The 143576-nt window shown below is 38.0% G+C and overlaps 7 protein-coding genes and 1 long non-coding RNA gene across 8 annotated transcripts; 6 read left to right on the forward strand and 2 right to left on the reverse strand.

Moving 5' to 3' along the window:
- Window positions 1-12878: 12878 nt before the first annotated feature.
- Window positions 12879-13461, forward strand: LOC131992775 (uncharacterized). The gene is made up of 2 exons (XR_009396246.1): window positions 12879-12966; window positions 13371-13461. It is a non-coding gene; the product is annotated as an uncharacterized LOC131992775 (long non-coding RNA).
- Window positions 13462-14363: 902 nt separating this feature from the next.
- Window positions 14364-29281, forward strand: gtf3c5 (general transcription factor IIIC, polypeptide 5). The gene is made up of 11 exons (XM_059358443.1): window positions 14364-14715; window positions 17788-17986; window positions 18173-18374; window positions 18562-18748; window positions 19868-19972; window positions 21514-21628; window positions 23866-23946; window positions 24158-24246; window positions 24861-24943; window positions 26007-26149; window positions 28899-29281. The coding sequence occupies exons 1-11, from the start codon at window positions 14500-14502 to the stop codon at window positions 29087-29089; spliced, it is 1611 nt and encodes a 536-aa protein (XP_059214426.1). The 5' UTR covers window positions 14364-14499; the 3' UTR covers window positions 29090-29281.
- A 3547-nt stretch (window positions 29282-32828) lies between these two features.
- On the forward strand, window positions 32829-36699 carry cel.2 (carboxyl ester lipase, tandem duplicate 2). The gene is made up of 11 exons (XM_059358623.1): window positions 32829-32891; window positions 33534-33681; window positions 34096-34215; window positions 34315-34512; window positions 34626-34756; window positions 34880-34987; window positions 35082-35196; window positions 35397-35583; window positions 35716-35919; window positions 36087-36296; window positions 36394-36699. Exons 1-11 carry the CDS (start codon window positions 32829-32831, stop codon window positions 36575-36577), a joined length of 1668 nt encoding a protein of 555 aa, XP_059214606.1. The 3' UTR covers window positions 36578-36699.
- A 1218-nt stretch (window positions 36700-37917) lies between these two features.
- On the forward strand, window positions 37918-43070 carry LOC131992759 (bile salt-activated lipase-like). The gene is made up of 11 exons (XM_059358444.1): window positions 37918-37983; window positions 39243-39390; window positions 39884-40003; window positions 40104-40301; window positions 40409-40539; window positions 40675-40782; window positions 40893-41007; window positions 41785-41971; window positions 42092-42295; window positions 42507-42716; window positions 42812-43070. The coding sequence occupies exons 1-11, from the start codon at window positions 37918-37920 to the stop codon at window positions 42993-42995; spliced, it is 1671 nt and encodes a 556-aa protein (XP_059214427.1). The 3' UTR covers window positions 42996-43070.
- Window positions 43071-45987: 2917 nt separating this feature from the next.
- LOC131992768 (bile salt-activated lipase-like) lies at window positions 45988-53464 on the forward strand. The gene is made up of 11 exons (XM_059358454.1): window positions 45988-46077; window positions 46915-47062; window positions 47155-47274; window positions 47777-47974; window positions 48143-48273; window positions 49899-50006; window positions 50274-50388; window positions 51498-51684; window positions 51777-51980; window positions 52108-52317; window positions 53272-53464. Exons 1-11 carry the CDS (start codon window positions 46015-46017, stop codon window positions 53462-53464), a joined length of 1677 nt encoding a protein of 558 aa, XP_059214437.1. The 5' UTR covers window positions 45988-46014.
- Window positions 53465-56357: 2893 nt separating this feature from the next.
- LOC131992748 (chondroitin sulfate proteoglycan 4-like) lies at window positions 56358-80352 on the reverse strand. Its single transcript, XM_059358427.1, has 22 exons — window positions 80094-80352; window positions 76022-76185; window positions 73911-75029; window positions 72474-72884; window positions 72269-72390; window positions 71858-71966; window positions 69250-70578; window positions 68187-68279; window positions 67393-67890; window positions 67179-67310; window positions 66917-67102; window positions 65945-66127; window positions 65158-65334; window positions 64599-64800; window positions 64351-64482; window positions 63360-63535; window positions 63077-63272; window positions 62577-62748; window positions 61335-61713; window positions 60306-60458; window positions 58647-59228; window positions 56358-58185 (listed from the first exon to the last, which is right to left on the reverse strand). The coding sequence occupies exons 1-22, from the start codon at window positions 80155-80157 to the stop codon at window positions 57091-57093; spliced, it is 7674 nt and encodes a 2557-aa protein (XP_059214410.1). The 5' UTR covers window positions 80158-80352; the 3' UTR covers window positions 56358-57090.
- A 28149-nt stretch (window positions 80353-108501) lies between these two features.
- LOC131992757 (ras-GEF domain-containing family member 1B-B-like) lies at window positions 108502-126240 on the forward strand. The gene is made up of 14 exons (XM_059358442.1): window positions 108502-108728; window positions 116067-116591; window positions 116701-116823; window positions 117273-117410; window positions 118472-118687; window positions 119354-119428; window positions 121976-122068; window positions 122243-122345; window positions 122502-122581; window positions 122704-122799; window positions 122892-122987; window positions 123672-123795; window positions 123897-123969; window positions 124743-126240. Exons 2-14 carry the CDS (start codon window positions 116073-116075, stop codon window positions 124774-124776), a joined length of 1770 nt encoding a protein of 589 aa, XP_059214425.1. The 5' UTR covers window positions 108502-108728; window positions 116067-116072; the 3' UTR covers window positions 124777-126240.
- Window positions 126241-126328: 88 nt separating this feature from the next.
- antxr2b (ANTXR cell adhesion molecule 2b) lies at window positions 126329-143155 on the reverse strand. Its single transcript, XM_059358445.1, has 17 exons — window positions 142864-143155; window positions 141785-141856; window positions 140100-140171; window positions 139876-139957; window positions 138635-138739; window positions 137122-137190; window positions 134832-134912; window positions 134671-134731; window positions 133713-133808; window positions 133011-133080; window positions 130645-130723; window positions 130260-130355; window positions 130062-130112; window positions 128288-128383; window positions 127959-128132; window positions 127776-127856; window positions 126329-126486 (listed from the first exon to the last, which is right to left on the reverse strand). Exons 1-17 carry the CDS (start codon window positions 142986-142988, stop codon window positions 126448-126450), a joined length of 1449 nt encoding a protein of 482 aa, XP_059214428.1. The 5' UTR covers window positions 142989-143155; the 3' UTR covers window positions 126329-126447.
- Window positions 143156-143576: the final 421 nt, after the last annotated feature.

Below are 143576 nucleotides of genomic sequence, written 5' to 3' on the forward strand. Positions count from 1 at the left end.
TTTGTTGTTTGTGTTTGCTCAACAATATAAAAGCTAAAAATATGTTACTTTTAGTGAAAGGAAGCCTCATATCAAGCAGATAGATGACTGCAGTGGTTCCCAGTCTGTGAATAGAATCCCCACCAATCAATCAATAATCAAAATTACTTTATTTATCCCCAAGGGTAAATTCAGTTAGTCTGGTAACTCTGTTAGAATGAGACAGCCTGATGTCTGTAGGAGCGAAGGATCTTTTGTATCTCTCGTCCTTCAAGTTCAGTTCAAATATCTCGGGGTCTTGTTCACGAGTTAGGGTAGAACGGAGCGTGAGATGGACAGGCGGTTTGGTGCGGCATCAGCAGTAATGCGGGCGTTGTACCGGACCGTCGTGGTGAAGAAGGAGCTGAGCTGGAAGGCAAAGCTCTCGATTTACCGGCCCATGTACGTTCCAACCCTCACCTATGGTCATGACAACAAGCGGCCGAAATGAGCTTCCTCCGTAGGGCGGCTGGGCTCAGCCTTAGAGATAGGGTGAGGAGCTCAGACATCCGGAGGGAGCTCGGAGTAGAGCCGTTGCTCCTTCGCGTCAAAAGGAGCCAGCTGAGGTGGTTTGGGCATCTAGTAAGGATCCTCCCGGGCGTCTCCCGTTAGAGGTGTTCCGGGCACGTCCAACTGGTAGGATGCCCCGGGGAAGACCCAGAACACGGTGGAGGGATTATATCTCTCTCCTGGCCTGGGAACACCTCGGGGTCCCCCAGGAGGAGCTGGACGTTGTGGCTGGGGAGAGGGACGTCTGGAAAGCCCTGCTTAGCCTGCTGCCCCCGCGACCCGGCCCTGGATAAGCGGACGAGAATGGATGAATGGATGGATGGATTTCCACTGTTTTAAAGAAGAGCCTTACAGAATAGGGCTGGGCGATATATCGTTATAAAAGATATATCGATATATTTTTAACTGTGATATGGAATTAGACCATATTGTATGTATCGACATGGTTCAGTTTTTTTTCTTTCTTTATATATAAATGCTGCCATTACTAGGGTTTGTCATATTTAGTTCTGATTGGCCTATTTTATTTCATAGGCTATTTGTTTTTAAGATATTTTTTATTTAAATGTGCACTTTATGGAGCTTTGATTAAAAAAAAAAAAAGGTACTCCTGTTGTTATACAGTATTTATGTTCACTTAAATAAACGGTTTCAATAAAACTACTTGTGAAATGTTATATTTGACTTAGACTGAACATTTGCTCTCACTTTGGGATAAAAATATTGTGATATATATCGTATATCGATATTCAGCCTAAATATATCGGGATATGACTTCTGGTCCCTATCGCCCAGCCCTATTACAGAGCATGGCTTTAGAATCTTATTCTCGTCAACTTAGAATTCATTGGATAATTATTATTTTTTTCATTTTCAGGCCTCTACAACATTATTCGAATAACGCAGGCCAAAAAAAAAAAAAAACACTCTGCCCATAGTGCACAAACATAATCAACCACGGATGTTATCAAAATAAAACAGCTTGCACAGTTACGTGAGAGTTGTGGGCAGATCTGAAGGTCAAAGCCACTTGAATAAATTAAAAAGAGTGCAGCGAAAGCAATCACTGATAACTTTTTGTTTTGCCTACAGAAACTGACTCGGCCTCAAAGGTGTGGCCTAATGTCTACATCACACAATCAAATATAGCCGAACGCCTTTCCAGCTAACTAACAGGCGCTGCATGTCCGGAGCTTGGAAACACAGAAGCTGAGAGAAGGATGACAGGAGAGGGGATATGCTGAGTGAACAGGAGCGGGGGAGTGGGTGAAATCTGACGGCAGCAGACTCTTTCAGAGTAAGTCAGGCGGTGGAGGCTGTCTGATAACCTTATCATGGCCTCCCCACACTGTAACGGCTGGAACAGGCCAGCAGGGCTGCAGGGAGGAGCGGACAGGCCGTCGACTGAGATAGCACCAAGAGCTGGAGCGATATTCAATGGACGAGGGCACTCTGGAGAAACAGAGACAAAGAAAGAAAGTTTAAAATCCTGACTTCACCACAGCACACAACAGATTGTCAGTCAGAGCCTTGTTCTGTCCCCTCCTCCTGATATCCCTCCCACCAACCACTGGGCTTCAGAACACCACCATTTATGTTTTTATTGAGGCTCTGATAGTGTTCACAAAGTTGCTTCAATATTCCATAAATGGCCGGTCAAACAGAACATAATAAAACTACAAGAACACATAGTGTAGTTGAAACTGTGTCTCTTCATGGTTTGGTATTGGGGCTGGTGTGATCACTTTGTGAAATGGTCTCTAGTTAATGCTAATACAGGTGTGTATCAATAAATTAGAATATGATAGAAATGTTTATTTATGTCAGTAATTCAATTCAAAAAGTAGAAATAGGGGCGTCCCGGTGGCTCACACCGGTAGAGCGCTTACCATGTATGCCGTGTGCTGCGGCGGAGCCGGGTTCGAATCCGGCCTGAGCTCCCTTTGCCGCATGTCTTCCCCTCTATCACCCCCTTTCTATCTATCACTATAAATAAAGCAACAAAATGCCAAAAAAAAAAAAAAGTAGAAATAACACATTATATAGATCCATAACACACAGCATGAAACCTTTCATGTTATTTAAATTATTCTAATTATAATCATTATGGCTTACATGTAATGAAGACCTAAAATCCAGTGTCTAAAAAAAAAAAAGAATATTACAAACGACTTTTTGACAATTTTAAAAAGTATGTTTAATATGTAAATGTTGGCCTCTGAAAAGTATGTCCATCTGTATGACTTAATACTTTTGGAGTTGGGGCTATTTGACTTGAACTACTGGAAACTGACTTTTCCATCATATTCTAATTTATTGAGATGCACCTGTAATTACACCTGGGCTTTTGCTGCTGTGACAACCCTATTAAAAAAAAGTCGGAATGTTGTTTAAAACGTAAATAAAACACAATGAAATAATTTGCTAATACATTTTGACATACATTCAATTGAAAACTGTACAAAGACATTATATTCAGTGTTCAAACTGATAAACTTTTGTTTTTGTTATTTATATTTTACACAGCACCTAAACTTTTTTGAATTGGGTTTGTAATGTCTGCTGTAAGAAAGGTGCAAAATCTCACCTAGGGTCAGATGAGAAAATCTTAAAGTGAATTCAATCTTCTGGTCTTTCTGGTACAGGGATCGATCAAAGAACTGTTTAGCCTAGTTTAGCGCACAGACTGGATGCACAGGGAAACTGTTAGCACAGCTCTTTCACAAACAAACAAACGCTGTCTTATTTACTTTGCATAAAGTGAAATGCCCACTAATACAATAAAGAGACACATGGATTTTAACCAAAGTTACATGACAGTGTTCAACACGGGCAACAAAACTGTCACAGAAGATTTGAGCTCTTGAGTGCAGCTAATGCTACATCTAAATGTTCTCTGTGTATATATTTTATCTCTGCATGTATGAAATAAACAAAAGGCAATCACAAATGTCATTATCATTAGCTGCTTTACACTGAGCTAGACTAAATATGTTCCTGGACCGGATGCAGAGAGTTAAATTCAGTGTAACCAACAGGTTCATATTTAAGCCTCTGGAGTCCATCTATTTATTGAAAATACAAGTTTTAATTACAGTAATAACTTTATTTATATATGATATGTAGACAAGCTGAGAAAGCCAGTTGAAAGTGCAATCATAGGAGCTTTCACAGTGTGCCATTTATGTTTCTAGACCATTTTTAAAATCGGAATTTTCTTTCTACAATGTTTTTGTGTGTATAAATGGTAAAAAAAAAAAAGTACATTTCCATAGACACCTGTGCCTTTTATTTGTATTTTGGGTTCATGGCAGCTTTATACTTTGTTAATTAAAATAAAATGAAAAATCTGACTGATAGCCAAGTCTGTGTGGAGAAAAAGGAGCCATGCATGTGATGTAAGGACAGACTGAAATATGCCAAACAGAGACAGATATTAATGCATAGGAAATTGACAAATTTGAACCGAAATTTCCTGGACTTCAGAGGTCCTTGTAACCCAAGTGAAGGTGATTTTTTAAAAGTGAAAATGAGATGTCTAAAGGCCCTCGTGGTTAATAATCCTGTACTCCTGTACCTTACAGGCAAGGAGAGAAGAAGACAAACTAGAATCTAAGTCAACACAGCGCCACATCAGATTATAATCACCTACATAAGAGCATGTTAACTAACTCGGTAAACACAAGTGTTTCTTCAAAGTCTTCTGTCTTCTCTGAGGGGATGACAGTCTGTTGACAGTTTCTGGGAGGGACGGCACATAAATCCTCTTCACTAAGGTCTCTCTGACAGCAGGGGACGTGTCCTCCTGGCAATACAAAGACACTACTAGTGGCAATAAAAGAATAATTCATTCACATAGACTCAGAGAATTAAAGAAGATTAAGTTAAGTGTGTTTAACTTGGATGGAGGCATGATGGCGTTCCCACAGCGAGACAACTTCATCCATCGACTGCATTTTTGTTTGGTTTTACGGCGCCATCCTGTGGCCGAATATGTACATTGAGTTCAATGTGACTTTTTAAAAAATATATATATTTTTAAATTATTATTATCATTTAGAGAAAGTGGTGGAGTTGGGGGACACAGAAAACCTACAAGTGTGATAAGATTGTATTTTTATACTGTTAAAAACAATATTTAACAATAATTTACCAAACAAGAAAAAAGGACAGATCTAATACAAGCTTTACTCGAATAGTAATCTCAGTAAGTTAGAGCTATGTATTTAGTTACATCTCTTGTGCTTTTAATTTGTATTTATATATTTATTCATTCATTATTATTATTATTATTATTATCATTATCATTTTTGTTAATATTTCGTTCTTCATTTTTTTTAGAGATAAGATAAAAGATAGAACATAGACCCACACAGATTTTCCAAATATATTATTGTATTATTATGTAAGCTTCAATTTACTGTTGTCAAGGTAGGGCTAATTTTAACTACTTAGAATTCTTGTATGTGCTTTAATTAATAAAAATGTGTAATTATTTAATAAATATATATAATATAATAAAAAAAGCTCCATAAAGTGCACATTTAAATGAATAAAAAATATCTTAAATAAAAATAACCCATGAAATAAAATAGACCAATTTTTTACCGAAATAAATATATTTATATGACAAAAGAATAACTAACAGTACAAAAGAACTATATATGACAAACCCTAGTAAGGGCAGCGTTTATATATAAAGAAATATTTTTTATTTTATTTTATTTATTTTTTTACTCCTTTTACCTTTTATTTTCTGTTTATCTGAGAATGTCTTGTGATTGTTGCTCCTCTGTCTCTTATTGTTTTTCTTTTAATGTAAGAATTGTTTTTAGCCTCACGGCATCATTCTCTTTGTGATTAACTGCTCTCTGTCCAAGCACTTTGTAGACTGCTGTTTTTAAAAGGTGCTAAACAGTTATTATTATTATAATAATTTTTCTAAAACTATATTGATATATGCGGTATGGTCTAATTCCATATTGAATTAAAAAATATATTGATATAAAAAATATATCAATCAATTTTTTATATCGATATATTGTCCAGCCCTACTTTATTATCAGTTATACTACTTTACCTAAAGGTAAATTCAATACAACTGATTGAAAGTAAATTAATGGAAACACATTTTTGTAATTTTACATGTAAAAACCTAGTTACAGTAGTTATACAGTGTTTTGTTTTAAATTGAATAATGCAATTCTATAACGAACATTACAAGTTATACAGTGTTTTGTTTTAAATTGAATAATGCAATTCTATGGACACACTGTTCTGTTGGAATGTTTCCATCCCAGAATGTTAACTGAGAATTTCAACATACAGAGATCTCTCATATCTGGTCATTTACCACAAACCTGCTGAAGTGAATACACCAAAGCAAACAAACCTACAAGCGAGAGAAAGAGCATGACGATGAACGAGAAGATGATGGCTAGACAACACCTCCTTGATGAAATGGAGAGAGTGAAAAGCCAAGTGAAACTGACCCCGGAGGAGAGAAGAAAAGAGGTCAGAAGACAAATGTATGTTGCCCTTAAAGCAATGGAGATGGAGCGCAGACAAAGAGTGGCTCTGGAGGATATGGAGAAGTGCAAAAGGGACAGAGAGGAGAGAGAAAGAGTGGCAGAAAGTCTGAGGAGAAAGAGAGAAAAAGTTGAGGAGGAGAGGATGAGGCAGGAGGTCCTGGAGAAACAAAAACAAGAGCAACTGAAGAAAGAGAAGCTTCAGTGGGAAAGTGTGATGATGGTGGAGGAGGAGGATGTGAAAAGGCCCAGGTATACTGGAAGTGCTCTGAAAAAAGAGCCAGAGAGGAAAGGAGAAGAGCTCTGCCATGTGCCAACGGTGGGAGACAAAGCCCAGCCAGAGAGCCTGACCTCTGACCTCAAGTCAGCTGAGCTGAAAAAGGAAACTCTGTACAACAACTGGGTTGGAGAAGAAAAGGTCCAGCCAAACAGCTCTGTCTATCGACTCTTTGCTGCAAAACCAGGCCCCAAACCTGAAGGTGTGTATCATATTATCAATTATAAATTAAAATATTCAATTATAATGATTAAAATTATTAGACCCTGGTTTTCTTCAATTTCTTGTTAATTTTAATGCCTGGTACAACTAAAGGTACATTTGTTTGGACAAATATAATGATGACAACAAAAATAGCTCATATGAGTTTAATTTAAGAGCTGATATCTAGACATTTAACATGGTTTTCTTGATAATAACTAAAATCATTATCAAGAAAACCATGGAAAATGGCTAGATATCAGCTCTTAAATCCAAACAAATATACCTTTAGTTGTACCAGCCATTAAAATGAACAAGATATTGAAGAAAACAAGGGTGGTCTACTCTTTTTTATATCATTGTATTTCACATTATATGAATTTAAATGTATTTAAACTTGCATTTTCTTTTGTCTTCAGAAAAACCTAAAACAGCCACATCCAATGGGTCCCTGCAGTGGATGCAGGACAGACTGAAAGTTGGACACTGGGTTGATAAATACCGTGACCACAGAGAGAAGAAGAGTGAGAAACACAAGGTCAAAGTAGAGGAGCAGTACACAAGGTGGAGCAGCTACAAGAGCAGCCATATGAGCCAGTTCTCCCAGCTGAATGACTGCTACACTGGAGGATTCGCTACAAGCAGAAATAGCATCCTGAAATCCATTTATTAATTTTATCAATATTATTGTATATACTTACTTTACTTCTTTGTTTTTGTGATGTGTTAAGCCTTAGTAAAACTGTGTTTAAGTCAAAACATTGAGTTGAACTGATTTCTGTCTTACATAAATAATGGTTTGAATGTGATTCACTACAATATATTGAATGATTACTCATGTCATACATTTTTGCAATGATGGAAGAAGTATTCAGGTCCATTACTTAAGTAAAAGTACTAATACCACAATGCAGAATTACTCCACTACAAGTCAAAGTCCTGCATTTAAAACTTACTTAAGTAAAAGTACAAAAGAATCAGCATCAAAATGTATTTAAACTATCAAAAGTAAAAGTACTCTTAATGCAGAAAGACCCCATTCAGATTGTTAAATATATTCAAAATATATTATTGTATTATTATTATTGATGCATATATAAGTAGCATTTTAATTTTCTCAAGATCAGGCTAATCTTTTAAGGACTAAATATACTGTTATGAGGTTTCATTTATATATAAAAAAGCTAATTTCTTTAGCTAAAAGTAACTAAAGCTAATAGCTAAATGTAGTGGTTAGGGTAAGGGTACAAGAAAACCATGTACTATGCATGCACACATTTTAAGTACTACTAAATTAAAATTGTATGTGCAGGTGCATCTCAATAATTTAGAATATCATAGAAAGTTTATTTATGTCAGTAATTCAATTAAAAAAGTGGAAATAACACATTATATAGATCCTTTACACGCAGAATGAAACCTTTCATGTCTTAATTTATCTAATTTCTTCTAATTATAATGATTAAGGCTTACATTTAATGAAGACCTCTAATTCAGTGTCTCAAAAAAAAGTAATATTACAAAAGTATGTTTAATATGGAAATGAAAAGTATGTCCATCTATATGACTCAATACTTGGTTGCTTACTTACTTTCATTTATCTGACAGCTTCAGTTACTAGTTACAAATTCATATTTTGCCAAACAAAACATATGAAAAGCTGATAAAATATAATGCTTTATTATAGGGCTAGGAGATATGGACCAAAAGTCATATCCCAATATATTTAGGCTGAATATCAATATATGATATATATCCCAATATTTTTATCGCAAAGTGAAAGCAAATGTTCAGTCAAAGTCAAATATAACATGTCACAAGTAGTTTTATTGAAACCGTTTATTTAAGTGAACATAAATACTGTATAACAACATGAGTACCTTTAAAAAAAAAAAATCGAAGCTCCAAAAAGTGCACATTTAAATAAAAAATATCTTATATAAAAATAGCCTATGAAATAAAATAGACCAATCTTTTACTGAAATAAATATATTTATATGAGAAAAGAATAACGAACATTACAAAAGAACTAAATATGACAAACCATAGTAAGGGCAGCATTTATATATAAAGAAATATTTTTGTTTTATTTTATTTATTTATTCATTTACTCCTTTTACCTTTTATTTTCTGTTTATCTGAGAATGACTTGTGATTGTTGCTCCTCTGTCTCTTATTGTTTTTCTTTTAATGTAAGAATTGTTTTTAGCCTCTCGGCATCATTCTCTTTGTGATTAACTGCTCTCTGTCCAAGCACTTTGTAGACTGCTGTTTTTAAAAGGTGCTATATAATCTAAAGTTATTATTATTATAATAATGTTTCAAAAACTATATTGATATATGTGGTATGGTCTAATTCCATATTGAATTAAAAAATATATCAATATAAAAAATACATTAATATATTGCCCAGCCCTACTTTATTATCAGTTATACTACTTTACCTTAAGGTAAATACAATACAACTGATTGAAAGTAAATCATGGAAACAAATTTTTGTAATTTTAATTTTACATTTTACAAAACCTAGTTACAGTAGTTATACAGTGTTTTGTTTTAAATTGAATAATGCAATTCTATAACGAACATTACAAGTTATACAGTGTTTTGTTTTAAATTGAATAATGCAATTCTATGGACACACTGTTCTGTTGGCATGTTTCCATCCCAGAATGTTAACTGAGAGTTTCAGAACATCATCAACATACAGAGATCTCTCATATCTGGTCATTTACCACAAACCTGCTGAAGTGAATACACCAAAGCAAACAAACCTACAAGCGAGAGAAAGAGCATGACGATGAACGAGAAGATGATGGCTAGACAACACCTCCTTGATGAAATGGAGAGAGTGAAAAGCCAAGTGAAACTGACCCCGGAGGAGAGAAGAAAAGAGGTCAGAAGACAAATGTATGTTGCCCTTAAAGCAATGGAGATGGAGCGCAGACAAAGAGTGGCTCTGGAGGATATGGAGAAGTGCAAAAGGGACAGAGAGGAGAGAGAAAGAGTGGCAGAAAGTCTGAGGAGAAAGAGAGAAAAAGTTGAGGAGGAGAGGATGAGGCAGGAGGTCCTGGAGAAACAAAAACAAGAGCAACTGAAGAAAGAGAAGCTTCAGTGGGAAAGTGTGATGATGGTGGAGGAGGAGGATGTGAAAAGGCCCAGGTATACTGGAAGTGTTCTGAAAAAAGAGCCAGAGAGGAAAGGAGAAGAGCTCTGCCATGTGCCAACGGTGGGAGACAAAGCCCAGCCAGAGAGCCTGACCTCTGACCTCAAGTCAGCTGAGCTGAAAAAGGAAACTCTTAGTCCATGGGCCAGACCAGATTTTGGTACCACTCAAGGTGGCAAAATCTAGTAATGTTTTTTGAAAAGGTACATGTCCATAGATGACATTTTGGTATGATAGCCCATCGAAAGTGGTAGCTTTATGACAGTTATCAGCACATAAAGTTATACACCCCCTGCAATAAATAGGCCTCTAAACGCAGGGGGCACATCCTGTTTTGTGCTCATTTTAAGATCTTGACTCGTATGTTATGAGGGCATGTTTGGTATCATTGTAAAGTGTACAATGCTAGCTTTCATTTAGACCTAGTTTTGGGCCTATCTAAAAAAATATAAAGGTCACAGGTCAAAGGTCAAACTGTCTTAACAACTATTTTAAAACTATTTTCGCCTAAACTGTTGTCTTTTTTATAGCACTGTGAAATGTAGTAACAGCACTAACACAAATAACAAAAACTAAAATACTCACAGGACTTTAACAATTCAGGAAATGTATATTCTTCCCATAATATCCTACTATGAGGGATGAATATCTGTCTCAAAGTGGAACATGGGCCCAGGCGAGAACTGTCAATAACTACTAATTCTTTGGTATTTCTCAAAGAGCTTTTATTTAGTTTTGGCCTAATCATCATCACCATCATCATCATCATCATCATCATGGTCCAGGGTGAAGGTAACTTCTTCATCCTCCTCCACCCTCTGATTTGTGCATTGTTGAAGTTTGCACATTTCTGTGCACTTCAAGTTGTTGGCGAGGCAGGAGCAGCCTGGAAGCCTACAGGTCTTTACACACTTGCATGCCAAGAGCTCTAAGACAGCCACTGGAGCTGGGGGCCCTTTCATCCAGTCCAACACCAGGATACCTACAGTAAAAAAAATGGGGTGCACTTTTATAGCGCTTTTATCCAAAGCGCTTTGCACTACACACTACGCTCATTCACCCATTCTCACACACATTCATACTGGTGGCCGAGGCTACCAGTGCATACTGGTGCCACCTGCCATTGAATTAATTCACACACCGATGAACGCAGCATCGGAAGCAATTTGGGGTTCAGTATCTTGCTCAAGGACACTTCGACATGTAGCTGCCATGGTCCACCAACCTTCAGGTTACTGGACGAACGCTCTACCAACTGAGCCACAGCCGCCCCAGTAAAACAAGAAGTGTAAGATTGAAGCCACACACATCAGTATCCTTTCTATTTCTCATCTACTTCACTGAGGAGCTGAAATATGCAGAAACTACCTATACTGTTGCAGTAAATTTACTAAAAGCATACCTTTGTCGTCTGTTTTCCATCCATAACCTTTTGGATCTGGTATTCTTGGTTCTCCTTCGAGGCAGTGCCTCCATACTGCTGCCTGGTAATTTGTGCGCTGTGTATGGAGCTGTAAGCAGTCCCTGCAAGGTGGAAGAAGGCTTGACTCAACTTCACCCCTTTTGCTGCAGAACAGCAGATACCGAAGGTCGTTCACATCACATATTTCAGATGAGGGCGTGAGTAGCATGTAGGAGCATGCGGGTGTCTGCCTCCTCATGGGAACACTTCAACTCCATCACAACTTTCACATCTTTGTCCTTAAGACAATAGCATGTATCTCCACATGTTACAAAAAGCTGCTTTTATTGAAGCTTCACCTGGTTTTCTGGCAGCTTCCACTGGTCCACAATGAACATGATCAAGGCAGTTTTGCTTTCTGGATTACTAAGAGTTTTCTCCTCTGCACAACATTGTGTCCTGGGGCAATGTTCTTCCATTGAGTGCTACTTGTTGCACCTCGATTGTCTCTCTCAGCATTCTTGATTGATGTTTTCCTGTACACATCAAACACTACATCTATTCGTGTACTCTTTCCTCCTTCATGTAAAGCAAAGTTCAGCACAGAACCAGAAAGCAAAACTGCCTTGATCATGTTCATTGTGGACCAGTGGAAGCTGCCAGAAAACCAGGTGAAGCTTCAATAAAAGCAGCTTTTTGTAACATGTGGAGATACATGCTATTGTCTTAAGGACAAAGATTGAGGACATACGCTCCTCATTTACCCATCCAATCTTACAACCCGCCTCGGCCACCAGTATGAATGTGTGTGTGAATGGGTGAATGAGCGTAGTGTGTAGTGCAAAGCGCTTTGGATAAAAGCGCTATAAAAGTGCACCCCATTTTTTTTACTGTAGGTATCCTGGTGTTGGACTGGATGAAAGGGCCCCCAGCTCCAGTGGCTGTCTTAGAGCTCTTGGCATGCAAGTGTGTAAAGACCTGTAGGCTTCCAGGCTGCTCCTGCCTCGCCAACAACTTGAAGTGCACAGAAATGTGCAAACTTCAAAAATGCACAAATCAGAGGGTGGAGGAGGATGAAGAAGTTACCTTCACCCTGGACCATGATGATGATGATGATGATGATGATGATGATGATGATGGTGATGATGATTAGGCCAAAACTAAATAAAAGCTCTTTGAGAAATACCAAAGAATTAGTAGTTATTGACAGTTCTCGCCTGGGCCCATGTTCCACTTTGAGACAGATATTCATCCCTCATAGTAGGATATTATGGGAAGAATATACATTTCCTGAATTGTTACAGTCCTGTGAGTATTTTAGTTTTTGTTATTTGTGTTAGTGCTGTTACTACATTTCACAGTGCTATGGAAAAGACAACAATTTAGGCGAAAATAGTTTTAAAATAGTTGACCGTGACAGTTTGACCTTTGACCTGTGACCTTTATATTTTTTTAGATAGGCCCAAAACTAGGTCTAAATGAAAGCTAGCATTGTACACTTTACAATGATACCAAACATGCCCTCATAACATATGAGTCAAGATCTTAAAATGAGCACAAAACAGGATGTGCCCCCTGCGTTTAGAGGCCTATTTATTGCAGGGGGTGTATAACTTTATGTGCTGATAACTGTCATAAAGCTACCACTTTGGATGGGCTATCATACCAAAATGTCATCTATGGACATGTACCTTTTCAAAAAACATTACTAGATATTTTGCCAACTTGAGTGGTACCAAAAAGTCAAATTTTGGCCTTTGGCCCATGGACTATCTGTACAACAACTGGGTTGGAGAAGAAAAGGTCCAGCCAAACAGCTCTGTCTATCGACTCTTTGCTGCAAAACCAGGCCCCAAACCTGAAGGTGTGTATCATATTCCATTCTACTACATTTATATATACAGTCATGGTAACATTATTAGACCCTGGTTTTCTTCAATTTACTTGTTCATTTTAATGCCTGGTACAACTAAAGGTACATTTGTTTGGACAAATATAACGATAACAACAAAAATAGCTGATAAGAGTTTAATTTAAGAGCTGATATCTAGACATTTAACATGGTTTTCTTGATAATAACCAAAATCATTATCAAGAAAACCATGGAAAATGGTTCGATATCTTAAATCCAAACAAATGTACCTTTAGTTGTACCAGGCATTAAAATTAGCAAGATATTGAAGATTGGTCTAATATTTTTTTATATGATTGTATTTCACATTATTTGAATTCAAATGTATTTAAACTTGTATTTTCTTTTGTCTTCAGAAAGACCTAAAACAGCCACATCCAATGGGACCCTGCAGTGGATGCAGGACAGACTGAAAGTTGGACACTGGGTTGATAAATACCGTGACCACAGAGAGAAGAAGAGTGAGAAACACAAGGTCAAAGTAGAGGAGCAGTACACAAGGTGGAGCAGCTACAAGAGCAGCCATATGAGCCAGTTCTCCCAGCTGAATGACTGCTACACTGGAGGATTCGCTACAAGCAGAAATAGCATCCTGAAATCCATTTATTAATTTACTCAATATTATTGTATATACTTACTTTACTTCTTTGTTTTTGTGATGTGTTAAGCCTTAGTAAAACTGTGTTTAAGTCAAAACATTGAGTTGAACTGATTTCTATCTTACATAAATAATGGTTTGAATGTGATTCACTACAATATATTGAATGGATATTCATGTCACACATTTGGGAAGTGGCGGAAGAAATATTCAGGTCCATTACTTAAGTAATAGTACTAATACCACAGTGCATAATTACTCCACTACAAGTAAAAGTCCCGCATTTAAAACTTACTTAAGTAAAAGTACAACAGAATCAGCATCAAAATGTACTTAAAGTATCAAAAGTAAAAGTACTCTTAATGCAGAAAGACCCCATTCAGATTGTTAAATATATTCCAAATATATTATTTCATTATTATTATTGATGCATATATAAGTAGCATTTTAATTTTCTCTAGATCAGGCTAATCTTTTAAGGACTCAATATACTGTTATGAGGTTTCATTCATAAAAATAAAAAAAATCTCATCTCTTTAAATGTATCATGTTTTTGTGTTAAAACCTGACGTGAAAAGTAACTAAAGCTGTCAGCTAAATGTAATGGTTAGGGTTAGGATAAAAAGTATAATATTTGTCTCTAAATGTAATGAAGTAGAAGTACTTTTTTTCTTGTATGGCCCTAATCCTCTTCCATACATAATAATAACAACTGCTCGGCAGGAAAGGAGAAAAACAGACGGAACTGATATACATCCGGAACTATATGAGCGTACTCGCATTTCCGCCCGGCATTATTTTGCACTTGGACACATACACTCACCCCGCTGCTGACAGCTGGAAGCGGGTTTTCTTACATGTAGTTTATAATTTAACTACATATCACAATGAAAAGAGTGAACATGGCGGATTGTAAAGAGTTGAAGCTGGACTTTACTCTGAAAGAACTGAGTCTTTCCGACCCCACGGAGGACGCGGTGCCCGGCAGCTCGTCCAGCGTGGAGCTGCGGGACAACAGGCTGGTGTGTGTGGAGTATCCGGCGCTGGTGGCCAATGTGGACAAGATGCTGGAGACTCTCGGGGGAGAAAAAGCGGTTACTAAAGTAAGCTGAGCATAACTGGGACAGACTGTAGCTTAAGACTCTATAACTCATCTACCTCTGCCAGAACCCACATTACTGAAATGCACTAAATCTTTGCACTAAATCTACGCACGACACTTTGCTATGTTATTAATATTATTATTATTATATATACTGTTGCTGCCATTATTACTATATACTGTAATATACTACTATTATTATTATACCGGCCTTACCAGCCTTATTTATTATTATTATTATTATTATCATAACTATTATTATTATATATTATATATCATATTATTTTATTTATATTTTTCATTTTATTTCTATATTGTTTATTATCTATTATTACATATTATATTATATTATATTATATTATATTATATTATATTATATTATATATAATATAATATATAATATATACTGTACTATTATTATTATTATTATTATATACCGTCTAGTCACTATAGCTTCGTTGCCATCATATCACCAGTATAATTACCATCATCTTGTCAACCATCCTACCAACCGATGTTCTTTTTTAACTTCTTAAGTGTCCTGGTTCTATTCTGTGTTTTTTTCTATTGTTGTTTTTATTTATGCTACCTCAGTATTTTATTCTATTGTATTTTATTGTACTTGAATACCGAACTGCTGTGACAACCGAATTTCCCTTCGGGGATGAATAAAGTAATCTATCTATCTATCTATCTATCTATCTAAAACAGTCTGAAATACCGTTATATCTAAGCAGTGGTGGAAAGTAACTAAGTACATTTACTCAAGTACTGTACTTAAGTACAATTTTGAGGTACTTGTACTTTACTTGAGTATTTCCATTTTATGTCACTTTATACTTCTACTTCACTACATTTTGAGGCAAATATTGTACTTTTTACTCCACTACATTTAGCTGACAGCTTTAGTTACTTTTCAGGTCAAGATTTAACTTAAAAAACACAATAAATTTAGGTGATTAGACACTTTTTAAAATAAACCTCATAACAGTATATTAAGTAGTCAATATGAGCCCTACCTTGAGAATATTAAAACGCTGTATACATAAATGCATCAATAATAATAATATAATATAATATTTGGAATATATAAAACAATCTAACTGGCTCCATGCTGCATAACGAGTACTTTTACTTTTGATACTTTAAGTACATTTTGATGCTGATACTTTTGTACTTTCACTTAAGTACATTTTGAATGCAGGACTTTTACTTGTAGTGGAGTAATTTCACATTGTGGTATTAGTACTTTTACTTAAGTAAGGGATCTGAATACTTTTTCCACCTCTGTATCTAAGCTAAGTCCTTACAGAGTGAGAGCTGCAGCTGTACACTGCAAAAAGGGGTGTCTAAAAACAAAATAAAAACACAAAATCTTATGGAAATTATTAGTGATGTCCAGATGAAGCCCCATGAAGCCTTGAAGCTTTTCATCCAAGTGGTTAAAAAAAAGGTTAATTTCTCAAGGCTTCATGTGCCCCAAAACCTCCTGCTGGTCAAAACCTTTATTGTCATTTCAACTATTGTGATGGCCTCTTGTCTGTCTGTAACAGTGTCAGCATGGGAATAATCACTGCCAAGAACAATTTACTTTGGTTTCATGTGGTTAATTAATTAATTAATTAATTAAATATTTTTTTGATTATTTTATGGGTAATGGTTAAAGTCTAATAATGTAAAAAAAAAAAACATGTCAGTATGATTTCATCAATGTTTGAATAAATCCAATAGGACATGAGATGTTTATGTTAGAATTGTGTTTATGTAATGTATGCAATGCAAAAAAAAAAAGAAAATTGACACATTTTCAAGTAAGTTATCATTAATACCTGCTGTATCAAATTTTAAACACATTTTCAACACGGTTTTACTATAAATTAAGTTATGAAATATTAATTTATTCTACATTACATTAGTCCATTACATATTCCTATTAAAGTACCAGTAACTTTTTCAAAATTGACAAAACTATTCTTGGAAAATGACATGGGTCACTGATTGACGGTTGAGGCCCTCTAATGCATTAACTGCTGATCCCTGGGAGATTATCCAGCTACTGCATGTATCTGATTGTATACATCAGGTTTTTCAGGAAAAAAAATCACATTGATGATGTGGACGTCTCAAAAACTTGTGTATCAAATATGTTACATTCAGCTTTTTAGGGTTAAAGTAGAACATCTGTTGACATGATGAGGGCGTTAAGATGCTTTATTATCTGATCATGAGGCCATGATGAGAGTTTATAATGTGCTGGGAATAAAGAACGGAGTTAAGTTTTGTATATTGTTACACTGTTAAAATAATCGCCTAAGTCATTTTTTGTCAAAATTGTTTGTTTTTTTCCTAAATCATCTCCTCATGACGCCGGCCACCTATGGTAAAATCACCTACATCCTCAGTTGATCAGATCATGTGATTTTACCCCTTTAAGATAATGGCCTATGTCAAGTGTGTGACTTAAGCGGATTTATTATGCCTAAGTCAAAATAAAATGTGACTTAGGCAATTTTTTGAACTTGCCTTTGTGACTTAAGCAAGATATGATAACACTTTATTTTGAAGGTGTCTACATAAGAGTGACATGAGTGTGTCATAAACATGACATGGGATGTGTCATAAACATTAATGACACTTAGAAGTAACATTAATGCTCATGATACTTGTCATGTCATGTTTCTGACAGGCTTGTGTGACTCTTATGTAGACACCTTCAAAATAATGCGTTACCATATCTTGCTTAAGTCACAAAGGCATATTCAAAAATTTGCCTAATTCATTTATTTCTATAAGTTACATGATTTACACACAGTGTTATTACTATGCCAATAGCCATCCATTGTTACATCCTTTTTGAGTGAAATGATCAATAAATGTCATATGTTACACTTTTGTGAAGCTGGTGAAGTTTTTTGTGTTTCCTGCAAAACTTGAAAAAATGAGTTAGGCGATTTTTTTAACAGGTTGACGATATTACTGTCAACATTTTAGCTCTGACCACATCTTCACCATCCTCGCTGTAGCTAAACTGCAATAAACTGATACTTGTCCTTATTTCCTGTGAATCCCATAGACGTTCGCTCACCCCAACAGGCGTCTTGAGATGCGTTACCGACCTCAAGACCCGTTCTGTCACTCCCTGTGTGGAAACCGCTTCCCATCGAGCAACCTCGTCCTCAGAGTGCGGCGACGGGTGAGAAAGAAGGACCCCAAGGACGTTGAGATCCACATGGACATACTCGGAGTCATAGGAACAACATACAAATTCCAAGGTCTGATTAAAAGTCCTCATAGTGTATAACGGGTTGTTGTTTTTTCCAGATAAATCTGTAATTGGATAATTTAACGTTTATATCCTATAACTTGTCTTTAAAAAATATGTTTTAATGTCTCAGAATAAAAAATTTACTCATAAATACACCTTAAAGATCGTTCTAATTATGTGTTCGTATTCGCAGGGATGGCTGATTTCCAGTACCTCGCTATGCATTCAGAAGGGGGAAAAGAAACTTCTTTGTACAACAAAATCATCCTCCGTAAATTAGAGAATCAAGAGTTCTTTGAGCAGCCTGTGCCGCTCTTCCTTCCCCCGGCCAGCTTCTCCCGCCTCGACAGCCCTGTGGATTATTATTACCGGCCTGACATCTATCAAAAGTCACTGTAAGGACTCTGTGGGATGAACATCATTCACTCTGTCAACCTTACAGCTTAAGCTTTGTCAATTGTAGTTATTTTTCCTGTGCAAAAACAACCATATTTGAAACGTTTGTATCTTCAGTGTCACTGTGATGCCGATGCAGCTTGTCAGAAATGGACTCATAATGTTTCTCCTCCTTTCTGTTTCCAGCACGGGGCCATTCAAAAACAACAGCAACTTTATTGGTTTGAATCGAGCTCGCCGCCCCCACAATGCCATCTTTGTCAGCTTCGCTGATGCCACTGTGCCCACCGAGTGCCTCGAGGCCGCCAAGGCCAACTGGCAACGAATCTGCGTGAAGGACGGCGACAAGCAGGCTGAAGAACGACTGAAACAGGTAACACGTGTGCTGCTGGAGCAGTGGCTGCTGGTTACTGAAAGCACTGATTCACAAGTGTAGTCAAACCATTAGTGGACTTAAAAGACTGTTTTAACTTCATGTAGAGCAGGGATGGGCAACTGGAGGCCCGGGAGCCGCATACGGTACGCACCCTCACTTGAAGTGGCCCTCAGTACAACTACATGCATTTGAGCATGAAATCTCAAAAGTGCAGTGTAAAAATGCACAAAATTACTTCTTGCAATTAATGTTGGTCTGCTGTTCTTGCATTGGAAAAAAAAAAGAAATCACAGTAAGTGGTTATTTTTTATTTGCTTCAAACCTTTTGTATTCCTATTTATACTGTTATACATGCATTTGAGCATTAACTTTTTTAAGTTACTGCACTGTAAACATATTTAAAATTGCAGTTTCATCATATCTGGTTAAGTGCACGGTCCTATATGTGGCCCTGTGGTGGTGAACATGAAAAGTTGTGGCCCCCTCCAGCATGTAAGTTGCCCATCCCTGATGTAGAGCGTTTTGTTGAATGTTGAAGTTGGAAAATAATTTTACATAGTCGTACACAGCTGCAATAGCCTGACGACATGTCCAGGCGTACAGTACAGGCCAAAAGTTTGGACACGCCTTCTCATTCAATGTGTTTCCTTTATTTTCATGACTATTGACATTGTGATTAATCAAAACTATTAATGAACACATGTCGAATTATGTACTTAACAAAAAAGTGTGAAATAACTGAAAACATGTCTTATATTCTAGTAAGCAAAGGGTGGCTACTTTGAGGAATCTAAAATACAAGACATGTTTTCAGTTATTTCACACTTTTTTTGTTAAGTACATAATTCCATATGTGTTCATTCATAGTTTTGATGCCTTCAGTGAGAATCTACAATGTAAATAGTCATGAAAATAAAGAAAAACGCATTGAATGAGTAGGTGTGTGTCCAAACTTTTGGCCTGTACTGTACCTGATGTCAGCTGGGACCGGCTGGAGCCCCCTGTAACCTGAGTGTGATAAGCGGTGAAGGGTAATGAATGAATGAATGGATGGATGAATGAATGTTACACAGGTATGACTTTTATCTTATCTCACTCCAAACTTGTTGTGCCTAGATGTTTGAGAGCCGGCCCATCTGGTCCCGGAACGCGGTCAAGGCCAACATCAACATCCACCCTGATAAACTGAAGCTGCTGCTGCCCGTCTTCGCCTACTACATGGTGAGCTGAGTGGACACAGTGTGCCTGCTCCAGTGCATATCAGGGGATACGTTACTGTGTTTAACATATTTTCCATTATGTCATTCAGTTGTGTTTAAAAACAGTGAAGTTTGAAGTTGAAGTTTTTTATTTTATTTTGCACAATATTAGGAGAAAAGGATAAAGAAATAACAACAAAAGAAAGGTGCAAGGTAATGGCAAGAAACCCCAAAGGGCTTGTACAGGCCTCTACCTATATTAAAATGTAAAAACAAGTAACTATGAAATAGAAAAAAAAGAATTACCATAAAAATAAAAAATATATTATAATATAAAAAAGTAGAATGAAAACAAAAGTGTAGAAATGTGTGTGTGTACTACTTAGTGATCTGAGCATCACAGCAACTAAACTGCTCTTGTATGTTTTAAGAGATGAAAACTGTATTGAACTATTGAACTGTATTATTATTTCCTGTATTATTATTTACTATTTCCTCTGTATTTTAAAGAGAATTGACCGAGGCTAGTACGATAGTGAGGAGGGTGAAATCTGGTCAGTTGTCTAGTATTGTACTTATGTAATTATGAGTTTTCATGGAAATATTCACTGAAAGCTTTAGGAATGGAATTTGGACTAGGTAAAAGATAAAAATGCATATTTGGTATTTATTGATCTGAAAAAATGTCATTATCTTGCGTTTTTGGAAAAGTAAAACTAGTTGAAATTTATTCATTTGTGAATATACAGTCATGGGAAAAACAATCATGGAAAAACTATTAGACCACCTTTTTTCTTCAATTTTCTTTTCATCTTAATGCCTGGTACAACTAAAGGTACATTTGTTTGGACAACTTTAATGATAACAACAAAAATACGTCAAGAGGGTTTAATTTAAGAGCTGATATTTAGACATTTTCCATGGTTTTCAATGGTTTTTGATCTTGATAATGATTTTAGTTATTATCAAGAAAACCATGGAAAATGTCTAGATATCAGCTCCTAAATTAAACTCTTATGAGCTATTTTTGTTGTTATCATTATATTTGTCCAAACAAATGTACCTTTAGTTGTACCAGGCATTAACCCTCCTGTAGTCCTTGGATCCTTTTTGACCCCAAATTACTTTCATCATACCATTTATATAGGTTAACTTTCATAGAATTGCTTGATGAGGCCTAATTTTGTATAAATTAATAAAAACTGACCAATAATAATGAAAAAAATATGAAAGTTATGTATCAATGTGTTGGTCATGAGTTGCCTTAAAAGGTGGAAAAAAAGTTGTTAATATTTTTTTCCTACATGTCCTTAAACCAGTCTTATATTAAAGAACAAAATATTTTTTTCCATGATTGTATGGGAAACGTATGATAACTTTTGTTTCAACTATAGTGTTGTGAAAAATCCATACTATAATCTTCACAAAGGCAGTGTTTGTTACACAGCTGCCATTTATGTTATTGTATAAGTTTTATAAGTCTAGCATCAGTCTCTAAATAAATGTACTAAAAAACATTTTTTCTCCTCACATGTATGTTAAGTATCAGGTTTGTTTTTGTAGGTGACGGGGCCGTGGAGAAGTCTGTGGGTGAAGCTGGGCTACGACCCCAGGAAGAACAGAGAGTCCAGGAGATACCAGCTGCTGGACTTCAGGATCCGCTGCAGCACCAAGCACGGTAACAACCGGAGGCAGTCATCGTATATGTTCAAGGAGGCTTTACCATAGACTGTATATAAATTATGGACGTAGAGTTCAGCATTACACTCTTCGCCATCTTGTTTCCCACACGGGGAGCAGACCATTTCTGGACATATCTGACTACACGCCTCTCTACACCTCAACCTGACTGACTCATGTTAGCATTAACTGGGATGTTAGTTTTGGCAAAAAACAAAATGTTCGTTACTGACCTCAGAAAACTGACCAGCGACTCCTTGGAGTGTCTGTTAGTCCAACCAAACGCTGAACAAGACATTTTAATGAGCAACACGTTCAAATAAACTGGCATTAAGTGAAAATACAGTGAAAGGGTCAAAGTTATGAGACAAAACCGTTAAATGTTCTTTTTTATATCTATATAACATTATATATAACTTTATTGACACATTGCCATGGATACGCATTGTTCTGCTTCTCCCCTGATGACAGCTCGCCTTGTTAGTGACCTGTCAATCAAATGTAGCCACGCCCCAAATCATATGATTCTTTATCTTCTATTTTATTCTAAGCGGGGCCATTATTTACACTATTAACATCAGATTGTCTTGAAGAAGATTTTTTACTAGCGATTGAGACTATAGTGTTGTCCTAAAAAGTTTTCTCACTTTGCATTGAAATGAATGGAGAGTTCCTGGTTTGCCTCCCTGCTCAGACCCTGATGGTTTTCCTTTTTTTAAGGTTTAAGGGGAAATATTTTGCTATTTTCAGCTTAATACTTGTATTTTGGGTTGCTACTAGAACGTGTTTACATGCTTTAATGTTCAAATAACACATTATTTTCCACATAGTGTCCGTCTGAATATACCTGTATCCACCCTCTGTCTGAAATGCTCCATTTTAGTGCCTGTCTCTTTAAAACCCCCCTCATGAAAAGCCCAGCCTGCTGATTTTATATATGATGTTCTTAATTAATCCCAAATTATTTGTACACTGTTGAGACATTTTTTGTAAAACATCTATAAACATAATTTGAATGACTAATGTAAGGTTTCATATAATGCTTATAATAATTAGTGAATGAATAATGATAATTAAAGTGGTTTACACAGCATCAACTATCATATTATATACTGTACTGTGCAAAAGGTGTGGAAAAATGCCTAGAAGAAGGTAGAAAATATTTGATTTGATTTAAATTTTTCTTCTGATAACTCACTTTGCATTTTGTTAATTGATAAAAAGCATTTTTATTTTACAGCATTTGACACGCTGCCTAAGACTTTTGCACAGTACTGTATAATATTTTTAGTTTTTTTTATTTATTAACCTTTTAATATTTATTATAATGATCCATTGCAACTTTATTATAACCATGCCAATAATGTTCATAGATGATTTAGAAAACATTAGGATCATTAACGAATACTTTATATCATATATGAAATGTTATGTGTGCAACAATTGTTTTTAAATAACATAAATTGAAGAATTTCTACTAATAAGTACATATAGTATATATATTTTTTAATAACTGTTACTATCTGTGACAGCCACTTTTACACCTACACATTATATATTATAGCATAGAAAACCTAACAGCTTATTTAAAGACACAGTTTCTGAATCTGCCTGTGTGCATTTCTTCATGGATTAAGTGTTTTGATATTTTCACGGAAATTATATAGCACCTAGAAGTGCAGTATAATAAAAAAAACATGGAGAATCTTACTTTTGAACCCTTGTGTAGTCCTCCCGTCGACTATGTACCCATGGTCCTCAGGGCCGTGACACCACACTGGTTTTAGGACATGTAGAAAAAAAATATTAACAACTTTTTGTTTTTCACCAACAAATTAATATATAGAAATTTTCATATTTTTTTCATTATTATTGGTCAATTTTTGTCAAATATACAAAACGTAAGCCTCATTTCAAGAGGAAAAAAAGTAATAAAACCTGAATATCTTTTTCAATAATATAGTGGAGTGTGTGTGTGTGGGGGGGGTGGGGTCTTGATGGGAATGCACATTAAAAGGTGGGAAAAAAAGTTATTTTTTTTTCTACATGTCCTAAAACCAGCCAAATGTCGTGAGGTCCTTTTTAAACCCCTATTTGATTTATAAAGGATACACATATACTGAAAATTCCAAGCAATTCTATGAAAGTTTATCGATATTAATGGTATGATGAAAATTATTTGGGGTCAAAATTGATAAGTGCCTCACACTGGTTCCTCTTTCTTCCAACTTTTAGGCTATTCATTGTCTGACATGCCAGTAAAAGCCAAGAGGAGCGCCCTGAACTACAGTCTGCCGATCACATTCAACAAAGCAGGTGAGTGTGTGAATTTATAGAGGGAACTCCTTCCAGAGCATGGCATGAGCAGAGCCACACCCCCAAACTAAAACACATATCAGTGCAGTAAGCCTTGACCCGAATGTCCTGGCTGAGACGCCTTTATCTTTCTTTTAAGTCCACAAAAACAGCCCCTGCCCTGCTGCTGTTGCCATGGTAACCTGACTGTGTCTTGCTGTGTTTTTTCCAGGTCCACAAGCAGCCAGTGTGATGGAGCTGCCAGTTCAGGAGGGTCCAAGCACCAGTCGAGATCCAGCCCCAGTCACTCACCAGCTGAAGGTCAGAGACTCTACTAGTAGTAGAACCTACTGTAGATACCAGCATGGTCTCACAGGAATCCGTGAAATAGCCACAGGTTTGCTTAATTCAAAATCCGTGGAATAGCCACGGAATCACTCAAATTTCCATGAAACTGACACGGATTTCGCTACAATGTTAATGACAGTCATATCCCGTGGCTATTCCAACATACAAAGTGATTATGTACATTCACTGAGTGAATATTTAGAAAATAAAACATATATTTCTCGCTAGAAATGTGATCAAAATCCATTTTTATGCAGAAACCAAGTCAAAATATATATCCGTGTCAGTTTCACGGAAATTTGAGTGATTCCGTGGCTATTCCACAGATTTTGAGTTAATCGAATCCGTGGCTATTTCACGGATTCCTGTGAGACCAGGTTCGTAGATACACTGTTAGTTCTTAATGGCAGAACTGATTTCAGGGTGCAATATTTTCAGTGGCGGGAAAAGTATTCAGATCTTTTACTTAAGTAAAAGTACTAATACCACACAGCGAAATGATCTTTTGTAAGGAAGTTTTAATTGAATTAAATTAATCTGAATAATATCTGCTGCCTTACCAGCTGACCTCTGTTTCCTCCCCACAGGAGTCCTCCTATATTTTCAAAGAGGGCATGCTGCCTCCTCACAGACAGATGTTTTACCAGCTCTGTGATCTGGACGTGGAAAGGTGTGTTACAGTGCTCTCTCTGCATATTCTTCTCCTTATTATTATTATATCATCACTTTATCCCAAGTATTCGACTGCAATGGAACGAGGGATTGGAATAGAAAACCAGTTCCAGTTGAGAAAACCAAATCCATATTGTCCAATCAATGAGCAACAAGAAGTTCTTTAAAGCAAAATATCTCATTATGCAGAATGACCAATGTAAGAAAAATGTGTTAGTGGATCATAATTGATGGATTCAAGTGTATGTCACTTAAATGTTCAAATTCAGATATGTTTAATAAAATCGTATCCTATTGTAATTGATTTGTTGATTATATTTTGTATGATTTATTTGAATCTGCAAACTGGAAGTTATCAATTAATAATATGAAACGAGTAAAAAGCACAAATTTTGCCTCAAGATTTAGTGTCTATTTAGTGTGTTTGGTTGTAATTAGGGCTGGGCGATATGGACCAAAATTCATATCCCGATATATTTAGGCTGAATATCGATATACAATATATATCCTGATATTTTTAGGCTGAATATCAATATGCGATGTATATCCCAATATTTTTATCGCAAAGTGAGAGCAAATGATCAGTCAAAGTCAAAGCCAAATATGACGTAATTTTATTGAAACCGTTTTTTTAAGTGAACATAAATAAATAAAAAAAAATCAAAAGCTCCATAAAGTGCACATTTAAATAAAAAAATATCATGAATAAAAATAGCCTATGAAATAAAATACGCCAATCTTTTTCTGAAATATATATATATATATTTTTTTGAAAATAATAACTAACATTATAAAATAACTTAATATGACAAACCCTAGTAAGGGCAGCATTTATATATAAAGAAAGAAAAAAATATATAGATAAAAGATATATCGCCCAGCCCTATCCTATCATAATTTATTTGTTGATTATAGTTTGTATGATTTATATGAATCTCCAAACTGTAAGTTATCAATTAATAATATGTATGAATGGAGTAAAAAGCACAAATTTTGCTTCAAGATTCAGTGTCTGATTTCGTGTGTTTGGTTGTAACTAAAGCAGCTGTTTGTGTCTCCAGTGTCAAAAAGGTTCTTGAGCAGATGGGCGATAACGAGCAGGCGTGTGACGAGCGGGACGGCTGGTGTGTCCTCGGCACCAAAGACAAGCTGAGGGACATGATCTCCGCCATGATCAAGAAGGTCATCCGAGCCCAGAAACCATGTAAGGAAAATAAATATAATCATAATAAAAATAATAAACTTTATTTATAGAGCACAAAATAAAACGTTACTAAGTGCTGAATAGCAAGTAAAACAAGCGTACAAGACAGAAAAAAGCACATACAAAAAAAAATGTACGAAGTGCTTTAAAAAGTAATCAGTAAAATCTTAAAATCAATTTTAATAATCACAAAGAACCTGAACTCCTTTAGTCAAATCTATAAAACCCCTCCTGCTCACTACGCTCTCCCAGTGGAAGGCGTCTGGGCCCTGAGTCTTAAACGAGACTCTTCTCCTCTGTATTCCTCCAAACTCCATCCAATCTGCTGAGTCCCTTTCAATCTTTAAGAAAAGACCCAGCTCTTTTGTACTTTCACACATAAAAAAGCACTATTTGCCCTGTCCTTATACACTGCCTGATAGCACATACAGGTGCATTTCAGTACAGTAGAATATGATGGAAAAGTCAATTTCCAACCAAGTATTGAGTCATAAAGATGGACATACTTTTCATATTAAACATTCATTTTAATATTCTTCATTAAATGCAAGCCATAATCATTATAATTAGAAGGAATTAAAAAATTAAGACATGACATGTTTCATTCTGTGTGTAATGGATCTATATAATAGGTTATTTCTACTTTTTGAAGCAGCTTTGGTTACTTCTCAGGTCAAGATTTAACATGAAAAAATTTGATACATTTAAAGTGATTAGACCTTTTTTTTCCCCAATTAAACCTCATAATAGTATATTAAGTAGTTAAAATGAGTCTTAAATAAGGCTCTTTTGTACTTTCACACATAAAAAAAAGCACTATTTGCCCTATCCTTACACCGCCTGATAGCACCTATGTCCTATTGGACTCAATCTTAATCATGGCACCTTCTCATGTGTTTCATGTGTCATGTGCTTTGTTGTATAAACTCTCAGACGTACGTGGCTTTAGATAAGAGCGCCTGCTAAATGAAATTGTAGCAAATCTAAAAAAAAACAACCGCTGCCCTCATTCAGGGTCACTCCATGGATACCTGTGATCACACATTAACTACTAACGGTTCCACTGATAAAGCACTTTCCTGTGGCCTGAGACACAACAGGGACACATGTGTGACCAGGACGGCTGGGGCTGCAGCGAGGCAGCATGTTGCCAATAAAAGACTGATTTCATCTCATGAGGCTTTAAAGGGGCCCAATTATGCTAATTATCAGGTTGATTTTTGTATATTGAGTTTCCACTACAACATGTTTACATGTTTTAATGTTCAAAAATGTATTATTTTTGCTCCTGTCTCTTTATCACACCGTTCTTCTGGGTCTTCTGCATCTGGTGGGGAATAAAGAGCAGATCCAAATACTTGCATTGTTAGGTTTTTATTCAATGACTATCCAGTAGGCAAAAGATTAAATAAACATACAAGATGCTTTGCTACAAGCAGAGACTGCAGGAGCAACTAAGGATGTGGCAAACAAAGATTCATTTTGGTGGAGTGTATTTGCATTTCTGGAAACCCCTGCAGAAGGGGTCCAGCTACGACTCTTTGACAGCCACAATCATCTTGCTGTTTCCCTGGTGGCCTTCTGCAGATGTTTAGGATCCAGCCCAATCTTTCGCAGGAAATGCAGGGTTCGTACGGGTGCTTGAAATCCTTGAAAATGCTTGAATTTAAATGTTGTATTTTCAAGGTTTAAAAAGTGCTTGGATTTTGGATAAAGTGCCTATAAATTCTTGAAATTCTTACTGTATTTCTCTTGCAATCTGACTATATCCATCTATAGACTATAGATAATCACATGTTCAATGTAAAAAATAATGAGTAGCCTATCTGAAATGAAGACCGTTCCTCCTAATAGTGTAATACCATCGCTGTTGGTATGGTTCAGTGAAGTCTCCCCCTTTTAGTATGTAAGTACTCATCTAAAACATGCAATTTACAACAGGTGTAAGATACTGGAAAAGCTTGAGAATTGACCATGAAAGTCCTTAAAAAATGCTTGAATTTGACCACTGCTAAAGTGTACGAACCCTGATAAATGCAACCAATGGTTTTAATTGCAAATATGACTTTGACTTTCATTGATCAAAACAGGTAAAAAAGTGCTTTAATTATTCTACCTGTGGTACAGCATATCAGGGGCTTAAAGCTTGGGCTTAGCCTCTACATTAACAATGGATGAAGTAGAATTAGATGATGGACTTAACACCCCTGAAGAATGGTGAAAGCAACCCTCTAAAAGAAAATACAGCCTGCTGAGGTTCATGGAACAGGACAGATATCAAAGGGGGCAGGACTTTGGCTCCTGGAACAACTAAACACTGCAGAAAAGTGTGTTGACTTATATCAAGGTTCATACACTTTTCAAGGACTTTCAAGGTCCATTTTCAAGCTTTTCCAGTATCTTACAATGGTTGTAAGTTGCATGTTTTAGATGAGTACTTACATGCTAAAAGGGGTAATTTCACTCAACCATACCAACAGCGATGGTTTTACACTTTTAACAACGAAAAGTACAGTTTGCTAATCTCAATATTCAATTTAGTATTTTTTTCATTGAACATGTGATCTATAGTCAGATTGCAAGAGAAATACAGTAAGAATTTCAAGCATTTTCAAGCACTTTATCCAAAATCCAAGCACTTTTCAAACCTTGAAAATACAACATTAAAATGTAAGCATTTTCAAGCATCCGTATGAAGCTTGTTATACATTTTTAAGGTTTGTTTACTGATGTTGTTTCTGTCCTTCAGCGTCGCCTGAATTCCCCAAGAAACGCAGACGCAGAGGCCTACTGAGAAAACCACCGAGAGAGTCGGACTCAGACGAAGAGCCGCAGGACGACGACAACAAAGATGAAGACGACGAAGATGAGGAGGACGAGTTTCAGCCGTCGGAGGGCAGTGAAAACGAGATGGAGACGGAAATTCTGGAGTACATGTAAAATTAAAAGAGAGAATCGTTCTTATGACGTTGATCTTGACTGTTAATATTCTACTTCATTACTAATTTCTGTTGAAGGTGATATGTTTGCATTATTTTTGAGTTAATGTAAATAAAAGTATTTCTAGTTTTTTTTGTAACAACAGTATTGTTTTTGTAATTATGTTTTGGCAAATACAGTAAAATGTGTTTGGGATGTGACTTGGCAAAAAGCATTTTATTTTTTGATTTTTCAAATCTTCAAATAACATTCAAAATAATAATTTAGTCTTCGTAGGCTGTTACATCTTCATTCATTAAGTACTGGGCCATGATCATGTTCAGAACCCTGCAGAAGACTTACAATAACAGATCATCATCTGCGTACTTAAGGACCAGACGTGATGCATGATTACTCTGACATTAGTGTAAAGGACAAATAAGAAAGGGGACAAAACACAGCCCTGAGGAGCTCCAGTGGAAGATGAACAGTTTCTGGATAGAGTCCTATTCACCTGGACCCTCTGAGACCTATTTGTTAAAAAGTCAGTGAGCCAACACACTGCGCTAAAATCCAAGTTAAAACTAGATAAAAGCTTGTGCGCAAGAACATGTGGCAGAATACAATTAAAAGCAAGTGAAAAGTCAATAAAAAGTAGACATGCATGATGAGTGAAACATCCAAGGGGGGTGAATTATTTTTACAGGCATTGTGTATATTGTGTATCCTTTAGTCATAAGATCATGACAAACCACAAAACAGCAATAAGCATGAAAAAAACCTCATGATCGCTGATTGAAGCTGGAGGACTTTACATACAGTACAGGCCAACAGTTTGGACACACCTTCTCATTCAATGTTTTTCCTTTATTTTTATGACTATTGACATTGTAAATTCATCAAAACTATTAATGAACACGTGGAATTATGTAAACAAAAAAGTGTGAAATAACTGAAAACATGTCTTATATTCTAGTAAGCAAAGGGTGGCTACTTTGAAGAATCTAAAATACAAGACATGTTTTCAGTTATTTCACACTTTTTTTGTTAAGTACATAATTCCATATGTGTTCATTCATAGTTTTGATGCCTTCAGTGAGAATCTACAATGTAGTCATGAAAATAAAGAAAAACGCATTGAATGAGATGGGTGTGTCCAAACTTTTGGCCTGTACTGTATAATAAATGTCTTTTACATTCAAGCTGCTGCCAGTCGAGTTCACACAATGCTGAGTAAGCATATCACTACCAGGAAAAACTCTGTATTTCACAGTATACATTCAGTATACATTGAGTTCTGGTGTCTGGGGTAACATTCCCACGCTGGCGCTCTGGAGGTGTGTCTGGACATAAACATACATAAACACTGTTAACATGTGCTTACGACATGTTTGCATTACCTTGCATGCGCCCCAGACACACCTCCAGAGCAGCAGCATGGTAATGTCACCCCACTTCTCATGCTTGCTCACTCCAAGAGCTGTCAGTCACATTATCAGCTGTTCTTATCAGTTGACCATATTTCCAAAAGCTCAGCGACACACCTACTTTGTCAGCCAATCACCTTGCTGCAGCCTCTTTACTATACTATACTATACGGCTCTCTCTGTGGACATGGCAGATGCCCCGTGATTATAAATCTCCCTGTTGAGTCTAAGCACCAAATACTTTATATCAAGACCAATTGATCTCAAATCACCTGGTGAAATTATCACATATAATTTGTTTCAATCATCACATATCATTTGCAGTGGTGGAATGCAACTAATTACATTTAATCAAGTACTGGACTTAAGTACAATTTTGAGGTACTTGTACTTTACTTGATTATTTCCATTTTATGTAACTTTATACTTCTATTCCACTACATTTTGAGGCAAATATTGTACCTTTTTACTCCACTACATTTAGCTGACAGCTTTAGTTACTTTACAGGTCGAGATTTAACATGAAAACATGATCAATTTAAAGTAATTAGACATTTTTTATTAAACCTCATAACAGTATGTTAAGTAGTTAAAATGGTAATCAAAACAAATAATCTGATAATATATTTGGAATATATAACAATAACAATAAAACAATCATAGGTCCATTCTGCATAATGAGTACTTTTACTTTTGATACTTGAAGTACATTTTGATGCTGATACTTTAGTACTTTTACTTCAGTAAGTTTTGAATTCAGGGTTTTTACTTGTAGTGGAGTAAATTCACAGTGTGGTATTAGTACTTTTACTTAAGTAAAGCATATGAATACTTCTTCCACCACTGAACATTTGTAATAATAATCCAGCTTTCTCTTATTAGCCTCTCATGTTATCTGTTAAATCACATCATATGTTAATATGAGTAAACTTTTATATTTAATTCACTCCTGATCAGTGGTAAAATGTAACTAAGTACATTTACTTAAGTACTGTATTTAAGTACAAATTTACTTGTACTTTATAATTTTATGTAACTTTATGCTTCTACTCCACTATATTTTGAGGTAAATATTGTAATTTTTACTCCACTACATTTAGCTGCCAGCTTTTGTTACTTTTCAGGTTGAGTTTTAACATATAAAACATGATAAATTGAAAGTGATTAGACCTTTATTTTTTTCAATTAAACCTCATAACAGTATGTTAAGTAGTTAAAACGAGCCCTACCTTGAGAAAATTAAAACACTGCTTACATAAATGCATCAATAATAATAATATATTTGGAATATATATGACAATCTGAGTCGGTCCATTCTGCATAACGAGTATTTTTTATACTTTAAGTATATTTTTATGCTGATAGTTTAAACTAAGTAAGTTTTGAATGCAGGACTTTTACTTGGAGTAATTTCACAGTGTGGTATTAATACTTTTACTTAAGTAAAGGATCTGAATACTTTTTCCACCACTACTCCTGATTGAACTACAGTCTATGCTCATGAAAACATTTGAATTTATATCCAATAAAGTAGACTGGGTGCATAAATATGTCTAAATGTAGTAAATTACCTATGGATATTTTAGGAAATGTACTACAATATACATAGTATATTAGGTAACATCTGTAGAGATGCTCACATCCACTTTAATTTATTAAAATTGTTGGTTATGATGTGTTGGGAAAAGAGTCTCACACACTAAAGGATTAACATGTAGATGTAGCAGTGTGACCTGGAGTCCAGTTGGACAGCTGTGTCAACTCAGCAGAGGTTGCTTTCCTGATACACAACTGCAGAAGTTGGAAACATAAAATCATATCTCAATGATTAGTCACACAAACATCTCCTATGGGGTGAGGCGGTGCAGCCAGTTCATCATGTGTGATAAGAAAACAGCGCCACATAAAGTCCACCTAATAAAATTTCAGATTACTTATAGAGAAGGGATCACTGAAATGTCATCTCAGTTCTACTAAAAACATACAAAAATATATATTTTATTTAGACTCTCACTCCCTACCCTGTGTTTTCAGATAAATATATTCACATTTCTTGCAACTTGTAAAACCACTTATCTCCCATATTTAAAAGAAACAAAAATGAACCTAAATCTATGTTTGACTTCTATATATATTGTGATTTAAGTGTTGCGGGATTAAGTGGGATAATCCATGTTAAGTATTAAGGAAAAATCTGTTGACGCAAGGTGGTTAAATATTATGTGCTATCTAACAGTGAAATTGGCAGACTGACCACTGATCAGATGATGTTTAGGGGAGGGCTCTCCTTTATAAAAGTGCTTTGCTGGTTCTTGGTGGTCAGTGTGGTCATGATGGAGAAGCTCGGGATTTTGGTGGCTGTTGCTGTGTTTCTGGAGGTGGTCTCTGCGACCTCTGTAAGTGCGCCGAAAAACTTTATTCTAGTGTTTCCAAAGAACAATGAGTTCAGCTTTGTGTGTCTGCCAAGTTATAGTTTGATACCAGTGTGTAATTATAGAATATGATGTGTAAGGCAATGTGAAGCTTGACTTAAAGGGACAGTTCACCAATATAAAAATATGTTTTTTGTTCTTAGCCACTTTTAATTGCTGTACTTAACCAGATATGATGAAACTGAAATTTTAAATATGTTTACAGTGCAGTAATTTAACATATTTCATGCTCAAATGCATGTAGAACAGTATAAATAGGAATACAAAAGGTTTGAAGCAAATAAAAAATAACCACTTACTGTGATTTCTTTTTTTTTCAGTGCAAGAACAGCAGACCAACATTAATTGCAAGAAGTAATTTTGTGCATTTTTACACTGCACTTTTAAGATTTCATGCTCAAATGCATGTAGTTGTACTGAGGGCCCCGTAAGCAGCCCCCGGGCCTCCAGTTGCCCATCCCTGATATATTGCTTGTTGTTAAATGACGTTTTGAATTTGAATTTTTGCAGCAGGCCACTTTTGATTACAGTACTTCTTCTTTTTTGGGTGAACTAACTACTGTATCAAGTCAAATTATTTTATTTGTTTGTGTCTGGTTCCTGCAGCTGGGTGTGGTGTACACAGAGGGAGGTATGGTGCAGGGAGAGAACATTCGTCTTGGGTTTCGCCGTCACATGGACATCTTCAGAGGAATTCCCTTTGCTGACATCCCTGGAAGGTTTGAGATACCAAAACGTCACCCCGGCTGGGACGGTGGGTAGAATGACTGATTCTCACCGCATAAATATTGTCCAGAATTGCCACAGGCCCCTGTTTATTTATTAATTTATCTGAGGTGCCAGAGCACAGTTCTGGAGCGTTCGGGCCCACTTTAACGCCTGATGGTGACAATAGCAGTTCTCTAAAGTGGCTGTATATGTGTGTGTCTAAAGGTGTGGGTGTGCATGTTTAGGGAGGGGGTGGGGGCACAAAAAATACTTGCCCCGGGGCCTATCACCATGATGTTACGCCACTGTCTAGACCAGTAACTATAATTCACACCACAAAGATATGTGCTCCTTTACCATTAATAGCCAACATTTACCTTTGATTGTATTGAATAATAGAAAAGATACATCATTTATTGTGGTCATTTTAAAAAGCTTTACATTGTGTTTCTCTCATCAGGTATTTTTAAGGCCACTGAGTACAGGAAGAGATGCATGCAGGTGAACTTGATCATGACTGACACCAGAGGCAGTGAGGACTGTCTTTACCTTAATGTCTGGGTTCCTCATGGCCGCTCAGGTAAAAACTTAGAAAGCTCACAAACTCCATCCATATTAATTCACTGTCATCCATATTGGATCAACACCACAACTGGCTCTCATTGTCTCTGTTTTCCAGTGTCCACTAATCTGCCAGTCATGGTCTGGATCTACGGAGGAGGCTTCCTGGCTGGCGGCTCGATGGGCGCCAACTTCCTGGATAACTATCTGTACGACGGGCAGGAGGTTGCAGACAGAGGAAATGTTATTGTGGTGACTCTGGGATACCGTGTGGGCGCTCTGGGCTTCCTTAGCACTGGAGACTCGGACATGCCTGGTAGGTGCCAGTGACAAAATTACGTAAAGCCTATGATCGCTGATTTAATGAATGGTACCATTGAATTGGTAATTCCGTGATTGAGTGAAAACTTTTTTTTAAATTTGTGACAGGAAACTATGGCCTGTGGGACCAGCACCACGCCATCGCCTGGGTGCACAGGAACATCCGCTCATTCGGTGGCGACCCTGACAACTTGACTGTCTTCGGAGAGTCTGCAGGTGCAGCTAGTGTCAGCTTCCAGGTGAGAAGCTCTTTTTCCTCATGTCTACCTCATTGCATGAGATAGTAGTTCATTAATAAGTAGTTGTCAAACTAAAATGTAACTTGATTTAGAGGAAATAATGACTTTTTCATCTGCCCACAGACTCTTACGCCCCACAACAAAGGGCTGATCAAGAGAGCCATCTCCCAGAGCGGTGTGGCCCTTTGCCCATGGGCCGTCAACAAGAACCCACGTAGAGATGCTGAGAGGGTAAACAACAGCTTAAGTTAACTGGAATTTAAGTGTATATGGTCCAACTTCAGGGCTGGGAAACAATTCAAGATGATTTGAACTCTCTCCCCAGATTGCTCTGAAGGTGAACTGCCCTACTGATCAGACTATGGCTTCCTGTCTGAAGATGACTGATCCTCATCTCCTTACGTTGGCTGGTTCTCTCAGTATAGCCAGCTCACCTGATCGTAAGGACTGCACTTTACACAGCCGTCTTTACATTTTCTTTTTACACCCTTTATCAGAGCAATGGGAGACGAAAGAGTTACCTTGCTGTACCCCCTTGTTTTGCAATTCTTTAATAGCACCCCTCTGGAGATATTGCAGCACTATACTGTATGTACTGTACATGGTAAGTGTCTTATTGTATCTGTCTCTGCCCTTTCAGACCCCCTTGTTACAAACCTGTACCTGTCTCCTGTGATTGACGGTGATTTCGTGCCAGATGAGCCTTACAACTTGTTCCACAATGCAGCTGAAATCGACTACATCGCAGGAGTCAACGACATGGACGGACACCTCTTCACTGGTTTAGATGTTCCCACAATCAACGCCCCCCTGGTGACCACAGATATGTGAGTTTTAGCCATTTAGTAATGACAGTTGTGCAACAGATCTAGACAGCAGAGCCACATATCCTACTTTTGTTAAAACTGGCGTGCTATGGTGTTTTATCAGACCTCATTTTCAAATTTCATCATTTACAGCGAGGATGTGAGGAGGCTCCTGGCTTCGTACACTAAGGAGAAGGGCAAGCTCGGTGTGGACAACGCTTACAACACCTATACTTCAACCTGGGGCTCAAACCCCAGCAAGGAGACCATCAAGAAAACCGTTGTGGAGATTGGAACAGACTACATCTTCCTGGTTCCTACTCAGGCTGCCCTCTACCTTCATGCTGCCAACGCCACGTGAGAATAACATATTGCTATACAGATTTTGCAACTTTCCCAATTACTACTTTAAGGTAGAACATTTGCATAATGTTATCACACACACGATCTTTCTTTTAAGCCCTCTTTGATGTGGTCTTGTTGTCTTGATGTCACATCCCTTCTCTTTCCTTGTCTCACCAAAGAACTGGCCGAACCTACTCTTACCTCTTCTCTGAGCCCAGCCGCCTTGGAGGTATTGCCAGGCCCTACCCCAGCTGGATGGGGGCCGACCACGCTGATGACCTGCAGTACATGTTTGGAAAGCCTTTCCAAACACCACTGGGGTACTGGCCTCGCCACCGTGACATCGCTGGCTACATGATCGCCTACTGGACCAACTTCGCCAAAACTGGGTATAATTCCGTAGAAACAAGACATAGTAGCATTATAGAAATCAGACAACTAGAACTGCCTTTATTGAGTCGCCCTTTCTTCTGATTATATCCACAGAGACCCCAACAAAGGTGACCTGAGCGTACCTGCTACCTGGCCTAAATTCACCAGCACTGGACACCAGTTCCTGGAGTTAAATTCTAGCATGAACAAGAACTATGTGCACCAGAAGATGAGAATGCGTTACGTGCATTTCTGGACGAGTGTCCTCCCCAACCTTCCTGTAGTATACTCTGAATAAAAGACCTTGTGCAATTACCCCTACAATGTAGACCCGAAGTATCAAATCCGTATTGGTTCATGAAAAAATAAAATGTAAGTGACAATACATTTATTGTGGACAGTGATTTTGCACACTTGATGGTAACCAGCTTGCTAGCACCACTCAAGTTCTGCAGCAAAGGGACCCCGGGTTGGATTAAAACCCAGATCCAACACTTTAAGGATCGAGGTTTGATCCACGAGTGATCCACTGGGACGCTCAAAAAATGACTATCCAACTAAAGGTGTTGCAATGTTCTGGTATTAACAACAACCGTATAAAAAAAAATTAAACTATTAATTTCATGGTAAGAATACACATATTTTAATATCATGTAGCTTAATAATCAATGCTTCTTGCCTTTTCAATGTGTGGGGAAAAGAGTCTCACACACTAAAGGATTAACATGTAGATGTAGCAGTGTGACCTGGAGTCCGGTTGGACAGCTGTGTCAACTCTGCAGAGGTTGCTTTCCTGATACACAACTGCAAAACTTAAAAATCACATCTCAACGATTAGTCACACAAACACCTCATGTGGGGTGAGGCGGTGCAGCCAGTTCATCATGTGTGATAAGAAAACGGCGCCACATAAAGGCCACATTACATATAGAGAAGGAAATCACTGAAATGTCATCTCAGTTCTACTAAAAACATACAAAAATATATATTTTATTTAGACTCTCACTCCCCTACCCTCTGTTTTCAGATAAATATATTCACATTTCTTGCAACTTGTAAAAACACTTATCTCCCATATTTAAAAAAAAAAAAAAAAAAACCTAAATCTATTTTTGACCACTATATATATTTTTTTATGATTCAACTTTTATTGAGTTTTTACAATTTTTTACAAGACCACACTAACAACCAATTAAGAAAAGGAGAAAAAAGGGGCAAGATGAAGATACACAATCTTATGATAATAAAACATAAATATAAATAAATAAATAAATAAATAAATAAAACAATAAAATAAAAATAAATACATAAGAAATCCAAGACAGGTACAATTAATCCATGCTCAATATGTTAATTCACTGTCTACAAAGAGTCAGTCCAGTAAACATTTCGCTGTAATGAACCCAGTCTGCCTCCACCTTAATTTCCGACCACTATTTATATTGTGATTTAAGTGTTGTGGCATTAAGTGGGATAATCCATGTTAAGTATGGAGGAAAAAACTGTTGACGCAAGGTGGTTAAATATTATGTGCTATCTATAGGTGAAAAATGCAGACTAACCACTGGTCGGATGATGTTTAGGGGAGGGCTCTCCTTTATAAAAGTGCTTTGCTGGTTCTTGGTTGTCAGTGTGGTCATGATGGAGAAGCTCGGGATTTTGGTGGCTGTTGCTGTGTTTCTGGAGGTGGTCTCTGCGACCTCTGTAAGTATGCCGAAAAATGTTATTCTAGTGTTTCCAAAAAACAATAAGTTCAGTTTCTCTTTTCAGCCCCTGTAAAACAGTATTTGGTTCTAAAATAAACTGTTACAGAAACCTGAGCTTTGGTGTCTTCTAGTACTAGATATCAGTGTTTAATTATACAATTTGATATGTAAGACATGTCAAGCTTAACTTAAAGGGACAGTTCACCAAAATATATATTTTTTTTAATTAAATGTTGTGCTATTTATTAATCTAAGTTGTTTCGGTGTGAGTTGCAAAGTGTTGGAGATATTGGTCATAGAGATGTCTGTCTAATCTCCAATTTAATGGGACTATTATTGGTCAAAGTGCCAGAAAAATACATTTGAAAAACTCAATGGAATGTCCTTTCCAATTTCATGTAGGAACTTTTTTTTTTGTATAATTCCAACATGAAACTACTCACACCAGTATTAAATCAAATTAAACCAGATCATGATTTCTGGAAAGAGACATTGATTTTTAGTTTCTCAAATTATTATTATTTTTTTACACTTTGAGCACCACAATTGAAGCGCCATATAGTCCTCATTATGTTTGACAGAAAGCAGCTGATATCTCCAACACTCTGCAACTCACACTGTAGCATTCTAGATCAATAAATTGCGCTAAAGATAACAAAAATAAATAAATAAATACATTTTATTTTAGGAAAAATTGTTCCCTTAAACATTGCTTTCCTGAAACAAAATGTAACAAATAAATACAGAGATATACATTTACTGAATTGTTATTTAGTATTAAAATTATAAATTGTGCAGCAGCAACTTGGTATACAATATTTAAAGTTACCAGATCTTACAGTTCAAGTGTAAACCCTTTAAATGCAGCAACAAACTGGTCAAAACTTCAACAGGAATTAAATTCCAGTATATAATATATAATATATAAACAGAGCATTGAAGGGAATAGATAAGCTTGTTTGTCAGCGATACCTGCTTCAGCTATTTTGAGTCAGTATACTGTTATTGATGCATTATATGTTCATTTTTGAGCCATCAATCATTGATAGATTGATTGTATTGATTGTATTGGATCAAATTAATTTGTCTGTGTCACAACAAAAGTTTGACCTTTTTACTTGCAGTAAAGCAGTTTCTATATTGCTTGTGGTTAAATGACGATTTGAATATTATCTTTTTTTTGCAGCAGGCCATTTTTAATTACTGTACTTCTTCTTTTGGGTCAAGTTCTTTTATTTGTTTGTGTGATTCCTGCAGCTCGGTGTGGTGTACACAGAGGGAGGTATGGTGCAGGGAGAGAACATTCGTCTTGGGTTTCGACGTCACATGGACGTCTTCAGAGGAATTCCCTTTGCTGACATCCCCGGGAGGTTTGAGAAACCAAAGCGTCACCCTGGCTGGGACGGTGGGTAGAATGATAGTTTATCATATACTGGATTTTACTGTATGTCGAGACTAGTAACTGTAATTCACACCACAAAGACATGTGCTCCTTTACCAATAATAGCCAACATTTACACTGCAAATTATTTGGTTCTTACCAAGATAAAAAAAAACAAAAACAACAACTTAGATTTAGAATCGTTAGATCATTTATCTTGTTTTAGGAGTTAATTTCTTATTTTAAGTGTTCAACATGCTTATTTCTAGATTTAACAATCTTATTTCAAGAAATCTTGTCAAGTGAAATTATCTGTCCATGTAGCAAGATAATTTCCCTCAGATTTAGTGTTTTTATCTTGTTTTTAGACACACCTTTTTTGCAGTGTATCTTTGATTGTATTGAATGAATAGGTTTTCTAGCTGTATGCGTAAAGGAGCATCATCTAAAGGGCTAATGTGCAATAAAAAATATTGTGGTCATTTTAAAAAGCTTTACATTCTGTGTCTCTCATCAGGTATTCTTAAGGCCACCGAGTACAGGAAGAGATGCCTCCAGGTGAACACGATCATGACTGACACCAGAGGCAGTGAGGACTGTCTTTACCTTAATGTCTGGGTTCCTCATGGCCGCTCAGGTACAAACTTAGAGAAGCCCACAAACTCCATCCATATTAATTCACTATCATCCATATTGAATCAACACTACAACTGGCTCTCATTGTCTCTGTTTTCCAGTGTCCACTAGTCTGCCAGTCATGGTCTGGATCTACGGAGGAGGCTTCCTGGCTGGCGGCTCGATGGGCGCCAACTTCCTGGATAACTATCTGTATGACGGGCAGGAGGTTGCCGACAGAGGAAATGTTATTGTGGTGACTCTGGGATACCGTGTGGGTGCTCTGGGCTTCCTTAGCACTGGAGACTCGGACATGCCTGGTAGGTGCCAGTGACAAAATTACGTAAAGCCTATGATCGCCGATTTAATGAATGGTACCATTGAATTGGTAATTCCTTGATTGAATGAAAACTTTGATTTATGACAGGAAACTACGGCCTGTGGGACCAGCACCACGCCATCGCCTGGGTGCACAGGAACATCCGCTCATTCGGTGGCGACCCTAACAACTTGACTGTCTTCGGAGAGTCTGCAGGTGCAGCTAGTGTCAGCTTCCAGGTGAGGAGCTCTTTTTCTCTCTCTCATTGTATGATAAAGTAGATCACATGTATGCAATTAAATACAATTCACAATTTGTAAATCTAAAATTCAACTTGATTTAAAGGAAATAATGACTTTTTCATTTGCCCACAGACTCTCACCCCCCACAACAAAGGGCTGATCAAGAGAGCCATCTCCCAGAGCGGTGTGGCCCTCTGCCCATGGGCCGTCAACAGGAACCCACGCCAAGATGCTGAGAGGGTAAACAACAGCTTCTCTGACATGTTTTATTTTTTCCTGTGGAGCTTTTCACTTCACGTCTAACTTCAGGATTGGGAAACAATTCAAGATGGTTTGAAATCTCTCCCCAGATTGCTAAGAAGGTGAACTGCCCCACTGATCAGAGTATGGCTTCCTGTCTGAAGATGACTGATCCTCACCTCCTTACGTTGGCTGGTTCTCTCAGTATAACCAGTTCACCTGATCGTAAGGACTTCACTTCACAAAGACTTCCTTACATTTTCTTTTTACACCCTTTATCAGAGCAATTGGAGACGAAAGAGTTACCTTGCTGTACCACCTTGTTCTGCAATTTTTAAATGGCACCCCATTGGAGAAATTGCAGCACTATATTCGATATCTATGATGGTTTTCTTTAAATCTCAGTATGCCTAATTATTAATGTTCAACGGTGGTAGATGAGAATGCACATTTATTAGCATTGTCTTTTCCGGTTCTCTGGAAATGTGTTTAAAATCTGTGTTAGTTTGACTGGAAACTTGGCTAGTGAGTGTGGCCCTAACACACCAAACTGCATCACAGTTAGTGGCCTCACACTGACTAATGTCTTCTAAAAAATTTTACTTAAACACACAACAAATATGATCATCATGAGTGTCATTTTTCAGGCTTATCTCATGAGTGGTTTTTCGTAAAAGTAATGCACTGGAATTCATAGCTGTCCCTCTCAATTTTGTCCGCTAAAGAAGTAGCGTAAAGTTAAAGCCACATGACAGGAGAAGTGGACGGTTGTAATGATTGGTGCTTTCATGCCTATTATATTTATAACTTTAGTTTTATGCACATATATAAAGCATAAATTACAGAAGAACATCTTTGGGTGCACACATGGGGCTAGCTTGGTCTCTCATTGACCAACAGCAGATCAAGCATATAGAAAACTAGAAAGCCAGTTATACATGTATAAAACATTTAGTACTGTAAATGGTAAGTGTCTTATTGTATCTTCCTCTGCCCTGTCAGACCCCATCGTTAGAAACCTGTACCTGTCTCCGGTGATTGACGGTGATTTCGTGCCAGATGAGCCTTACAACTTGTTCGATAATGCAGCTGAAATCGACTACATCGCAGGAGTCAACGACATGGACGGACACCTCTTCACTGGTTTAGATGTTCCCACAATCAACTCCCCCCTGGTGACCACAGATATGTGAGTTTTAGCCATTTAGTAATGACAGTTCTGCAACAGATGTGCACAGAGCCACATATCCTACTTTTGTTAAAACTGTGGTGCTCTGATGTTTACTTTTCAAAACCTTCCTGATAACAGCCAGGATGTGAGGAGGCTCCTGGCTGCGTACACTAAGGAGAAGGGCAAGCTCGGTGTGGACAACGCTTACTCCACCTACACCTCAACCTGGGGCTCAAACCCCAGCAAGGAGACCGTCAAGAAAACCGTTGTGGAGATTGGAACAGACTACATCTTCCTGGTTCCTACTCAGGCTGCCCTCTACCTTCATGCTGCCAAAGCCACGTGAGAATAACATATTGCCATACAGACAGTTGAATTACAAGCCCTTTACTTTAGGGGAAAAAACAGGACAGATAAATCAATGAATCCATTTAAATAAGCTTTAAACTTGCTTGTTACTAATTATTCTTATTAAGGATTTTTTTTAAACTCTCTTTGATGTAGTCTTGTCGTCTTGATGTCATATCTCTTCTCTTTCCTTGTCTCACCAAAGAACTGGCCGAACCTACTCTTACCTCTTCTCTGAGCCCAGCCGCCTTGGAGGCATTGGCAGGCCCTACCCCAGCTGGATGGGTGCCGACCACGCGGAAGACCTGCAGTTCATGTTTGGAAAGCCTTTCCAAACACCATTGGGGTACTGGCCTCGCCACCGTGACATCGCTGGCTACATGATCGCCTACTGGACCAACTTCGCCAAAACTGGGTAAAACAAGACAAACAAGACATCATAGCATTATAGAAAACAGACAACTAAAACTGCCTTCATTGAGTTGCCTTTTCTTCTGATTATATCCACAGAGACCCCAACAAAGGTGACCTGAGCGTACCTGCTACCTGGCCTAAATTCACCAGTACTGGACACCAGTACATTGAGTTACATTCTAGCATGAACAAACACTATGTGCACCAGAAGATGAGAATGCGTTACGTGCATTTCTGGACGAGTGTCCTCCCCAACCTTCCTGTAGTATACTCAGAATAAAATTGTGCACTTACCCTTACAGTTTAAGCCTGAAGTATCAAATCCGTATTGGTTCATGAAAAAATATATTGTTGACAAATAAAATATATATATCCTTGGTTTTGCTTGGTCTCATTGAATTTACAATATGTAGTTCTCAACATAAATGTATATTATAGCAGTTTAAGTTTACATATGATGATTGTTAACATTTAAGGTAATGGACTGATTAAATACATATCAACACATAACAAGGTGTAATAATACAGAAAATATGCAGAAGCAAGGATTGCCATTGCATAAACGGATACCTTTCTTCATCCAGAGTATAGGTCACAAAATAGGTTATCACTATTATCACTGAATGAAACAAAAAAAGAAGCTGTGATTAATTAACACCAAGTAATCGAGACAATCAGTTTAAGGCCCTGTGCCTGTTTAACTTAGCTAGTTTAGGTGGCTAAGCTAAATTAGCTAACTCATAAACTCTTTAGCTGTCAGTTCTGCTCCCACCTTGGGCTGGCTGTTTTAGTAATTTAAAGGATTAGTTGTTATAGATGATGTAATATAACTGGGTTGGGACATCCAGTTTAAGAGCAACCTAAAGATAATATAGTTAAAAGTTTAAATGCTAGCAAAGCAAGGCTGCTAATAGGCTACTGCTAAAAGTGAGGGGGGTGGAATGGATTAAGCTATTTATTTTTTGTAGCTAAAAGATAACTGTATCCTAGACATTGATTTTGTACACTTGATGGTAACTAGCTTGCTAGCAACACTTAACTTCTGCTAAAAGGGTCTTTTGTTTAAAACACAAATGTGGTGATGTTGGTGACCTCTCGTCTTTTACCAACTATGAAGGTTAGGACAAGTTGGGACTGGTTGATACTTAATCTGCAAAGTGCAGTAATGCATTTAATAGGACTGATTTGTTTTTGATTGGTTCAGCATTATTTATTCAGAGAACTACAGTAGTAATCTAAAAGTATGTTGTCTTGGCCTTTGTCTTGGATTTATGAGGGGACTAAGAGGGGAAGACACACAGCAAAGGCACTCTCATGTAGCTAAATAATCAACTCTTCTTAAATCAGTTTATCTGGTTGCCTTTTCACTATCCATCAAGTGTAATTGATAATTACTCTTAATTATGCATTTGTAGTTAGAAACTCTCTCTAACTCCCTACACTTAAATTTTCAGCTCATTTGCCAAAAAGGAAACAAAGTACACAGTAAACTAAGTTAAGATTAATGTGAAATATTTTGCCATGATACTCTTGTAGTGAGAATCTGATTGTTGTTGTAACAACAATAAAAAGCCCACACTGAGTTTAATTCATTGCAACAAACACTCATTATTATAAAGATCTATATGCCAATACAAGATTTATGAGCAAAGTGTTTTGACTCTGTTAGTATCACAGAAGCTAGTTGTGCATATTAGTTTTTCATTAAAGGTCTCTAAAAGAAATATACAAACATGCAGAATGTAGTTATTGAATTAAGACAAGAATGCAGAATATCAGGGTGACAGTGTTCACAAGTCTAAAAAAAATGTCATTTATTTTTTGTTCCTGCTGTGTATAAAGTAACACAGCTGCCTACAATAAGACAGTGATAGTTATAATACATCAGTGTTTTCCTTTTAAATTCTCCTGTAATATTTAATATTTGTCCCACAGTATTAATACTATATGTCACTAGTGTGGATCTGTTGTGACAGGACTACTTGTAAATTATTTGTCCTGTCTTAATCTCTACCATAAGCAACAAAAAAAACTACCTAAGTTACCGAAAAGTTAAAAATACTTTTTTCAGCAAACAGCAGCACCTCAGATGTTTGGGGTTATTTTTGGTTTTATCTAATCTCAAACCGTGTTATGGGCTAATCTGAGAATTGGTCCACCTGTTTCTGTGAGTCAACAGAAGCATTCACTCCATAACCAACTTCAGAAAAACTTTTCTCTCTATCATGTGGTGTCATATTATTGTACTATCATATTGTGTCTTCAATATGTGTACATCTACACTGTACTGTATGATATGTATGACCAAGAAAACATAATATAAAAGACGTAAGTACATTTTTTATCTTGACATCCAACATTTCGTCACACTGTTGAAATAATCACCTAAGTCATTTTTTGTCAAAATTGTTTTTTTTGCCTAAATCATCTCCTCATGACGCCGGCCACCTATGGTAAAATCACCTACATCCTCAGTTGATCAGATCATGTGATTTTACCCCTTTAAGATAATGGCCTATGTCAAGTGTGTGACTTAAGCAGATTATTATGCCTAAATCAAAATAAAATGTGACTTAGGCAATTTTTTGAACATGCCTTTGTGACTTAAGCAAGATATGGTAACACTTTATTTTGAAGGTGTCTACATAAGAGTGACATGAGCGTGTCATAAACATGACATTGGATGTGTCATGAACATTAATGACACTTTGAAGTAACATTAATGCTCATGATACTTGTCATGTCATGTTTCTGAAAGGCTTGTGTCACTCTTATGTAGACACTTTCAAAATAAAGTGTTACCATATCTTGCTTAAGTCACAAAGCCATGTTCAAAAATTTCCTATGTCATTTATTTCTCTTAAGTTACATAATTTACACACAGTGTTATTACTATACCAATAGCCATCCTTTGTTACATCATTTTTGAGTGAAATTATCAATAAGTATCATATGTTACACTTTTGGTGAAGTTTTTTGTGTTTCCTGCAAAACTTGAAAAAATTTGTTAGGCGATTAATTTAACAGGGTGACGATTTGGGTATTATCATCATCATCAAGTTTTCTATTGAAGAATGGCTACAAAACACAGAAGTATTTAGACTTCCACATGATACTTTGAATGGCAAACCTTGCTTCATTTAACTTACACAGGCTGTTTCCCATCAGGGGTTAGAGGTGAGTATGGGTGTTAAGGTTACATAACAGGAGCTATCAGCTACATTTATCATTCATTCTCTTGCTGGGGGGTCTCGTGTATATAAGCACCTGGTGAGGCGTTCACTGCTCCCTGGACAGCCATGGAGAAACTGAAGATTCTGTTTGCTGTTGTCTTCTCTCTGGGAACGGCCTCAGCAGCCTCTGTAAGAACTTTAATCATTTTAGCAGTAATTAATCTGCTCTTTGTGATTTACAGATGTTTTGTGTTTACCTTCACTTATACTTCCTCCATGTCAACTTTTTGTGAATGCAAATTATCAGCTGTTTAAACACACATTAACAGTTAAACTCAGGCAAAGAGAATTCTAACAATGTTATTTAAATGCATTTATGTGTACAGTGACCATATATAAATGATTCTCTTAATGCTGTGTATGCAGCAAACAAGGTTCAAGGATAATTTTACATTTTCTATCTCTGTCTGATCAATCATATATACATAATCTGCACTATTATGCCTTTTTTTTCAATGTTGCAATTTACCTTATTATTATTTATTGTTTTTTAAATGGACATATAATGAAAAACGTATTATTTCTGTGCTTGTGCACATACATGTGGGTATGTGGAGTGAACTACCAACACACAATAAGACAACCTAGTCCATTTTTTGTTGCCACCTAGTTCAGAAAATACATTACAAAAGCATGTTTAGCCTTCTTTTAGCTGAGTATCTCCATCTACTGCTTGAGAACTGCTTTTGCAAAGGCAAACACTATTTTTCTTGCATGCCAATCAGAGCAGGCTGGGCTTTTAATGGAGGGGGAGTTAAAATTGAACATTTTAGCCAGAGAGAATACAGGTATTTTCAGACAGACAGTATGAGAAAAATAATGTGTTTTTGATATTATAGTATGTAAACATGTTCTCAGTAGAAACTCATAATACAGGGATTAATCTGTTGAGAATTATAATAACATTGGCACCACTGTTTTATATTGTCATTGAAGATAAAAGCTCTTGCCTGACTGTGTCTCCAGCTGGGCGTGGTACAAACAGAAGGTGGCGCTGTTCAGGGACGAAATATCCCCCTGGGTCTTTTCCGCTCTGTGGATGTTTTTAAAGGAATCCCCTTCGCTGCCCAGCCTGGAACGTTAGAGAAGCCCAAAGCTCACCCTGGCTGGAATGGTGCGTTCAAACCCAATCCGACCGAATTGAACTAAACATTTGTAGGCATCATTTGTATAGCTTAAATAGCAAAATGATCAATATTGTTTCAGGTATCCTGAAGGCAACCAAGTTTGCTCCAAGATGTCTCCAGATGAGCATGCTCCAGACTTCAAGTTTTGGTAGTGAAGACTGCCTCTACCTCAACATCTGGGTTCCTCATGGCCGACAGGGTAGAGCCTTTTTCTTTGTTTTGTTCTCCATGAAAACACCTGCATATTACTTCTTCATGATGTGAAGACATAAAAATGAAGCAACACTGAGTCTTGCCATCAGCTTCCCTCTAAAGTTCTGGCTTGAAACTACATGCCAGATTTTTTTTTTTTGATGATATTCGGGCAAGTAAAACTGGATATATTGTCAAGTATATTTAGTATAAAATATTGAACTAGATATTATCCTCATTTTAACCTGTTATATGTTATATTTGCAACCTGTATTCATATTTGCAATATTTAAAATTCTGTGTTTTGAAACATAATTTTCAAGATCAGATTTTATGCTTCCTTAGTTTATTTTGGGTTCAACATTTTGATCAAGTAAGTCAAAGTTAAAAATTAATTATCAGGACATATAGGTGAGGTAGCGCTGAAATAACTGATACCAATATGGCATGGTGAAGAGTTTAACAGATTTTTTAACAGACATAATAAAATGCTTCTTTTTCCCCCAAAGTGTCATCAAATCTCCCCGTCATGATCTGGTTGTATGGAGGAGGCTTCATGGTTGGTGGTTCTATGGGAGCAAATTTCCTCAACAACTATCTGTACAGCGGTCAGGAAATTGCAGACAAGGGCGGTGTTATCGTGGTGTCTGTGGGATACCGTGTGGGAACGCTGGGCTTCCTCAGCACAGGGGACTCTGGCTTACCTGGTAAGTGCAGTTAACAGGAGTTGGTTCAACTGTTTTCTATCGTGTTCTTGACATTTAGTTGCTGGAATAAAGTGGGGTCTACTTCAAAACCATCCTGGGTGTCTGTGTGTTGGCAGACTTGTTGTCTGTATTAAAAAGCTTTTGACACAGAATTTGACATGACGACAGGAAACTACGGTCTGTGGGACCAGCATGCTGCCATCGCCTGGGTGCACAGGAACATCGGCTCATTTGGAGGAGATCCTGAGAACATCACCATCTTTGGAGAGTCTGCAGGTGGAGCTAGTGTCAGCTTTCAGGTGAGAGGCTTCAGTGAAAGTACAGTAACACATTCTAATAAAGCAGGGGCCGGATTCACGAAGCATTCTTAAGAAAAAATGCTTCTTAAATGCCACTTTTTTCTTAACTTTGCTCTAAGACAAAATTTAAGATTTGGTATTCATGGAGAAATTCTTATATTTTCTTTAGCTAACTTTCTTCTTAAGTCTTTTCCTAAGATAGAACTTGAGAACAAATGAGATTCTTGAAATCTGAAAATGAAAAAATGTCTTCACAATTTTAAGAGAAGCCCTCACCAGTCTTAAAAAAAAGCTACAGAGAAAAGGCTAGTCTTGATATTTATTTACTTGAACATTTATTTGATTTCTCTAATATTTAGTTTAGCCCTAGACAATGTTATAACAAATATTAATCATTGAAGTTGGCCAGAGTAGTTCTTTTGTGAATGTATCACATAAAGCTTATTTTGGCAGTTGACATATAATTGAAATGTCCTTTCAGTCTGTGTGACATGTGACTATTCCTAGATTACACTACAATGTACTCATAGTAAATCACAGAGGCAGTTGTTGTATTTGATACTACTTAATTAATCACTATGAACATATTATTTAGTTGGCCACATTACTGAAACCATGCAAGTGATCTTAAGTTAAAAATCTAAGAACTTTCTAAGTGAGAAAACTTAGAAGTTCCGAAGACATACGACAATTCTTAAGAAAAAAATGGTGAATAGCGTTTAAGAATATTCTTAGGAACATCCTATTTTTTTTCTTAAGAATTTTCTTAAGTTTTATCTTGAGAACTATTTTGTGAATCCAGCCCCAGGTTTATAAGTTGTAAGTAGGGCTCGGCGATATATCGATATAAAAAATAAATAGATATATTTTTAAATGTGATATGGAATTAGACCATATTGCCAATATCGATGTAGTTTTAAAAACATTTCTTTATTTTCTTTATATATCAATGCTGCTCTTACTGCCGTTCTTTTATAATGTCCGTTATTCTTTTCTTATATAAATATATTTATTTTAGAAAAAGATCGGCCTATTTTATTTCATAGGCTATTTTAAGTTTTTATTTATATAGCACCTTTTAAAAACAGCAGAATTTTTTTTTTCTTTATTGATTTACTTTTTATTCTCTTGTTTTGAGACATGTCTATGGTGAAACCAAAGAGGAATTTCCACTCAGTGGATAATAAAGTTTTCGTATTTGTCATCGTTGATATCACAATGGTCTTGGTTGTGATAGCTTTTCTTTTCCAAATGGGATTCAGCTTGGTTAAAACTGCTGTAGCTATTGCAATATGACATTTCACTTCTTTGTACTTATAGGTAAGCAATAATGCTTTAATAAGAACAATTTAATGGATTTCAAAGAATCCAGTTGGTTGGTGTATATGACCCTCCTGCATCATATTTGTTAAAGCATGATTAAATCTTTGAAATTTCTGAGCATTCATGCATAACAGCAATTAAACCTTTTACAATACTATACACTACTACTGGTATGGCATAAGTGTCAAGTTGAAGGCCTGAATGGTGCTATTTCATGCATTTTTTGAGTTACTATAGACAGGGAAATGGGCAAAAACACAACCATGAGTAATAATTGTATAGTCTGTGTATGTATTTCACAGACTCTCTCCCCACACAACAAAGGGCTGGTCAAGAGAGCCATCTCCCAGAGCGGTGTGGCCTTTTGTCCCTGGGCTATGAGCAGGAACCCGCGCAAGGTTGCAGAGGAGGTATGTCATTGTCAGATATCATAGAGATCAACCCTGCCATCAAAAAAAAAAGTGAATTTTACATTTACAGGATAATTAATACTCATAATAGGATTTAATACAACTGAATTTTCCCTCTGGAAATCAATAAAAGCTTATCTAAAATCCCGTGGCTGTTACATTCAGAGGCTAAATGCTCGTCAGACCGATCTGAGATAGTTTCTTGATTTAGTGTACGGCAGTTTGTCTGTGAAAGTTGTTTAAGAGATTACATTACCATGTGCTCAGGTTGCTGTAAATGTGGGCTGCCCCACTGATGACAGGATGGTGGACTGTCTGAAATCTACGGATGCCAAGACTCTCACCATGGCTGCTCCCCGCGTCACACAAGGCTCCCCAGACAGTGAGTCTATCGAACTACTTCATTTAGAATATAACTGTTTATGGCTTAGTGACAAATAAGGGTTGGCAAGATGTCAAATGGTGCAACCACAAAAAAAAGATAAATATTAAATACTTTATCCAACTACATTGTATTTAACTGGACTTATATATATAATTACTTCATTTAAAAAACATCAAATTATTATTATTATTATTTTTTTTTATCATTTCTACATTTACACATTTTCGTCAATATTGAGCAGAACATTTTTTTCTAAAGTTTTGACAAATTATGTAAAATTTGTTATATACTATAGTGTTGCAATGTAAACGTGGATTGTATTTTTTTTCTCATTTTAGTTCACATTTATTTTCCTGTATATAATCAGATTTTGATGGGAAAAAATTACTGGTTACACCAACTGACACTGGGTTAGATGACGTCATTGACCCATATACACTCAAAAATTTCAAGTTTCTTGGAAAAGCACACTTTTTAAAAATGTAAATAACAGACATGCAGTCAATGTGGTAAATGACTATTAAAGCTGGAAAGGACTGATTTTCCTATGAAATATCTTTTAAATATTGTCAGCATCCATCACGCCTGTGTTCCAGCAGCACATTGTGTTAATCAAAGTTTATAGTGTTGAAAGGCTCATTGATCATTAAAACTCCTGTGCATTATGTTAACACAGCTGAAAACTGTTTTGTGCTGATTTGAGAAGCAATAAAATGATCCTTCCTCAGGCTGGTTGAGTATTTAGAGGTAAAGTTGGAGATTTGTACAGGTTGAAATTATTATTTCTACCCTTTTGGGGTATGTCTTTGCTATATTTTCTATTCATTTGTAACTCATTTCATGAATGAAACAGTTTGTTTCAAAACAATACAGACATTTTCAGGGTGACCCCAAACTTGTGAGTGTGGTGTATAACAGGCATACAGAAACATGTAGAAATTCTGGCCACATTATAGTTAGTTCTAAGGTTCCTCCTATGCCCTTTTATCAAAATCCTACAATTCATCATAGAGTACAAAAATCAATATGTCACAAAACATTTGGGAGCTATAATAGAACTATATGTCCAAATGCCACCTTAATGATTCTGTGCTAATTCCTCTCAGGTCCTGGTGTGACAAACCTTCTTCTGTCTCCTGTTGTTGATGGCGACTTCCTCCCCGATCGGCCTGAAAACTTGTTCCACAACGCGGCTGATATTGACTACATTGCAGGAGTTAATGACATGGATGGACACCTGTTCACCTCTCAGGACATCCCTTCCCTTGGTAACAAGAACAAAGAGACTCCTGTGTAAGACTGTTTTATCCCCAGAAAGCCTTTTCACCCCTTTGAAAGTGAATTTTGGAGTCTTCTCACTAATAGAGCTCTTATTTTCACTGCAGAGAGGACGTGAAGAGGCTCCTTGCTGCCTACAGTAAAGAACTGGGGCCAGCAGCTATGGAGATTGCCTTTGCTGAATATTCGTCCAACTGGGGATCAACACCCACCCAGGACACCATTAAGAGATCTGCAGTGGACATTGGGACTGACTACATCTTCCTGGTTCCCATACAGACGGCCATCTACCTGCATGCAGCTAACGCCAGGTGAGACAAACTGCTTTATTCCTTATCTTAGCAGACTTTTCACTTTTCACGAAACACATATACGCTTTTTGAAGAGCAATGAACCAAGATTGTTCCCTTTTTGTGGACATTTTGTGGTGTTTAACAGGTCTGGCCGCACCTTCTCCTACATGCTGTCTGAGCCCAGTTTAATGGCTGGACCAGGCAAACCCTACCATGACTGGGTGGGATCCGATCATGCTGATGACCTGCAGTATGTGTTTGGAAAACCCTTCACCACGCCAAAGGCTTACGGGGACAGACACAGGGCCCTGTCTGGCTACATGATTGCCTACTGGACTAACTTCGCCAGAACTGGGTAAATTTGTGTATAACATTGTGAAACTTTAAGACTTTAAGTCAACCTGCATATCTGCGTCTAGTGGTCAAGTGCAGAAGTAATTGATTTTAAGCCCCAAACTCTTCTTTGTTAAGTGATTTAATTGCATAAAATTGACAGTTACCTTAAAACACAGATGTTTATTTTGCATCAAACTAGTGGAAACTGACCCACTGTCCCAAAACTGACACAAAAGAAGGCCTCGTGTGTCAGTATCAGAGGCTGAGGGCTGTGACAAAGCGTCTGTATCGGACTACATTGCAGTATCTAGTGGAGGGAGTTATTTTATGCCAAACTATCTTCAGGGTTCGTACGGGTGCTTGAAATCCTTGAAAAAAATGTTTTATTTTCAAGGTTTAAAAAGTGCGTGGATTTTGGATAAAGTGCTTCTAAATGCTTGAAATTCTTATTGTATTTCTCTTACAATCAGACTATATCCATCTATAGACTAGATAATCACATGTTCAATGTAAAAATAATGAGTAGCCTATCTGGAATGAAGACCGTTCCTCCTAAAAGTGTAATACCATCGCTGTTGGTTAAGTGAAATCTCCCCCTTTTAGTATGTAAGTACTCAACCGTTGTAAGGTACTGGAAAAGCTTGAAAATGAACCTTGAAAGTCCTTGAAAAGTGCTTGAATTTGACCACTCAAAAAGTTTATGAACCTTGTATCTTTTCCTAAGCCTAACCAAGTAGTTTTGTTACCTGAACCGGACAAAATGTCGACCATCTGACAACATGTTTAAAACTGCGACCATTACATTTAGGTATGAGGACATTTTGATCTGCTACTAGTAAGGGTGCTTTTTTTTAGGAAACGCTCCTGTAGGTCTCATTAAAACAACCTGTGTGGTCATATGAATTGGACTTGATTAAAAGTTTTACCAGCTTGAAGATTAATTAATTTTCCTTCCTCTTCTTCTTTTTTACAGAAACCCCAACAAAGGAAACCTGCAGGTGCCTGCTATGTGGCCTGAATTCACCAGCACTGAGCAGCAGTTCCTGGAAATCAATGGGAAGATGAATGAGAGCTCCACCGGACACGAAATGAGACTACGTTTTGTTCGGCTTTGGACCAGCACCCTTCCCAGCCTCGCATCACGTGATGTCACAGAGGCTCAGTGATTACATTTCCCCCCCCCCAGTTTTAAAAGAAGAAACTATTTGTACAAATGAAATATTGTGTACAATAAACCTCATGAGCTAAAAGATTGTCAGGGGCTTTTTACAGTGTTCAAAATGACTATATAAATATTACATATATAACCTGAGAATATATTTTAAAAGTCTGAGGATGTACTGTATATTGAAACTTAAGAATACATATTGAAATTCTGAGTATATATATTGAAGGTTTTAACCAAATGTTTTAATATATATTCTCTGATTTTCAATATATATTCTCAGGCTTTTAATATATAGTCTCGGGTTTCTATATATATTCTCAGGTTTCAATATATATATTTTCAGGTTTCTATATATATTCTCAAGTTTATATATATATATATATATATATATAGTGTCAGGTTTTGAATCCATATATGTAATACATTTTTCTAAACGGCAGTTTTAGATATTGAACGATAAGTCGATATAGTAATTACCGTGACTGGCCTACCCGTAGCCTAATGCCTTTTTCTTTTTCTTTGATTATTGACTGGCTCAGGCCTACATTCGAAAGTTACATAAAACCTAAAGGGGGTTATGTAATTGTCACACATTTGTCAAGTTGAAAGAGAGTATTTTATGTGTACTCAGCTTCTTAAATGTGCATTCACTGTACAAAAATATTGTACAAAACGAAGCTCTTGAGCAGGGCCGGGTCTAGACAGGCATGTATGAGGGGGCAGCCACAAATCTTGAGGGGGCATTGTGCTCCAGCACCTTTTACCATGTCTAACTGACAAATTCACTCACTCGGATGCAGGTACACTGAACAAGTGCCTTGTAAAGTACTGTGGTCTCAAATGCTTAACACACTTATTTTATTGTAGTTATTGTTGTTACACTAACAATATATGAACTTGGGTTGCTGTTAGTTGTATGTCCTACCCTCAACCTAAACTGACTGCACTTTGTCAGGCCTCTACCCTAAGACCTGCCCAACTTGGGTGTCCCTATGAAGACTAGCTTCTGTTGGTATAGCTCTTACGCCTGGATTCCACTGGATGCGTAACGACTCCGACAGGGGTCTGTCCGCAACGGCTGCGTATCTACGCAGTCCGTCAACACCCACCGGATCCGTCTGTGTCGGAGCTGTTGCGGACAGCAGAGTCCCGAGGACGTACGAGATCTCGCGAATTCACGCCTAATCAAATGATATAACTGGAAGATAATCAACATCTCCTCGTTAATGACTGGAGACAAATCCAGCGACTCCGTCTGAGCGCTAACGAGGTCGGCCAGCTTGTTAACGAGCCGGCCGACCTCGTTAGCGAACCCGAGGTATTTTATTTTGAAAATATACCGGTGTTTTATTTTGTCTGTGCAAGACTTCCTGTCCCGAACGATCTGCTCTGTGCTGAATTTATGCGTAGTGCTCCGTCGTCCGACAAAAATAGAAGCTCTGCGCAAGTGTTGCGAGGGCTGTCGGATGGCCCTGCGTTGTCGGACTCATTACGCAGCGGATCTGCAGTCGGTGGAATCTCACACATTGATTATAATGGGTGCGTAACGGCTCCGACGACGGATCTGCAGCCGTTACGCATCCAGTGGAATCCAGGCGTTAGGGTCACTGAGGCACTCAAACCTCCTGACCACGATAAGGTGGCAATCCCTCAGGAGGATGTTTTTGTATTTTTTTTGTATTTTTTTGTATTTTTTTATTTTTATAATACAAATTACTATTACTATTTTTTTTATTTTTTTATTATTACTATTATTTTTTTTATCTTTATAATACAAATTACTTTTTTCCACATAGGCTACTCTATCCTAGCTGCAAATTTGGGCTGGGGCACAATAAATGGAGCTTTGCCAGTGACAACTGATACAATACAATTGCTCAAAATGGGCAAAAGATTCTCCGTACAGGAGGCCAGAGAAGCTTTGCCCAATGGCAAAGCTTTTGGAATGGTCTTTTTGCCCAAGAAATGATCCACCATGCATGGCTTCCAATGTGATAAGAATGCAAAAACAGCCAACACAGATGGCAATTACTCGTGCAGGACATTTGACATGACCTGAAAGGGTTAAATCTCTAATATAACTAAAATAAAATTGTAAATTTGTTGAATGTTTTCAACTCTCTTTTTTAAATTACATTTTTCATTCAAAACAAACAAAAACGAGTAGCACTTTAATACATAAATGTGATCTAACAAAGGTAAGGGGCAAATATTAATCATGTATGCTGTTTATATTGCTTGTAATTTGGATGAAGTAAACATCTGTAGAGTATTTTAACATAAAATTGTTTGATTGTGTTGAATTAAAAACCAAAAAATGCAGCGGGTCCACCAGACCCGCAAACACTGGCTGAGTAACAAAAATATGAACAGAACACAAGGGTTAAGTATGTCACTACACAAAACACTATGAACGAGTTTAACAGAGCTCCTTTGCTTCGCATTCGCAGTTTACTGCTGCAAGCTGCTATTAGAAACCTGAGACTGGCTCATTTGCATACTGAAGGGTGATTGGAAGTTGGGCAGACAGCTATCCCTCACAGCGAGCCGGCAGCAGGCCGATACACTGAGCAGAGCGAAAAGGGGAGATGGAGCGGAGGCGAGAAACATGACACAAGAAACAACTTGATATATTTTATATTTAAGGGGGCAAGCAAGACATTAAGACATTAAGAAGTGGAGCGGAGGAGAGAGGCATGAAATGATAAAAATATATGAAATATAATATATTTTGGGGGATTTAGTTTGAGGGGGCACAACATTTATTTGAGGGGGCCAGGCCCCCTCTTGCCCCTGCCTAGACCCGGCCCTGCTCTTGAGACTCAAAGACTCTTAGCAGTCGAACTTGAACTTATGTGTTTGAGTTTAACACACAGCAGTCTTTAAGAAAAGTCTTTTATTAAAAATAAATCTTTCACAGTGCGTGGCAAACAGAGGCTGGCATATAAGGGGTCAAATGTGACAAAAAATGTTGAGGTCAATCAAGAACTAAGGAAGCTACACTATGAATTGTAAATACTGTAAGGACTATCAGAAAGGTACATGATAGCTCAGTTTTTGAGCAAAATTGGACAATGGTAACTGGGCATTGTGCAGAGCAGTAAAAGAGCAGTGAATGTTATAAAAAATAGCTTGCATGCATGAACCTTGAAGCTCACAGCAGCTTTAGTCGCATGTACAAACAGGACTTGTGATCTATAAGCGGACATGTGAAGTGTTAGTACCAGTTGTGCTACTTACTCTTTTAAAGCTATCTTTAATCGTTTACAGTAAATGCAAGAAACTTCAGTCTATGTTTCACTTCCTTCCTCAGCCACAGTTACAAAATTATAATAGATTATTCATCACAGCTATAGAAGTTTAAAGCAGTGTTTTGAGGTTAGGTTTATTAGTTACTGTAATTAAATAGTAGTTTTTTCTTGTGTAGTTCATGTTGGTTCAGTGAAATTACTTAAATATAATAACATTATTCATTTCCTACAAAAACAACAACAATTTCTTCAACAAATGTGCAGGTTTTCCCCCTTTTTAAAAAAGTTCATAGCAGGTTAGATGTGCCTTAGATGAATACAGATGCATATGCTACCCAGCTCTAAGGCACAGTTTTTCTTTGGATTACTTCCATCAAACCCAGTACTGGTTGTCTTTAAGAGTCGGAGTAGGGGACCTAGATCTCACAGAGGTCTTGAATCCTGCAGTGACGTTATCTCTTTCACTGCTGTTACCACCTCTCCCCTCGCCACCTCCTGCATCTGCTTCAAACGGCCCCCAGAAAGTCATCCCGGGGGCCAGACTCCTTCTCCTGGGACTTAAAGGTAATCTGGGAGAGGTGGGGCAGCTTGAAGGGCCCAGGGGGGTGACCACCACAGAGGGCATAGCCACGCTCCGCTCCGACCGGCCCAGGTAAGGGCTGTCCTCGGGGGGTAACGCCACCGCGGCGAGCTGCTGCAGGAGCCGCAGCCGGGCCTGTTTCTCCTTGCGGCGACGGAACACCAGAATCAAAACCACAAGGATTATGATGAGGAGCAAACAGGCGAGCAGCGGCAGGATAATGAGGAGCGGGTCGGCGGAGGGCCGGGGGAGCATCTCAACGTGGACCAGGTGGGTGTCGGGAGGGAACGCTGGCCCGTGTTTGTCCGACACAGAAGGAGTGTGGGGTTGTGTGGCGTGGCTGTGCCCCCCTCCTCCTCCCTCTGCGCTGCCTCCTGATCTCCCTCCATGACTCCCACTGCGGGTGTGGTTCCCCCAGCGGCTGTGAGGCCTCAACTTGTGCTGCGTCCTGTTGTGGTGCTTATGAGACAAAATGTGGGGGGGCAAACCGACTCCGACCGCGCCGAGCGTCGTGGAACCCCCCCGCCCACCGACTCTCTCCGTAGTCGTCTTATTATGTGTCGGGTGGCGGGTTGTTGTGTGTTCTCGACCTGCGCCGTCTGTCGTCGCGCTGCCGGGACCATGATGCATCTGGTGGTGGGGGAAGATGGTGAAGTGCAGCTCACCCTTTGCCGGTTGGACGTTTCCAGCCTTCAGCAGGAAGACGAAAGAATCGTTGAGAGGCGTGGCGGGGGCGTGGCCTCGAGCTGTCGTGACAGCTGATTGGTTGCTATGCGGCTGGTCGTCACCATCACTGAGAGTCTCCTCGATGGCGACCCGGCCTTGCACCACGTCTCTGAACGTGAACGATTTCAGGACCTGTGATGCTCGGTTGGGGTCGTAGGTCATCTGCATACAGAGACAGACAGACACAGTAGGGGAGAGTGAACTGAAATTAGATGATTAGACTAACAGTGATGTGGGTCACTGAATCTGTCATTTTTCCATTTTATTACTAATTGTACCAACATTCACTCAAACTCAACACAATTATAACTATGGGCCAGTTTAAAACTATGATAACCAATAACTCTGCCTTTCACTGTAACTGTTTTTAATGCTATGCATGTGTTTTGTCTGTGCTGTTTCGGGTTTTCTCTGTACTCTGTTTTGTGTTTTCTCTGTACATCATTGTTGCCCTCAATATTCCTCAAGAAAATAAATAAAGGATAAATGAAACATTTAAACCATGATTGTGCAGCAGCAGGACTGAAAAACAAAGCCACACTGACAGGAGCAGAAAATGCCCTGAAACTGCTTCAGATTCAGTGGGTTAAACTTTACCAAGAGCTAACAATAACCAGCTTTACCTTGACGAGTTTTCCATGTTTTGGTGGAGACAGAACCTCAAAGACCGGGTCGGCTCGGCTGATTCTCGCCAGCTCAGAGGCATCGATCATGGCTTTCCCCAGTTTCACGGCGATCCCACTGGGCACTCTCACGGGCTCCCTCAGGTAGATCAGAGGTCTCACGGTCACCTCCACCGTCTGCTCTGTCACACTCCCATAGTCAACACCTGGGGACGAGGCTGACACGGACACCTGGAAGCTGTCCTCTGATTCGCTGAGATCAGTCATGTGATAGACGACACGGCCAAACTGCAGGTCCTGGTGGTGGAAGGTGGTGACTTCCTGGTCGTTGATGGCAATGCGTCCATGGTGAGGGTGTGTGGTGACCGTGTAGGTGATGTTGGCCGGCATACGACTGTTGGTTTGAGCTGCAAACTGGTTGGTGGTCAGGACGACAGCGGTTCTGCCTTGGACCAGTGACAGGCCAGTGTTGTTCACCATGGAAACAGAGGGCTTTATCACCTCCAAACTAAACAGTTTGTAGAGCGGACGATGGTGACCGTCAGTTACATTGAAGTAGAAAACTCCTGCTGAGGGTTTACCCTGACAGAGAGAACATAGTAAATATGGTTTAGGGTTAAGTTTGTATAAACTTCTTCAGCCTCCTGCCTTCCAGGAAAAGGTTGAGGAGCCTCCGGGTGAGAACCAGCAGACTGAAACACAGTTTCATCCACCAGGATGCTGAATTCCCTCCCAGCACTCCTTCCCTCTCTGCCCCCACATACTCTGAATTTTAGATTAGATTTAGATTAGATTCAACTTTATTGTCATTGAACAGAGTACAAGTACTAGGACAACGAAATGCAGTTTAGCATCTAACCAGAAGTGCAGAGTAGTAAAGTGCAAGGTATTGCATTGATACAATCAAAGAAGCTCTTATGTTTTGTTGAACTTGCTCAGGAATATTATTGTAAATAAGTCTCCAGACTTTTTATACTGTCTTTCCTCATGACAGTGGAGTCAACATAATTATCTAACAAGACATGCTACTGAGGGGAGGTTTACTTTGCCCAGGGCAAATACTAATGTGTTACAGAAATCTGTTCTGTCCAGAGCCCTTCTGGAGTGGAACTCCTTGACATTTTACATCGTATTAATAGAGTAGATAGAGTATTAACAGATCCCAAAGATATACATTTTTGCTTCAACAGTTTCTTTTAATGTTGCAGCTGCAGTAGCTAAACTGTACGGGTCATTCTGTGCCATATTGCCATACTGACACTATTTGCCATATTTATACCATTAATCTGTTCATACCATCATATTTATTTATACTATTTACATCTCCCAGATTGCCACTGTCTTTTCGTCTATGTCTTCTTGCTTGTATATGTTTTTACGTTTACATTTTATATCTTTTACTTATATTTCATTTTTATTGCTGTTTGCACCAGGAATAAGAGGGAAACACAATTTAAATTCTCTGTATGTCCTGTTCATATGGCTGCATTTGATAAATAAAGTTGACTTGACTTGTATAATTAGAACATTTTTTGTCTTTGGCGACCCCTAGTGGCAATAACATGTGATAGACATCAATGCATGCATGTTGTTTTACAAGCTAAAACCTTGGCCTTCAGATAATGGCACATAAAAAAATGACAAACATATGGGCTTGACCTGCTGCGTAAAGTGCAGCCTTCCGTGGTTGACGTCATACTGGGTGAAGGAGGTCACCGGCTCAGGTCTCTCCCCCAGCGTCAGGTAGCCGTTGTTGGGCTTACTGATCACCAGGTAGTGCAGCTCCTCTGGAGGCGTGTCATGATCTTCAACCTGGACATGCAGATTGACAGGAGTGTATTTCGTAAGGCTCTTAAAGGTTTTTAATTTTTTACATTTTGTCTTTATTTAGAATCACATTTCAATATCACATTACAACAGTCATCACCATTTTGATAATTGACACTGTGATCCATATTTTCAGATTTTTATCTAGTTATAATCAAACGAACAGAACGTGGGAATGTTTCCATCTACAGTAAGTAGTAAAAACAGATTAAAAAAATAAAAACAGAAAGTTACATAATATTAAACAAAAGAAGGGCGTTTCGGGGCGATGTACAATCTCCACTTCTCTCAGATTTCCTCAAATTTGGCTTTTTGAAGCCTCACAGAGAAAGTGAATCTTTCCATTACAAAAATAACATACATGATCTCATACCACTCTGTCTATAGATGGGCTGTCTGGCTTAAGCCATTTCCTTGTTATAGCTTTTTTAGCAGCTACACTCAGTATGCCAAAAAGGTATTTTGTGTTTTTATTAGAAGATGTAGAGTGCAGAAGCCCAAAAAGAAATTCATCCCAATTAAAAGCAACGTTTGTCCCAAATATTGTCACCAATTCTATGTAGATCTTTCGCCAGAAAGCATTTAAATTTGGACAGGCCCAGAACAGGGGATAATGATTTGCCTCCTGGGAGCCACACTTTCTCAAACAGCTGGAAGAACCTGAGTGATGTGACTGCTGAACAGGTGTGATAAAGAATCACACATGCACTTTTATGTGAAGCACTTTGGCGCGGCTCAGCCGTCTGTAAATGCACTTTAGAAATAAATTTGACTTGACTTGACTTGATCGGGAAATGATTACATTATAGGGTGCTACAAGCCCTACCCACAGCTACACCTGCTCTCTGCTCAGTGGCCCACCTGCAGATAGTCTGGTCCGAGTACAACTCTCTCTCCGACTACGACCTTCATACTCGGGGCTCTGCTCCGGAGGAGTGGCGGCTGGTCGTTGACCGGTGTCACTGTGATGTTGAATGTCTCCGTCACCGCCAGCCCATCCTTGGTACGGTGATCAGAAACAACATCTAATGATGAAAGGGAGGAGGAGGAGGCTGAATAGAGAGGGGAAAAGGAGGAGGAATCAGAGGAAAAAGCAGAGAATGAAGATGAGGAGGAGGAGAGATCCAGAGGAGCCACCCAGGCCCTGAAGGTGAAGCTGTCGCTCGTCGTCTCTGAGTCGTCGTGGATGTATGTGATGCCAAACTTGTTGAGCGTGGCCTGAGAGAAATCAGGTTGGATCCTGAAAAAAGAAAGAAGCTTTACTTATTAGAAAATCTCATATATGCCAGTTAGTGTTCAGTTCTTTTAATTAGCAGTAGTGGAATATAACTAAGTACATTTACTCAAGTACTGTACTTAAGTAAAAATTTTAGGTGCTTGTACTTTACTTGAGTATTTCCATTTAATGTAAATTTATACTTCTACTTCACTGCATTTTGAGGCAAATATCGTACATTTTACTCCACTACATTTATCTGACAGCTTTAGTTTTTTAGGAGATTTAACATAAAAAACATAATACATTTAAAGTGATTATGCATATTTTCTTTAATTAAACCACATAAAAGTATATTAAGTAGTTAAAATACCTTGACAACAGTAAAATGCTGCTTACATAAATGCATCAATAATAATAATAATCTAATAATATCTTTAGAATATTTAAAACAATCTGAGTGGGTCATTCTGCATAACGAGTACTTTTACTTCTGATACTTTTGATGCTGATGCTTTTGTACTTTTACTTCAATAAGTTTTGAATGCAGGACTTTTACTTGTAGTGGAATAATTCTGCAGTTAGGTGTTAGTACTTTTACTTAAGTAAAGGATCTGAATTATTCTTCCACCACTGATTTTGGAAGCCAACATTGTATTTTTGTTACTTTGCAGATTCAGATTATAGAAATACAACTCAATCATAAATCATTAAGGATTAAATCCACAACAGGCAATTTTCTGCAGTTAGGGGTCTACCAATCAAAACAATAACTAAAGAGTAAAAGTAAGTAAGTAAAAGTAAGAGTAAGTAAAAGTAAGAGTAAGTAAGGGATCTGAATACTTCTTCCACCACTGTTAATTAGACAGCAGAAAGGGGCCCAGCACCTGGTGAGGTTATGTCCTCGTATAGACAGAGCCCCGTGGCGTGGCAGTAAAATAACGCGGTACAGGATGTGGTGGTCCTTCCGGTGGTGCTCTGGAACTTTCCCCAGGAGGTTGGAGGCATCGAGTTTAGACCTGTCAATGGTCACCCTGCCTCCCTCGGCCACCACAACACCTGAATAACAGATACAAAAACCTCAACTGATCCTCTTGTATCAAATCAAACTTTATTTATATAGCGCTTTTCATACATAAAAATGCCACACAAAGTGCCTTACAAAAAAATAAGAATAAAAACAGAAAATAAAAATAACAAAACCCACCCCTCCCTCCCCCACATACACATCTGTAAGTATACATACACAAACATGCACACACACGCATTTAGTCATGCACGCACACAAACACACACTCAGACTCACACACAGCACACATTGACTGATAGTGTAACTTCAAATATCAAGTAAGAAAGAGAGATTTCTGCACACTCAGGTGCACAGTACCTTCATTGTTTAGTAGCTTGGTCTTGTGTTGAGGGCTGTCATAGTGTTTGTTGGTCTTGTGGGAGATTAAGATGGTGAAGGTGTGTGGAGGAAGGAAAGCAGGAGGAGAGGACACGGTGAAAGAGAAATAGTCCATAGCGGACCAGTCCGCTGACTGTGGCTTGTTCTGATCATACAAGATAACGCCATCGTTCACCTGAGAGACGAAAGAGAAAGAGAGTCATTTTATGTGGGAAGTAAACAAAAAGCTGATCTTTTTATGGTAAGACAAACACATCCCTACCATGCTTTGTGTGAACGTGGAAATGTTTTGTGTGGAGTTGTCGGGCATTCGTCGCACCAGGCTGCCAAGTTTAGGAGGAGCGGTCAATGTAAAGATCACAGAGTGGTTTCTTTTAATGTCGCTGACATCGTTGGTTACAGCCTGAAGCTCCAGCTTAGAGATTGGTGTCACAGAGCCTTTTTAAAGGTGACAAAGACAGATTCAAAGGAAGGAAAGGTTGTTAATCACCCTGGTTAAATGTGTTCTCAGTAGACATTGTGGGAAAATATTATTATATTTTTGATATTTTAAAGCAATAAACAGCCTGACACTGAATGGGCACAGAGGTGTTACAATCTGTTTGTGTAGGCAGAAACATAATGCTTAGACTGGTGATGCCACCCAGTGCCATCGTTATATAACTGCACTCCATTTAGCTTCACACTAAATGATTTTACGGCGTGGCTATCTTTGATTGACAGGTCACTAACAAGGCGAGCGGTCATCAGGAGAAGCAGAGCAATGCGTATCCACGGCAACGTGCCAATGAAGTTATCTTAAACGTTATATAGATTAAAAAAGTAAAAAAGTATGTTTAGCGGTTTGGTCTCATATCTTTGACCCTTTCACTGTATTTTCACAGTTTATTTGAACATTTTGTTCAGTAAAAATGTCTTGTTCAGCGTTTGGTTGGACTAACAGACACTCCAAGGAGTCGCTGTTAATTTTTCTGAGGTAAGCAACAAACATTTTGTTTTTGTTTTTTGCCAAAACTAACATCCCAGTTAATGCTCCAGTTAATGCTAGCATGAATCAGTCAGGTTGAGGTGTAGAGAGGCTGTAGTCAGTGATCAGATCCCTCTTGCTCCTCCACAGTCCAAATATGGTCTGCTCCCCGTATCGGAAACAAGATGGCGATGCAAGATAGCAACGAGTGTAACGATGAACTTGATGCTTCCAACAGGCCACAAACCAATGGGTGACATCACTGTGACTACAGGTTTTTCATTACCTGGGTAGACCTCCATGGGCTGATTCCTTTGCAGCGTGAGGACCAGAGAGTGGGCAGTTGTGCTGAAGATCTGTCGAGGGGCGAAGTTCAAGCCGTCGTTGACCTGGAACTGAAAGCCACCCGATAAAGCACCTGCACAAGAACAGAGTCAGCATCAAGAAAACTGGGGTTAACCTTAATTTCTTCCAGACTTCTCCAACGGTCTAAAAATCATGAAAACTATATCACAAATAGAGAAATATAGTCACCATTGTGCACGAACATCAGTTGTCCAGTCTGTATGTGATGCTGGGTGAAGTTCAGGATGTGTCTGGAGGGGGCGCTCTTCAAGGCCAGGTGGCCGTTGCTGGGCGGATTGACGATGAACTCCAGCCTCTCAGGCTCGGGAGTGTCTGAGTCCTCGGCACTCAGATCATCTATGGTGATTTCTGTCACTGAACCCACCCACACCTAAGGAAACAAGAGGAAAGGAAAGGTAATGATCTTTATTTGATCAAAAACATAGAAATGATCCTCACTTTACTCGCTCAATGCACAAAATGCAGTATAAACAGAAAATCATTCTGCATCCCACTCTGCTGTACAGTCACTGGTGGTTGTTGTTGTTGTTGTTGATGTCAATGTATTATTTATTTCTTCTACTGATTTTTAATATACATTTTTGTACTATGGACATGCTGACTGTAAAACTTAATTGCCCTTCTGGGACTAATAAAGTATTCTGAATCTGAATCTGAATCATCTGGAAATGGACTTTTCCTTGATATTCTAATGTATTGAGATGCACCTGTATATCGTCACTCTCACCTTCAGACCCTTGTTGGTTGTAACTACAGGAGTCTCATCATCAACAGGTGTGACAGTGATGTGAGCGGTGCAGGGCAGACTGTGCTTCCTGATTTCCGTCTGATTGGCCACGATGGTAAAGTTATCTCTCAACGTGTCGCTGCCATCGTGGATATAGGAGATGTACTCACGTTCCACCTGGAGAACAAAACGAGGATGAGAAGATTCATGTAGAGACTGATTCTAACAGCCTTGCTTAAATATCAACTGGCCAAACAACAGTCAATATTTCATCACACAGAGATGAATGTTCCCCATTAAATTAATTTGGTGTGAGTTCAAAACCATGAAGCAGTCATTGTTATATCTCCCTAATAAGCCTGATGTTAAACAATGCACGAACACAGGAACAAAACAGATGAAAGTGTCTTTTTAAAGAGTTGAGTATGGTTTCCTGAAAGCATATGAGCACTAAAATCATCGTTGAGTATCATTTCCCAGGCCTCTTAATGTTGTGGAGAGGCTTTTAAAAAATGCATCTTTAGACACACTGACAAGCAGAAATAAAGTGCATTTTTAAGGATCACTTTTATGAAGATGCACTGAAGTAAAGAGGTTTATTAAGTTGAGTGTTTCTTCAAACATCCATTACCGACTATATACCTTACACAGTTACACTCCCACTAAAATGCTGCTTTGATAAATGTGCATTGCTAATGAAACCTTTATTAAGCTGCACCTAATCAGCATATTTCTTCATTATTAGCCCTTTCAAAAGAACAAGAGTCCAAAGAAAATTCTGTCAAACCTCAGTGTGAGTGAAAGCAGTGATGGGCATGCCCGGGATCCGGCCGTGCTCCAAGTGTCCGTGTCGCGGTGGAACGATGACCTGGTACAGGAAGTTCATCCCTGAAAAGTGATGATTTGCCACCTTGATGATGTCAGAGGTCAGCGGCAGGGACGATCCCTCATCAAGGGTCAAGTCAGACACCTACAGAACAGATGATAGCACTGACTGACAGGTTGGAGAAGCTGATCGGTTGATTCCTACTTTGTGTTATTTGGCTGGGAAATGTTTTTCTCTCCCTTTAAGGCAATTCTTTCCCTTTTCAAGGACATCTAAGCCCCTTTCATAGTGCCGTTTCATGCCGCAACAGTTATTCTGTAACATTTGGCCTGCCCTATGAATGCGACAGGACCAAATGATTCCACCAATTTTAAACCTCCCGAGGTAGTCACAGAGGCTGAAAATTGGTGGGACTGTTGGAAGTGGGACCACTGTGAACGGGCCATCCCGGCATGGCGGAATATTTGATGTTGCACGTTATGTCTAACACAAACCTCCCACTTGGTCCAACAGTCATCAAATCACTGTTCAGTAGAATGCACAACAACTACGGGCGACATCGCTAACTGTGCGCAGCGTCCGCCGCTTCATGTAAACAATCCGGCATGCTAACTGTGCACAGTGTCCGGTGCTTGGTGTAAACAAACGGAGGTCGCTAACTGAACATATACAGCTGCAGCACACACACATTGTACTGCTTCAGAGCTAACTGTGCAGCTTATTAGCACTGTGCTACTGTGCAACACTGCTGCTACTCTGTTGCACATCACTATCGTCTCCTCCCACCTCATTCCGCGATGCCAGACTGCACTATGAATGGGCACGAATATCACTATGAACGATCTAAGGCGAAAAGCCGGCACAGATCTTTCCAGCAATATATCGGGACCTTTGCGGGACCGCGCTATAAAAGGGGCTCTAAACACACTGTACCTGTAGAGGGAGCAGGATGGGGATGATGTCAATCTCGAGCCTGATTGGTCCGACCTTTGTGACCCCGTTGGTTGCCTCCAACAGAACAGAGTCGTTGGTGAGTCCTGCATTCTGCTGATGGTAGATGATCAGTCCCTGGTTGAGGTCCTCCTGGGTGAAGGAACTTGTCGGCTGGTCTCTGATGTCCTGCATGGAGGAACAGAGCAGAAAAACTTCTCAATGGCTGTTTTCTGTGTGAAAATGTTGTCAGCTTTAAACTTACAGCTGGCCGTACTTGATAGAAGTGCTGCTGTTCTCCATTGTTGCTCTTGTGCTTGTTGTGAAGGAAGCCCAGGACTGGGGGACTTTGGACAGTATAAACTATCTCTGAGGGCTGGCTGTCTTCATGAACCACCTGTTCAAGCATAACAGAACAGTTTACATTTCACTTGGTACCCAAGTATCAATGAGTCATGTACTTATAATTATTAGCTTACCTCTAAGTGCTCCTTGCTTATGGAGACGTTCTGTCCCTCAGCCACCACCACAGGATGATTATTAATGACTGTTGGCGGCCTCTGATGACTCTCCAGGAAGATTTTTACCGGCACTCCGATGTCCAGATGTACCTCCCTCCTTCCTCTGTCCAAAAGCCTCTCTGTGCTCTTCTCTCTTGCTCTTGCCGTCACATTAAACCCATCTGACAACTCATGGCTGCCGTCATGGTGATACGCCAGGCGCCCCGCCAGCAAATCTTGCTGGGTGAATATAGAAATTGCATCGGCTTCTGTTGTGGTTTCACCATCGCCATCATTGAAGCAGATCACGCCGTGTTTGGGTGGAAGAAAGACCTCAAATGTCACTTCCTGTGGGTCTCGGATGTCAAGGTTGCTGAAGATGCTGAGGTTAGCGGAGGTCAGTGTTGTGATCCCACCTCGCTGGACCATGAGGCCCGTGTTGTTCTTGACCTGAAGGTAAGGATCCTGTGCCATCACCTGCATCAGCCAGTCACACAACAGAGAGAGAAATTAATCATTAACAGCAGCAGTACAATCTAACATCATTAGGCTTAATTACTTTTACACTAAAATGCCATCGAAAACACAATTGTAGCTACTAATAAATAACATGAAATTATAAATATAAAACAACCTGAATATTGATTTCTTACTACACATACTGCTTGACTTATTCATATTATTTCAATAGCTAATCAACAGTAAAATTGACCATTACTTTAAAATGTAAATAACACCATAAAATACAAAATTTGTGAAGACATTATAATCACCTCCATCAATGTTGAAACATAGTGTTTCCCGTCTGATACGAAAAGCACAAAACGCCCAAAACTCACTCCTCTGTGGACGAACAACACTTTTTTCTGAAAGGAGAGAAAAAAACAGCAGTTGTCGACTGAAGAAGGAAAAAGCTTCAGCAGACTTTATGATCATAAAAGAACATTTTCTATTAACTACTTTTCTCATCTAAGACCCCATTCCCTGCTTTTGTTCTGTTATTACAGACACTGGTTTTTATTTTAAAAAAACAAGCACGGACCAACTATTAATTAGTCCACTGCAAGCTTTTCTTTTTTCTGACAACCTCTCACTTGATTTCCTCATTGTTGTATTTTCCATCCTCTCTTTAAAACCTGTAGAATATGATACACCCACTAATGTGGTATAGAAAAATACTGCTATATTTGGTGTGAACCAGATTTTTGGGTTCTGAAGCTATTTGTTTTTGGTTGCAATACTCTAAATGGTTCAAATCAGATGCGAGAACTGGAACAGAATCCACTCCACATAGGTAGAAAAGGGGTATATGAGGTTTCATCAGTGCTACTGGGAAGTTGCAAGACCTTTAATTTATGTTGTTATCAGTAGTACAGTGAAGGTTATTATTAAGGTTAATTAAGGTCAATGGCATCATTCATTATCCTTAACCTTATCCGCACTCGTGTTGCAGATAGCTGGAGCCGATCTCAGCTGACATTGGACGAGAGGCGGGGTACACCCTGGACACGTTGCCAGACTATTGCAGGGCTGACACATAGAGACAAACAACCAATCACGCTCTCATTCACTCCTACGGGCAATTTAAAGTCACCAATTAAACCTAAGTGCATGTTTTTGGAGGAAGCCGGAGTACCCGGTGAGAACCCACCCTGACGAGGGGAGAACATGCAAACTCCACACGGAAGGCCGGAGTCGAACTGGCGACCCTCTCACTAATCACTACACCACCTTGCAGCCCTCACTGGCATCAATGCATATCTAAAGACTAACCTTTGACTTTGTGACTTCTACCAAATGCATGACCCAAAATTTTCCCAGAAAAATTTTGCTCACCTGCTTGATGTCACGTTGTGTGAACTCGTACAGTTTGTGACTGGTATCACTGGCCATCACCAGCTCTCCCATGGGAATCCCCCTCCGCGTGTACACCAACCAACTGTCCTCGAAGTCTGAGTCATCGTCCCGGTAACAAAGGTCATCCAACGTCACCAATCTCTGCCCATCGCGGGCCACATGGAAAACTTTATCGACAACTCTGACAGGTCTCTGATCGTTGATGAGCTGCACCGAGATATTGAAGGTGTGTTCGGCTGTGTTTCCATCCTCCTTCTTGCTGGTCCGTTTGTGCGGTTTGTAAACCATAATTTGAAAAGTGAACGCGTCCTGTTTGGTCTCGCTGTCATCGTGAACGTACATGATCCTCTCCTCATTGATATCCTGGTTTGTGAATGTCATAATGTTGTCGTTAATGGAAGTTGAGTTTGAGAGGTTGATCCTCCTTATGTGCCCGTGTCTGGGGCTCGCTGTAATAGTGTAGTGGACCTCCCGGTTACTTGCGGTGTGAGTGAACAGGATATCTTTGCTGATGACTTTACTTCCTCCTTCCATGGTTGACAGGCCTTTGTTTACGACAGTAATGGCGGTCGACTCTGCTTTGATGTTGATTCTGAAGTCATAAGTTGTTGATCTGGCATGTGTTGAAAACACCTGAAAGCTGAACAAATCTCTTGTATCATCGTGCAGCATGTTGAGCAGCTCGTACTTCAACAAGCCATCTGTGATATTCTTCTGGCTGAAGGTTGAGTTCCTCTCTAGAACTTTGTTGTTAAGGACTAGCTTTCCTTTCTTTGTTACTGTCAGCAGCCTGAAGTGGAGGTCGCTCTCATTGAGTTTAACACCCTTAGAAATCACATTGAGGTCCGAAGGAGTGACAACAGTAGTCTGAACACCGTTAACCTCCATCTTACTGCGTGTGACTTTGAAGTGTATCCAGTGAACCACGATGGGAAAAACAACTTCCTCAGTAGCCTGGGAACCAATGCTGATTTTACATTTGAAGTAATCAGTAATGTTGTGCTGAGTCTGAAGGCCGCGGTAGGTGCTAAGGTATCGGACCCGTTCTTTTTCTAGAAGCTTCTGAGAAAAGTAGGTTGTTTGTTTCCATTCACCACTTGAGTGCAGCCGCTGGAGCTCACCATACTGTGGCAAGTCTGTGACTTCATAGCGAATTTCCACTGTCTGATCATCCACGTTAACTTGTACTGCAAGGTGATTGGTTGTGATGATGGAAGCCCCGCCTTGATTTACCTCCAATCCGGTGTTATTCGCCAGTTTGTGTTCGAGCTGCACCGCCATAATCCTTAAAACTACTGTGTTGCTCACCTGTGGAAAAAGGTTGGAACAAGCAAGGGCTAACATCAGCATGCTAACAAGCTCACAATGACAATGCTAATTTATTGATGTTCACCATTTTATTAACTATGCTAATATTTGCTAATTAGCTTTTACTAGAAAGTGCAAAAGCGGAGAAGAACATCATTAGTTATGGAGTCATACATAATAGTCTATCGGACAAAAATATTAACCCGATCGTGGCAGTAAGTTAATGGAATACTGAAGTGATTAAAATTTATTTGGATGGAGTTGCGAATGTGCCAGATTTGGTAGCCACCAATATAAAGGTTGTCAAGACATTTCACTTAACCCACAAATGTCAATCTCATGACGGCGCTAGAAGAAGAGGTACAGGATCACTTAAGTCTTTATGATACATCATCTCATTAACATGAAGGAGATAAATGTTGGGACAAAATGTTGCCATCCTTTCAGTAGATGTTGAGACATTTTATCACCACAGTCATCCTCTTTGCACCAGGGATATATATACTAAATTCTATGGCAATCTGTCCAACAGTTGTTGAGATATTTCAAGTCTGGACCAAAATCATGTCCCAACTAAGCACCCAAAACCTACAGGGCATCAAATCCAGCAGCTTCGGTTGCACTGTGAACGTAATCCGACCAGAATTCGACCCAATTAAAGGAAATGAACCAAAATGCTGACGATTGCTGGCTACCTGCTCTGGCATTTTGTGAGATGTGCACAGATAATAGCATAAAGATACAATTTGTGTCTTTCAGTTTCACTCTGTATGCTACCACTGAGCTTAAGCTAATTTGTCATTGCAGAATTATCAACATAATGCTCAAAATAGCAGATCTTGGTAGGAGCACATCAAGGCTCGCCTTCTCTGATTATACAGGTGTTTGATCGGAGCATATCGTCCGTTGAAATAATGGATCAACACATTATTGACGAGCTGGAGCCTCAACAGGACCTCGTTCTGGGCGTTTCTCTCCAAATTAGTTTGGTGAACACCGAGCAGATTACGGCTCGGTTCCACGTTGATTTGTTTATTTCCGTGTTAACATTATTCACTGCCAACTTTTCAATCAATAAGAAATAATAGTATGAGTAGATTTCCAGCCCTCCACCTTCACATTCGCCGCTCTCAAATGTATTAATTTCACTCTGATTCGGACCAAGCAAACGTACTTGGGTTGTAAAAACGTCTTAAAAATGCCCTAACTTTATATCCCACATTCTTTATGTTACAGCTTATGGCTTTATTGTGTCTTGGTAAGATAATAGATTTCTTACCTTCATCCCGTCGCTGACCCTGAGTGCCAGCCTGGAGGTGGGGGCCCCGGTGTGAACAAAGCTGATCTTACCTTCCTCCAGATCATTCAGAGAGAATAAGTTAACAGCCCTGGAAGATAGATGTAGACATATTAACTTCTATGTTCTGTATCCAAACTCTGCTTGTTAGTGTTAACCCTAACTTTATCCCTGATAATTATCAATAGATAATTATATTATTATATTGTCATTTAGTTTCTGGTTACAGTCACTCTAGAGTTTAGAGTCTATTTTTGCATCTAGAGTATTTTCTTTCATCTGCATAAATATGATATTATTTTACCATTTACACACACAACCCTAAGCCATTCCTCCAATAGACCTCTATGAGTGGCTGTAAGAAGATTTGCAAGGTACTATAGCCGCACACACCTGCCAGGGTAATCCTGGTGCTCAAGGTGTCCAACCTCAGTATTAAGGTTTCCCAGGGAGCTGAACACCAGATCAGCAGCACTGCTGTCAGGGTCCGACACCCTCAGCACATCTGTTGTAAGCTGGGGACATAGTGGTTGGTTTACTTTTTAATTTTACGCTTTACACATGTACACGCACCATCTAAGCTTTCTGCTGTGCTTACCTGTCGTTTGGAGTTCTCCAGCAGAATGAAAAAGTTTCCCTCCGGCAGGCTGAGCACCGGTGCATCGTTGACAGGACTGATGATAATGTCAAAACGATGCAGACGGTTTCCCTTCAGAAACACAGGGAGCTCCTTCTTTTTGCTTGAGAAGACTGAAAACATGAAGAAGTCTTGCTGGTCCTCTGACCCACTGTGAACGTACATCACCCGGCCCTGCCACAGGTCCAGCATACTGAAAGTCCGGTCGACCTCTTCTGCACCGATGGTGATAGTCCTCTCCTGCCCACTGCCCAGCATCCTATCAGGGTCAGGACTGAGGTCCAGCCGGAGATGGCCGTGTACCGGCTGCGCCTCAATGCGGAACATCAGCTGGGATGGATGAATGCCGAATTTCCGGAAATCAAGATTCACCTAGAAGGGAGTACAAACTGACTTACATATTGGTGCTTTTTTAAAGAAAACTACATAATTCCATGTTATTTTTTAACTGACATACTACAGGTACATCTCAAAAAATGTGAATATCATAAAAAAGTTCAATATTTTTTGTCAGTCATTTCAGAAAGTGAAACTCATCCATTATATAGATTCATTATGCGTAGAGTGAAATATTTTAAGCCTGTTTTTCTTGTAATTTTGATGCTTCTGGCTTAGAGATAATGAAAACACAAAACTCAGTGTCTCAGAAAATTAGAATATTGTGAAAGAGTTCAATATGAGAGTCCACAGTCGATGGTGGTTTGGGACCATGTCCTCTGCTGGATTTCAAAAAACACCGTGGACCATCTACCAGGACATTTTAGAGTCTTCGTCCTTCCACAAGCTCTTTGGAGGTGCTGGTTTCATTTTCCAGCAGGACTTGGCACCTGCCCACACTGGCAAAGGTACCAAAAGCTGCTTCAATGACCATGGTGTTACTGGGCTGGACTGGCCAGCAAACTCTGCTGACCTGAACCCCATAGGAGTCTATGGGATGTTGTCAAGAGGAAGGTGAGAGACACCAGATGACCTGAAGGCTGCTATAAAAGCAACATGGCGCCGTAAGCTGATCTCCTCCACGCCACGCCATACTAATGCAGTAATTCATGCAAAAGGAGCCCAACCAAGTATTGATGTATAGAAATGAAGATTCTTTTCAGAAACCTGACATTTGTGTTTAAAATATCCTTTTTCTTTAGTGATCTTATCTAATATTCTAATTTTCTGAGACACTGAGTTTTGTGTTTTCATTATCTGTAAGCCAGAATCATCCAAAATTACAAGAAATATGTTTGAAAGAAATATTTCACTCTATGTGTAATGAATCTATATAATGTATGAGTTTCACTTTATGAAATGATTGAGAAAAAATATTGAACTTTTTCATGATCTTCTAATTATTTAGATGTACCTGTATACAACTGAAAGTAGAGTTCAGCATGAGACAACCAGTCTTACCCTCATGTGTTTCGGCTCCAGCGGTGCCCGGCCTCCCTCCATTACCTCTAGCTTTCTCAGAAACAGAAAGTGAGGGTTCTTCTTATTGCTGGTAATTGGTCGTGTGGTTGTAACATCAAACTCTGGACGATCAGTTGGGCTTACGGTGGTCACCGGCTCTGGAGCTCGCTCTGTCTTACAGCCCACAGTGATGTCCTTGGTGATGGTAGCGTGAGGTAGGCCTGTTCTTTGCGTGTTAACCTTAATTTCCCTGAGGCAGCCTTTAAAGGAGCCTCCTTCTCCAGCCAGCTGCCCCCCAGGCTCAGCAGACATCAGCCCCGCTCGCCTCGCCTCGCTGTGGGCTTCTTCGTCCGTCCCTCCGAGGAAGAGAGGCCCTTTGAGCTGGATGACCTGAAGCTCCAGACTCAGGGAGGCCTTGATCAACTCCTCACCCACCTTCAGCTGCACGCTGTCGGGCAGCAGGTGCAGCCTGATGGGGTACCAGGTGTGGTTGCTGTGAACATGTGTTAAAGAACGCAGCTCGGCCTTACTCCCCTCTCCATTTCCTACTGTAGCCACAATGTTACCATCTCTGATCTCGATGGCAACAAACTCTCCCTGGTTGCCAGCGCTGAAGAGGACCATACCATCTTCTTCTCTTGCAGAGGGGAACAATTCACATTCAAACACCCCCTCCTGTGGCCCCTCCCAAGGCGGAAGACCCATAAAGGCTTTAGAGCTGAAAAAACTAACCGAATCTTCTTCTGTTGCAGAAAACTGGGGACTGCAGCCGAGAGATACCTCGTGGACGCGCTTGTATCCGGAATAAGGCCTTAAGCTGGACAACAGGTTATGTTCATTGAAGACAACTTCGTCCAAGCAACCTCTAAACCCAGTGGAGATGTTCAGGAGATATGGGTGATTCAGTCCGACGGCCCCACCAACAAAAAGCCCATCTTCGACTCTGAGCTCCAGATCCGGTCCTGGCATTCGGAGGCTGGTGTGAGAGTTTCGGTCAACGGTCATGTTGATGTTGTGGCGGTTGTGGGTCAGCTCCATGGTGTGCCACGCCAGGTCGCTGAGATGGATGCCCTTCTCTGAGCGTAGAGAACGCTCGCCTGAGCCCAGGTCCAGACGAACCTGAGTAAGGAAAGGAGAAGCAAGGGGTGAAAGAGTGAAGAAAGGAGAGATAAAAACGTGCTAAACGAGACTCTCTTTTATTGCAAAAATACACACTTTAATAAGTAAGAAAAGCAAAACACATAACAGCAGGCATAATATGCACAAACAGAATCAGAGGGATGTTAACTGTAGATCAAAGGATTATTTCACACAAATGCAACCAAATTCTTTCATGAGCAGCTCCCTTGCCATACACTCTGAGTTTCCATTAAACTATTTGGTCTTCTCTTAACCTTGGTCATGAAGGAACTTGTTCTGAAAGTGCCAGGGGGTTAGTTTTTTTTCTCTCTGTAAGCAATCCGATACCCAGCTGCATGTGTTCAGGCCTCTCTCTGTCTCTCCTCAGGATAATAAATGCCAATATGTGAGCTAAAATGGCCTGAGGGGCAAATACTTTCTCTTGTTTTGAAGGTGTGAGGCATCTTTGGGTGAGAGCCACTGGACAGCTTTTACTTTGACTCATTCATATTAATATTACTAAAATCCAAATTGACTTTCTATATTAATATATATACAGGTGCATCTCAATAAATTAGAATATCATAAAAAAAGTTTATTTATGTCAGTAACTCAATTAAAAAAGTGGAAATAACACAATATATAGATCCATTACACACAGAACGAAACATTCCATGTCTTAATTTATTTAATTTCTTCAAGGTATAATAATTATGGCTTACATTTAATGAAGACCTAAAATTCAGTGTCTCAAAAAAATGTAATATTACAAAAATACAATTTAAAAAAGTATGTTTAAAATGGAAATGTTGGCCTCTGAAAAGTATGTCCATCTATATGACTCAATACTTGTTGGGGCTATTTGACTTGAACTACTGGAAATGGACTTTTCCATCATATTCTAATGTATTGAGATGCTCCTGTATTTTTTTTAAACAATTCAAACCTCTTGCTTGTTGTTTGCTGCTATACTAATATGTGCTTTGGCCTACCTGCAGGCGCCCAGAGATCAGCTCCAGCAACAGGAAGTCTCTGCGTCCAGCTGCCAAAAACAGCATCCCCGCCTGGCTGGAGGTCCGAAATCGTACATGGAGCAACGTCTGAATGGACGCCTCCACTGTCCGCAGGTGGATGTAGCCATCACCGTAGAATGACACTAAAACAATAAACAATCATATCTGAATACTAAAAAACCCAACGTGGACCAAAAGCATTCTCACAGCAAAGTCTGTTCTGTTAATCTGTATTGACTGGCTTCCCCATGTGGTGTCTGCTCTGCACTTTATACCTGCTATCTGAATTCAATTAATGACAGCTAATGCATTCTGGAGCGGGTCATCCTGAAATGTTCGGATGTTAATTAGACTTCACCATTGACCCAAATGACTGAGAATGGGCAATTTAGGAACACTTCTCGGTGACAATGTCATTAGTAGGTCTAAAGCTTAGGGGCACTATTTAACCACTCAGCTAAATATAAATACAAATGTGTAATGAACTGTAATTTAAATTAATTCATGACCATTATGTTGACATTGTATTAATATTGAGTCTTCATACCAGAAATTGTCGCTAAATGACTAGTTTGAACTTGAAACATTAATACAAGTATCAGATTAAACATTATGCAAACATTGGTATGCTAACATGCTAATGCTAACCATGCTGGGATACAGTAAGTTATCTGGTATAATGTTTAACATGGTCACTTAGTGTAGTGTGTTCTAGGGCTGGGCGATATGGACCAAAAGTCATATCCCAAAATATTTAAGTTGAATATCGATATATGATATATATCCTGATATTTTTATCGCAAAGTGAGAGCAAATGTTCAGTCAAAGTCAAAGAAAAATATGACATGTCACAAGTAGTTTTATTAAAACTGTTTATTTAAGTGAACATAAATACTGTATAACAAGAGTACCTTCTTTTTTTTTTAATCAAAGCTCCATAAAGTGCACATTTAGATAAAAAAAATATCTTAAATAATAATAGCCTATCAAATTAAATAGGCCAATTTTATACTGAAATAAATATATTTACATGAGAAAAGAATAACGAACATTACAAAAGAACTAAATATGACAAACCCTAGTAAGGGCAGCATTTATATATAAAGAAAGAAAAATGTTTAACTATATCTACATATGCGATATTATATATAATTCCATTATATTATATTATAATTCCATATCACATTTAAAAATATATCAATATATCTTTTATGTCGATATATCGCCCAGCCCTGGTGTGTTCACCTCCTAACATTTGCTAATAAGCACTAAACACAAGATGGGGGCTGTATTATTTATTTATAGTATTTGGTTTTAAGCTAAATTATTTTTACATGATTATAATGCTAGATTAAATATTAAGGGATCACCAGTTATTACACTTTACCATATCTTGAGGACAACAGGAGATATATATGCTTTTCTTTATCGAGGTAAAAGCCTTACTGAGATTTTTTTTTAAAAACACAACAAACGTCAACATCATTGCTAGTGTTATGTCACAGTGTAGATATACCAATACAAGTGAGTCCTGCATAATAAGCCTTTAAATATCCAAACTGCTCAACACTTTCACATTCTAGGGTTTCATAGTTGTGTCTTTATGTAATTACTATGTGCTTGTATGTTGCAGTGAGGTCAGTGTGCCCAGTGCCCAAATCTGTGAATGAAAAACAGCAGTCTTGATTTTAATCGATTTGACCTACAAAGCAGTACGCATTGGAGCACTCAGTCACTCTGTTAAAATGACTGTCAATTTGTGGAAAAAACCACACAGCAGATAGAGGTCAAAGAGATGTCTGTGTATGTGTGAGTGTGTGGCTGGGGAATGCTGACACACTAAAGTATTTCACTGATTCAAATGAAAGACTAGATCCAAAAAACACAAAGTTTTCTAACCTTTATTCCCCAAAAAGTTGGGACAGTGTGTAAAATGCGGCAAATTCTAAATAAATGTATATATATATTTTAAATATTATTTTTCCTTATTTGAATATTAGATGTCTTGTCTTTGGGTTGTATTCAATTACATGTAGGTTGCAAAGGATTTGTAAATTATTGCATTCTGTTTTTATTATGTCAATTACAGCATTCAAACTGTTTTGTAATCGGAGTTGTATATACTACAGTCTTTTTATCGTCACTTATAATAAGTATAAGTAATATAAACAGCTGGCCTGAGGGGGAGAAACACCGAAACATTTATGAATGAATTACTCACAAAAGCTTCTGTGTACAGCTCAACAATCCTACAGCATAATTACATAGCCGCTGATAATTTGTGTTCCCACATCACACAGAAAAAAGTCAGACAGTAACAAGAGCTCGACTTTTACCTGTAGGGAAATTATAACTATCTACCATTTAAGTATTAGTGTTCGGTCTATAAATATTTGTTTCTGGCAGGTGGTTAAAGCTTCTGCCAAGTTGGCCAACATTGCTGATTCATTTGTAAAATTACAGTTTTTGTTGAATGACTTTAGGCAAAACTATTTTTAGCTAAGCTTTTTGGCCAATGTTAGTAGGAGTAATCTTGGTTAACATCCAATATGAATAACAAACTTTCCTTTTGGTGCAAAAACGTACAAATTAGCTTTAAAAAACAGATAGAAACAATGGAAAAAAACATATTTTACTTCCAATATTCTGCATTCCATATTCTTGTGTTTTTATTTCAGGCTTGTGTTGCCATCACTTGGCATAATTAGGGCTTATTATTTTATTGCCTTTAAATCCCTCAGCAACTCTTGTTAAAATGCACTGCCAGCAAAAAATAACATTTAATATCAAGGCTTTACACAGTATGTGTTATAAGACTGGTCCCAGTAAGAAGTACTCAGTCAGCAGGCTGGCCCAGCATGCCGCTCTGCATAAAGCCTATTAGCCCGCTGTCAGTATAACCCGTGCATGTCCATCTCTCTCTAATCTGCCTCTATGATACCAGTGAGCATTGGATTATTAGTAATCTTTCTCGAATGTGAGTGCAGGTCTGTAATACACTGTCAGGAGCAGGTGTAAGGGTAGACAACTGTACTACTGCCTGAAGCAATGCTCACAGCCTTGAAATGCTACCACTGCACATGCAGCAACTTGTGTTAGCAAATTCATATTTCAGTGACAATTATTGATATTTAAGTGAGTCATTGTCCACTTACAGAGTTGATACAGACTGTTAAATACACCATTTCTTATGTGTGTGCTTTTAAAACACTTAAGAAATGCAAATGTTTATGTCACAAAGTAAAATGAATATCAATGGTCTAGTTCCATATCACATTTAAAAATATATCGATATATCTTTTAATGTCGATATATCGCCCAGCCCTGGTGTGTTCACCTCCAAACATTTACTAATAAGCACTAGAATATCATTAGTCTTGCAAGTATTTGGTTTTTAGACAAGGTATTTTTACATGATTATAATGCTAGATTAAATATTAAGGGATCACCAGTTATTACACTTAACCATATCTTGAGGACAACAGGATATATATATATATATATATATATATATATATATATATATGTTTTTATAATTGAATTATTTATATTTAAGTGAGTCAAACTTTGACTTTGTCTTGGAGGGCATTTGGTGAGCAGTGTGACATCAGATTAGGTACATATGCCCCTGTGCATAAAATAAATTACTGCAAGCATCCAACCTAAATATAATCCAGCATCCAGCATCATATTGCCATATGTTTACAGATAATATTAGACTGGATTAAACATTAGGCTGCCAACTGTCACAGACACGTTTGACTTAATCAAAAGTTGCACAAATACTACTGCATTTGCAACAATTTCATTATCTCCTGTTGACTAATAAAAAAGGAATGGTTAAAATTTTTTTTTTTAAAGTTAACTATTATAAATGACCATTAAAAACTACAGTTTTACATACTTATATAAGGGCAACCTATTTACAGCATGCCCAGTTCTATAACAGCAATGACACAAATCATTCATCTATAATATTGTTGTTCTTAGTTTCAACTTTTGCATCACAGTTAGGAGGAAAAGTGATTTTGTCTGCCCTGCAGTGCCTTACCTCCATAAACGTGTCCTGCAGAAATCAGCAGGAGCAGAAACAGGTCAGCCACAAAGCTCCCCATCGTTAGCCTGGCCTCTGTGATCTAACTTACACTCAGTGGAGAGCAACATCTGGCTGCTTGACCGTGCCGTCCATTGTCATTATTGCACAGCACCCGGTCCTCATTTCCACCTCTGAAAACTTTCAGACAGCCTCTACTTAAAACAGTATACCTGTGGCTGTGAGCGGTGAGGTGGAGCTCCACCCTCCGATCCTCCCTTTGGCCGGTAGTGCTTGTTACCAAACTGGAACACAAGGGGGAGCTGTCATAACACAAACAGAGGCAGACAGCTGCTTTACTGAGAGTACAGCAGATTGTTTGTGTATTTCTGTTCTGATCAAGACTTGATCTGAAGATTTGTCATAGTATTCAATGTAAATGTGAGACTTATTTTGAAAATTATGTATGGTAGTACAGGTGCATCTCAATAACCTAGAATATGATAGAAAAGTTTATTTATGTCAGTAATTCCATTCAAAAAGTGGAAATAACACATTATATAGATGAGGTGTGGGCAATTAGTTTTACGAAGGGGCCACATGAGATACTGCGAAGGTTGCGGGGGCTGGACCAAAACTAATTTCATCGCTTTATAAAATGCAGTAAATTATCTGGTTTTGAGCTGCTACTGGTAAGAATACATGTTATGATAAGACTATGTTAATGTGGAGTAAGTCAAATATAGCAGTTGAAAAATTATAAAAAGTCATTACTATTATTCTTTTCCATTTATTTTAAACACAACATGCATTCAAACCACACAAAAAATAGGGGGCATGTATGTTATACAGTAAACCAGCAATTTATTAACTTTATGCAAAAAACAAGTGTTTTTCACAAGGTAACTCAGTGTGTTTTGCATTTCTGTGCAGGTGCATTCATGCACATACATAAATCGCCTTCAAAATAAAAGCACTGTGGTTGTATTGATTTTTAATTTCTGGGTAACCTCAGGTGGGCCGGACAGGGACAGGATGTGGCCCCCGGGTCGCCTAATGCCCAGGTCTGATATTGATCCATTACACGCAGAATGAAACATTTAATGTCTTAATTCATTTAATTTCTTCTAACTATATTATGGCTTATTTAATGAAGACCTAAAATTCTGTGTCTAAAAAAATGTGAATATTACAAAAGACCAATTTAAAAAAAGTATGTTTCACTTAATACAGAAATGTTGGCCTTTTGAAAAGTATGTCATCTATATGACTCAATACTTGGTTTGACTTAAACTACTGGAAATTGACTTTTCCATCATATTATAATTTATTGAGATGCACCTGTATATTCTGAGCTGAACCCATCCTTAGTGTAACACATGGCAACCGTTCTTACTCTGTCTTGCCATTTTCCATGGTTTTCTTGATAATGATTTTAGTTATTATCAAGGAACCTCGGAAAATGGCTAGATGTCAGCTCTTATGAGCTTTTTTTGTTGTTATCATTATATTTGTCCAAACAAATGTACCTTTCGTTCAACCAGGCATTCAAAATGGTCTACTATTTTTTTCCATGACTGTATATCCTTGTACTCCACACCCCGGTGTACTAAGCATAGTGCCATTCACTCTATCAATCAAAAATAACATATAAACACAGAAGTAAATCCCTTCCTTCAGAGTTATACACCATCTGCAAAGAGACTTGGATACAGCAACACAGAGTAGCAGTGGTAGAGGTAATAGTATTTTCAAATTTTGAACTAATAGAGTCTATATCCTCCCTGCCACTTTGACGTACCCCCTCACCAAAGTGTGCCATTTTCAAATTCAACACTTGGTGGGTTTATTCATAAATGTAGCTACTCTGGCTAAAGTACAATCATGAATTTTAAATTGTTCTGAAAAGAGTTTAAGCACTCTCCTGAAAAAGTACTACTCAGTTACCGTAACAACTGCAATGCTGACAGAGTTGACCTGCATAGAGAGAGGAAGAGCAAGACAGAGGAAAAAAACAGATGTGGAGAATGGAAAGCAGCGCGCAAAAACTGCTAAACCGGAAGAGAGAGCGGAGGTGAGAGAGAACGAGAGGTTAAAGGAGGGAAATGTCCTGCGGCTGATTGAGGTGAAGTGGAAGTTTGGGTGTGATTGTTCAAACTGCAGGACACACTCCCTTGTCTGCATCCTGGACCCCTCCCACCCTTTAACCTCCCACCTCCACACACACACACACACACACACACACACACACATACACTAAAAAAGGCTGCTCTGCTGCAGCTTGAGGGACTTTGGTCCATTAAATGTTGAAAGAACACATAAGGGCTTTTATTCGGCTGCTGATTCAAACTCTGCTTGGCTTGCACATGAGAGGAGTGCTGGGTTTAGGTTTAGTTCCCAGGGTGTTGAATAATAGACTCTGCAGCCTGGTTTCTTAGACGGAGGGGTCACACCCAAAATGGGTCACAGTTCACTTGGTGACGGGTCCCCTCATGACGAGAGGTGGTGTGTTTTAATGAGCCTGGATCCCACGCTGAGAGGATTAGCCTTTTGTCTTTTGGGCTGGAAAAGTCTTTTAAGTGCTTTTTAAAAAAAATCTCAACCTAAAGTATCTAGACAACTGAATGTTTATATTCTGCTCTAATTTCTACAACTCACATGAATAAATCTTTTGCATCAGGACTTATTTGCAGGTGAATTTCAGATGCTAATTCATTTTTTCTCCTAATAAAAACAAATGAATTACAAATAAATACAATACAATATTGTGGATGCAGCAGATATAAAAAAATATATTTTACTCTTTTGTTTTTAAAGTTTTGAAACACTCAAGAGACCAGACAGGATATTATAGTTAAACCAGGGTAACACTTTACAATAACCATCATTTATAAATGGTAAACAGATAGTTTATTAATGTTTAATCATCATTAATAAACCATATATAGGCCATTTAGAATGGTAAATACATAATTTATTAATGTTTAACTAACTACATCATTTATAAATGACAAATAGATGGTATATTAATGTAAGTTTATAGTTACTTTACCATTAACAAACCAATAAATTATAATTAATAGTTTATCAATAGTTTTAGTTGCACTCATTATAACATTTTAACACCATATTAGGTATGTTAATGATTTTGAAATGATTCATATACCTTTAAGAAATTGGTTGAAAACCTCAAAAAACAACATTAAATATATATAGCACTTTGTAAATGGTTAATAATTGGTCTATGAAACATCTATAAACATAATTTAGTTGGTTATTGTAAAGTGTTAACTAAACCTGTTCATTAAACTTACATTTAAATTATTCCCCAAATCATTTTAAATACTAGACAGCTACTTCTTGGTTCCCCTTTGAAGTGTCATAGCATACACAATGTAAACACAGGTTTTATTATACCTTTACCAATGAATTGAACACTTCATAGACTCAAGCTGCTCTATTAAAAACAAACAATAGCAGAGCTGAGAGCTGCATGTTTGGCTCCAACATGGACACAGTGGACACGAGCTGGCGAGTATAGCAGTGGATCATTTCCAGCAGCTCTGATAGAAAAGTAATTGTGTTTACATCAAACATTCTCCTGAAGCAGATTTGTCCACAATTTGTAAATGAAGTTGTTGTTAAGACTTGCAGGTTCACTCTTGATAAGAAACGAAACGAAAAGAATATAAATTCTGCAGCTCCTTTATCAGCAGGTGAAACTGACCTTGGTGTTATCTTCTTATCTTGTATTATGAATTTCCAGCAGGGGGGTTTCAGATCAGTTTTTTAAAAGATTTATATCGATGATGGAGTATAAAAAACCCTATAAAAACAGAACTGCTGCCCAGGATTTAGCAAATTGATAGGTACAATGTCAGAAAACAGAAAACAATAAAGGCCAAAACTACAACAATGAGACCACATTTGAATCATTAAATGAAAAATAAATAAAAATCATAATCATAAAACCTTTCCAATTACACCAATTAGATGTTTTTCTGTACACAAATTAGAGGTGTGAATCAGCAGAGGACCCACAATACAATTTTATCCTAATACTTGAGTCACGATACAATATTATTACGATTTTAAGCATTTTGTGATAAGGTGAGTATTGCAATTCAATATAATGAGATTTAACTGTTTCACTGCATTTTGTGTCCACAAAATGAATTCAATCGAAAATTGTTTTGTCAGTTAAAAGAAAATTCTCAGTCTATTCATCTCACTTCAGTCTTTTTATTTCTCCACAATGAGAGTCAAACCCACAGACTGACCAACAAAGTATTCAGTCAAACTGAACTGAACTGATATCAAACATGTATGGACGACAACAACTGCAGCATTTTATCAAACTTTCCTCAACTTTAAGCTTCACTGCTCTGAATTTTTTTGAATGAACCATTAAAAAAAACTTTGCAGCATTATTTCCACAACTTCCCTTCACAATATCCTGACGCATATGGTGTTTGTAGATTCCTTTGATCTACTAGTTTCATATGATACCAGGATCTCCAGTATATTCCTAAAAGTGAGCCAGCTGTGGCCTCCTGACAATGGCGAAAATACAGAACTATCAATACTAAATATCTAAATTTTGATACTTGGCGACCATGAATCGGTATAATGCAAAACATTGCAATACTATGCTGTATCACTTTTCCCCCACTTCTATCACAAATGCACATTGAAAAGGTTGCAACATGCGCATCCAACTTATTATGCCATTTGAGATGTCTGCTGCCCTTTGAATTTCTTCCTCAACAGAACTCCAGCTATGAAACTCGTATAATACGAGGCAGCGAACAGGAACCACCTGGCTGAGGACGAGGCAAACAGCATAGACCAGGAAGAGATGAAGGCTTGGGACTAATTTAACACCAGCAGCAGCTAAAACAACAAAAACACACCACACAGCTGGATGGACAAACCTAAAAGGTCTCTCCCGTGCCACCAACACTTTGTGTTCAACTGAACATGCAAAGACAAGAAAAAATAATGCCTGACATTATTTTCCCGTCCTTCCTTCCCCATCTTTGTATCCTACACGTGTTGGCACATTTGTTTTTGCTCATGCCAGTTCCCTTTTTTAGCGAGTTGTTTGATACAGATCTATTGACTTTTAAGTTGTCAAAAAAGCACAAAAAAAGAAGAAAAAGCCTAGCACTTTATCCACCTGTGTAGCCGAGATGAATGAATCACCGTGTTTTGATACTGGAGTAAAAATAAAGTTAATGGAAGAAGGCTTAAAACCTTGTGTGGGCTGGGTATAAACCTTGGCCCGTGCTGGTAGTCCATTTTCAGTATAAATACAGTAATTGAGTGACACATCCATTTTCTATTTATGAGCTGGTTGCATAAGAGAGGCAGAGAGAGAAAAAGAGAGAAAAGCTCTGTGGAGGAAAGCCAGAGAGAGAAAGCGATGCAGAAAGAGTTCAGAAAGAGACAGTCGCAGAGAGGTTTCAAAGGGTCGAGATCCATACGTAGATATTAAACCGGAAAGGACACAAGATAATTAACAAGCTGCTGTTTTTCTTTGCTCGGGGCATTTTTAGCATTTAGCTTAAATATCATGACATTTTTAACAAAACTCATCAAAGAGCAGCTCAGGACATTTGATCCTATCTGGTGGTGGGAGTGCATGTTTGTGTGTTTATGTGTGTGTGTGTGTGTGTGTGTGTGTGTGTGTGTGTGTGAGCGAGGCCAGAGCTTGGTCAGCCATTCATTAGGTGTACTTTCTCCATCCCTGGCAACTACACATTGCATTCAGTTGTAAGACACACTGCACTATTCATAGTCAGTGTGTTTGTGTGTGTGTGTGTGTGTGTGTGTGTATGTGTGTGTGTGTGTGTGTATCACATCTCCAGTGGCACCTCTTCAAATGTTTTCGGGGGAACTTTTCAGATATTTGATATTTCTCTCCTAAAACATGCAACGCGATGCTGGGACCTGCAGCTGCTACCTTTGCTTGGGGACACAGAGTCTTTGTTGTGTCTTTGTTGTGTGTGTGTGTGTGTGTGTGTGTGTGTGTGTGTGTGTGTGTGTGCGCGCATGTGAGCAGGAAAGTGATCAAGATATGAGTCACTTTGAGTCATGCGTTGCTACTTTATATAGCTCACTTGTTGAAAGAGAAGAAGACATAAAAACATGCATGAAGAGAAGAGGTGCTAATAATCACGGAGACAGAAGAAGAAAGCAGCATCAAATTAGAAGGTGTTTAATTTAAACTGAGTAGAAAGGGAAAGAAAAGGTACAGCGACGGTGCTATAGTGAAGCAGAGAAGCTCCTTTAGCTCAATTTCCTGTCGTCTTGCAATTACTTTTATTTTCCTCTCCTCCTTACCAACTTATAAAACATAAATTGTTCTGTGAAAACAAAGACAGGCGACATCTGAAAGATCAGCACTCACAGTGATGAGTGACGGGAAGGGAAAGGGCAGAAAAGGAAGGGTGGGAAGGGATGAGAGGAAGTGACCCCTGCCTGTCTCACAGTGTTTTTCCAGAATGGAAAGAAAATTAAAGAAATGGAAGAATCTTGCTTTCTTTTTGCAATGCTAAACACTATAAACTAGAGATGGGCGTTTGGAAGAAACCTGCCAACTCGATTATCTATAACGTTAACCATCAATTAATTGATTAATGGCTATGTTTTTATGCATACTCCAGTATGTATAAAAACATGCATACATGGGTAAAATGAAAAAAATATATATATACAGTACTATGCAAAAGCCTGTTTTGATAACACTTTTATTTTGAAGAGACGAAAAAAGACTTCCTGTCGATGGTAAAACTAACTCAAGTGAGGTGATACTGTAAAGATAACGTCAAGGAGTTCAATGTTTTATGTTTTAGGCCCCGAAGAGGCATGAGGTTAGTTTTCACAGTAATCTTGCATATTTAACTGTGTTTGGTGTTTGTGTGCATGGGATGAGTGCATTTTGGCATGTCCAACTACATGTTTACCAGTTAAAGGAGGCATAATCTGGGCAAAAATCCTGCTCCATTATCTTTAGACCAGGTTGTTGTTGGTCAATGGGGTAATCACTTTCTGCTGCCTCAAGATTGCACCAACAATGCATCTGACCACACTTCAATATTTGGAAGAAACCTGACAACTCGAATATCTATAACGTTAACGATCACTTAATCAATTAATTGCTATGTTTTTATACATACTCCAGTATGTATTAAACATGCATACATGGGCAAAATAAAAGATATATATACAGTACGGACGAAAAGCGACTTCCTGTCGATCGTAAAACTAAATCTAGTGAGGTGATACTGTAAAGATAATGTCAAAAAGTTCAACGTTTTAGCCCCCGAAGAGGCACGAGGTCAGTTTTCACTTTTCACAGTAATATTTAAATGTGTTTTGTGTTTAAATAAGTTTTGGATAAACCTAGTAATTCATGCTAGCAAGGTTTGATACAGTAAGCTAGTTTTGCTCACATTAATACTCTTGTTTTTCTGGGTGTTTTATAATTGTTTTTGCAACTTTCAGTTTGCAAACTGTAGCTTTATCCAACTTAATTCTCAGCTCATTGGTTTATTCATGAATGGCTGCAGAACTGAACACTCATATGCAGTCATAGATAAAATGTAATTAAAAAATACACAGATTGATTTAAAATTCCACATAATTAATAACCAAATTGTTAACGACCATTATTCAATGAATTATTCCCATTCCTACTATAAACACACGTGTTAAGTCTCTAACAAGCTAACAGAACACACATTCAAACACAAATACGTGCAGATATTCACATGAATCCCTGACAACTTACACGTACCATTTTGCTCTTTCTTACAAAAACACACACACTGCTCCTCTGGCACAATATGACTCTTTCAGCTGAGGATTGTTTTTGCTCTCATTGCAACTCTTCCTCTCCATCACTGTGACAAAGGTCAGTCCCCAAAACACAATGGCTGCCAGCAGCTGGTGGCCTGACTCACTGCCAAACCATCTGACCCTGCAGCTTATCAGACAATTTACCCTCGTTAAAGAGTTCTAAGCAAAACACAATCTGAGTCACTGCTTCTGTTTTAGTCATAACAACAAGTGCTCAGACTATGAAAAAGATATGATGGACAGAGTTCATCATGTCAGCTGGACTTAAACCCTTTGGAGTTTGGGGCTATTTTATCGGTTTTTGACTCCTTTTCATTCTGCCTGTATAAACGACTTAAAAAGTGTTCTGATTTTTTTTTTTTTCATTTTGACTTACTGGATCAACATTTTCAACACAAAAAACACACACAATAACACACCTAAAACCCACACACAAAATTACAAAAACACACATAAAAATCACTTCTTTGTTTTTTTTTTTTTTACAAAAAAACCCACATAAAAACCCACTTAACATACACAAAACACACCGAAAATACACATACATTGTCTTTACAAAAACCACCCAAAAAATAAAAAATTACAAAAAACACACACAAAAACACACACACAAAATTACAAAAACACACAAAAAAACATTAAAGACAAAATATTGCATTAAAAATGCTGAATGCAAACTGTAAAATTTGAAAAACCTTTGAAAATTTGTGGACTCCAGAGGGTTAAGATGGTAACTGCATGCATTAATGGTACAACACACCATTCATACCATGTGATCAATGACACACACAGGACATGGTAGTATAACTGTGCAACGTGCTGCTACAACTTTGCGGGTTTGGTTGATTTTCAAATATTTCAAACCTTCCTGTGTTCTTGCTAATAGGCCTTAAAAACAGACTTGCTTGTGAGTTTAAAAACAGGAAATACGTAACACATCATGTGCTGTAGCCAAAGCTAATATCTGCTCTTTGCCTGTGATCTCTTCCCATGCAACGTCTAACTGGATTATCTACGGTGATACAATTTCTCAGCGTAGATTCACTCACAAAAAGCTATTTTTGTTGGGGGGTGGGCTTTTTTTATCCTAGGAAGGGGACACATAAAGTGCTGAAAAGACATGATCGTAATATTAATGTGCTGAGACAGAATTTGAAAGGGCACAGTGTGTTGCCAAACAATGTGCAAGATCCATTAGAGTGTGGTAGGACTGGCTGAACTCAAATTAGACGTTTAATGCCAAAATTGTACTATTTTTCATCAGTAATTCAGTCCTATTCACAACCACAAATAATAACCAGTATGCTCACATGAAAAAAGAAAAATTAACTTGAGCTCAGTAAATAAATTCACCATATTTTGACAGCTAAATGAGTTATTATTTATATCCTTTTACACCTCTGAAAAAAACTAGATGTACAGAGATGTTGTTTACCATTAAAACAAGCTCCACCCCTCCCGTGTAGCTTTTCAAACGTGCATTTCTGAGATTCCTCCGTCCCCAGCTAAACAAGCACAACCAGTGCAACAACTACACACTATCTTGTCTTTTAAAAAACAACAGTGAGCCTGAGAAGGCAGGCTGTCTGAGATGCTTATGAAAGAGCCAATTGTAAAGTTGAACCAATTATGAGGCCACCAATGAGACTCACGGACAAAAACCAGGGTCAGGAGGTCAAACTACAACCTGGTCATTAAGTGAGTAAGATATGAATCAGCTATTGTTGTCTTTCATATTCTCTTAAAATGGGCTTATAATTGAGTTTCTCTCTAATACAGAGATCATTCACTACATAACCTTATTCACAGACTCTGGACATGACTCAGAAGTTCACATGTGACTTGGCCTACTTGTCTTCCACTGTTTACTGAAAGTTGTCGTGCTGTGGTTTGATTATAGATGTTGTTGTAAAACCAGCTGCCTATTAAAGTATTACTGCTTGCTTATGTAAACAGTCAGAATTTTGTAACACAATCTCAGGTGTGTGGTGCATGTGTTGCATACAAGAATTGAGAAGACTTTCTTCTATCAAAAAAGCATTATGGATCAAAAAGTGAAATATTTTCACTTGTCACATAGAAGCTAATTGTTAGCTCTATTTAGCTATTTTTACACATAAAGAAGCAGCAAGTCACCAAAACACAACATTTGACTCATGTTTGTTGGACCAAATTTTAAGAAAAATATTTTGAATTTGCTGTTATTGTTTCTGGCACTCTATCTCTTGTCTGTTCCCAAATGGGTAGTGTAACATTTAGCTTGTGTGAAATCATTAGCATGAAAAGTCTACTGCACAGCTATCTACAGTTTTATTTGGGTTAATTGTGCCTAATTGCCACTGCATGGTTCAACTCAACTTGACTCAACTCAATTACATTTCGGTACCAGATTTTTTTTTTTTAAAGAAACAGCCAGGACATCATCAACAACGAAGTCTGCACCAGGTAATTGTATTGCAAATTTACGTAGCATATTTTTTACATATCTTCCATGGCTCACGTCACCCACGTAACTAATTCACTTCCAGCATTTATGTACATTTATCTACTGTTTGCACTGTCTTTTATAACGCCTTACCAGGAAATGTTTTGCCCTTAACCTAGATCAGTGGTTTTGTAGCATAAATTTACAGAAACTGTAGCCTTTTTTGGGGGTAAATTTAACTGTGAACTGTACGTTTATGTATGATGACCTGTATGGCAGGCTCCGCGGTACCGCAAGCCATGACACCATAGTTTTTTACAAACTGTCATTTAGGTTGGAGATCTTGTTGCGGCATAGTTTTTGCGGGCTGCCATTTTTAAAAACCTGGAGAAAAAAAATTGTTGTTTATGCACAGAGCTACTTGTTTCCAACAAGTTGTCCAAACTAAACAACAATCTGTGCAGGATGGCATAATCTGTCTGTGCCTTCCAAAACCATTACAAGTAAATAAACTTTTCATGACACAAGGCTATGGTTAAGGTTTTGTCAGGTTAAGGAACAAAAATGACTGTGCATGCACTAAGACTTGTCCTTAGCAGAGGCCTGGGCTTGATTCTGACCCTCAGCCCTTTGGTCTGCTCTCACCCTTCCTTTCTTTCCTGTCTATCTTGATCTGTGTTACCTAATAAAGCCAAAGAAAAAAACTACCAAAAAGTCTTCAAAACGCATGACTTGATAAGGATTAGAGAAACATTGTGGTTTGGGTTAAAATGACTTTGTTTTAAAATTAAAATACTTTGTTATGAGTCAGTGACCTTCATTGTCTACTCTACAATAATAAATACTTGGTTAAGGTTAGAGAACAACTGTGGTCACGGTTTAAAAAAAAAAAAACTTTTATCACAATGTTACCTAACTTTCTCTCTTTGAGTGTTTGAGGGCTTTACACAAACAGTTCTGGGGAAACTTTCCAGGACAGTCCCCAAGTCGTACATTTTAAAACATCTGATTTTACTTAATATTATTGCTGTAATAACTGTCAGAGATTTACTATAGCCAGTGATAAAAAAAAAAAAATACTGCTGTTATGTCACATGAGTTTGCTTCACCTCTGAAACGTTGTGGACGCTTCTGTATATTTAGTAATTCCTGGTATCATTGCTCTCTCTCTCTCTATAGAATGAATCACTCCCATGAGAGGAGCTGAAGCAGCACTTCACTCTCAAAACAAGCAAACTCCTCCCTCCCTTTTGGCTCTGGTGTTTACAGAAGAACTGTTTGTGGCCCAGCGTCAGGTCACAAATCATAATGTTGATATATGAAAACCTCATGTCTCTTATTACTGAAATTCACATGAAAATAATTAAAATCGTATTGCAGGATTAAATGCTCATCTAAGAATCTGAGGCCGTCTTCAATCATATGAAACAACTTCCAAATCAAGTCGGATAAACCCAGAAAGTATTAAAATGAAATTTTCCCTTCATTTTGACTTCTGTGATGTCAAATGTGATACTTTTGCAGCTGCAATGCCTCCAAGAGACACAGACAATATATAACTATTATGAAACAACCACTTCTAAAGCATTTGTTACGGTCAAACTGCAGCATTGCTTCAACCACAAACTGTCTCACAATTCTTCTAGCATCAGTTACTTCAGAGGATTGTAAAGGTCTCTTTGGTTCGTAAATTGGAAGCCTGGAGAAAACACACACCGGAGAAAAAGACTGGTCTCAACGCAGGCCTTTTATTAGGTCACAAGTTATGCAACGCTGGACTCAGACTGACAGTTCTCGCAGGATCCCAGTCAGAATGAGCTCCAATCTTAGTCTTAATTCACATTTTCATTCATCTACAGAAGGTGGATTTACACACAAACCGAATCCTATTGGCCAGTTACCTATGACTTTTCGAAGGGTGTGATACACAATGTGTATGTGTGTGTGTGTGTTGTTGTTGTAACAGGCGTGTACCTAAACAAGATCACATATTGTGAGAACACACAGGCCTATCTGTGAAAGGACAGAGCTACAGTGAAGAAAAACACATTGGCATCTGGCTTCTTACAATTTTCAAATATAATATAACACAATATATAACTATTATAAAACAACCACTTCTAAAGCATTTGTTACAGTCAAACTGCAGCATTGCTTCAACCACAAACTGTCTCACAATTCTTCTAGCATCAGTTACTTCAGAGGATTGTAAAGGTCTCTCTTTGGTTCGTAAATTGGAAGCCCAGAGAAAACACACACCGGAGAAAAAGACTGGTCTCAACGCAGGCCTTTTATTAGGTCACAGGTAAAGTTATGCAGCGCTGGACTCAGGATCCTAGTCAGAATTAGCCCTGATCTTAGTCATAATTCACATTTTCCTTCATCTATAGAAGTTGGACTTACATGCAAACCGAATCCTATTGTGTGTGTTTGTGTGTGTGTGTGTGTGTGTGTGTGTGTGTGTGTGTGTGTGTGTGTTGTTGTTGTAACAGGCGTGTATCTAACCTAAACATGATCACATATTGTGAGAACACACTGCCCTGTCTCATGCATGTCTGTGAAAGAAGGACAGAGCTACAGTGAAGAAAAACACATTGGCAATCTGTCTTCTTAAAATGTTCAAACATAATATAACACAGTCAAACTGCAGCATTGCTTCAACCACAAACTGTCTCACAACTCTTCTAGCATCAGTTACTTCAGAGGATTACACACATTATCCTCCAGGCCTGCACACTGATTTTTAAGAGATCCTATGATAGCCGGATCACAACACAAACAATTGTGCCTGAGTGGGTCAGAAAACTGTTTGGAGACAAAATTAGAGCCGAACAAGTACACATGACCCCTCCCATAACAAACTGTCTGTCCCTTAAGACGCTTCTCAAGCCTGGGACGGAGCGGCGGGAATACGTGGAAGACATGCAAACGCAGACAGGCAGGAATGTTTGCTGTGACTCGTTAGTGACGCACTATTTGTTGTTGTGCCACGCTGCAGTGCACTTATTGTTGAGGAGGGACACTTCACACTTGTTGGAGGGGGAGAGGGGAGAGGGGACAGGGGGAGGGGTTTGAGTTGTGAGAATGAAAAGTCGAGGGTGTTCTCCTTTCGTTTCCTTCTTTCCCTGAAACACCCCCCACCCTTCGGATCACCCCCTGCCTCCCTGGCTCCCTCTGTCTCCCTCCCACTCCCCCAACACTCATGTTGTTCCTAATGTCTTTCCTGTACAGGGGTAGGACCTGTTCCCACACCATGTAGGACATCCAAACACACAAGGAAAACACACCCAGCTCTCTGTACATGCTGTCCCAAAACTTGTAGGAGTCTGGCCAGATACTCCACGTAATAGACAGAATAAGCCTTTGGGGTTAAGGATCGTTAATCATTAAATATGAAAAATAGATTATATTGTGGCTATGACATTAAATTGTTTCTTCAGAGTAAGTTCAGTTTGTGCCAGGCAAATAAATAAACATTATGGCTGTTTTTTGAAGCGTTGTAGCTCTGAGGTTTGTTATAAGCTCTTTGCTGGAAAGGTTTTTTTATTTACTAGTGTCCAATAGTTTATATTGGCTGGCATTTTTAGACTACTGCTGGCTGCGTGGTGCTAACATTTTTACTACTTCAGGCTCAGTATTTGTTTGTTTTGGGTTTAACTGACATTCATTTTTCTCAGCCAGAACACATTAAAAAGTCTTGTCTGGTCTAGGGCTACAACTAATGATTATTTTATAGATTAAAGTGGTACTCCATACTTAAATATGTTTTTTAAAGCTGTAAACTAAATTATATAACTGCACTGTGATAAACATCAACGTTTTCAGACCAGAGAGTTTTTCTCTTGATTAATTAAGTGGTTAGTTGACTTAATTGCAGCTTTTTTCCTGGTTCAAAACAAACAGAAAAAGGTCCCATATAGAGACAGAAACAAATGTGAACATGCTAAAAAAAAGTGGGGGTTGTTGTTTCATAACTTTTTTTACTTCAAGAGGCATTTCCTGAAGTTCTAATGGCATTCTGCCCAGACCTCCCATTTAGTACGGACTCCAATCTGTCCTCATGTCTGTGGGAAGATAAAAAAAATATGATCAATGAGAGATTTAAAAAGGTTTTAGAATGATAGAGGGGAATTTAGTAGGTCAATTCTTTCAACATTGTCTCTTATGTAAGCTCTTGGCAAAGCGCTTTCTGTTGGATAAGCCAACAAAATAGATTGCACAAGGACAAAGATTGAAATAAACCTTTCGTGTGCACCACTGAGCAGGAGGGAACACAAAGCTTGTTTCCTGTTTGTGTCACATTCAAACCCCTCCTCTTCATTTCCTTCCCTCGGGTTCGATTGTGCACCTGCACCTAAAGGGCCAGCATAAACACTTTCAGCTGCTCAGTGCTCGACTGGACGCTGAATGCATCAGCTGCACAACAACACATGTGCAGAAACAATACAGGTCCTGGGTGAAAACAAGTTTGTTTTTCAGTGATCCTTGACAGAATGAATAGAAAGTCCAGGATGCCTTCGGATTCCTTTGCATTCTTCTCGTTTGGGGCTGATTGTTTACATTTGCTGGCTGGGATGAATATAGATGTTACATCCATCTTATTATGTTCAGGAATGAAAGGAATGTGAGCAGCTGCTCTCCTCTTTGATAAACTATAAGGATTCTGGGTCACAGTGATGGATGTGGTGAAATAAAAAGTGCACTGCAGTTATTGCATGAGGCGCTTTGAAAACGTATATAAAGTCCAATAAATCTTTATTTAACTGTTTTATGTGATCTGAAAATGACAAAAACTGATTGATATCACAATCTGTATCCACTGCTAAGAATATGCTTTACGCATGGCAATATGGGAAATTGCAATATGGAAAATTAGCTATTTTACTGTCTACAGTGTGAAGAATTGTCTTTGGCTTCACCACACAGTGTGAAAATCAATAAAAGAAAACTGATAATTGTCACTTTGCTCTCCGCTAAATTAGAAAATTTAGTGCAGTGCCCGTAGGAATTATATATTCGTTAGCATGCTAATGGTGAGATAGCACATTACACAGTATGCTGCACTAAAAGGACATTAACATGAACCCATTAGCTGATATACTATATTGCATATAAGTATCTCATATCATATTATGGGCATTATGCTAAGCAACATGAATGTCATCCCTGAATTACATAGTAATGCAACATAAGAAGTGAATAAAGCTAAATCTCAGATTAGCATGCTAATCGCGAATAACAGAATTTGCGCATTGCATGCAGACCACTACAACGTCTGCAACTCCATAAAACACTTACTTTTCACACACACACACACACACACACACACACACGCTTCTTGCTTTTATAGATAGATAATTAAGGAAAACAGTACAGACTCAGAGGTTAAGTCGGGAAATAATTAATTCATATATGTGTTCAAACAATGCAGTGGTTATGTTTATGATTCATGACACAAGCACTGAGCATTAAATTATTGACTATGTTTGAAACATAGTCTGCATTAGCAACTATCATGAACACTGCACAAGCCAATGATATCTTTTATGGCCCTGGTACAACAAAACATTATGTTAAATCACTGTTCTTTGGCTGAATTCACTTTTAAATTTTGTGGGTTTAAACATTTTCAGCGGTTTTCATGTTTCACTGTGCCTGAAACCAAGGTTTACATGACCAGGATAGTCTTGAAAAACACAACTTTTGGCAACAACTAGGAAGGGTGTTTTTCTGATTAAGCTGGGAACAAAATGTTTTTTCACTGACCTACATTAAACTATTTGGACACAATAAACACAGAAAATGTTGTGTCATTTATGAAATGTTGTTTACTTCAGTCGTTTTTGGATATAATGTCAATGTCCAGAGGTGGACATATTCATATGCATAATCTGTTACTGGAAATAAGTGACGGAAAAAGTATTCAGATCCCTTAAGTAAAAGTACTAATACCACACTTTGAAATTACTCCACTACAAGTTAAAGTCCTGCATTCAAAACGTACTGAAGTAAAAGTACTAATGTACTTAAAGTATCAAAAGTAAAAGTACCCTTTATGCAGAAGTGAGAGCAAATGTTCAGTCAAAGTCAAAGTCAAATATGACATGTCACAAGTAGTTTTATTGAAACCATTTATTTAAGTGAACATAAATACTGTATAACAACAGGAGTACCTTTTTTTTCAAATCAAAGCTCCATAAAGTGCACATTTAAAAAATATCTTAAAATAAAATAGCCTATGAAATAAAATAGGCCAATCTTTTTCCGAAATAAATATATTTATATGAGAAAAGAATAACGAACATTACAAAAGAACTAAATATGACAAACCCTAGTAAGGGCAGCATTTATATATAAAGAAAGACATTTTTTTAAACTATATCGATATATGCGATATGGTCTAATTCCATATCACATTTAAGAATATATCGTTATATATCGCCCAGCCCCAAGATAAGCGCAAGTTTTTTTTAATTGTAAGAACCTTATGCATCGCTGCTAATTGCTCAAAGACAGAACACATGGCTTTTTCTGTGACCTCCATTGCATTCTTGTTGCACTCTGAGATTTCTCTAAAACCAACAGGATTGTTCGGTCATTGCATGCCTGCAGGATGTCTTGAGATTATATTGTTTAAACCACTAATGAGTGCAGAATTTCTGTCATTGTGAAGAAGTGAAAGGGAAAACAAGTTTCGTCCCGTGAAGTCCTGAGTGATTGATGAAGCATTGTAAAGAGCAAAAAGTCAGTTTTCTTTAAAAACACCAACAGAATTCCTTAGAAAGAATCCAATTTGGTTTGGACATGTAACAGAACAACTACACACACACACACACACACACACATTCCCTCCCACTAAATCCAGTGCCACATCTGCAGACAGTGTAGGAGTGGTTTACAGTAAAACCACCGGAGCTGCAGTGAAATTACAGAAGTAAATCAAAACACTCGCAGACTGCGCTCACTCCCAGATGTATCCTTACTTTTGTTTTTAGTAAGAGCGTGGGCAGCTCACATCCCACCTCAGACATCTACTGAGTTTAACGCTTCATTGGGAGGATTGGGAAGCAGCAGAGTGGGCACTTCATACAGATATAGAACTGAAAGGGTGCCTACGCTGTGTCTTTAAAAAAAACACAGTTACATGAATTCACTGACTCCTTTTAAATATTTACTTTTCATGGGTTGTCAGCTTTAATTAGACAGTAAATAGGGTAACGAGAGGGGGGATAATTGGGATAAAGAGAGGCGAGGAGACAGTGGAGAGAGGAGGTCGTGAGTCAGACTTTACAACTAAACAATTAAGCCTCATTTGCATATATGGATACAAATGACTAATTATGTATTTTTTGGGATTACCAAATTCAGTCCATTCAGGTTTCGTTTTAGAAATTTTAGTCATGCAGCATTGTGCAAGTTTCTCAAGAAGTGCAAGTCGTGGGTGTGACAGATAATTGTACACATGTGTTTTCAAAACAAAATGTTGTGTTACTAATACAGTCATGGAAAATAATGTTAGACCACTCTTGTTTTCTTGAATTTATTGTTCCTTTTAATGCCTGGTACAACTACTTTTATTTGGACAAAGTTAATGATAACAACAAAAATAGCTTGGAAGAATTTAATTTCAGAGCTGATATCTAGCCATTTTACATGGTTTTCTTTTAATGAGCTTGGTTAATATGAAGAAAATCGTGGAAAATGGCTACATATCAGCTCTGAAATTAAATTCTTCCAAGCTATTTTTGTTGTTATCATTATATTTGTCCAAACAAATGTACCTTTAGTTATACCAAGTATGAAAATGAACAAGAATTTGAAGAAAAGGGTGGTCTAATAATTGTTTCCATGACTATAGGCTGTATATTTAGTCACCCAAAGTCTAAAAATCAAAATCCTAAAATGGAAAGAAAACCTAGTGTTGATAAATGTCACCTTTTTTTCCTCTAATTTCCTTTCACAAGAAACCGAGTAAACTTCTATTTAAATCGTATTCATATTTTAAAAATTGTGCTGCCAAAGTCACCAAAATTGAACAAATTGTCTCTCTTGCAGTTGCTTAAGTTCAGTTCAGCCATCAGTGCACTATAACATGACCAAGGTTCAGTCACTGTTCTCTTCACAATTCTCTGTGGTGTGATTCACATGTTTCTCATGGATTTGTTGGAAACAGGTTTGTAGTTTTTGGCAGAGCATTTAGAGGAGGATTGGGTGAAAGGGTTCACCTGCTCTTTTCACAGGTACTTGTCATATTTTATATGCTCACTGTACCGTATTTCATATATTTCAAACACAGGCTTGGAGATGTCAGTTTCTGACACAAAAAAGTGGACAAAAATATGCATATGTTTAGCTTTTGTCTTTTATCTTCTATGTAAAGCAGATGTAGGTCAATATAAGGAATGTAAGTGGTATGTATAGTGTTTGCATATGTGTGAATGTGGGTCATGTATGTGGATGTGTGTGTATACCTTAGATCTAAAGAGGATATCTGTGTCTGTGACATGGAAGTTCAGGGCACATCCAGGAAACAGGCCCTCTGTCCGACCATCATCCATCATCAGCAACCATCACAGGAGTCCCACAGAGAGGCGGAGGGGTCGAAACTAGAGGAGGAAGAGGATGCTTTTACTCAGAAAGCAGCCAAAACCAGTTTGTTCCTTTAAGGGACAATTCAACCCCAAATACATAAATCTAGCCATTTTCCATGGTTTTCTTGATAATAACCACAATAATTTGCAAGAAAACCATGGAAAATGTCTAGATATCAGCTCTTAAATTAAACTCTTATGAGCCGTTTTTATTGTTTGTTGGTTTATCTCTGTTTATTAATTTGCATGTAAATGAATAAGATAAACCTAGTTAAACCTAGAGTCCCAGCAGCCATTTTTCTGCCTAGTTTTTGGTTTACTCTGTATGTTACCTCCTGTGTCCCCTAGACATCAAACTTTAAGAGCTGATATCTAGACTTTCACCTAGATTTTCCATGGTTTTGTTGATAATAACCAAAATCATTATAGATAAAACCATGGAAAATGTCGAGATATTAGCTCTTAAATTAAACTCTAATGAGCTTTTTTTTTCTCTTTTTTCTTTTTTTCTCTTTTTTGTTGTTGTTATGATTATATTTGTCCAAACAAATGTACTTTTTGTTGTACCAAGCATTAAAATGAATAAAAAATGTAAGTCTAATATTTTTTTCCATGACTGTATATTTCCTCTTACCTGCTATCAATCCAGATTGATTGGGTGTAAGTTGGCAAGTGTCCATTAATACTTATGTCTTGTAGCTCATTAGAAAGTAAATAGTTCCTTCACAATACGGTACTTTTGATTTAGGGTTGAACTGTCCCTTTAAACTTGCATTCTTGTCCTACAGTATTTTTTTGTTTGAGTAACTTGAGCTAAGTGCGAATTTGAATCTCAATAAGATTGCAATTGCACCAGTTACACACTGTTTCCTCTTTTAGTTAAGGGAATATATCCAGGTGACAACAAAGGCCCTTTTCATGGTGAACTGTGGTCCAGTTTTCTGGGAGAGATGAGAAAACCCAAACCAAGCACAGAGAACACCAAAACATAAAGGACATAAAGGAGCGTTTACATCTGATAGGCATCAATTCCTTCTCACTTGATTTGATGCCTCTCCATGTGTTCATATCTGTTCTTGACAGCAGGAGAGAGCACACCCAGATGACAATTGACGTTCAAAACCATTGAGTCATTAATTATGTAATCAAACACCTGCATTTTCCCTGTTGTTTTACTAAAATAAAAGCCAGCACACAGCCTACAAAAGGCAAATAAAGGAACATTTTTCACTGCTATAAAAGTTGGCATTCATCTAGAGATCAGCTGTCTGCCAACCTGCTCATAATGGAGCACCTGACAGCCAGTTCCTGTGATTACATGGATGCTGTTGCCGTGGGAGAAAGTGAGCCCCTTTTCTCTCTCGTCCTAACGTCACTATAGCAACGCAAATCACAGGTCACGAGGTTTAAGAGAAAGATGGATCACTTCAAAGAAACGGCAGAGCTGAGAGAGCGACTGAATGAAACAATAAGCACACAAATGAATGGGTGACAGTGTGCATGTGTTTGGTTTCTGTTCTTTTCATCGTTGCTTGAAGCTGAATGCACATTGAGTGTGACATGGTTTTGAGAAGTCTTTAAACATCTGAAGTCCAGGAGATTTTGGTTCAAATCTGTCAACTTGCTATGCATTAATTTCTGTCTCTGTTTAGCATCTTTCAGTCTGTCCTCACATCACATGCATGGCTCCTTTTACTCAACACAAACTAGTCCGATTTTTCATTTTATTTTAATTAAGAAAGTATAAAGCTGCCAGGAACCCAAAACACAAACAAAAGACACAGGTGTCTATGGAAATGTACCCTTTTTAAATCATTTATACACATAAAAATAGCAGGAAAAAAAAACAAACAAACTACAAAACAGTCTATTTGCATGTAAATTAATAATAGTAATAGTTTTCATTGTAGAAAGAACATTTCTATAAACATAAATGGCACACTGTGAAAGTTCCTATAATTGCACTTTCAACTGGCTTTCTCAGCTTGTCTACATATCATATATAAATAAAGTTATTTCTGTAAATAAAACATGTGTATTGTCAATAAATAGATGGACTCCAGAGGGTTAAAACTGTATAAAATCTGTCTGAGGATATTTTTCTTCATTGTCTCTTCAGTGACAAATAATTATGTCTATAAAACACATAAAAATAATCCACATACTGTGCATTATTCATAATCTCTACAGTTATAAGCACATTTTCACCAATAAGCCAACAGAAAGTGAAAGTACTGACAGCTGTTTAGCATTTTCCCTTGCTTATTTTTTTATATTTTATGACCTTTGGGGTCTCTCTTCTTCTAGCAAAGTTAAAAGCACTGATTACAAGCCACTTATTGTCACCAGGCAGGGTCAGGGGGCTTCCAGTAGCTGAGTCAGACCTCTTACTGGAAGCCTGTGAGTCACCCGTCTCCCTCTCCTCCCCCCGATACACCCCACATCTCCCTCCTGATATATCCCACATATCAACTACTCCTCTCAACCTGAGCTGTCTCTCGCTTCAGGTCCTCCGCACAAAAACGAGAGCACAGCTAGAGCATGTTGGGATTTTAACATGTTCTGTGTTTATGTGCAACTGGATTATTTCTTCCTTTTAACTTCTACACTACACAAGTGCACACATTCCTCAGGGGAAAGAATTCACCACAAAAGCCTCCCACCCCTTTGCCCCCAACGCCATTATACCCCGACCCCCTCCCCTCCCCCAATTCTCGGGTTCTCCCCCCCTCTTATCCCCCGTTTTCCCGAACCGTAATGATCTCACCCAGCTGTCACTGTGTAATCCCACCCACACTCACTATAGCACACACGTCTGTTGCTGCTGCTGGTGGCGACTGACATCATTTGTTTTGTGTCACCGTTTCCTGGAAATCCAAAACACCCTGCCTGTCAGAGGCTTTTGAACAATGTTTCTGGGCATTTTGATTGAACTTTAAGTAATCTAGTCATTGGGAATCCTCTAGAATTTAGGTAAAAGGAATAGATTTTTTTTTTATACTAGAGAGTTGGAAATAAACAGGATTATATTGAGCAACTGGGGTTCAAAATAGAAGGTAGAAATTCTAATGATCCATCAGACAAGCTGAACTAGATACAAGGGACAAAATAGTAGAAACACCATTTAATCCTCCTGCTATGTTCGTTTCTCGGGAACAGAAATAATGTTCATGGGTCAATTTGACTCGGGGCATGTTTAATTATCCAAAAGTGTTAGCAACTATTGTTTATATTTCATTATTAACTCCATTACTAACCGCTTCAATCACTATTTAGTGTAAAATAATTCACTCCTTTTTCATAAAAAAAATGTATGTTAAAACTTTTTTTAATGTGCATTGGAAAGATGCAGAAAAATACAATGGTTTTGCAAGAAGTCTATTTTCTAAAAATGTTATTTTACATTTGTAATTTTTTTCTTTTTATGAAAAAATACTTTTAACTACTTTTTTTGGGGGGATTTTTAAACTTAGAAATGGGTCAATTTGACACACAACATAACAGGAGGGTTAATATAATCAAATATCAGACAATAGCAATTAAGCTTTGGACACCCCAAAATGACCATTATACAGTCATGTGTATTGATAATGATATAATTGATATGTCAAACTGGCCACCTGATACATTTAAGTCCAATAACCACTCTCCTTTTAGCTCCTGTTTTGGTCTCTAACATCTACTTTGGCTCTTTAGCTGTTAAATGCCTCAACAGCTAGTTTCTAACTTTATCTGTCTGAGCAAATAGCATTAAAGCTTAGCATTTATAGGTTTTTTTTGCTAATAACACCTTCCTGCGATGCCCAAAATTGACCCTGTTAGACTGGTGAGAATGACCTAAAGCTGTTGAGCTGTTGGCCAGAAAACCAAAACAATCAGCTGAAAGATGACGCAAGAGCTGAGGGGAAATGTACAGTCAGGTCTCTGTGAAATCATCACTGATTTAATTACTTACTTAAAAGCCTTATCTAATAGGATCCATTGTTAATGCTTATGAATTATAGCCACTTTAATGTAACAACCTTGATACAGTGATACTGGTGTACTGGTGTATTTTCGAATTACTTTCACCACCCTTTCATATGAAATGAGTCATGATTTTCAAAGGAAATGTCATAGCTCTCAGTAATTATCTTTCATTGCTTAATGCTGTCTACCTTGTATGACGACTTTTGTGTCATGCTGAATATACAGCAGTCTACTCAATTAATTGTCAGATCGGGAGGGGATAATGTTTATTTTAAGACTACATGCCCATGAAGTCAGAAACTAATTTTCCATGTAAACTATGACTTTCTTATTTTTAATTTTTAGGGTTTACACAGTGAATTTCCAGTTGAATTACTTTCAATTTCACCAGGAAAACATTGCCTGACAGTGTATGTTGGTGTGGCCACTAAGAATTAAAGACACAACTCCTAATTTCAAAGTATTCTCCTAATTCTGTGTTCAGTATGGATGGATGGATGGATGGATGGATAGATGGATAATGGATGGGTGGATGGATGGATGGATGGATGGATTGATAATGGATGGATGGATGGATGGATGGATGAATGGTGTATGGATGGATGGATGGATGGATGGATGATGGATGGATGGATGGATGGATGGATGAATGGTGGATGGATGGATGGATGGATGATGGATGATATGGATAGATAGATAGATAGATAGATAGATAGATAGATAGATAGATAGATAGATAGATAGATAGATAGATAGATAGATAGATAGATAGATAGGTGGGTGGGTGGATGAATGGAGCGATGGCAGACAGACAGATAGATACATAGGTAGAACATTGTGAAAATCAGAAACATCTTATCTTGAGTGTTTCTGAGACGCGTAGGCAACATGATGAGCGGTTCTCTGCTGGAGTTTCCATAAATACAGAACAACTAAAACAAAGTGACCTTTTATACTAACCGCCTGCACATTAGCTGTGTGCATGTACGTAGGGAAGCAGATTAGTTTTTCGTGACTATGTTCTCTTCACCAACCGTCTTCTAGTTGAACAATGTGGGCAGACAAGAAGCAAAAACAGCTTAAACTCAATTAAACCACCTTTTAATCTAACCAATTAAGCCTCTGGGACCATGCAGTCTGTTGATGTTTGAATCCTGCAGGATGTTTCCCTCCTGTTTCTCCATTCTCTCTTGATTTCATTTAATGAATTCATTGAATTTATACTAAAAGACAGTGAATTCTCTCTTTCGTTATGTTTGGGAAACATTTTAAGTCTGAGAAAATGTTATGTCACTCTACCATACAATGATAAATGCTTTCTGAAGGTCTTACATAAGATGTGTCAGAATATAAAAACTATTATCATTCAATATCCCGTTGGGTTCGTTTGTTGTTTTCTACAGGAAGAGACAGGCAACATTATGAACAGACAAGGGAGTTCTAATGACGAAAATGCAATTAACTGTGTGCCGAAAACATCCCTAAAACAAATATTAATGGTGGTGGTGTTAACGTCACGGTGTCCGCCAGTTAAAGTTAATCTCATTTACATTGACATACTTGATCTCATAGGCCTCTCTGATGGGAAGTCTTCCTCAAAATCACTCTGGCAGTTGTGGGCGTTAAGCAGCCAATCGAAAAGCCAAATCTCAGGAGGGCCCTTACCGAGCGTCGCCACGGTCAAGCATCACCGGAAAGGACAGGCGTGTGTGTGTGTGTGTGTGTGTGTACTACGCAGCCGGATGTGCGCTTGGGTGCCTGGTGTGGGAGTTGGGTTATTGAAATGAGAAAACCCTGCAGCCTGTAAGACTCAGAGATCAGCTATTCTCGCCTGAACGGTGATGTGTCAGAATGTAAGAGGCGTCAGTGATCAAAAAATGAGCGCCGCCCACAACGCCAGGGCCTGGCCGTGCTGTAAATCGAACGCTGCGTTTATGTAATTTGATGTTTATGCAATGAAAAGGATTGGACTGTGCTGAGGTGGATGGCAGCGAAGCAGTGGCAGTTGAGGAGGTGGGGATGGTGTGCACCCACCTTGCTTTAATTATAATATTTCAGAAGAAATTAGACTGTTGGCGGGAACATAGTACATATATTTAGAGTATATTCTAAACATTTAGAGAAGCAGATGAGGTGTGTTTTCACAGACCTGTTTTAACCCTGACCGTGCCTAAAAACACCCACATGCAGACGACGCAAGTAGGACAGGATTCACTGTTCATATTCCTGTTGTTACATGAAACCCTAATTTAGATAATCTTGTGTTTTGACTTCAATTTAAGGATAACTTTGCATCATGGGTGAAGCAATTTCTCCAACCTCGTGGGGTTGTTAAATCCTTTCAAAACCCCATCGGATGTCGAGAAAATCACTGTTATCAAGGCTGATTTTCTTAATTTTTATAGAAAAAAGTGAATGCAACAACATGCAATTAATAAAGTTCCTGTAAATAAAGTGAGATCCTGTAAATACCACTTTACCCTTGCTGCCTGCTGTGTGGCTGTGTAGTGTACGTAATACAGCTGAGAGTAAATAACTGTGCTTATGGATTTACTCAAAGGTACAATTTTATGGTTTACCAATAAACAGTAAAGGATCTGTGCTTGCAAGATCGGCTACAACCAGGTATAATTACCTGTTACCACAGTCTGGTATGACTAACAAAATGCAGTTTTAAAGAGCTTGTTTATCACCTTTACACACAAACTATGTAAAAGTGGTATGTAATATGGTTTGTTCTGCGATATGTGAACTGGAATATTGGATGTTGGAGCATTCTACCAAAACACGTAAAATACTTGATTAGTCATGCTTTTAACTGCATTACCAAATAAACACAGCTTTTCACTGGGGGAAAAGAAGCTGCACTAACTGAATTTTATATTAACAGTCATCCAAATTACTCTGCATAATATGAAAGGGGCCCGTTATACTGTAGTCAGGAACCAATAGGGAAATATCATTATCAACTCTGCAGGCCTCCTCAGTTCTATGAGTCTTGTCGTGACTTTTAGGTTATTGTTTTGGTGATAGCCTGCAAACTCTGCTCTTACTAATATCCTTATCTATGGCAACATACAGCTAAAATGCTCTGATAAGCCCAACTTAAGCTACTGGCCCAGAATCATATAGCAGACTGACTAATTTAGCGACTGGCTAGTGAACAGAGTGAAGCCTTTAGCAGCTAAAAGTTTGATATTTCTTAAAGTAGTTGATGAAAACCAAAAGAGCTGAAAAACAAATGTAAAATAAATATATGGATATGGTCGGGTGACCAGGAATATGTCTCAAAATTATTTTAAAATTTTCTTGATGTCTTCTAGATGTGTAAACAGACATTTGTTGTGCTAAGTTGACCACCTTAACTAATTTATAAAGTGATTATATGTCAGACGTGTTATCAGTTTGTTCCACAGTGGCCATATAAGTGAATAAATGCAGCTTTACACCATCAAAATGTCTATAGTCAAGAAGTCAATTACCTTTATCGGAGCTGATTTATGATGCACCTGCCCACTGCTATCTGGTTTCCATGTTGAAATGAACTGCAACCTAAGGCAGGTATAAAAAAAAGGTCAGTGTCATAGACTTTAATAAAGATGGACAACATGACAGCTCCCCAAAAATGAAGCCAAAACATCTTGCTGGGATGCAGTATGGGTAATAACCTCCACCCCCTCAATGTTCATGGATGGGACAAGGGAGAAACTAAAACATCAAAGTACATGTCAAATACATTTCCCCCCAAAGATGCTTTCTGTCATGTTAGGTAGTCTACATTTCTTTGGATTTAAATTAAATCTATCTGTGGGTGCAGTACTAGAGGACACACCTGCTACATATCACACCCACGTTTGGTGGGTGTCAGTTTGGTTACGTTTCGGGACCAAAACTATTAAGTTAGGTTTAATTAGTACAGTCTATGATTTACCCCATGAAATTATCTCACTGTCAAGTTGTGGTGGATGGGTCTTGTAGTAAATTGGGCATGTCAAGTATAGCCTGTTAGACTGCTGGTAGATATTTTGGCTGAACAGTGGGAGGAAATGCATCATCCATCTTTAATTACAGTCTAGGGCTTTCATTATCGATTAATTGTTTGGTCAATAAAATGTTGAAAAATATCAATCAGTGTTTCCCAAACCACAAGATGACGTCCTCAAATCTCTTGTTTTGTACACAAACCAAAGAGATATTCAGTTTATTGTCATAAAGGAACAAAGAAACCAGAAATATTCACATTGAAGAAGCTGAAATCAGAGAATTTGGACTTATTGTCTCATTATTCCATTATCAAATAGTTGATGATTAATTTAATAATCGATTATTGTTCGATTAATCGAATAATTCTTGCAGCTCTTATACAGTCTATGATAAGCAGTAATGTAATTTGTAGCAAATAACCCATAGTCTATGCAAAAGCCATGCTACCATATCGTCACACTGTTAAAATAATCGCCTAAGTCATTTTTTGTCAAAATTGTTTTTTTTGCCTAAATCATCTCCTCATGACGCCGGCCACCTATGGTAAAATCGCCTACATCCTCAGTTGATCAGATCATGTGATTTTACCCCTTTAAGATAATGGCCTATGTCAAGTGTGTGACTTAAGCGGATTTATTATGCCTAAGTCAAACTAAAATGTGACTTAGGCAATTTTATGAACAAGCCTTCGTGACTTGTGAGAGTGACCTGAGTGTGTCATAAACATGACATGGGATGTGTCATGAACATTAATGACACTTTGAAGTAACATTAATGCTCATGATACTTGTCATGTCATATTTCTGACAGGCTTATGTGACTCTTATGTAGACACCTTCAAAATAAAGTGTTACCATATCTTGCGTAAGTCACAAAGGCATGTTCAAAAAAGTCATTTATTTCTCTTAAGTTATATCATTTACACAGTGTTATTACTGTGCCAATTGCCATCAATAAATGTCATATGTAACACTTTTGGTGAAGTTTTTTGTGTTTCCTGCAAAACTTGAAAAAAATGAGTTAGGCGATTATTGTGACGCTATACAATGCAATTCTTAGACTATTTTTGAACCCTTCAATATATTTATTTTTAACATTATTATAGCTAACAGCCTAATAATGACTTTTTCTTCTATTTGAACGTTAGCTACATGTTTATTTCTCTATCCTACTAGCAAATCTCACTGACAATGCTTTAATGACAGTATTAATTAGATAACACGTTGCAAACACAAAAACAAAACAGCTCAGGAGCTAATATTCTTACAAACTCTTATTTTTAAGTAACTGAGACCAACTTACAACCACACACACATACACATTCCGCAGGAAACCTTACACCTTCCATATTTCAGCTCTCCAACAAAAACACTCGCGGCCCCTGGCTGCGGTTGAAAAGAAAGAACTCGACGGGACGACGAGCCAGCCAATCAGAATCCACGGAGATTTCGATTTCTTGCCTGCTTCAACACGATTGGTCCGTTCCGCCCCTAGAGGCACCCTCCCCCGCGCAGTGATTGGCTGGTTTTCCCGGCTCTATGGAAGTCATTTGAATACGCCTCGCTTTGAGGCTCATTGCAGGAGCAGAGCTGCTGGTTCAAATTGACTCAAATATCTGAGCGGAGACACAATGGAGGAGAACACGGCGCAGACACATTACTGAAAGACTTATCTGTGTGTTACACACTGTGCAGCTCCATCCCGGAGTGAGAGCAAACCAGCGGACATTACAAAGAGTTGGGATAGTCTTGTTTCTTCGCTTTTTAAACTGTTTCCAGTGGAGGAGGTTGCACTCTGGCATTGAGCTGCATCACATCAGAGGTAAGTTTTATTCAGGGTGTGGGTGATGGGGTTATTAATAGAAACAGTAACCTTTATTATTATTATTATTTTTTTAATTATTTTTGCATAAAGAAAGTATATTATGTAACTCCTTGAGACGTTTGATAGGGCAAAAGCAAGACATTTTACTTTACAAAATGTACTTTTATACTCACAAACATGTTTGTATAAGGTTTCATTTAATTACATTCATGCATTTGCATCCAAAACTTGCCCATACTCTTTATAATTAAGCTTTAATTGATGGCTCTAACAAACTAAATCTCCTAAAACGAAACTTTATTGTCAGAAAATCATTTTAACATAAAAAGCTTGTGTTCATTCAGTCTTTTGATATTTGACAAAGCCAGTGCCAACATTGTCCTCCCTCATGTCTATTTTCTTCCTCCTAGCTACATTTGTTGTTGTTATTGTTTACCACCCATGCGAGTTTATAATTAGGCTGGCAGTCAGACACACACAAACATTAGTCACCAGCACCTGTGATGGGATTGTGGTTACACAGCATGGCTTTTTCACAGTCAGCTTTTACTTTTACTGTGTTATGACTCAGTCAGAAACCCATAATGTAGACCAGGCATGGTGGCCTGGTGTGTATATGTGTGTGTGTGTGTGAGAGAGACTAACAGATTGTGCATGTGTCTGTAGGGAAAAGAAAAAAGAATATGAGAAAGCGTGTGTACTTGTGGCCAAACAGACTTGAAACAGCCTTATTCCCTCTGCACGCCTCTATTTTAACCAGTGTTTGCTGAAATGAATGCCTCAATTTTCTTTCTTTGCAAACTTGACACGACAAGCTGCTTAAATACCCTCAAATTAAATGGTTTAACTTATTCATTCATTAACACAAAGGCAGTCTGAAGAACATGAGCAACATTTTGAGCTTTAACTGCTCTAAAAGCAGTTGTCTTCCCTCTTAATGTTACTTTTTCCTACTTTAATCCTGACATTAAATGGTATTACATGCTTTTAGGCATGATGTGTGAGATCTGTAGGTTTATTGACCATAGAAAATGAGTGTGTGTGTCAGAGAACCCCCTTACACAAGCTTAGGTTTATAACAAACCCAGCAGCAGGGGAGATAATGGGTCTTTATCCTTTCTGACACTAGGTTAATACTGTACTAGCCTACCAGATCATACAAGGGACAGGTGTGTGTGCATTTGCGTGCCTTGATGCACTTGTAACCCAGTGGGTGTGTGTGTGGAGCCTACACACAAGGAAATGCGTGCTTGAATCCAGTGCGTGTGGGAATAAGAGATAAAAACAGGAGCAGCAGTGGGTGAATTGTATTCCACATATCTCCCCAGCAAATCTGTGCATGGTGTCCGTATCCGGCTCTGTTTGCCTGTCTATCAGATTTAGCTGCAGGTGCAGGTTTTTAAAGAGGTCAGCGGGTCCCAGCGTCTGGTGTTTTGACAGTGGCTATAGGCCTCACAGAACCTGTAAGATTACTCAACCCTGGGTGGAGCAGTTTGTTTGAGCTCTGCAGTGTTCCTGCCAACTTTAGTTTGGCTCGTTTGGTCTGGTGATGATGATGCTTTAAATATGGTGGTTGCCTGAAAGTTTCAGACCTCAAACTTAAGAACAATGGTACATATTGTTTAAGTTACATTCTTTCTTATTACAAAGTGAAGGAAGTCAAACCCCAAAAGCACAAAGGATTGTGGGTATGGAGAGACAAATTGGTTCAGATTCTTATGCTTGGACAGCCAAGAAGCACACAAGAACATCTACAGCTTGTATTCATCTGTTATTCATATGTTCTTAAATACAGAAGAAGAGACAGACAAGTGCATTAAGTGAGTGAACTGAATAAGGGCTGCAACTAATCATTTGGTCTTAAAAATGTCAAAAATGTTATTCCAATGTTATGTCTTCAGATATCTTGCCCTGTTTGACCTACAGTCGAGAACCCCCAAAATATTTAGTGTCTTGTTACATATGGCCAAGAAGAACCACTAATCCTAAATTGGAACTACATAAATGACTGAATTAACCAATTATCAAAACAGTAAAGGTACAGACTTATTTTCTGTCAATCAACTTATCCTTAAATTCTGTGCCACATTCGCCAAAACCTGACGATTTCTGCAAAGGGAGTTGTGAATGGGCTCAAAAGTGCAAAAAAGAAAAAATAGTAATTGATATCCAACATACATACCTAAAAGAAGTAGAAAAGAAAGTAAACCACAAAACAATGTCATCGTCCATCCCAATGTTTCATTGACAACATTTGTGATATGCCAATCCAGTAGACATAGCCCAACATAGCCGGGTGATACACTTATTAATTAAAACCATTATTTGTATGTATGTGATTCAAAGTTACCAACAACAAGTTATGGTGAGTTACTCAGGGCTGATAGTTTTTAAATGATTCAGTAGTTAGGAGGAATAATAGATTTATCTCAATGGCTAATGGCGTCTAAAATTAAGAATAGTCACTTTTCCTCCAACAGGAAATAACAAATTAAAGTTTGAGAGTTCAATCCTGTAAACACAAGTGATCAAGCCCTGATTCCAGAGTAAGATGGACTTCCATTGCTTTTGGTTGGACTAATTAAATGCTCTTGTACAGGCCTTATTTAACAGGATTTCTGTGGATGGTTTAGTGCTGTTTAAAGGGTTAACTCTTGTAAAACCTGTCTACAGTGCAGTTTTGACGATACCACAAGTAAGTGATATGAGCACGGCCTGGACTATAACCTCATTTATTGTCACCAATAAGGCTGACTGTGGAGGGTCTCCCTCAGACTCGTCTTGCTCGCGCGCCTTACCTGCTGTACCTTATTAGTGTCAAAGTACATAAGGTACAAAGTAGAACAAAGATAGTGTTCCATTGCTTTGACCTTTCACCACTCTGATAAATTGTTTTACAGGTCCTCTTATCTGGTTCTTTTCTCTCACGCCATGTGTCCACAGTTACCTACGTACTGTTGTCTGTCTGTTTCCCAGCTAGTAGCCATGCTTAAAGGGCCTCAAATTTGATTAGACGTCACAAAAAGCAGGAGGTTTTGCTAACACAACTTCTCTTGTTCCTTTCAGCTCCTGGTGTGTTTGAGCATCAGGGGGTTTCAGCACTATTATTAGGTAAGAGTACGTAGATGCTCTCTGGGGTCATTTGGCTTTGAGTAAGAATAATTTAGACTGACTAAGTTGGCTGCAAAGTGCTTACACCACCCTGCATGATTATACTGTATATGTGCCACGTGTAGTTTTATCTGCTTATGTCACCATAGTCATCACGCCAGATTCATATACCTTTATTGCACTTGGCAAATAAAAGTGTGGAATTATGACGCATGAGCTCACAGTCGATGATGTCTGTAAAGGTACAATAAGTTCACACCTTACAGAAGAATGAGAATATCTGCTTTACTGGTTTGACTGATGTGCAAATGATCCCAGGCAGCAGAGACAGGGCATCATGCAGCCTGACAGTGGCAAGCAGAGTGTGTGAAAGCTGCTGTGTGCGTCTGATCTGCCGTGATCTGCTCTGATCTCTTCCTGGGGGTCTTTGTGTGGTTGTTAATGCCATGACAGGAGAGATAATACCTCTATTGTTGAAGACCTCCCCCTTGTTCTCCCCCCCCTGGTATAACTGCTCTCAGCATAGCTGGCCGTACCTTTTCAAAAAAGCACATTGTGTGATTTGGAAAAATAGTCTGGGGAAGGTTGAAAGATTTAGACTTTTTTTTTTTTTTGGCACCAACTGGAGTGAAGTTAGTCAGTGCTTCTGGTAATCTGCAGCGTTACAAGAAGGAAACTAGTCCAGCTGTGAAATGCACTATAGATTGTATAAAAGAAATGGATGTAGCCACTGAGATGTGATGTCATCCATTAGTCTGTGGACTACAATTTTGAAGCCATTTATTTGGTATTTTGGCCATCGCCATGTTGTTTTTTTGAAGCCAGAAGTGACCATATTTGGATTAGAGGGTGGAGCTAATTCTACATACTACTTGGTTAGCGAGATGCATCCGTAACTCACTTTAACTGTAATATTAATTGGGATGCTACATATGGTTTGTAAAAAAACAAACTTAAGAACAAAATGACCATGTGACAATTATCTCATCAGGGAAAAAAAGCTTACTGAGGGAATAAATTAAGTGAGAGGTAGGGTCATGTTTTTATCATAGACTCCTATAGAATTTGACCTTTTTCTTTCAAGCAACCAGAAAGAATGCAGGTTTAAAGCACTTCTGCATTGGCTTCACTTTTCGTCAAGTTGTTTTTTTTAAGCCAGAAGTGACCATATTAGGATGAGAGGGTGGAGCTAATACTACATACTACTTGGTTAGCAAGATGCACCTGCGACTCACATTAACTGTAATATTGATTTGAATTCTGCTTATGGTTTGTAAAATAAATAAATAAATAAAAAGTTAAAAACAAAATGACCATGAGACCACAAACTCATTAGGAAAAATGCCTACTGAGGTAGGGTCATGTTTTTCTTATAGACTCATATACAATCTGATCTTTTTCTTCAAAGCAACCAGTGGAGTCGCCCCCTGCTGGTCATTAGAAAGAATGCAGGTTTAAAGCACTTCTGCATTGGCTTCACTTTTCTGATTGGGAGGCCAAGTCCACTTCTTTTATATAATCTATGTCACTTACTCATAATCAGTTTATTCCCCTAAGGTTAAAAAAACAAAAACACATTTTAGACATGCATTAAACACTAAAAATATTTAAAGCCAGACAAAGGCAGCGTTCACATAACGTAGAATATTTAACAACCATCAACAAATGCTGTTGTCTCTTTGAAGCAGTTTGGACAAATTTCCCTGGGTTTAATCCAATAGCAGATGATATTTGCCCGCAGCCCTATTAAATGTTTAATTAGTTTTACCCTTTTGATGAACCAGGTTGTGGCATTTTAGGCACCAGACACGACAGTCTGTGACATTTGTCAAACAGGAGATATTGTCTGTTTGTCATATTGAATGGAAAATGCATTATGAAATAAAGCGTGCAACGTTTATAAAGCCTTTTTCCTTTTTTTTTAAAGTTCAGGACAGGAGCAGCACACATGAAACTGTATCATTGTGGTTTTGTCATTACAATGTTCTTACAAAACTATACATCTCGATCTTTTCCTGTATTTTTATTTCCACATCAAACCCTTTTGTAAGACTGCAATTTTTCAAAGTTTACAAACAAGAGAATTTAAACAATGCTTTCAATATGAAATTATGCTCCAACACCATCATTAGGGCGTCCATACAGAGTCCAACCTATGATTTAGGGAGAGTAAAATTTCAGTGCAGCGGCATGCAAGCCACAAACTATCCAAAGGGTCAACTTTTCAGGAAGTCAGTCTGGAAAAACCAAGATTGGTTCAAAATTTGTAGACATGTTTTCCATTCGCATAAGGTCACCTTCCAATACAAACAGATGCTCGGAGAAAAACAGCAACTAAACTGGAGTAAATATTACTCAGTAGATGCCTTATCTCAACTCGGCCACCCGAGCTTTCCCAGATTACATATTGTAATTTAGGAAGGTAAAGCCACTGTAATCTTTTAACCGAGTTTGAAGAAAAAACAGCAGACTGAGATCACAGAGTTCAGAAGACGGGCTGGCACTGGACTGGCTTACACTGGCGTGACGCCAGGCGCTGTGGTACACAGGAGTGTGTGTGTGTCGTTCAAGCCATCATTTGTTTATGTGTGACATGTGTGTGTGTTTGGATTATGCCGACATGGGGCTAGGCGCCATCATGTTGGACAAGTGTGTGTGTAAGATGTTGGCTCAGGCAGACACTCCTCTGTCGGCGCTGCAATGGACAAACAAAAGTCTGCCGGATTCCTGCAGGGTTTTTGTTTTCTGGCACAGTGTTCGTGCATGTGTATACGTCGCTGTGTGGGGCATGTGTGTGAGTGTGTGTGTGTGTGTGTGTGTGTGTGCGGCTCCATTTACGCTGGCATGTGGTTCCTAGACAGACAACAGTAGCGGGATAAAGATGGCTCCAGAGTTAAAGCACGCCTTGGTGGTGATCTGGGATCAGCTTACCTAACCCAAATCCAATTATCTACACCATTAAGAAAAAAAAAAATCATTGCTGTCTTGAGAGCATCCATCTGTTGGCCTATTTTCTTTCCCTTATGCTGCCCTGATGCCGAAAAATTTGATTAAAAAATGTGTACAAAAAAGCAATAGACAGTTTGAAACAACCTATTGGTAATAAAACTTTACCAACAAATAACTTTGAGGGAAAGTGAATTTCACAAGGAGGTGTCTTTCAACAGTTCAAAGCCAAAACGGTAAACAGAGGAGGGGTAAAATTATGTGATTAAGTGTAATTACTTTTACAGACGCTTCTAAGTCTAAGCATTGCATGATCGAGTTGCTCAAACAGATATTTTCACGACATGTGAACGTTGCTCAAACATCAACCACATTCTCAGGGAGCGGGGGGGTTGTGTCATAGTGTAAAACTTGTAAAACTACAACTACAGAAGACTTTTGTAGTCATGATTTTTGATTCAGATAAAGTACAGACAATTCTAGGTGAACTATAGTATGTTTTTCACTTCGGTAGTACCATAATTAACTCTATTTTTGAAACTAGGCACTATTAGTGAAATAATTGATTGAATGATGGACAGAGATCAACAAAAGTAGATGTCGGTATCAATCTGTGCTGGTTCCAGCATCTTAAAAGTGTGGATTTGCTGATTTTGAATCAATATGATTGGATGCATTTGGATTGTGTTAATTTAAAACAGAAAATATGAAGGATAAAGAAAAAAAACTGTATATAATTCAGGGAAAAGTCATACTTTCATGTATTGTGTGCTATAGTATGTAAATATAGTATGAGGCACTGTGAATTTGTCTACACTTTTAATGTATCTTGATGTGTTAGGTCAGTGTTTCAAAAAGATTCTTCTACACAATATATAAAGTCATGGAAAAATGATTAGACCACCCTTGTTTACACCCTAGTTATTTTCCATGTTTTTCTTGATAATGATTTTGTTTTTTATCAAGAAAACCATGGAAAATGTCTAGATATCAGCTCTTAAATTAACCTCTTATCAGCTATTTTTGTTGTTATCATTATATTTGTCCAAAAAAATTTAACTTTAGTTTTACCAGGGCATTAAAATGAACAAGAAATTGAAGAGAAAGGGTGGTCTAATAATTTTTTCCATCACTGTATATATATATATTTTCAGACCTTTTTATAGGCTATTTCCTTGTAAATACTAATACTGAGCTATCATGATGTCCTAAAATGACAAACACCATGATTTTATCCTAGTATCCATTGTTAACCTCCTCCTTGTGTCTCTTCTCCAGGTCATCATGCCTCCTACGACCCCATACGCCGGGAAGTTCAGCTCTTGCGCTCCTTACAGCAACAACAACAACCACCCTCAGCCTCACAGCCCGTACCGCAGCAACACGGCCCCGAAGCCCACGAAAGAAAACGTCTGCAACGGCGCCTACTCATCTTCAGAGAACCCCTACGACATACCGCAGCCTCACAGTTCGTATCGCAGCTCCTCGGTCTCCTCTATGACCGCCAAGGAGCATCATTACAACAGCAGCTGCGCGGTTTCAGAGAACCCGTACTCGCCGCAGCCCCACAGCCCCCGACAGCACAGCACTTCCTGTCCCGGGCGCGCGTACCGCCACACCAGCAGCAGCAGCGGCAGCGAGCAGTCTTCTCGTAACAACTCTGTTGTGGCCAAAGGCAGACGTTACGGACACGGCGTCACCGCTAGCTACGGGGAGATGTGTTACCACGACAACAGTTTGGTTTCAGCGTCCCTTGAGGCGCTGATTCAGCACCTGGTTCCTACGGTTGATTACTACCCTGATGTAAGTACCAGTAAAGTGCTATTTTAGTGTTTGGAAATGTGTTTAGGAAAGACGTCTGTGTGCACCACCCCTTCTTGTCCTAAGAGCTATATTGTTTCCTCATCATCAGAGGTCGTATGTGTTCACCTTCCTGCTGAGTTCACGCCTCTTCCTGCACCCGTACGAGCTCATGACGAGGGTTTGTCACCTGTGTGTGGAGCAGCAGCGGTCCGGTGACGCCCTGCTGGATAAGGTGGGAGGATGACACACACACACACACACGCTCACATGTCCATGCGCACAGCTATTATTTCTCCTCATTTCACTCCCTCTCCCACACAAACTCACACCCACCGTGACATCGTCACACTCTCGCCCACAGACACACACACAAACGTCTGTAATTCTTTTTTGGGAGATAATGTTTATCGACTGGTTCATAAGCAGAGAAGTTTCAGAAAAAGGGCTCAAATTGACACAAGGGAAATAAAAATGAAGGGAACACATTTAATTGGAGCAATAAATTAAACAAGCGGACAAATAAAAGAGGCATATTGTGTCAAAAAGACAAACCACAGTGGCTGCTTTTGTGCTGTTTGAAACATAAAGGTAATGAGAGTTTTCAAGACAGATTATATCCATAGCTGCTATAAAATCATATTTTTCCATTGAAAGTTAACATGCAATGTAATGTTTTTTTAGATCCGTTTCCGTGAGGTGGCGCCTAAGCTGGTGCAGCTGCTGACCGAGTGGACGGAGACATTTCCATATGACTTCAGGGACGAGAGGATGATGCGCTGCCTCAAGGACATGACGCACCATGTGGCCCGAGGTGACGAGGTCAGTGTTGTTAGGTATAGAGGAATTTTAAACAAAGAACACATGAGCAATTAGGATAGAAAGGTTGCCAGGTAACAACAAGTTTTTGACTTCCATTGGCCTCTTGGCCTAACAGTGGCCTAAATCCTGCACACACGGTTGCCAGACTCATGCCAGCACAAAAATCTTTACATTCATGTCATATCGTAGTAGGTCCTGTGTTGGTCGGACTGTCAACAGATTTGATATATTTTTTAATTTGATTATTAATTTTAATCATTGACAAAAGCAGATATTCAAATATGTAAATTAATGGTGGAACAATTAAGTGTTTATTACACCACAAATTTGAGCCGAGTGGAGCTCCGGAGACGGACGGATGGCTAGCTAGTTAGCTAATAGCTAGCTTGTCAGTCTTTGGAGCTACCATCCCAGTGAAGGTATCTAGTGGTTACCAGTGGACTATTTCATAAGAAAATGGCTCAAGTTGACACAAAGGAAATAAAAATGAATAGGGAACACATTAAGTGTGAATAAGTGTACAAATAATAACAGCATGTTGTGTTAGAAAGAAACTATGTTAGCTAGTAAATTAGCTTGCTAATGCCGCCATGCTTTAATGTCTCATTGGTTACAGAAAATGAGCGGAATAACAGTTCCCATTCATCTAGTGATAACAGTTGCTTTCTAACACTCACACAAGAGAGTGTAAATGAAGCATAAAGATTAGATTTAACTCATTTACCAACTGGCTAGTTAGCTAGCTCGCATGCTAAGGGGCACAGACAGACAGAGAGAGTTCACAGTCTTTTATTTATGTTTTACATTAAAGGAAATGTTTAGTTTTTTATTCTTTGATAGGTATGTAGAGCTTTTAAAAGACATGTTTATGTTTATGACATGTTTGCCTACCTATACAAGTAGTTATGTCGCGTGTTGTTGGTTTGCAAATATTTATTTTTGAATAGTTCGAACTTAAATGGTTAATTCATGGCCAGTTTTGGCAGGCCTGTTCCTGTGTTACATATCTATCAATCTATCCATATCTAATGATCTGTGTTATGTTTGTGTTATGCTTTCAGTACTCTTGGCGAGCCATGCAGCAGATGACCCAGAGGCTCATCAAGCGGCTATCCGCCCTCGGCCAGTATGAAGAAGCCGTTACTGCGCTCAACGCCGTGGCGTTGGAGCGGCCCGCCTCCCTGAAAAGCAAACAGGCCTCGGGTCAGCGCAGCGACGTAATGAGCGTGTGTGACGACCCCTTCGTCCTCGCGCAGCAGCTCACACACATCGAACTGGTAAGAAGAGATTTGGGACGCTGATTTGGAACAAAGTCTCCTGTGTAACCATCTGTTGTGACATTTGGAGGCAAATCTGCTGGTGTGAGTCTGTGATGAAACGAGTTCTCACAGTCATTTTAATGACATGCGGTGATACTTAACAGGCCTTTCTTATTCATCTAAATTCAGTGAATTTATTATTTTGGTGGCGTTAAAGCAATGTTTAACAACACACGCACATATATAGACTTAATGAAAATGTTAAAGCTGCCTTCTCTTTTTTTGTGTCCTGCTCGTGTGTTGACTTATTGAATTTGTGTTTTACGATTGTTTTTTCTTGGTTTTTCCATAAACCCCTTTGTGTGGTCTGCTTTGCTGCACATAGAAAGTTTATTAATACTGTCATTTTATATGAAGCTTAATTGCTTTCAGTCATATGATGTTAATTCTGGCAGACCTTGTCTCTAAATATTCAAAGCACATTTGTATGTAGTAGTTTTTTTTATGTGTTATGGCTTTTTTTTCATCATCCTCTCCAGTTTTGTTTTCATGCCTTTTTTTGTTCTCGAGCATCTTAATCTAATAATTTTTCACTTATCCATCTCCCTTTCTTATTTATCATGATCCTCTTCTATGTTAATGTTATTGTCCTGATTGTTTCCTCTCCCTGTTTTCTGCCTTCAGGACAGACTGAGTTTTATCGGTCCTGAGGAGTTCATCCAGACATTCGCCATGAAGGATCCTCTGGAGAACCATAAGGTACAATTGAGTTTTAGTTGTGCATTAACCCAAACACAACCCTGTGATACAATCAGACATTAACCATAATCCTGACCTCTCAGTCAGAAAACATTGTGTTTACCTTCTCCCTCATTGGTTTGTCTGCTTTTCCCCGAGTATTTAACCCTTTGGAGTCCACAAAAGCACTGACACATTACGTCTTCATTATGTCATGGCATAATAATGAAGAAACTTCAAGCCCTGACATCTAAAGTTCTGGCTTCAGACTCTCGGGGTCAAATATATGTAGTATGAAATATAGAACTAGATCCTCATTTTATATATATATTCACATCTGCAACATTTAAAATTCTTACTGAGCATGATTATGTCTTGTAAGTAAAAAAAAGAACTATTTTTTAAACTCCAGTTGTATGTTTTTTTTTGTGTCCTGGGTTCAAAATGTTGATCCAGTAAGTCAAAATAAAATATCCATCAGATGAAATAGGTGAGGTGCTGAAAATAATACAAACAAAATAGTGATACAAACATGCACTAGCACAGTTAACACTTTTTAAGTGGCAGAATGAAAAGTATTCAAAAACTGTCAAAATAGCCCAAGACTCCAAAGGGTTAAAGATGACATAATATGCTCATTTTTAGGTTCATACTTTTCTGAAAATGTGATTTTCTCATACGGTCTGTACCCATATTCACCCAAAGACCAGTCTGATTTTTACAGAATCATTAAACTTTACCAGTCAGAATCAGCAGAAAGACAGCTAGTTGCATATAGGTTTTTCATGTTGACGGCTTAAGAACACAGCAACATGACCTGTTTGTAATTATCAACATCAAAGGAATAATATAGAAAAACACCCAGATTGTAGTAATCTTTAAGTCATCCTGTATTATTTAGATTCGAAGTGTCTTCATTTTGGGTCTGCTTTGAATTTATGGTCTGCTTCAGTTACGTTAATTTGCTTTAGAAGCCACATGAAAGATCCTGCTGGCAGATTTGGGGAATTTGTTCGGCTTTTCTTTTTTTTCTTTAAATGTAGCTTTTGAAAATGCATCAAACACAGTATGAAAGAATCATTCTGCGTACGTCTAAGTGTATCTGAAGGGCTCTTTCCCTACTAAGTGGCCCTGTGAGTCAGCTGAAGGGTCGCTTTCAATCAGCGCTGCTGAGAACAAGCTTTCAGCCGCTGTTTGTGACCAAGCTGCACCTCGGTCCTCACCGGCGCTGCGTCAGTTATATAAGACCCACTTTGTATAAAAGAGCCGTTGAGTCAGCGTAAGGGGTCCTGAAGTGTAAGAGGGGAAGTTTGGAGTGGAGTGGGCTGCCGGTGTTGTGTAAGCATTTAATAGAGACATGAATCTGTGGGATTACATCATCACAGGCAAGTCAAGTTTATTTATACAGAGCTTTTCTAATGTTTAGCTATATAAAAGTGGCCTTGGTGAACAGGTTCACCACCACGTGGTCCCACAGAATACCAAAAAGGCCCAAAAGCAGATGGAAATGAGATGGAAATAACAACAGACACGTCACAGACTCGACACGTCACAGACTTCACTGTGCAGGTCCACAGGTTGTGTGGGTGTGAAGGCTGCCAAGATCCATTTGTAATGTGAATAACAGAGTAGCAGCAGTCTGCTTCCGTAATGAAATGAATTTATTCTGATACTCTTGAGAAAATGATGATTGCACTATATTATAATCAGAGCTTTTCCTGGATGGTTTTGTCATAGAAAGAAGAAGAAAACGAGTGTGCCCACAATGGCAAAAACAAAATCAGAATAAAAATTATTAGCTCAAGGTCCACTTACTAGCTTTTTCTGATGCTTTCATCTGCATCTTCCTAATCTTCCTCAGTGGACTGAGTTAGCGCAATTTTTTTTTTCATTTTAATGTATTAAAAGTCAGTACTGGAGCCGGACAGATTTTGGAATACCGATTTTTAGAGCAGAAAAAAATACTGATTACCAATAAGGCAATGCAAGGCAAGGCAGATTTATTTGTATTGCACCTTTTAACGCTAGGGCAATTCAAAGTGCTTTACACAGAACATTAAAAGCATTTAAAAAAACAGACATATGTAGAATGACATTCAAATATGAAAAATAGACTAAAAACAAGCAGATAAAAGACTAAAAACAAGCAGATAAAAGACTAAAACAAGCAGATAAACGACTAAAACAAGCAGATAAAAGACTAAAAACAAGCACATAAAAGACTAAAACAAGCAGATAAAAGACTAGAAATAAGCAGATAAAATATTTTGGAAAAATATTTAATCAAATATACAATTTCAAAATTGAAAGCGAGCTGGTAGAAGTTACAGTCCAGTATAAAAGTTACAGTGCAGTAAAGGCACTGGCAAACAGAAATGTCTTAAGTCTTGATTTAAAAGAGTGGAGAGTTGCAGCAGATCTGCAGTTTTCTGGGAGTTTGTTACAGATATGTGGAGCATAAAAACTGAACGATGCCTCTCCATGTTAACTTCTGACTCTGGGAACACAGAGTCTATATCCTTGTCATGCTTGTTTTTAAACATGTCATCTTCATCTTTTTTTTTTTAGGGTTTCTTCCGGAAGCGTAAAACCAGCAACCTAGAGGCATACGTCAACTGGTTCAACAGACTGAGTTACCTGGTTGCCACGGAGATCTGCATGGTACGTTGTTCTCAAAGAAACACTTGAGAAAGTGTATCCCTGTTTTTACACACCAAAGCTCTTGTTGTTAAGTTTCACTTTTCACCCATCCATCATTCTGAGACACGCAGCTCCAGTTTATGCCGACGATCCAGGAGTCTTTGATTCACCTCCTGTTGTGTTCTGTCATTAAAGCCAGTGAAGAAGAAACACCGAGCAAAGATCATAGAGTTCTTCATTGATGTGGCTCAGGAGTGTTTCAACATCGGCAACTTCAACTCCCTCATGGCTATCATTAGTGAGTATTCAACATAAAACATACTGTAACTAAATACTCACCAACAGATCATTAAAAGCAGCATAGCTCCGCCCCTCACTTGGTTTGAATAACAGGTGATTTATTTGGTTTGTGTCAGTAAATACTCTGTATACTCACACTTTCTCTGTCTTTCAGCTGGGATGAACATGAGTCCTGTTGCCAGACTAAGGAAAACCTGGAATAAAGTCAACACAGACAAGTTCGAAATCCTGGAGGTAAAAAAAACAACAACCCCGCATATGTATATAAGCGTTTGATTACCAGCTCTTAGTGTGTGCATATTCTGTGCATGCATGTATGTGTTTATTCAACATATGCTCTGTCTGACCTCACTCAGCACCAGATGGACCCGTCCAGCAACTTCAGCAACTACCGAACTGCGCTCCGCGGCGCCACCCAGAGGTCTGAGACCGCACACAGCAGCCAGGAGAAGGTGAGAGATCACCCAGGGAGTCTTCTCTAGAGAGAAAAATTGTCTCAAATGTAGGATAGTGATGTAAACTTGCTGTCCTCTCTTTCCACCAGATTGTGATTCCTTTCTTCAGTCTCCTCATTAAAGACATCTACTTCCTGAATGAAGGTTGTGCCAGCAGGTTGACCAACGGGCACATTAACTTTGAGGTCAGTCAGCAACTTAAGCGATTGGTTTTAGAATTATTTGACATGATTGTTGTTTTAAATATGAATAAACTGTGTTTTATGCTCATTTAAACTCAGTAAGATTTGATCATTCACTGTGGGATTATGTAACTTCTCCACAGTTATATTAAGGCTTTGAGATGCAATGTAACAGCGCCCCCTTGTGGCTTACTGCTTCATTAAGAAGCTCTCCTTGTTCAGTATGATCTTGATACAGGTGCATCTCAATAAAGTTTATTTTTGTCAGTAATTCAATTCAAAAGTGTAAAATAACACATTATATAGATCCATTACACACAGAATGAAAGACTTCATGTCTTATTATTTAATTTATTTAATTTCTTCTAATTATGATTATGGCTTACATTTAATGAAGACCTAAAATTCACTGTCTCAAAAAATATTTAATATCACAAAAGACCAATTTTGAAAAGTATATTTAGTATGGAAATGTTGGCCTCTGAAAAGTATGTCCATCTATATGACTCAATACTTGGTTGGGGCTTTTTGACTTGAACTACTGGAAATTAACTTTTCCAGGATATTCTAATTTATTGAGATGCACCTGTAATTATTTGTGTATTTCCTTGATCTGCAAAGCCAGCCAGCCAGCTGCACTTTGTTAACTTTGTGTTAATTAAGTCTGTTGTTGTTGTGTCTCAACAGAAACTTTGGGAGCTTGCAAAGCAGGTGAGCGAGTTCCTGGTTTGGCGTCAGGTGGTTTGTCCGTTTGACAGAGACAGAAGGATCCTCCAGTACCTCGTAACCACGCCTGTCTTCAGTGAAGATGGTGAGTACGCCAACTTCTCTGCATTTATCTTAATACATCACAGCTCATTTGTCATTAGTGTGAGAGAACAAATCAACATTTGTCTTGTTTTATTGCTGCAGAGCTGCACCTTGCTTCTTATGAGAGTGAAGGACCTGAGAACAACATGGAGAAAGACAGCCGGAGGTCTCTCAGGTGAGTGTACACACATGTGCACATACTTAAAATGGTCTACCAATAACATGTATTAACCCTTGTGCCTTATTAAAAAAGTTGCTCAGATGTCTTTAAAGTACAAAAATGCAACCACCATAAGATAAGAGATAAGATATGACTTTATTTATCCCACATTGGGGAAATTTAAAAGTTAAAAGAAAGTTGTCACAGCAGCTGAAGATACAGACACATAGATATAAAAAACAGAATAAAGAATATAAAAAAATAGGACATATACATACATACATTCTATGCACATTATATACATAAACATCTGCTATTTGGCATTTATTATTTATTATTTTTTTGTGTTTTTTTATTTTCCTGAGAGTACTTTGCATTTTACAAATATTGCACATTAGAGAAAAAAATATTAACTACCAAATATTAGTTTATTTTACAATAATCTAGTTAGAAGTAATCAAGTAATCTTTTCACTTTTATTATATAATACTATTATTTTCCACTTTCACTTAGTATTTTTTTTTATCCACCACCAGTCCATCAGATTATATATTGCAACTGCTACTACTTTTTAAGTAAAAAATAAACAATACATAAATAAATGGCTCGGATTAAAATATAATGCATGATGAATGGCGGTGGGGTCTAAATTTGTGGTTCTAATAGGTTTAGATTGGGGCATTTTTGTTTGGCTACAAGGTTCATTATAGACTCATTATAGAAGCTGAGGTTGAACTTCCAAAATCTGAACAAAAATATAATACAAAAATCTGTGTTTCCTTCTACAGATCTTCCCTTCTGCATCGAGAGAATCGGTCCTAAGACAATGACAATCTCCTCTGCTCTGCAGACTGTAAATGAACGAGGTATTTTAAAGCTACAGGTTCCTTCATATTATCTCATGGACACATTTTTATATTCCCTCGGACAACAAACACAGCTGGGCCCATATACTAACAGATCAACAGAAGAATATCTTACAGTATGTGGGCTTGGAGCTCACAAGGAGCATAAATGATTTACAAAATCAAATACTGCAACACTCTTTGATAAGATTAATCAGGTGCCAAAGGACCTCAATGCTGCAGTTTTGAACATTGTGATTCCCAAGAAGAGCTCGGAGTTGTGATTTACGTCATCAGCTGTGCTTCTTCTTCAACATCAGCTCGGTCCAAGGCACTTAGAGGACTTCAGACGCCTGCAGAAGTTGTCAAACGTGGATTTTGTTTATATTGTGGAAGGACTCATACCACAGAAGCATACAGGACCAGTTTTGCCTCTGAGATGGATATGGACCTGGTTGCATTGCAACATAAGCACTGTTTATTTGCGGACACCCTGGCTGTTAGAAACCACAGGGAGGAGAGATGCACTCTGAATGGAAGATCATCGATTTGTATTATAAATAAACAGGCTAACAACTGCTTTTAGAAGTGGTGTTGTCTGCGGTGTTGTCTTGTTGAGTGCTCGATTGTAACGGCAACATTGCGAGCAGCAAATGCACCTCATCCAATTCACTTTCTCTCAGTTTGCACACAGCATCAGTTTCCGGCTATTTTCCAGAGTCATTCGAGCCTTTGATCTAATTTAAAAGAAAGTCAGTACATCAGCTACATATTCCCAAACTCATTTTGCAGACGCTGCATTTATCAATCATGCTATTTGGTTCTAAACATTTTGTGATGTGTGCACTTTGACTGCGTATTGGTGATGCAAAATTGTGCAAATGTCAGCAACATCAAGCAAATCATGCAAGTTAAATCAAATGCACTTCAGTGGGTTCGTGTGTATTGTATTATAGGATTTAGTGACTCCAATTTTAAGGTGTCTTTATATACAGTATTAAGTTGTATTTTGTATCAGAAGGTTAAAAAAAGTGTTTTTTCTTTATGTACTTTCTCTGAAGTTTCACCGTGAGCTTGTTGCTGGTTGGCTGGCTCTGTGTTGGTAAGCTATTTTTGTTAATACAACACCAGTTCATGTGTGACAAAGAAGTGTTTTGGGTCTGAATGAAACACAAACTGATGTGTGTATGTGCAGCTTAAACAGGACCCCATCCTCCTCTTCATCTCATCTGCGATGATGTGATCCTTCAAAATCTGCCTATGAGTGCATGTGATGCTGTTGTGTTTTTTAAAAAGCTCATTTTATGTTTCATTTTATAAGTGTTTTCTCATGTATGCTTTTTTGTGTATCATTGTGTAACTGGTCAGGGTACTTGTACTGAAGGTCTTTGTGAAAAGAGAATTATATTTTTTCTTTCAAATAAACTGAATAACTGAATAATATGAGTGTCGTTTGATTTGTGTTTAAGTGATGCACAAAACAAGCAATAAAACAGGGAAAATATTTTTAAATTAATAACAACACCAGAATATAAGTAAAGACATTTATTTACAATACACAAAACAACCATCTCTGAGTGTACATGTTAGTAATCTTTGGCCAAAAACTGGAATAAAGTGAAAAAATGTTGATCCTCATGTTTGAACATCAGTGACTCTGAACTCTGGAAAAGTTAATGCAGCGGCCCTGGAGACAGAACAGAAGACATACAGACACACAATATGACGTAAACAACATAAGCATGCCAGAGTTGATGCATTTTATGTTAATTTATCCTTTTAGACGTGCTAAAAGTATGAATTATCAGATTTGAGTTTATGCTTACTTTGGAATGCATCCTTTTGATGAAGCCAAGTATCTTCATTAACACCACCCACCAGATACAAAATGTGTTTATTTTAATGTATCATTAACTGGAAATTATTTCACACTTTTCCAAAAGTTTCCCCTATATTTGTAAATAATCTTACAGTACTTTTCCACACAATTAAACGGCCTTTACAAACTCTTAGCTAGTTTGGTTTACAATTGTAGCTTAGCCGTTTAGCTAATTATCATTTAGCTATTACTTGAGCTAACTTTTTCAACTGCATATTCATTACTTTTAGTTAACTCGTCATATAATATTTTTCCCGCCATATAATCTTAATTATAATAGCCTACTTAATGTTTTTTATTGAACACATCCATTAAACTGCTTTTACAAACTCTAAGCTAGTTTGGTTAAGTTTACAATTGTAGCTTGGCTGTTTAGCTAATAACCATTTAGCTTGAGCTAACAATTTCAACTGCATATTCATTACTTTTAGTTAACTCTTTCAGCCATTTATCCATTATGTTTTAGCTTTTATTTTAATACTAAACTAACTATTTCAACTGTTAAGTTCCTATTTTAGCTACTTTTAAGCATTTACACATCACTTTGAGCTAACAGTTTAGACATCTCTACTTGCTTTCTAATAAAATAGTTATTATTGTCTATAATTAGTTGAAGTGCTACAATATTTCTATGTGCCCCCTGATAACTGCAGAAGTGGTACTGCCAAAATATGAAGATAAATCATCATAATCACATCAGTTAATATTGCAAGAAGAAAAACAATCCTGAATCATTGGCGCGCCTCTGGCCTATTCGAGCTGATTTTGTTGTCACACTGCATAAGCACTGACATTTGGACTCTTATTTATCAGTTGATGCAGTAAGCTGTTATTTGTCCTAATGGGTAGATAATTAGAAGCTGGGATTGGTCTGGATGATTCTCTGTAATTATCTAATCAAACCACTGCGTAGTCAAGAGCTTGGCTCCACTTTGTAATCAATTTAACTGGTGACACACAATTATTTTTCAGTGGCTGCAGATAGTCTGTCAGGAAAAAAATGATGATGAAAGTGTTCTAAATATATGAGGAGCAGCGTTTTCCTTCATCCTATGAGTTTAATTGTTTTAGAGGGAAATACTGTGAATGTTTCTTACCTTGTCCTGAGGTGTTGGCCTCATAATTGCCACTCTGTCATACTGTCTCCTTAGTAATGCCCTCAATGCATCGAAACGCCCCTGAAAGTCAAGTCCAATCAGGTTAATTCTATCAAAAACACAAGATTAAACTGCAGAAAAAGAATGCACGTCATACCGTACCAAGGAGGTTATTTGTCTCACCTTGATGGGAGTGTACCATTTAGACTGTGATGGGGAGTTGTAGACTGGAGGAGGTCGTGGTGGAGGTCGGGGCACGAAGGGCTCCTCCACTTCCTCAGGCAGAGTGATCACAGCATTTTTAGCTTTCTCTAGGCGAGACCCTTCCTCTGTGGACCCCATCTGCCCCCAACGCACCTACAGACCATGGGGTACAAAACACAAACAACACAGACCTGTTTGTTAGTGACAACACAGCAGCCAAATAGTTAGACACATTTAACACACACAGACTCCACAATAACCAATGTGGTGTGTGTTGATCTGACTATCATTTCTGTATTTCTGTTTACCTCCATGCGTTTGATTCCTCCAGGACCTCTGCCTCCGTAGTATGAAGCATCCACTGTGGGCCACCTGTGTTTGGGTAAGGGATCTTCTTCTGGCTCCTTGAAAACCATGAAAGTATATAGAAATTACTTTTTAAAAATTTTTTAGTTCAGCTTTTTTATTTCGAACATGTGCGAGTAACACAACAAAGTAAACTCAAAAACAAACAAATCCAATGACAATAATCAAAACAAAAAAATAGCAATAGTCAAAACAAAAGCTATAATGTGAACGCAACATGTCTGAAAAGGACTAGGATGAAGCATATGCTTATTTATATATATTATATATATCACTTTACAGTGAGTCCCAGGCATTGAGTTCTACCTTAATAAGATGTCGCTACAGTTTCACATGAATAAAAACAGAACATAAAGCCCCCTTTTGAAAGCTGAAGTCAGTGCTCGAGTGATGCAGTACCACTAACAGTCAGCAGATGCTGCCTCAACAGAGTTTCGAACACCACAGCTTCAGCACTATCAGCTTCTCTCTCTAAATCATCACTTCATGGTCTATCTAGCTAATTTCACTACTTCTTTCAAATGTCTTGGAGGCAATTAAAATATCTTGTTTCATTAAAAGGAGAAAGGCTTAAAGAGAGCTTTGTTTAGAAATGTGAATGCCTGCTTGACAGGTGCTGCAGCCTATCAGACACAGCTGTGGTTCGTTATACTAATGTCCCCCCAAACCCTCGGCTCTGAACCTGCAGGGACTTAACTGACGCCACTATGGTGAGTGCCTGAGTGAGAGAGGCTGCAAAAACTCTAAATGATATAAATAGGAATGGGACAGCATGTTGCAACTTAGCATGTTACTATGACAACGCAAAAACAGTTTACATAGAATTGTGACTTTTTATTTTATGTATTTTAGTTACTTCATGGCCAAGGCACATAAGGAGTTGGTTCCTGATTTGAACATCTAACAGGCTCTTGCCAGGTCTAAATTATACCTATAATAGTAATTGGGTAATGGTTCATGAAAAACAGGTGTTTAATGTAGCCTATGCTTGCATTCCTCTAATCTTGTGTATTGTTTTTACATATCTTCTGAAATTCTTGTGTTTCTGTGTAAATTTAGACTTACCAGCACATTTGATCTGCAATGTGCCAGTCCTTTTATCCTTCTGGCCCTTTAAACCCTGAGTTTAATGTCACATTGCCATGAGCTTGAGGTTATTTCCGCAGGCAAAGTCTGCGGAAATGCAGACTTATAGAAAGTGTGCATATGGGGATCAAACTGTCTGTGAGAAATCCCTCTTGCGCTTGAAGGTCTGAAAGTGGGACACCCCTGGGCCCTAGCTGACTTATCGAGAAAAAACCTCAAAGGACATTGGGATTGGGCAGATGTTATTTATTCTGCACAAAAGCCCAACCCAAATGGTAGTGACACTTCTAAAATACAATTTGCTATGACTATAATTTTTTAACATCAGAAATGCAGTGTGCAGCCCTTAAATTTTATTCCTAACTCTGACTCTGATGAAGGCTACAAGCTAAAACCGCGTTGGTCCCTGTAAAGTTGCTCTTTATAGCTGTTGATGCTGGACTTTCCTTCTCAGTGCATCTTGGAAGTAGGTCAAGTGGTGCCAGAAATCCCTTCCCTTCTTCTTCACTCCAGTCAATGCCAAGATGGCAACATGTGGTAAAACCAAAACCTCAGGCTCAAAATGGCCCTTCAGGAACCTGCTAGTGATGCAAGAGAAATGTCTTTTTCAACAGTCTGTGGTCTACTCACAATAACAGGAGGTGGAGGAGGTGGACGAGAGGGTGGTGGGTCTCTGATGACCTGTAAGAAACAATATGAAAGAGTAATAAACTTACATTTCAAATGGCAACACTTAAACTTGTGGGCTACTTCCGTAAATAACAAAGCACTGAATGGTGGTTTGTGCTTCCTCAAGTCCTGAATTGGAAATTTAGACCGTAAACTCACCACAGTGCAGCAAAGAGGCCAGAACCACCAGAGTAAAGCCAGAACCAGTAACAGCAACAGGGCCAGCAGCAACCAGAGGACCCAGGTCCCATCTGACTGCAATAATCACACACTAATCAGCAACACTCATTATACCATGCACCTGGAGATGTGTTTATGTGTCTTATGTTATCATTACACTGGCACCAATACTACTGAGCCATGTGTGTACCCCCAGAGATACTTATTTCCCCATATTAATGAGGCATGCTTTCCTCTTCAGTTATAATGAGAAGCGTGATGGTTTAATGTCAACTCTTTTGCTATATAATAAGGCAAACTGCAGAATTGCATGTATTGTATTCTGTATCATGTTTTTTTTTATTATTATATGATTAATACTCACACATGTTGTTGCATAGATGGTAATGGGACTGGAAATGTAGGACTGACCATTGTTCAGACTGACCAACACTTCAATTGATCTGCAAGTATTAGACAGAATAACTGAAAAAAATACCAGAAGAAGAAACTCTTGACATTGATATTCACTTATGATGTTCACTAGGCCATCCGTTTGATCAAAACAGACTGTATAAAAGAAGTTGATGTAGCCTCTGGGTCTGAAAAGTGAAGCCAGTGCAAAGGTGCCTTAAACTTGCATTCTTTCCAATTGCCAGTAGGGGGCGACTCCACTGGCTGCAAAATAATAAGTCTGATTGTATAAGTCTTTAAGAAAATTATTTCAAAACTATGATGTTGTCTGTGTTTTCATCTTTGAACTTGGACCCTTTTATAGTTTTTTTTTTAGTTTATCAAAGTTAACTGTAACACTTTTGATAGCCTAAAAATGCTTTTTTCAGCGTCTGGAAAATCTATAGAGTCAGTTGTTAATTTTTTCCAGTAAGTACATTGTTTTTAGCCTTTCGTTAGCAAAAATGAGCAACCCAAATAATACAACAGTTAATGTGAATTACAGATGCACCTTGCTAACCAAGCTAGCTAGCTAGCTACAGTTGGTAACATAGTGTTTGCTAACCCTTGTTCAGAGTAACAAGTTGGAATAAGATAATCCAGGGACTTGGCTGATATTTTTTGCACCTTGCTAACCAAACTGGATAGCGCTAATTTATAACCCCCACTCCTGGCTCTAAAATAAACAAAATGGCCAAAATGCCAAACTTTAGGCTTCAAATGGCGAAAATGCCTCAAAATGGTATTTCACAAACCAGTGGGTGACATCACAAAGTCTAATCCACTTCTTTTATATCAATTGGTTGAAACTCCAATGAGTACCATGGTGAGAGAGTCCATATGTGTGTTTATGGTGATGACATTTGACATTTTATTGATATTTATGGGATTAACAGCAAAAAGGTTTGAGAAGAATTGTCGCAATGTTTCTTGGCGACCTCATCAGTTTCCTTGTTGACCTTCTAACAGTTTTAATATATCAGTGCCAAGAACACTGACTCATTGAAAAAGGAAGTCATTGCCATTCACATTCTTATCATTTTTTGACCAGATTTCCTTGTTTGCCTTTATAATTTGCAGTTTAATATTGTTTGGTTCCAACATTTGCAGCTTGGAATCAGCAGATTGTTTCAGCTTTGCCCCTGAGAAATTATAAAAATATGCGTGAGTGTTTCAGTGAGGAGGGAGTGTTACGGAGTGGAAAGTGAGAGGCGACTAGGGACAGATAGAGGGGGGTGGGAGAGAGGGTGCTGTTTGAAGTGGGTGAAGTTAAATCAGCTTTGGCTCGCTCTCTAAATGCCACAGAGATATTCTGGTTGGACTGCCTTCAGTTCATCCAACACTTTGAGCTGCTGATAGTCCTACTGAAACATTGTTCTGTTTCTCTGCACACACAACAGATTCCTAGTTTCTAATTTCATCCTGCTGTATTTGCACAGGCCTGGCGTTCTGATTAAAGGAGGAAATGTTGACAGATTTTAAACTTATAAATGAGGGTTTAATGATCTCCAAATATGATTTCATTGTTGTTTCAATTTCCTTTCAGAAAAGGCATTCAACATATCAATATTCTTTTTTTAAATTGTAGCAAAGGAAGCATTTATTATTAATCAGTTCTGTGAAAGGCTGCCACACATTAGCCTTGGGCCAATGATGCACTTTCTTTCTAAGCCTGGGTTGAGCTGGCATTGCCAGAGAAATGCCAAGGTAGTGATGTTATCCAACTACGTAATGCCAAATAACTGTCCAGAACTGGATTTTTTTTTTTATCACAAAACGCACATCTTGTTCTATTTTAGGTAAACACAGACTCAGTGTTGTCTTGATGGTGAGAGAAAAGGCTGATGGGGCACAGAGATGCCCATGACTCTGATATCCACAAGTATTTTTAACAAACTCACAGCCTTTGGGGATAACTAATGTTAATCACAAGGTATTCACTGTGCAACTAAGAAAGAAGACAGAGAAAAACAAGAACAGAAAGGTCAAAACAGGGACCTGGCACTGGCACGTGACCATGCATAATGAAAGCTTCAGTCACTATTTTCAGTGTTAAAAATTCTTGTGGCTACTGTTCATTTTGTGGGTGACTGCAACTATAAGCCATTAAATTTAAATATCCCTGAGCAGAATGCTGCTGATTTCATTTTTAATTACAGTTTTGTTTTTTTGCCTTTAGTTAGAAACCTTTTCCTGACATCAACCTAATTTTTTTTCGCAACTTGTTTACTGTCTGACACAGTTACAAACACGTGTGTGTGTGTGTGTGTGTGTGTGTGCGTGCGTGTCTTGACTTACTGTCCGACTTCGTGCAAAACAGGAGCAGGACACAGCAGATAGCCGTCTCTAACTACTTTTGGCTTCTGATCTGAGAAGAAACAGAGACATAAATGGATGTTTTCACAAAAACATTGCAAAAATATTAACAAATAATTTAGTTGTAAATTGAAATAAAATCTAGAAAAGCCCTGTGAGGCAAAAGGGGAAAAAGTTCATGTAATTTATGTATAACAGAGTCCAAGAGCAACAGGATGAATGAAATAAATTCCAGCAGAAAATATAAAAACAAGCTGGTTAGAAGCAGATAGAGTCATGTGGTATCCCTTCATGTCCTCTCAGAGACATAAGGAGGACTAATGAGCGTAATGAACAGAGGACGTGTCCTCCCTCCCTCTGCTCAGTCTCATAATGTGTCCTCTGTTCAGGCTCTGAAGTCAATAAAAAGCAGCCACTGTTTGTATCTTGAGGTCGTGACTCTGACTTTCCACTGCTGCACATCTGCACATCGTATCTCATTTCACTTCATAGATGATGTTATCTCAAAGTGTAATGCATTACATGGGCACACGTTTCAGCATCATTTGTTATATAAACTTGTAAAATTGCTTTATACCACCCGAGCTACAGTAAGTTAGCATTAGCAGCCACATGCTAACTGTACATCAGCTGAACTCTGACTCTGACTGTGTAGATCGTGTTGAATGTGTGGCGTTTACTGACCGTATGTGTTTTCATTGACAGTGAGGGAGCAGATTAAGTTGTCTGTCCTCTTGGATCCGCTGAAGCCGCTGCCCCTCAGCACCACACTGAACGACTCTGAAAAACATCAGAAAAAGCAATAATTAAACAGCAAATATGGTGATTGAGCAAATTAAAGTCAACAAAACTAACACATGGGTGAATTATGAGACAATTGGCCGCTGGGCAAAGACAAAAGGCATAAGGGCCCACAACCTCTCCACCACATGGGAAAACACACAGACTCTATAGTTGTTTATCCTCTTTTTTGATTGTGTTTTGTGTTTCTTTGTTAGCATTAAGCATCTTTTTATGGTTTTATGTCTCTTTGTAGTTGTTTTGTGTCACTTTGTAACTGTTTTGTTCTGTTTTTTGGGGGGTTTGCCCATTTTTTGAGTTAATTTGAATCTCTTTGTAGTTGCTTTGTGTCTTTTTGTAGTTATTTTCAGTCTCTTTGTAGTTGTTTTTCCTCTTTTCATAGTGTTTTTTTATGTATCTTTGTGGTCATTATGTGTCTCTTGCAGCTGTTGTAGTTGTTTTTGGTCTCTTAATAGTATCGAGTCATGTGTCTTTTTAGTCGTTTTTATTTGTCTTTGTGGCTATTTGGGGTCTCTTTCTGGTTTTTAGATGCAGTGATAGTTCTCTGGCAATATCAAATTAAATCAATAGACAATCCAAAAATACTTTAAAAAATAATTTAAAACACTAGGGAGATGATATTAAGGGAATATAAAGCTGGGGAATATGACCCCACCAAAATCAAATTCCTCTGGGAACCATGACTGCTTGTACAAAATGTCATAGCCATCTAACAAACAAGCTGCTAGTGTTTCTAAAATTGCATTTCTCTCATAAAAATAGAATTTATTTACACCATGATTTTGCTGCATCATTATATTCAAACATAAAACATGGAGCAACCTCTTCAACACTAACTTACCATTCACACAAACACTTGACGGCTCTATTGTGAATACATCTGCACACGTCTGCTTCAGGATCTGTGAGGAGATACAGAAAAAAGATCAGGTAATAGTCTGATGTCTCACACTGTGTGCAACTAAATGTTTTTATTCATAATTATATGTGATGTGACCTCACCTTGTTGACGATGTCTTTGAGGGCATGGAACCCGGACAGCACTGGGAAGACTTGCTCTGTGCCGTCTGCTATTTCAGCAAGCTGGGAGAAAAATAAAAAGTTTTCCCGCCTTTAAATTCAAGATCTCATATATAATCGACTTTACATTCCAGTGTGCTTTTCCTGCTGCCTCTCTGGGAGGTCTTCTGCTCGTTTAGGGAGGAAAGGTCTGTTTCTAGGAGATGAAAGCTCTGAACAGCCGGCCGAAGCTTTCATCTCCTGCTTTAATGATAGCAGAACAGGAAGCTTCGCTGCCATTATTTAATTAGAGAGTGATGTAATTACTTCCCCTTCGGACCACAGAGTACACTCGGTCAGTAACCGGGCAGAGGAACAGTTGCAGCCGTTGACTACTGAAGACTTTCCCAGTCATGACTTATGTCATTTTGAAGCCATTTAGATAGTCTTATTAATACTTATTATACAGATCAATACTGTCGCTGTAATGAAGTTAGGCTGCTGCAACCGCAAAACAAACAACACTAATGCAAGAATGGTGCAGGGTGGGGGCTGCCACTTTAAAAGAAATATTGTAGTATCATATTTGAATGTAATAAATGTAATTACAGTTATTTTCTTTGCACTGTAAATTTTTATTGAGGATAACTTTTGATCTGGTGTTAACTGTAGTAAAGATCACATATCACAGCAAACACTGGACTGATAAATATATAAAACATATAACAAGACTTTGGGCTCATTCTTATTCAGCATGAAAACAACTTTTGACTTCTTTGTTCTGAACACAATGCTCCTATTCAATAACTTGATACCTGCTGCACTGTCTTTTTGTAGTAATTTTGAGCGTCTTTGTAGTTGTTTTGCCCCTTTTCACAGTAGTTTTGTGTGTCTTTGTGGTCATTGTGTGTCTCTTTGCAGCTGTTTTGCATCTCTTGTAGTTGTTTTGGTCTCTTTGTAGTGTTATTTCATGTGTCTTTGTTGTCATTTTATTTGTCTTTGCTGTTATTTGGGGTCTCTTTCTGGTTGGTATGTGCGATGATAGTTCTTACCAATCTCTGGCATTAATAGATAGATCAATAGACAATCTATAAATACTTGTAAATATTTTAAATCACCAGGAAGACAGATGTAAAGTTTGTGTAAGATGTCATTAAGGGAATATAGAGCTGGGGAATATGCAGTAGGACATTGGCTCTTTTAGGTCTGGCTCCTAGCTATTTAACAGAATTATTAACTCCATAGGTCCTTAGATCCTCAGGTGGCGTCCTTCTGACTGTTCCAAAATCAAAACTGAAAACCAACGGTGACCGGGCTTTCTCCACCGGAGAGCCCCGAGTTTGGAACTGCCCGAGGAGATAAGGCATGCAGAGTCAGTAACTTCTTTTAATTTCAAATATTTTTTATTTGGATTTTTCAGACACATGTTTATGTTGATCACAAAGTAAACAGTAGATCCTTATTTTTAACAAACAAGAAGTGCAGTACTGAGAGCATTTTAAGGCACCGTTCTGAAGATTAGCTTATGGTGTATCCCCCTCACGGGAGTCAGGCTGCGAATGCTTATGTCAAGGGCCAAAACTGAGAACATTCATGTTGTTTGGGTATTATGAAAATATAATAAAAAAGGATCCCATGTTTTATAGAACTTTATCTCTGAGCCGCCGATAGCGAAGCGCAGCATCTCCTACTTGAGACAGGTCAGTAACTTCTTCTAAATCACTTCTTAGAACCCAATTTTATAGACTTGCTTTCATGTAACCCCCACAGCATGGTTACAAACACTGGACTGATGCCTATAAAACATAGAACAAGACATTCTTATTCAGCATGAAAACAACTTTTGACTTTTCACCCTCGCTTCTTTGTTCTGAACACAATGCTCCGATTCAACTACTTGATACCTGCACAGGAAGAAATCAGAGTCTCTCCAAGGATGTGATAAAATTAAAAACATGCTGACTTAAAAAAAATGATTCCACTGTTTAACATAAACCAAAAGCAGCATCAACCACAAACTCTTAATCCCTGCCAGCTGCTTGCTGTTCTGTCCTCAGGAGCTTCCAGCTGAACCCAAACAGACTAAGCAACAAGGTCAAGGTGTGTTAATAAATGTGAGCCAGAAACAACCAACTATTGAAGATCCGACCACAAGCTAAGCTAACACACGCTGACTCACACAGAAAGACAAATAAAAGCTCAGTGGTTAAACAACCAAGAGTATCATTTACAGAGCGAAGTGTTGGTTCTCACAGTGCTGCATTCAAAGGCAAACGAATGAAAGTCCTCCTACCTGTTTGTGGTCAAAGTCCATGACCCCGACACAGTACACTCTGGCTCCAAACCCTCGGGCTTTGTCAGCCTGAGAAGCAAAACACAAAGAGTGAAGTCAAGTTCATACAGTAAGCCCATGTTTACAATCAGTTAGCAGAACAAAAGTAACACTTAAAAGATCACACAAGATAATGAATGAATGAATGCTTTATTTCGGTTAAAGTAAAATTTCACCTAACATATACATATATATATATATATATATATATATATATATATATATATATATATATATATATATATATATATATTTTTATATTATTATATATTATATTATTATTATTATTATTATATATTTTTTATATATATATATATATTTTTTTTTTTTAAATGCTCTTCTTTTGTTTTGTTTTTTGTTTTTTTTCTCTTCTCTTCTTTTCTTCTTTAACATAAAGCACTCCTGTAGCAATGACAGTTGGCTCTTAAAGTTATGTACTTACTTGATTCCTATGGTCTATGTCTAGTACCATCAGGTTGAATGCACTTATTGTAAGTCGCTTTGGACAAAAGCGTCTGCTAAATGACATGTAATGTAATGTAATGTAATGTAAAATAAAATAAAATAAAAGATTATAAAATAAAATCATGTTGTTTTTACAAAAGAATCCATCAGACAGCAACCGAAAAAGTTATAGGCTGAAGCCCCAAGGCTTATTTTTGCCTCTCCTGTACCATCTTACATTAACTGAATAATTCACATTGTTACAAAACACAAAATAGCTTAAACTGAAAAATCAAATTCAATCAAATTTCATCGTAACCCTTGATAATTTTAGACTTTAAAGTCTTCTGGAAAAATCAGCAAATAACATTTCAGTGTGTAATAGGATAAAGGAAACTTAATACTACACCGTCTGCAGATTACTTCCCAGATCACAATAAATCTGAACTGTGTATGAAGTGGAGTTCTAAGGCTGGGAGTTTTACAGTACAGATGAATATTTAAAAATCATAGCGGATAGCCCATGCCAGTGTTGTAGTAACCGAAATCAGTCTCAGGCTGGTGTGTGTTAAAACAGAATGAATGCATCATAGTCAGAATTCAGAAAGAAAAAGTTAAGTAGTTCAAACATAAAATATATTGTCTTTGCACCATTTTCAATTGAATTTATGTCACAAAGGATTAGCGAATTATCACAATCTTTTTAATTTACATGTCAGACAAGGTCCCAACTTATTGGAGCCAGGGTTGTTTGTATCCTTGCTTGTTATGGAATTTATTTTTATTTTTATAAATACCTTTGGAATGTTGGACAGGTTTAACCCTAAGAGTTTCTGATGCTGCGATAAATGTTTTGCTTTTTCCATGTAGCTACTGGCTCAGTTCATGCAACATGATATGAATATCAACATGCAAACCCTTGAAACTGTTGTTAAAGTGTTGCAATTCAACAAGAATAAAACAACAGAGTGATATGAGAAGTTCATGCATGTGTCAGAGGATCCAAGCTTGATTTCAGATATAACACTACCTCCTGCACAGTGAGTTCAAAGGGGAAGACGTCCAGCTTGCCGTCAGTCAGAACGATGATGATGGTGGATGAAGGCGAGGTTTGTGTCTTCATCTGCTCTGACACCTGGAGAATGACAGTTGAAACAAAATTAGTGCAGCTCGCACCAATGGTGGAAGAAGCTACATTCAAAACTGACTGAAGTAAAAGTACAAAACTAACAGCATCAAAATGTACTTAAAGTATCAAAAGTAAAAATACTTGTTATGCAGAATATTGCATATATTATTACATTATTTGAATTGATACATTTATGTAAACAGTGTTTTGATTTTGTAAAGATAGGACTAATTTTTTATCTACTTAATATATTTTTATGAGGTTTAATTTTTTAAAAAGTCAAATCACTTTAAATGTATCATGTTTTCATGTTAAATCTCGACCTGAAAAGCTAAATCTTTCAGCTAAATGTAGTGGAGTAAAAAGTAAAACTCCCTTAATTAAGTAAAAGTACTAATTCCACACTGTGCAATTACTCCACTACAAGTAAAAGTTCTGCATTCAAAACTTACTTAAGCAAAAGTACAAAAGTATCAGCCTCAAAATGTAGTTAAAGTATCAAAAGTAAAAGTACTCGTTTTGCAGAATGGACCCACTCAGATTGTTTTATATGTTCAAAATATATTATTAGATTATTTGTATTGATGCAGTGTTTTAATTTTGTAAAGGTAGGGCTCATTTTAACAACCTATTATACTGTTATGAGGTTTAATAAAAATAAAAAAATAAAATATATATATGTATATATATATATATATATATATATATATATATATATATATATAATCAATTTAAATTGATCATGTTTTATGTTAAACCTTGATGTGAAAAGTAACTAAAGCTGTCAGATAAATGTAGTGGAGTAAGAAGTACAATATTTGCCATAAAATGTAGTGGAGTAGAAGTATAAAGTTACATAAAATGGAAATACACATGTAAAGTACAAGTACCTCAAAATTCTACTAAAGTACAGTCCGTGAGTAAATGTACTTTCCACCACTGACTCACACACAATCTGTGAACATGTTGCTCTAAAAGGATAATTTAACTTTTACTGTTGTATGTTTTGGATGGCTGAGACATTTTCTGTTGCCAGAGCCCACTGGGGCTGCTTGAAACATCTGATAACCGACTGTGTGGGACCATCTGTGTTGGAATATGGTTCGTGGCAGGCAATCACAATGTTAGCTGAGCGTACTTACCGCTTTCATGCCTTCGTGCATGTAAGTTTCACCAGCAGGTGTGATTTGGCTCAGCTTCTCCAAACCGTCGTCTATCTTCGACCTGTGCAGCCAGATCACAAAACACAGATGTCACAGTTTAAATAGAGACAGATAAGAGGTCAGTTTCTGTGTGATCTGGTTATCTGTTGATGGGTTAGGGAGTGAGGCAGAGAAGAAGAGAAAGAGAAGAAAGAAACTTGTACCTGTCTCCAGTTAGCGGCAGTATTACTACTGCTCTGGCTGAAAAGACGATGTAGGAAACCCTCATTCTGGGACTGAAACAAACACATAAAAAGAGCTTGTGAGTCTCATCTGAAAGCACATAAAACTCCAAACTAGGTTTTTAACAAAAAAAATTAGGTCAAACATTCTAACTGGGTTTGGTCCTTGTGTCAAGAAAAAGATTCCTGTAAAGGTTTTTACATATAACTTTGCTTTGGATTGCACAGAAACTATATTTCAGGTCAGGTGGAAACATTCTAATAATAAAACTAATAGGATTACATGAAATAAGATAATAATAAACATGACATGACATTATACGACATGACAAACCCCAGCACGCCACAATAATACATGAAACATAACATATGACTTATATTACCAACACTGTAACAGAACATGAGTTTTTAATGCGATATAATAAACTGTATTGTTAATTTAATGCAAAAACAGTGAAAGAAATTTAGCATTATATGTATGGTTTATAGTTGTTTGTTTTTGTCCCTTGTCGCTGAGTTACTGACTGGAATATGTTAAACAGATTATCAGATTGTTGTATTAGTATTTTTTAAAATATTGGATATTTATTGAAGTAGTTAAGTAGTTTTCAGTAGGTATTGCAAGTGCACTAAAATTACAACACGGTTGATATTTTAATATTTATTTATTTTCATCTTTTTTTTAATTATGTATTTAAATGTACACATATTTATATATTATTTATTTCATTGAGCTTTTTTAAACATTTAAAAAAAATTTGTTTCAGTTGAATTATATTTGAATTTCAAGAATCCACTTTTAAAAAGACAAGTTTTTTTATTTTTTAAGTTCAATAAATGGGAATCTTTCCTATGTCAATGAGTAGAAATTATCATTATGATCTTTGCCATAATTAAGCAGCCCTATATGTCATACATATCATAACATGACATAAATGAACAAACCATGAAATGAACCTTACACAACAACAACAACAACAATAACAACAACATGGGACAACCTTCCTATTCTCTACCCTTCAGGCTGTGATGGCGTACAGGACTGCCTGTTGTGGTCAGCACCACCTTCAACATCTGGCCAGATGTTTTGCTTTCATATTTAGCAACCTGTTATTAAACCTAAAGATATCTCTCTCACACACACACACACACACACACACACACACACACACAACACACACCCTCTGGACCATTACCCAGAGGGGTTTTGGAGCAGTTGGTGGCCTTGCATGATGTCTGCCACCCAGAATAGAACATGGCCTACTTTCTCCTCACTACTACTGTTTGCACTATAATTTAAAGACCCGTAACGACTCCTCAGTGTTTAAATAAACTTTTTTTCATTAGTTTAAATATGACTGTAGTTCAAATTTAATAAGCCTGGTTGTCTGTCAAGCACTTTTTTAAATAGTTTTTAACCGTTCTATATAAAGTTTTATATTATTCCATATTTTCTTAGACTATTTATACGCCCTCTTCTCATTTCTCAGTTTGTGCATCCCCGATTCCTTTCCTCGCCTCCTCTTGTTGTGTCTCAGACCCTCCTACAGGAGATGTGAGTGGAAGGAGGCAAGGAAGAAACACGACGAGAGGAGACGAGGAGGCACAAAATAGAGAAATGAGAAAACGAGGGGATGAGAGAAGAAGAGAGCAATCACTTTACTTACCTGACAAACCTGTTGGTGAGCTGCTCCACGAATCCATAGATCTCATCCCAGTGTCCAAACACACTGCCTGACCTGCAGAAACACAGCGAAAAATCAATTCAAACATAAATAAAATATTCATACACAACACAAGCTTTTAACACCAACAGATTTCTGTAGAAAAACACCCATGTAGCTCTCTTGTTCAGGTCCATCCAAACATAATGCATTGCACAAGGTGAAAATAAACAGACTGGCTGTGTGTCAGTTCTGTTGCTGCATTGAATAAACAGAGAAGAGATTATTTATTCTGCTGTTGTTGGAGAGTCTATCAAGGAGTTTGTTCATACTTAACCCTCTGGAGTCCATCTATTTATTGAAAATACACATGTTTTATTTACAGTAATAACTTTATTTATATATGATATGTAGACAAGCTGAGAAAGCCAGTTGAAAGTGCAATCATAGGAGCTTTCACAGTGTGCCATTTATGTTTGTAGACCATTTTTAAAATGTGAATTTTCTTTCTATAGTGAAAACTATTACATTTTTATAGTAGTATAGTATTCTTATGGTTTAAAAAAATGTACATTTCTATAGACACCTGTGTCTTTTGTTTGTATTTTGGGTTCCTGGCAGCTTTATACTTTGTTAATTAAAATAAAATGAAAAATCAGACTGATAGCCAAGTTTGTGTCGAGAAAAATGAGCCATGCATGTGATGTAAGGACAAACTGAAATATACTAAACACAGACAGAAATTAATGCATTGAAATTTGAACCAAAATCTCCTGGACTTCAGAGGTTTAACAACATAATAAACAGAGAGGAACTCTATGAGAGGCAATAAAAGTGAACTTTGTCCAAGTATACACATCAAACACTGGTAGTTAGAGCAGAAAAGATGAAAATACCCTCAGTCTGACCTGCAGTGAAGCAGCAGAGGGACATGAGAACTAAACACATCCATACATGGAGAGGACTGAGTCAAGACTGTCTCTGCACTTAGGTAACAAATATTATATTAATAACGTGGTCTGTCCCTGTTGATTCATTTGTTCCTTCATGCAATTAGACGGATACAATCTGTATTCACTCACCTGTCTAAAACAAAATAAATATCAAAGGCTCCATCACAAGAAGCATCTTCACCGTCAGGTAACGATGAATCAACACAAACACTTAGGAAAAGTAAGATTTGGAAACATATCCATAACAGATCCATAATCCATATGTTTCATATCAGCAGTGTGTTTGTAAAAAAAATAAAGAATAAATCCCCAAATCAGCAGCTACATCATCTTCACAGCATCATCCCAGTGGTTTACATGTTGAATCAGTGCAGAGTGGAAACACAGTACATGTGGGTTCTCTGACAGCAGCTCATAATGTAATAAACGGGGCAGGGCACACAGCTGCTGCACACAGTCACCGTCAGAGCAGCAGCAACACTCACACAACACCACTTCCCTTAAAGGCTTCACATTAAACTGTAGTCTGTTTTCTACTACTATATTAATACTAATATATATAATATAAGCAGTTTTTATTTGCTTTGATACAATAGGCTACTATTTGTTTTATGCAGGCTGGCTTTGATGTGCTTATATTTATTTTAATTAATTATTTTTGTTTATTTATTTATTGTTTTATTAAAAAGGGACACTGCGCAGTGCTTTAAATAGTAAATTGTAATATAAATTAGTTTGAACTGTTTTTTATTCATAGTCCCTGGATATATGTTACATAAGTCACCATAAAAATGTTTTTTTCTTAATTAGATTAAAATAGAACTGCTATTAAAATAGTTTAT

This window comes from Centropristis striata, chromosome 19 (genome assembly GCF_030273125.1).
Source record: "Centropristis striata isolate RG_2023a ecotype Rhode Island chromosome 19, C.striata_1.0, whole genome shotgun sequence".
NCBI lineage: Eukaryota > Metazoa > Chordata > Actinopteri > Perciformes > Serranidae > Centropristis > Centropristis striata.

Excerpts from the sequence above, each read along its gene's own strand:
- LOC131992748 (XM_059358427.1), bottom strand. The coding sequence starts at position 80,157 with ATGGGGAGCTTTGTGGCTGACCTGTTTCTGCTCCTGCTGATTTCTGCA. Across the intron at positions 66,128-66,916 it reads CCATCCTGCTCCCTCTACAG|GTGTCTGACTTGACCCTTGA; the intron begins GTACAGTGTGTT and ends TCTGTTCTGTAG. Across the intron at positions 64,483-64,598 it reads ACTGATGTTCGTGCACAATG|GTGCTTTATCGGGTGGCTTT; the intron begins GTGACTATATTT and ends GTTCTTGTGCAG.
- cel.2 (XM_059358623.1), top strand. The coding sequence starts at position 32,829 with ATGGAGAAGCTCGGGATTTTGGTGGCTGTTGCTGTGTTTCTGGAGGTG. Across the intron at positions 33,682-34,095 it reads ACGTCACCCCGGCTGGGACG|GTATTTTTAAGGCCACTGAG; the intron begins GTGGGTAGAATG and ends TTCTCTCATCAG. Across the intron at positions 36,297-36,393 it reads ACCAACTTCGCCAAAACTGG|AGACCCCAACAAAGGTGACC; the intron begins GTATAATTCCGT and ends TTATATCCACAG.
- gtf3c5 (XM_059358443.1), top strand. The coding sequence starts at position 14,500 with ATGAAAAGAGTGAACATGGCGGATTGTAAAGAGTTGAAGCTGGACTTT. Across the intron at positions 18,375-18,561 it reads GACATCTATCAAAAGTCACT|CACGGGGCCATTCAAAAACA; the intron begins GTAAGGACTCTG and ends TTCTGTTTCCAG. Across the intron at positions 26,150-28,898 it reads CATCCGAGCCCAGAAACCAT|CGTCGCCTGAATTCCCCAAG; the intron begins GTAAGGAAAATA and ends TCTGTCCTTCAG.
- LOC131992759 (XM_059358444.1), top strand. The coding sequence starts at position 37,918 with ATGATGGAGAAGCTCGGGATTTTGGTGGCTGTTGCTGTGTTTCTGGAG. Across the intron at positions 40,783-40,892 it reads CACGCCAAGATGCTGAGAGG|ATTGCTAAGAAGGTGAACTG; the intron begins GTAAACAACAGC and ends ATCTCTCCCCAG. Across the intron at positions 42,717-42,811 it reads ACCAACTTCGCCAAAACTGG|AGACCCCAACAAAGGTGACC; the intron begins GTAAAACAAGAC and ends TTATATCCACAG.
- LOC131992768 (XM_059358454.1), top strand. The coding sequence starts at position 46,015 with ATGGAGAAACTGAAGATTCTGTTTGCTGTTGTCTTCTCTCTGGGAACG. Across the intron at positions 47,275-47,776 it reads GGTTCCTCATGGCCGACAGG|TGTCATCAAATCTCCCCGTC; the intron begins GTAGAGCCTTTT and ends TTTCCCCCAAAG. Across the intron at positions 48,274-49,898 it reads GAGCTAGTGTCAGCTTTCAG|ACTCTCTCCCCACACAACAA; the intron begins GTGAGAGGCTTC and ends TGTATTTCACAG.
- LOC131992757 (XM_059358442.1), top strand. The coding sequence starts at position 116,073 with ATGCCTCCTACGACCCCATACGCCGGGAAGTTCAGCTCTTGCGCTCCT. Across the intron at positions 122,069-122,242 it reads TTGCCACGGAGATCTGCATG|CCAGTGAAGAAGAAACACCG; the intron begins GTACGTTGTTCT and ends CTGTCATTAAAG. Across the intron at positions 122,800-122,891 it reads CACACAGCAGCCAGGAGAAG|ATTGTGATTCCTTTCTTCAG; the intron begins GTGAGAGATCAC and ends TCTTTCCACCAG.
- antxr2b (XM_059358445.1), bottom strand. The coding sequence starts at position 142,988 with ATGGATCTGTTATGGATATGTTTCCAAATCTTACTTTTCCTAAGTGTT. Across the intron at positions 130,724-133,010 it reads GTTTTGCACGAAGTCGGACA|ATCAATTGAAGTGTTGGTCA; the intron begins GTAAGTCAAGAC and ends TAATACTTGCAG. Across the intron at positions 128,133-128,287 it reads GAGGAATCAAACGCATGGAG|GTGCGTTGGGGGCAGATGGG; the intron begins GTAAACAGAAAT and ends CATGGTCTGTAG.